The 144,179-nt window shown below is 42.0% G+C and overlaps 1 protein-coding gene across 3 annotated transcripts; it reads right to left on the reverse strand.

The window, feature by feature from the left end:
* Window positions 1-56,593: 56,593 nt before the first annotated feature.
* Window positions 56,594-104,219, reverse strand: LOC148025042 (3beta-hydroxysteroid-dehydrogenase/decarboxylase-like). 3 transcript variants are annotated; one of them, XM_087694742.1, is made up of 14 exons: window positions 103,756-104,219; window positions 103,624-103,668; window positions 59,861-59,950; window positions 59,648-59,781; window positions 59,394-59,564; window positions 59,104-59,232; window positions 58,824-58,903; window positions 58,507-58,705; window positions 58,308-58,425; window positions 58,023-58,197; window positions 57,780-57,936; window positions 57,622-57,688; window positions 57,422-57,544; window positions 56,594-57,076 (listed from the first exon to the last, which is right to left on the reverse strand). In XM_087694742.1, the coding sequence occupies exons 1-14, from the start codon at window positions 103,994-103,996 to the stop codon at window positions 57,069-57,071; spliced, it is 1,737 nt and encodes a 578-aa protein (XP_087550868.1). In that variant the 5' UTR covers window positions 103,997-104,219; the 3' UTR covers window positions 56,594-57,068. The 3 variants fall into 3 exon arrangements, with proteins under 3 accessions (XP_087550868.1, XP_087550866.1, XP_087550869.1); XM_087694740.1 differs by having other exon boundaries at window positions 56,600-57,544; window positions 103,756-104,213; XM_087694743.1 differs by lacking the exon at window positions 103,624-103,668 and having other exon boundaries at window positions 56,602-57,544; window positions 103,756-104,211.
* Between the last annotated feature and the right edge of the window lie 39,960 nt (window positions 104,220-144,179).

The following is a 144,179-nucleotide window of genomic DNA, read 5'->3' on the forward strand; positions in this document are numbered from 1 at the left end:
AATGTGACATGTCATCATTGTGGCAAGAAGGGTCATATATGCCCACAGTGTCATGAGTTGCGCAATGAGAAGCGCAAAGAGAAGGGATACACATAAAAAGTCTGGTAGGACACGCATGAGTGACCCCTTGGTATTGGTACATTCGGGTGTCTGTGGGCCCATGCCCTATCAGTCTATGGGTGGTGCAAAGCATTTTGTGACCTTCATTGATGATTTTTTGCATAAATTTTGTTCTTACCACATTAATCTTAAGTCCGAAGTCTTGGTTGTGTTTCAAAGATGGCTTGCATTGGTTGAAAACCAGACTGGGCATAGATTGAAATGCCTTAGGACTGACAATGGGGGAGAATATGTGTCACGTGCTTTTGAGCAACTATGTGATGAGAGGGATATTAAGTGTCAATTGACCACCCCCTATACCCCACCCCAGAATGGTTTGGCTGAGCGGATGAATAGAACCATCCAAGAGCATGTACGGAGCGTGCACGCAGTATGATTAGCCATGCAGGCTCACCATAGAGCTTTTAGGCTGAGGCAATCTCTCAGTACAGCTGTGCATGTCATAAATAGATCATCTTCTAGTGGTTTGGATTTCTAGGTTGCAGAGGAGGTATGGATTGGGAAACCTCCATCTTATGTGCATTTATGTGTCTTTGGATGTGAGGCATTCTGCCATGTGCCCAAAGACAAGCATACTAAGTTGGATCCTAAGAGTGTCAAATGCATTTTCCTTGCCTATGGGGATGCAAGTGAGATGGTTTACCGCCTCTGGGATCCGCAAGCGTGGAAAGTCATCCGTAGCCATGATGTAGTCTTCAATGAAGACATGATGCATAGGCAACTTGAGAAGGTGGTAGAGATATGCAGGGTTATATTCTAGGAGGAGCCATGTGCTCCTACATAGCTAGTTGGACAACCTGCAGCAGCAGTTGGTACACATGGCCAGTGTGTTGGACCGGCTGTAGAGCCTGCCGTGAGATGATCTACTAGCGATAGACGTCCACCTCATAGATTTGAGCCCTCGATGCATTATCTTGGTTATAGATATAGGAGAGCCTCTCACCTATGATGAGGCTATGCGCATGGATAACAGTCACTCCTGGGAGAGGGCTATGCAGTTTGAGATAGACTCCCTGCACAAGAATATGACTTGGGATTTGGTTGCACTGCCTCAGGGCAAGAAGGCTTTGTCATGCAAATGGGTGTACAAGCTAAAAAGTACCCCTGGAAACCCCAACTCAGCTTATAAGGCAAGACTTGTCGCTAAGGGTTTTAAACAAGAGTATGGAGTTGACTTTGATGAAGTCTTTTCTCTTATGGTCAAGATGACCACCCTACGCTTGGTTTTGGTCTTAGTCGCGTAGCTTGACTTGGACTTGTACCAGATGGATGTCAAGACTGCATTCTTGCATGGGGATTTGCATGATGAGATATACATGGAACAGCCTAAGGGCTTCGTAGAACGTAGCAGGGAGCACCTAGTGTGCAAGTTGAAGAAAAGTCTTTATGGCTTGAAGCAGGCACCTAGGGAGTGGTATCATAAGTTTGATGCCTTAATACAGTCACAGGGCTACAGCATAAGTGTTATGGATCTGTGTGTTTACACAAAGAGAGCCAACAATGGCTCATTGCTTATTTTGGTACTTTATGTGGATGATATGTTGATAGTGAAAGGTGAGAAGGATCGAAGCTTGCACGCAAGCTATGGCGGGAGAGCAAGAGCAAGAAAGAGAGAGACAAGAAATGGGAACTCCAACAGTCACAATGTGTGACCGGGCCTTCCTTTATTCAAACTGTCACTAAAAGAATAAAGAATAAAGTGACGTGATGGGCGCCCGCCACCTGCAGTGTGCAGTGGCGGGTACTGTCAGTGTAGTAATACACGGGGCGGCACGGCGGAGGCGCCTTTACCCCCAACAACCTCCCACTTAAAGGTGAATCTGCCCTAGTGAGAGAGAAAAGAAAAAAGAAAAGACAGTACAAATGTACATAGGTACAAGGGATGAGGAAAGGTGACATCTCATCCAACGCCCATCAACCTCCTGAGGAAGGCAAAGCGCTCAATAGTGAGGCTCTTCGTGAGCAGATCTGCAGGATTCTCGTCAGTGGAGATCTTGACAAGGTCAATAGACCTGTCCTCCACGACACCACGTATGAAGTGATACCTCACCTCAATGTGTTTCGTCTTCGCATGGAAGACCGGATTCTTAGCCAACTGAATGGCACTCATAGAATCCGAATGCAGTGTAGGTGTAGCATCAATCCCAAGGTCAGCAACTAGACGGCCTAACCATATGGCCTCCTTGCAAGCCTCAGTGGCTGCAACATACTCGGCCTCAGTGGTAGACAAAGCCGTACATTTCTGAACCCTGGACATCCAAGAGATAGCCCCTCCAGCATAGGTGAATACATAGCCAGAAGTGGACTTCCTACTATCTGCATGTCCTGCATAATCGGAGTCAGTGTACCCCACGACCCCTGTATCCTGGCTTCCATAGCAAATACACATATCTGATGTGCCCTTCAGGTACCTCATGATACCCTTCACGGCATCCCAATGTCTGCTGCCAGGTGTAGCCATATAGCGTGCCACAACACCAACTGCATGTGCAATATCTGGACGAGTGGCTATCATGGCATACATCAAACTACCCACGGCTGAAGCATAAGGGATCTTGGCCATCTCGGCCCTCTGCTCATCTGTCTGCGGACAATCGGCCTGTGATACCTTCACATAAGAAGGTAATGGACAGCCAATAGGCTTTACGTCCTGCATGCGGAAGCGCTCAAGGACTTTATGAATGTACTCCCGCTGTGAGAGATACAAAAGTCCCTGATGCCTATCGCGCTTAATGCGCATCCCAAGTATATGTGAGGCCTGTCCCAAATCCTTCATCTCAAAGCTCTTCTTCAGCTGAGATTTAAGATCATCTAGCTCATCATGAGCTTTCCCTACTATCAGCATATCATCAACATAGAGTACCAAGATAAGCAAACTGCCATCACGGGCTTCCTTCGTGTAAAGACACGGATCCATAGCACTCCTGCTGTAGCCCTGTGACTGCATAAAGGCATCAAACTTATGATACCATTCCCTAGGTGCCTGCTTCAAGCCATACAAGCTCTTCTTCAACTTGCACACTAGGTGCTCCCTGCCAGGTTCTGCAAAGCCCTTAGGCTAATCCATATAGATCTCATCATGCAAGTCCCCATGTAGAAAAGCCGTCTTGACATCCATCTGATATAGATCTAAGTCAAGCTGTGCAACCAAAGCCAAGACTAAGCGCAGGGTGGTCATCTTAACCACAGGAGAGAAGACCTCATCAAAGTCCACACCATGTTCCTGCTTAAAACCCTTTGCTACCAATCTAGCCTTGTATGCCGGCTTGGGGTGTCCAGGGGTACTTTTCAGCTTGTACACCCACTTGCATGGCAAAGCCTTCTTGCCCTTAGGCAAGGCAACCAAATCCCAAGTCTCATTCTTATGCAGGGAGTCTATCTCAGACTGCATAGCCCTCTCCCAGGAGTGACTGTCACCCCTGCACATAGCCTCATCATAAGTGAAAGGCTCTCCTGCATCTGTAACCAAAACATAATGCGTAGAGGGCTGAAATCTGTCAGGTGGACGTCTGTCTCTAGCAGACCGTCTCACCGCAGGCTCTGCTGCCTGTCTAACTGCCTGTCCAACACCCTGGCCCTGTGGAGAAACTGCTGCAGGCTGTATTACTGGCTGTGCTGGAGCTCTAGGCTCCTCCTGAAAGATCACTCTGCGGATCTCAACCACCTTCTCAGGCTGCCTGTGCATCTTGTCTTCATGGAAGACGACATCATGGCTGCGTACTATTTTCCGCGCCTGTGGATCCCATAGGCGATAGCCCATCTCTCCTGACTCACCATAGCCAAGGAATATGCATTTAATGCTCTTTGGATCCAATTTACTCCTCTTGTCCTTGGGCACATAGCAGAATGCCTCACATCCAAAGACACGGAGATGCGCATAAGAGGGTGGCTTACCAGCCCAAACTTCCTCTGCAACCTGGAAATCCAATCCACTGGAAGGCGATCGGTTTATGACATGCACTGCCGTACTAGCTGCCTCAGCCCAAAAACTCTGGGGTAGGCCTGCATGGCTAAGCATAGAGCGCACACGCTCCTGAATAGTCCTGTTCATGCGCTCAGCCAAACCATTCTGGGGTGGGGTGTAAGGGGCGGTCAACTGACGCTTAATACCCCTGTCATCACAAAACTGCTCAAAAGCATGCGAGACATATTCTCCCCCATTATCTGTCCTAAGGCATTTCAGCCTATACCCAGTCTGGTTCTCAACAAGAGCAAGCCATCTCTGAAAAACTGCCAAGACATCGGACTTCTGCTTTATGGGATAAGCCCACACTTTCCTAGAAAAATCATCAATGAAGGTAACGAAGTACTTCGCGCCACCCATAGACATGCAAGGCATAGGCCCACAAACATCGGAATGCACCAATGCCAAGGGCTCACTCATGCGTGGCCTACCCGATTTCTTATGCATAGACCTATTCTGCTTACCATAAAGACAATGATCACACGAGTCAAAACATGCATAATCCAAAGGCGGAAGATACTGCAAACCAGATAACATTTTCATTCCTTTCAAAGACATATGCCCCAAACGGGCATGCCAAAGTGATACATGTGGGATAGAGCCCACTGCCAAAACATGGTCTACAGAAGACCCAGATACAACAAGAGGATAGAGGCTGCCAGCCTTGGCGCCTCTAGCAAGCACAAGTCTGCCTTTGGTAATCTTCCAGGCAGAATCCCCAAAACAGACATGAAATCCTGCATCATCCAACTGTCCTGCAGACATAAGACTACGCGTAAGTGCAGGTACATGACGTACATCCCTGAGCAAAAAGGAACTGCCAGTGGAAAACTGCAACTGAATATCTCCACAGCCCACAATATCAAGAGACCTGTCATCTCCAAGTCTGACTGATCCAGACACAGTACGGTAAGAGTGAAACCACTCACGGTAAGGCGTCACATGGAAGGACGCACCTGAATCCAATAACCAGCACTGTGCATACATACTAGGTGTCTCAGTCAAGTGTGAAGCATCAGAAGAACTAGCTGCAAGTATAAACTCATCACCACCATCGGACTCTTCAGTCTGCGTGACATTAATTTCCTCAATCTTGACGTTGGACTTCGCAGGTACTATGCTGCGATCAGAGGACTTCTCCTGCACTTTATCTTTCCCCTTATCCTTGCGCTTCTCATTGCGCAACTCATGACACTGTGGTCTAATATGGCCCTTTTTCCCACAATGATGACAAGTGACATTTGCATTGCGTCCACGCGACTTACTATGCGACTTGCCACCACGAGATTTAGACCGACCCTTCTGCGAGTCACGGCCTCGGCCATTACCACGGTCATACCTGTCATTCCTGCCTCTAACTGTCAAAGCATGACTACCACGAGAGGCATCCAAGTTTTTGCGATTCACCTCTTCCTGAAGAAGAGCACTCTCAACATCTGCCAATTTTAGAGTAGCACTAGAGGCACAAAGAGCAGTGCGGAATACATCCCATGACTCATTCAGAGTTCCAAGCAAGAAAAGAGGAGTTACTTCCTCTCCAAAGGTGATATCCTGCGAAGTCAGGTTCTTCAGTATAGCATGGAACTGGCTCAAGTGAGCAGACATAGTCGCATTATCCTTCATGCGCAGATCCATAAGCTGCTTCAACCAGTACATCTGACTCGCCGGACTTTTCTTATCATAAAGATTCTTGATCTTATTCCATAGATCCCATGCACTCTGTGCTTCCTCAAATACATTATAATGTACCTGTTCAGTGAGAGACAATACAATCGTGGACTTGCATAGCTCATCAAGTTCAAGCCAGTCGTCATTGTCCATAGTTTCAGGCTGCTCCCCACTCAACCGAAGTGGCTTAATCTGAGATTTCTGCACCAAAACCTGCCATATTTGACTCTTCCAGTAAGAGTAGTTGGTACCATCCAACTTTGTAATGTTAAAGATGGCACTATCATGCGAAGATGACGCCATTATGCAGGCTGGAAATGCCCAAACAGTCCAAAACGGCTTGCTGTTTTACTACAGAAACTGCCCAAAAATGACCAAAACGGGGTCCAAAGGGCGAGCAAAGTGTGCCAAAAGTGGCTGCCCACTTAGAACTAGGTGCGGTACACCAAATCAGGATATTTCAGCATGAAAAGTACACCTCAGTCCACCAATAACTGCTTGCTGTAATAAATTGCAGGTATGCAATCTAGAGAGCAAACTGTCCCAAAATAGGATCCAATGTCAAGCAAACAATGCTAGGTCCAAAGCCGGCATGAAATGGACATAAGCAAGGCCAATGACAGTGAAAAGAACATGAGCTCAACACCAAGCATGTCAAAATAACATCTGCCAGTGAAAGGCACACCCCCAGACACTCTAGGCAAAGTGTTCCTGTAACTGCCAAAACCTGACACAAATAGGTATCTGCTCAAAGAGAAAGATCCAAATATGAGACTCAGCTCATAAGCATCCTGTGAACCAAGAGTACATCAATGCATATCCATAAAGATCGGAGTATGATCCCAAAGTCTCAATGTGTATGTAGCTGCTCAAGACATAAACTGCTCCAAATACATGTAAGTGCTCCAATAGCATGCAACTGTCAAAGGTCAAGAAAGCATGTAAAATGCTCCCACTGGCACAAAAGGCGTACAAAGCGAGCTCAGAAGCTCAAACAACCCAAGAGAAAGCACCAGTGATAAGTGACCCTGTCAATGCATCAAGCGCATCCGAGAGAGCATGACATACATGAAGCACCGGTCGTATTAACCATGAAGCAATACATAAGCCCAAATAAGCTCTCGGTCAACTCAATGACATCCAAATAACAACCAAGATCAGTGATCAAGTAAGCCGGGAATGCTCAAATACATCCAAATCCAAGCTCCAAATGTCGGTATGGCATACACGAACCAAATAGCATATGTCACGAACCAAAGCATGTAATGCAAAAGCCTAACTGTCAAGCAGAGACATGAGGCATAGGTGGTCCACGAGCATGCCAAGTCGGTCCAAATGCCAATGAAGACGGAGCTAATGCGAAGCTCAAAAGCATCCCATAATCTCATACATATGCTCCAAGTCGTCCCCAAATGTTAGAGACATCATGCCAAAGCTCAAAGCATACATCCGGTATCGGTAGGTAAGTGCCAAAGCATGTAAAGTACCTTCAGCCCACTGTTATTCCAGCATGTATTTACTGTTCTAAACAGTAGATTTCAGCCCCAAATTCAAGCCAAAATCATGGTCAAACCAAATGCATACATCCCCAATACATCCGGGTAGGAAGTAGACCGCATACGGGCATCAAACAAGGTAACCGGAGTAGAGTATAAGCATTAAATGCCAATGCCAAGTGTGGCTGCCCTGTTTCCAGCACTGTATAACAGTAAATAATAGTCCCAAATCAGCCAATATTTCAAGCCAAAATCATGGCATAATCATGTGCATACATTCCCAAGGCACTAGGCATCATGTAGACCGCATACGGGCATCAAATAGCACAACCGGAATGGAGTATAAGCAACAAATGCTAATGCCAATGGTGCTGCCCTGTTTTCAGCCTGTTATGACAGTTTATGACAGTCCCAAATCTGAAGAAATCAGCCCCGAAAGATCAAGACCAATACCCAAAGCTTGAATGACATCAAACATGAAGTCTATAGCCCTCTTGATCAAGGTAGAGAGCAAGAAGCAATGGCCAAGTGTGGAGCTGAAGTAGATGAGTGCTCACAGCCTGGAAAAAAATGATGCAATCTGCCCTGTTGGTGCTGAACTTGCTGCTGCTCCACATGGGCTGAAAAGGGGGTAATGGGGGGCTCAAGAAGGGCCTATCAAAGGCCTATGACAAGCCTCTTTGAGCCTTGATAGGTGTAAGGCACAATATGAGGAGAATAAGCTTCACGGGTTTGAAGCCATGGCTGCCCTTGCTGTTTGCAACTTGTAGACTGAAATAAAACCTTGAAAGAATGATCAAATACCTCAAGGGCAAGGCCCTGATGAAGCTCAAGAAGGCCAGGATGGAGCTCGGGAAGCCGGGGAGAGTCGGGGGCTCAAGAGGTCGGCTATGGCTGCCGGGATGGAGACCCAATGCGTGAAGCGAGTCGATGCGAAGGTCGGGAAGCACCGAGTCGAGCTCGAGCAAGAGAATGCCAAGCTCTGATACCAGTTGAAAGGTGAGAAGGATCGAAGCTTGCACGCAAGCTATGGCGGGAGAGCAAGAGCAAGAAAGAGAGAGACAAGAAATGGGAACTCCAACAGTCACAATGTGTGACCGGGCCTTCCTTTATTCAAACTGTCACTAAAAGAATAAAGAATAAAGTGACGTGATGGGCGCCCGCCACCTGCAGTGTGCAGTGGCGGGTACTGTCAGTGTAGTAATACACGGGGCGGCACGGCGGAGGCGCCTTTACCCCCAACAGATAGTAGAGTAAGCTCATGATGAGATGGATGCTCTTAAATCTCAGCTGAAGAAGAGATTTGAGATGCAGGATTTGGGATAGGCCTCTCACATTCTTGGTATGTGCATTAAGTGCAACAGGCATCAGGGACTACTCTACCTCTCCCAGAGAGAGTACATTCATAAAGTCCTTGAGCGTTTCTGCATGTAGGACGTAAAGCCTATTGGATGTCCATTACCTTCTTATGTGAAGGTTTCACAGGCCGATTATCTGCACATGGATGAGCAAAGGGCTGAGAAGGTCAAGATCCCTTATGCATCTGGGCAGTTTGATGTATGCCATGATAGCCACTCATCCAGATATTGCCTTTGCAATTGGTGTTTTGGCACGCTATATGGCTACACCTAGTAAAAAGCATTGGGATGCCATAAAGGGTATCATGAGATACCTGAAGGGCATAGCAGATATGTGTATTTCCTATGGCAGCCAGGATATAGGAGTTGTGGGCCACACAGACTCTGATTATGCAGGACATGCAGATAGTAGAAAGTCCACTTCCGGTTGTCTTTACCTATGCTGGAGGTGCTGTTTCTTGGATGTATAGCGTTCAGAAGTGTACAGCTCTCTCTACCACTGAGGCCGAGTATGTTGCGGCCACTAAGGCTTGCAAGGAGGCCATATGCTTGGGCCATTTGGTTCATGATATTGGGATTGATACTATACCTACATTGTAGTCAAGATCTCCACTGACGAAAATCCATTTGTATCTCTCTCTCTTCTTGCTCTTGTTCTCTGCCATAGCTCACTTCCAAGCAAGCTTCGATCCTTCTCACCTTTCATTCTTAGATCTTCTCTATCATCAAGACCTAATTCTAAATTTCTTACTATTATTTACGATTATCCTACTATTCTACAAGCTATATGCCATCATTGCAAAAGGATCATTGAAAGCACATTTGCAATTGTGATCAATGTGCTTATTGCTTGATGGGACCTGAAATGGGCCGGCACTGGCTATAGCACTAGCCGGACCTCATGCTCATGACACAAAAACACCCTCACGGCCTCACGGACCAGGAGCGTCAATCTAATGCTGAAGGACAAACTGTCCTAAAGCTTAATTCCTGCGTTTATAGTTTATAGTCCAACATTTCCCTAAAACTCCTCAGAGGAAGATCCCAAAGTACTCAGGCATAACGCCTCATCACACACATATAGGAGGCACTCCACCGACGACTAATAGTCGAAGCCCTACTACAGCTCTCCTACATCTCAGGGATTGGCCCTTTGATGCGCTGCTAAACATATAACACAAACGAGCACAAACTCCTCTCAAGGTACCAATATTTTACGTTCCAGGATGTACCATTCCTCACAACAATTTCCCTTTAGGACCCAACGACTAACCTATAGCTTGGGACATCCTCTCATGCTCATCGTTGGTCACAACCTAAGGAAGACAGGTGCCATGCATCCAAGAGGTTTTTCTGATACCTTTTAATTATTATGTATGCAAATCGTGTATGGCTATGTGCTCAAACAAAAGAAAGATCAGCATCGTGCATGGTGCATAAAGCATTCTTTCCATGAATTTTACTAGCGCGTGCTGCGTTGAAAGGAGGCACCGAGCCATATGCTCATGCTACCATCCTCTTTATTTAAACCGTTTCCTATATGCCAAGTGTAATGCATAAATCAAATCTTTTATTTATCTTTCCATGCTTCATGTCCTTTTCATCTAACTCTTAGCATTTTGCATCATTTGATCAGTTAGATAGAGTTTCTATGCATTTTCCCCTTTTAAAAGAGCGATAAATACGCACAAAACATAGAAATCGGGACAAACCGAGGCTAACCTCGTGCTTTGCCATCATTATACATTGCACAAACATAGATATAATTTTTTCTAAATTTTCTCAACCCATTTTCCATTTTTTCCTAATTTTAAACCAATTTTCTCCATTTTTAGGCATTTTTCTCTTTTTTTCTTTAATAAATAATGATTGAAAATGAAAATTGATTGTGGGCTATGGCCCTTAGGTTCATTGACAGTAAAAACTCAGATTTAGTTGGTGTGACATATCATATTTCTCATTTATATAGCAAAAACCCCAATTTTACCCTCAAAACGTGTGTTTTTCATGTATTTTAACACTATTTCCAGCCACGTAGCCTTATATTTTCTGATTTTCAGAGCATAAACTAATCAAACTCATGGCAAATAATGTTATTATGAACTTTCATCCCATATGAACAAGATTTCATAAAACAAATACCATAAAAAGATCATTTTTCTTTATAAAAATAGCATTACCGCTTATTTTCAGGTCTTGATTTCTTGGTCTTGATTACGGGACTAATTTTCAGCATGCATTTAATGCTCATCATCTTCAAGAACAGTATTCTTCATGTCTTTATCCATCGGGAAGCAATCCGGTCTCATCCGGACAAGCTTTCCTCCACCATTCTTCATTGTCTTCTTCCACACAAGAACAACCCCTTAAGGGAGAGGGAAAGAGGAGAGAGAAAGACTAGAATTGGCTCTTTTCATTCAGGCCACCATTGTACGGGTGAAGATAGGTGATAAGACCGGCCAAGAAGGAGAAGATCAGCCCCAAGATCGGTTGTATAGGGTACTCACAGCCTGTCATCTCCATGTCCATCCATGGAGGCGAAAAAAAATGGCATGAAGATGGCGCCCTCTTCCTCCATTCTCTCTCCACATTTTTTCATGCTTCTTAATCGAAAATTTGAAGGGGGGGTTAAAATGTCCCAAAGGGCACCCCTTTTGGTCTTCTCTAATGTCCACCTTTTCATATCTTGCCCCATTTGTGGCCATTTCCTCGTCCGGTGTCCAAATCGAGTGCTGTAAATTTCTGTGAGTCTGTCTTGACATCCCGCATTGGTCGGCAACTCCTGACAACCCGTATGGAAGTCTGAAAAATTATCAAAAATCAATAAGTGTCGCTCGGGCGCCTTTAAAGCACTTGACGCTTAAAATCGTCCTAGCTGGAGCCGCCGCCTTCGACGTTGAATATTTTTCCCTTGATACTCATAATTTTTGGCTATTTTTAAGCACTTCTCGGCATCAAAACTCCGCTCTCGTTGAGGACCATGGGATAGGGCGACTCAGCCCGTCGAATCCCACAGTAGATCTACACAAAACAACCAAAGGAAGCATCAAGCTAATACAAAATAGATACACACTGAAACCCAGCACAATGCTCACCCTACCCCCTAACAAAACCAAGGCATGACATCCACAAGGAATAGGCCTAGCATAACCTGATAAAAGGTCCGAATCTAGTCACTAACCAACTACTCCAACACGGCCAAACTAAAAAGAACTATCAAAGAGGTTGCCCTAAGTGGTGGTCTGAACTATCTACCTAACTAAGGACAACACAACTAGGAGCTCCTACTAGGCGAGGACTCCTATAGCCTGATTAAGAAGTATTTTCTTTTAACACATTTCTTCTTTTAGGGTTTGTATATTTCCATACTTGGGCATGTAAAAAGGAGGGAGCTGAGCGTAGTGATCCAAGGAGAACAGAGCATCGGCCTCAGGTCCTGTCTCGGTACCCAAGAACCTACCAAGCCCTCGCAAGGCGACACTTAATCCTTTTTTTTTACGCCCACTTATATTTTCGCTTCAACCTTCCTTAATTTCTTCTTTTCCAGCAAGATGCCACCCCTAGGAAGACAAGGCATTGGCCCTGGGTCTAACTCGTCCCCAGGAACCTACCAGGCCGTCGCAAGGCGATGATCAACTGCTTAAACATTTTTCTTTCTGTTCTTTTCTAGTTCTATAGGGGGTTAGAACCCCTTTTTACACACCTTTGTATTTATTGATTTTCTTGAAGATATTCAGGGTTTTATTTGTATCATCATTATTTTCTTCTTCGGCAGGCTGCTCTAACTACCTCACAACTAACAAGAACTCCTAGAAGGGCTGCCTAGCAGGCTAGCAGAACAGGGTCACTAGAATTACCTTCTAAAACAGGTCTTTTGATGTCTAGCAATGTCTTTACAGGAGGCAACAACTACTCAAACCTCCCTCAGACATACTTAACCTAAACCTAGGACTTCATGCCTCGGACACCAATCCCCAACAAGAAATGAAAAACCCCTTAACAAGTACACAAACACATATAACATAATAACCACAGTACTCATAAAGGAAAGATATCACCTGGATAGGGCCACGAGAAGCTTCCACACAACAAAAGGCTCATTCCAAGCTCTTCTTCAAATCTGTCTAGCACAAAACTAAAACAAGAAACCATTAACCGCACCTGCACTAAACAGACAACTGGCCCTCTTGGCCTAATGAAATAAAGCACTTCACTACGAAACTTAACTGGCCATCTTGGCCTAACGAAATAAAACATAATAGCACCTACACATCCTTCCCTGAAATAGGATAGATATACAATAATATGCTCCTTTCCAAGGAGGAAAACATAGGGCTCGTAGCCCTAAACTAAATGCATAAGATTATGACCCATCCCTCCTGCATATATAGCAAGAGGCGTACGCATAATATGTTGTCTAATCAACCTATGGGTCTAGGATAATAACAGTAGATTAGTCTCGGCTACTCTTTGCATTACCCATATCAACCATCGTCTGCCATATATTGCATGCTCATAACATTCCCCACAAGCGACCAAGTCCTATTTCATCATTGATCACAATATCCAAACTAGGACCACAGTTAAAGAAAAGGTCTTCTTCATAAGCAAGATTTGCCAATGAATCCACAAACTGATTCGAGTAACATGGAATCAACTGAAAAGACACTCTCTCAAACTCTTCAAATAGTGTCATCGCAGTCCGATGATACATACAGAGAATGGGATTCCGCATTGTGTATGTCCCATCTAGCCGATTCAGGATCAACTGAGAATCCCCTTTTACTAACAACCGATGAATACCACCTTGTTTGGGAATATGCAGTCCCATAATCAAGGCTTTATACTCCGCCATATTGTTAGTGAATCCTACCCCGAGATAAGCAGCTAACTTCATCATAACTCTACGTCGGGGATCTCGGATTACTACTCCAACACTCCCTTTTCTATTAGGGCCCCTGGACACTCCGTCAAAATATAATGTGTACGTCCACAATGGGTTTACACAACCTGCCATCACGAACTCCTCTATTCATAATTATGATAGTCAAAGTTTAGCATGTTGAGAGGATGAACTGACGTCTCCATCCCACCTTCTTCATTGAACTCAACAGGGATACTTGTCAACTGTCGTAAGCAGTGATGGCACAAGACTTTGATCTCCCACACAAAGGTTCCGTCCTCTTGCTCAATCACATTGTATACTTTGCTCCACCAGATGAGTTTCCCCTGATGGTATCTCTGCTCCAAATACGGGTGCTCCAAATAAGGGATTAAATGTCCCATCAATCGGCTTTAAGCTCTTTTGCAGATCTCAAATCATCCCCAACATGTACCTGCAATGTATTTTCTTTGTATTAGCATACTTAGAAATAATAAGGTTTAATCTTATTAAGATTAACCTTATTTTTAAACTCTACTCCTTGTAGATCAGCTAATAGATCTGTAGACCTATTTTTCCCTAACCTGACAATCTTGTAGGGGCCATCCCATTTAGGTTCCAGCTTCCCTGGAAACAGCTCCCCACGCGCATCATAATAGAGGACTAATTGCCATTTTTTAAAGGTATATTTCTTTGCTCTAAGGTCATGCAACTGCTTCATCCAACGTTTAGCTACCTCCTGGTGTAATAAGCTCTACAACTTCAGCTCATCCAGGTGGGCTATGGTCATGAAACATTCAAAAAGGGAATCCTCATCTCCCAAAGAGTGGTTAATTGCAAACCGTATGGTTGGCAACTCAATTCCGAGGGGTAACACACACTCTTCCCCATAAACTAATTTAAATGGAGTATGGTCGGTAACTCACTTGAACGTTATATTATATGCCCATACTGCCACATACAACTTCATGTCCCAGTCCCGTTTCTTCTCAGAGACTATCTTAGACAAGATCCCCACAAGCTGTTTATTAGTACTTTCCACCTGCCCATTTGCTTGCGGATTATAAGGAGTCGTTTTATTATGCTTGATTTTCCAAGCTTCAGTCAAGCTTTTGATCACTTTGTTCAAAAAATGGGTTCCACGGCCCGATACTAATTCTTTCGGTGGACCAAAACAGCAGATAATCTGCTCTAAAAGGAAACTAGCAGTCTCTTTCGCATTGTCCTACCTCGTCGCCTACGCTTCTGATCATTTTGTAAAATAATCAGTGGCTACTATAATATACCTCTTTTGGGTAGTAGACGACGGGATAATAGGACCCACAAAATCAATGCCCCACTTCTCAAATGGAAGGATAGCCATGATAGGTGTAAGTGGACGTTTCCTATTCTATCTACTGTCATGTCTTTGACAAGTGTCACATCTCTTTACATACTCAAAAGAATATTGAAAGATGGACGGCCACCAATATCCAGCTCTTAAAGCTTTCTATGCCGTCAACTGTCTTGCGAAGTGCCCTCCACATGCAGAGTCATGACACTCCTCCAAGATAAAAGGAACCTCGTCAGGCATCACACATCGGCGGTAGATATCATCAACAGCCTGCCGATATAGTGTTCCTGGGATCAAGGAAAACTTCAAAGCATGTTGTTTGATTTTCCTCTTTTCGTACTTTGATAGACCAGCTCCAGTCTCTCCTGTTGATAGATCATGCGTAATAGCAGCATACCAAGATGGGATAGAAGCTGTATCAATTTTAAACATTTCCTCCATATCACTTCCTTCAACCAAAATCTCTTTCGGCTCCCCGAAATCCACAAGGCATTCCACAATACCCTACAACCTCGGTGGCTTACTCTTAATCTCATAATCGAACTCTTGTAAAGTGATTAACCACTTTGCCAAATGATCAGGCGGCTGTAGCTTGTTCATAAGAAATCTAAGTCCTTCCGCCTTCGTATAGAATACTACCTTTTCATAGAGGATGTAGTGCCTAAATTTCTTAGTCCCAAAGACCATCGCAAGACACAACTTCTCCATGTAGGTGTAGTTGATCTCTGATATACCCAATTTGCGACTAGCAAAAGCTATCAGATGATACCACTTTTCCTCCCAGATTTGGGCTAAACAATAGCTAATACTATACATGGTGGCTGCTGCTAAAAATATGTAGAACACCTCACCTCTTTTAGGTGCTTTTAAAACGGGTGCTTTTACTAGCTCCCATTTCACATCCTCGAAAGCTACCTTACAAGGGTCGCTCCACTCAAATGAACAGCTAAAGGATAATAAGTTCGTTAATGGAAACGTTCTTTTTGCCAAGGCATTTATGAACCTTCGATAGTACCCTATTGATGACAGAAAGCTATGAACCTCTTTTGGAGTGCATGGTGGACTCATAGCAACTATCACCTTGATCTTTTCAAGGTCAGTTGCTATTCCTACTTAACTGACCACATGGCCCAGTAATAGCCCATAAGGTACTCCAAAGACACACTTCCATGGGTTAAGAGCAATGCAAAATTGTCTGCAGCGCTCAAAGCACTTTCTTAAGATAACCAAGATCCTTTCCCTTACAGTGGCTACACCCAGGTCATCAATAAATACTTTCAACTCATCTGGGGAAATGTCACCAAAGGTCTTGTCTATTGTTCGTTGCCATGATCCAGGTGCATTGCACAAACCAAAGGCCATCACATGGTATGCAAAAGTACCAAAGACAGTAATAAAAGTTGTTTTCAACTTGTCCTCTTCTGCAATTGCCATCTGGTTATATCCCGCAAAGCAATCTATGAATGAATATATTTCCCTACCCACTAATTGATCCAAAATCTGGTCAATAAACGGCAATGGGTAGTAATCTTTACCCGTCTACTTATTTAGCTCTCTAAAATCCACACATAATCGGATCTGGTTGTTTTTATTCTTCCTAATAACAACTGGTGAACACCAAACTGTGTTGTACAGGGAAGATTAACCCACCTTTCCTTAACTTCTGCAACTCCTCAAACAGCCCGTCCCTCAATTCAAAAGGCATGCACCTTACCTTCTGACGCACAGGACGACTGCCTTCTTTTACAGGAATAGTATGAACAGCTAGGCTGGGAGGGATACCTCTCAGCTCATCATAACTCCAAGCAAAGATATCACGGAATTCTTGAATCAAGGACACATAGTCCTCCCTTTCAGCTGAACTGAGCATGGAACCTAATTTAATTGGCCACGAATCATTCGGCATGCCAAGTTCTAACTCAATCACATCTGCATCTCTTATCCTATCTTGCGGCTCTATCAGCTCATTTAGAGTTATCTGATAAATATCCTCTGTAGTGGACCCCTCTTTAGATTCATCACTAGATGATGTCTCACTACCAGATGGATCATCTACTGTCTCTAATTTAGTAGAAGATAAAGAAGCTCTCTCACTTTAAGGGGACTCAGGATAAGCATCGACTATTACTCAATTAGCACCTCTACCTAGAACCACTCGACCGGCAGGTATATCGACTTGACAGTCTGTTCGTAAGATCCACCTTAGTAACGTAACCTTCTAGTTGTCTTAGACTATCATCAGCCATTCTCAGAAGGGTGGAGTTGTCTTTCTGGATGCCTAGACCCAACCTCTCCATCAACTCTGAACTCATGATATTGACAGAGGATCCAGCGTCTACAATGGCATGTTCCACTAGTATTCCATCCACATAAGCTGGAACCCTAGGGCAGTTCTTTTCAGCATGGTCGAACCAATCTTCCCCTACTCATGCTATGCCCAAGGGTTCTACAATATACCCAATACGCAGGATCTTCTTAAATTCCTTACGTACTTCTGGAGATAATTTGATCAACTGTAGAAGGTTTACGTCTGGTTTGACTTCACAAAGAGAACCTGCTAAATCAAAGTCATGATAAGTAGCCAAAGCTCTCTTTTCTCACCAAACCATCCTCTCTTTTGGTCTTTGGACCGGTTTCGGTGCTTCTTTCTTAGCTCTTGCCTTCTTTCTTGGCACTTCCTCATTCTTCTTAGGGTCTCCTTTTTTGTCAACCGGCTTTAGCGGTCCCCCTTCTATGCTAGGATTCTGGACTTGCGTCCCCTTATCCCCTTGTTTAGGGTTTGCCTCAACCGGTTTTGCATTATCTTTGTCAACCTCTTTAGCCTTTTGGCCTCTTGTCACAGCTCTTAAGTTAGAGGTTTCAGCATCATTGACTCGTACAGCCTCAATAAGGCTGACTCCATTGCCTTGTGGCAACTCTTCTATAGTTGTTTTTCCCCTCTGCAATATTTGTCTTGGTGCATCATTCTACTGCAAGCTATTTCCTTGCGCTCTATGATTCACAGGACCCAGCTGTTTACTCCCTTGTTGGAGAGAACTAATCTTACTCCAACAGGTAGCAGCTAAATGGCCCGACTTCCCATAAATGTCACATTTCACATTTGGACAGTTTCTGGGGAAGTGATGTCCACCACACCATTTACAACTGAATCTAGAGGGTCCACCCTCTTCAGGGCGTCGACTCCCTATCAAATTTTGTTGCTTCTTCAAGAAATTAACGTCGACGGCTATTTGTCAATATTGTTTGGAAATCATATCGGTATAATGCTTCATCATGTCCTTAACTTCGCCAAGGACATTAGATGCACTCGACTCATAGCCTCGATCGTCAACCCGTCGTTCCATTGGCCTAACAATCTGATTTGGCATTGGCTGTTGACCCACGGGAACAACGTTAGAATTTGAACCTTGGCCTCCAACATTTGGTGGAGCCAACTGACTTGCCATGGGCATAGTCACACTGGGAGGAGCTGGCAATAAAGGTACATTCTAAACCATACTCCCTCTCCCAATAGGGTTAGTCATAGGCATCCCTTGACTTCCATTTGTCAATGATGGATTGCCGCTAGGTACTAAACCCCCATTAACATTCATTCGAGAGGAGTAGGCCGTTTGTAATCATGCTTCTACTCCCTCTGCCCGTGTAATAGCAGTGTCTATATCTGCCAAGGCCACAGTGCTCAATTGTACTTGGATATTAAAATCCAACCCATGCAAAAAGTATTGCAATTGGGCAGCCGGCGGAATGGGAATGTAAGTTTGTAACTTACGGAATACTTCCTTCAACTTCTTGGCATAAGCTTTCACATTCTCGTGATGATCTTGGCGCGTTACATTCAAGACCCGCAACCAATATTGGCCACCTCTTTCAGGGGCATATTCTGCTCAGAAAGCTGCATAGAATTGATCAATGGTGGTTATGGTTCTAGCCTCTATGCTATGATACCATACCGCAGCCCTTCCTTTTAACATCATATTGAAGAACATCATGAGATGTCCCTTGTCTTGGATACGATAATTGAACATCAATCTTTGAAATTCACAAATGTGAAATTCTGCATCCTCTTCCGCTAAACCATTAAAATGGGTAAAGGAACTCCTAAGGCTGGTAAATCCGGCGTCCCTGTAGGAATTACAATAGGTTGTGCCATGGTGACAATCAGATTAGCAGTAGGAGCTTGAACTGACGGATTCACACCCCCACTTGAAGTGGGTAGACTTGGTGGAGAAGAGGAAGATCTTACACTTCCTCCTGAACCTAATGGAATAGGTGGAGAAGTTAAGTGACTAAGACCACTGCTTCGTATACGTACTGGACTACTCCTTTGCGGCGAATAATGGCTTACGATCTCTAACCGCCGCCTAGCCCTCTCAGCACGTTCTGCTTTCTGGATTTCGGCTTGACGGTCCTTGTCAGAGGACATAAACAAACTTCCTTTTGGTCCCTAGAAACCCTAGATCCGAAAACCTCCACTTATAAGTGGCTCCCGGTAGACGCACCACTGATGGGATCTGAAATCGGCCGGCACTAGCTATAGCACTAGCCGGACCTCATGCTCATGACACAAAAACACCCTCACGGCCTCGCAGACCAGGAGCGTCAATCTAATGCTAAAGGACAAACTGCCCTAAAGCTTAATTCCTGCGTTTATAGTTTACAATCCAACATTTCCCTAAAACTCCTCAGAGGAAGATCCCAAAGTACTTAGGCATAACGCCTCATTACACACATATAGGAGGCACTCCACTGACTAATAGTCGGAGCCCCACTGCAGCTCTCCTACATCTCAGGGATTGGCCCTTTGATGTGCTACTAAACATATAACACAAACGAGCACAAACTCGTTTCAAGGTACCAATATTTTATGTTTCAGGATGTACCATTCCTCACAACAATTTCCCTTTAGGACCCAATGACTAACCTATAGCTTGGGATATCCTCTCACGCTCATCGTTGGTCACAACCTAAGGAAGACAGGTGCCATGCATCCAAGAGGTTTTTCTGATACCTTTTAATTATTATGCTTAATGCAAATTGTTTATGGCTATGTGCTCAGACAAAAGAAAGATCAGCATCGTGCATGGTGCATAAAGCATTCTTTCCATGAATTTTACTAGCGCGTGCTGCGTTGAAAGGAGGCACCGAGCCATATGCTCATGCTACCATCCTCTTTATTTAAACTGTTTCCTATATGCCAAGTGTAATGCATAAATCAAATCTTTTCTTTATCTTTCCATGTTTCATCTCCTTTTCATCTAACTCTTAGCATTTTGCATCATTTGATCAATTAGTTAGGGTTTCTATGCATTTTCCCCTTTTAAAAGAGCGATAAATACACACAAAACATAGAAACCGGGACAAACCGAGGCTAACCTCGTGCTTTGCCATCGTTATACATTGCACAAACATAGATATAATTTTTTCTAATTTTTCTCAACCCATTTTCCATTTTTTTCTAATTTTAAACCCATTTTCTCCATTTTTAGGCATTTTTCTCTTTTTTCCTTTAATAAATAATGATTGAAAATGAAAATTGATTGTGGGCTGTGGCCCTTAGGTTCATTGATAGCAAAAACTTGGATTTAGTTGGTGTGACATATCATATTTCTCATTTATATAGCAAAAACCCCAATTTTACTCTCAAAATGTGTGTTTTTCATGTATTTTAACACTATTTTCAGCCATGTAGCCTTATATTTTCTGATTTTCAGAGCATAAACTAATCAAAATCATGGCAAACAATGTTATAATGAAATTTCATCCCATATGAACAAGATTTCATAAAGCCAATACCATAAAAAGATCATTTTTCTTTATAAAAATAGCATTACCTCTTATTTTCAGGTCTCGGTTTCTTGGTCTTGATTACGGGACTAATTTCCAGCATGCATTTAATGCTCATCATCTTCAAGAACAGTACTCTTCATGTCTTCATCCATCGGGAAGCAATCCGGTCTCATCCAGACAAGCTTTCCTCCACCATTCTTCATTGTCTTCTTCCACACAAGAACAGCCCCTTAAGGGAGAGAGAGGGAGGAGAGAGAAATATTAGAATTGGCTCTCTTCATTCAGGCCACCATTGTATGGGCGAAGACGGGCGATAAGATCGGCCAAGAAGGAGAAGATCAGCCCCAAGATCGGTTGTATGGGGTACTCACAGCCTGTCATCTCCATCTCCATCCATGGAGGCGAAAAAAAATGGCATGAAGATGGCGCCCTCTTCCTCCATTCTCTCTCCACGTTTTTTCATGCTTCTTGATCAAAAATTTGAAGGGGGGTTAAAATGTCCCAAAGGGCACCCCTTTTGGTCTTCTCCAATGTCCACCTTTTCATATCTTGCCCCATTTGTGGCCATTTCCTCGTCCGGTGTCCAAATCGAGTGCTATAAATTTCTGTGCATCCATCTCGACATCCCGCATTGGTCGGAAACTCCTAACAACCCGCACGGAAATCTAAAAAATTATCAAAAATCAACAAGTGTCGCTCAGACGCCTTTAAAGCACTTGACGCTTAAAATTGTCCTAGCTGGAGCCGCCGCCTTCGACGTTGAATATTTTTTCCTTGATATTCGTAACTTTTGGCTATTTTTAAGCACTTCTCAGCATCAAAACTCCGCTCTCATTACTATTCCTATGGAATTCAAATATGAAGGTCATGCATATAAAGATACTCCATATCTATGACCTATAGACAATGCCTCTTGGTTTGTAGAAATTCAAAGCCATAATACAACACAGTATGCCATTACAATCCTTTTGGATAAGATGTTGAACCTTATATAAGCATGTGAAAGCTTACTTGGAGACAAGGTTAGTGCAAAGTCTACAAAAACATAGAAGCAATAGTACATCAATCCTATCCTCTCAGAGTTCATCTTCCTCTCTTATCAATAGCAACAATCCACCTCTAGTGTGCTCATCCTTTGCGAACAAATATTTACAAAAAAACTAGACTCATTTTCCTACTCCTATTAAATGCACTCTCCATGTTGGCAATGGAAATAAAACTCACTTTTTTCTTCTAATGATGAAGATATAGTTGAGCATTGTCATGCACAAAATGATTTTGAAACTTGGCCATCACAGACAATAGGCCCTTCTCACACACTTGCTCACTCAAGACTCTCTACATCCAATTAGCAAAGAGATTGTATAGTCAAGTATGGCCTATTCCACTATTTCTAAGTGAAGTTTGTGAAAATGCAATACTTGAAAGATCATTTGGATCAAGATGATGATTGATGGGCTCCCGAAACTATTGTAGAGCTTTGGAAAAACTTCAACAAGAAAAAGAGTATAGACTTATATGACAAATACCTCTCGAGATGGTACCTGGAGATGAAGATGAAGATGTATTCAAAGGTATCTTAATAACAACTATCACATTCAAATTTTTGGAGAAATAACTGTGCAAAAACCTATCAAAGTAATACCTGGAGATGAAGATGAAGGCGATCTTCAAAGGTATGGTAATAGCAACTATCACACTCAAATTTCTAGAGAAACACTTGTGCAAAACCATGATTATCATATTCTTGCATGGCAAATTCGAGATGAACAAGCCTGTAACTAGCTCTACTCTTCCATCTCTTCTTTTGATGAGTATACACACAATGTCCTTGATGACCCTTTTGTCCCCTTAAATCCTTAGAGAATGACAAAATATGAAGAGCATCAGATCAACATGATTCATGTAAATAGATACATCAATTCTCTTGCCACAATAGAAGAAAAGATTCATTTGATGCAGATGAAAATACCCAACCCAAAAATATGGGTATGCCAGCTAAAGTTGGCAATTTTCCTATTTGATTGATTCGTGGACAATCTCTTGGGGAAAATAAAATGCTCATTTACACTAGACGATGTATTTGAAGCCTACAAAGCTTCATGAAAGCCAAATTTTATAACATCATAAACTACAAGAAATATCTCGTTTATATGAGAGATCTTTTATATGAAGGCATGGGTGCTCATGAATCCACCATGAAAGAGCATCCCATTAACTCTTTTCTTGAAAAACTCCTTCCATGTGTAAAAATGATCAAGAAACACAGGGATTTTATCAATATTGTTGGGAAAATCCTTCGAACCATTGAACAAATAGTCAAAGAAGTTTGTGAATAAAAGAAACTCATTACTCTCCAACAAGGATTTTTGAAAGAGATATGTAAATACAATCTTAAGTATTATAAGGATTTTGGCTATTTTTCTTCTCCACAGTGTCCATGTTAACGATTGTATTCATCCCAATTTAGATCTAGAAGAAGAAGAAATAGCATAAGGAGATATGGAATATCTAATAGATATCATAACTATGTGCACTCCAATCACCACCCTCAAGCCTCTTATAGCAAGTAGAAGGGCCAACACAAGGATTAACAGACTAAAAAACTCCCATAAATAGAAATCTCATCCTTCTCACCAAAAACAATAGGTAAATAGCCATCATTTTTATATTCACTTTTGCAACTCTGATGATGGTGACTACTAATAAAAGGATTATGATTCATCTTGTGAGGATGATTCTCCTATGATGGAAGTTTGGGTGCTTTGACTATTTATTAAATGCTTTAAAGATTTTCCTAGCAGTATCAATGAAATCATTGTGTTCCTTGGTCATTTTTTGTTATCAAGAAAAGTGTCAATGAGAAGCTCTTTCATGGTGAACTCATGAGCACCCATATCTTCATGCAAAAGATCTCTCATATAAATGAGATCTTGACATAGTTATGCATCATGTAAATAAGTATTCTAATTTCCTCAAGAGAGATTTGCCATTGATTGACTAGGCAGGAAAATTGCCAACTTTAGCTGACATACTTATTCTTTCTAGTTTGGTATCTTCATCTTCATCAAATGAGCCTTTTTTCTCTTGTGGTGAGAACAATTGAAGTTCTATTTTCATTAAGCATGTTGACTTTGATATTCTTCATGTTTGATCATTTTGTGAGGATTTAAGGAAATGAAAGAATCATCAATGACACTATCTCCATCCTCAATAAAAGAAGAGGTGCAATACTAGAGATGTTACGAGCTTGTCTTCATGTTCTTCTAGAGTTTGTTCTATTACTATAGGATTGGCTAAATAAATTACCTATTTGGATTAGATTTGTACTCAAGAGGATGAGATCTCTATTGATAGGAGTTATGTTGTGGTTTGTACTTGCCCTTTCAAGGACATTTGTTAGCTAGATGTGAGGTGCTTCCACAAAGCTTGTTTGGTTCATCGATCCCTTTGTTGGTGTTGTACTTGCGATAAAAGGCTTGAGGATGGTAATTTGAGTGCACATAATTATGATATCTATTAGATCCTCTATATCTCCCTCTATTATTTCTTCTTCTTCTTCTAGATTTGAATAGGGATGAATACTTGGGTTGCCAGTGACATGGTGAAGAAGAAGAATGTTAACCCTAGTTCGAGATGGAGGAAAAAAAGTCCAAAGAAGTACAAGAAAACTCCAAATGCAGACACAAAGGAAGAAGCAGGAAGGGAAATGGTCAAAAGCGCAAGAAGGGTGGCCTCAAAAGCTAAGTCGAAGGCAAAATTGTATTTTTAAATGCAAGGTGCCCATAAGACTTTTGTAAAAAAGCACCAGACTCCCTCCTGTGCAAATTGTAAAGGCTACATGGGTGTAGGTAAAGAGAAAGGGCAATTAGAAGGGAATAAGAAAAGAGGACCTTGCTACAATGGCCGGTCATGTAAAAAAGGGGATGGGCACCCAAAGGGATAAGGGTTTTGTATATAAACTCAAAAAGTGAATAAGAAGCTCATTCTTTTGGTGTGTTGCAAAAGCTCTTCTTCTTCTTCTTGCCTTCTTGCTCATGCTTGAGCGAGGGAGTGAGTGTGTCAGGGTGAGGGAACTTGGAGAATAAGCTCTCCATTATCTCCTCTCTTCTTGTTCTCTTCTCTTGTCTCACACGGCTATGGAGGATGGAGCTTGAAGGTGGAGGCATGAGATTGCTCTCGCATCACGAATCGTGGAGCTACTAGTGCGCACGAGGGAGGAGGGTACTCAATTGGGCATCCAGGTAAGCTCACTACACTCATAGAGAGGGATAGCGCATCGGCTATGTGAGAGGTAGCCATTAGTACTTGGCTTGAAATTCTTCAACAATAAGCGGTTTGTGGGCCTTGGCGGTCGAGCGTGAGCTCCCAACATTTTGGTTCCGTTGCTGGGACCAATGAATTCAAGCCTTGAGTACTTGCACGCTTCGAATTGAGCATTGAAGTAGGGTTTCACCCCCAAACCAGTGCTTGATATAGGTAGAAGATTTAGGTGCTTTGATCTTTGAAACAAGCAAGTGTTTGGAGTTTTTTATGAGTAGACAAGTAGATTACTTCAACCTAGGGCTTTCTTTGTGATTTTTGGTTGCATTTAGGTAGATTAGGACCAAGAACTTGTAGGGAAATAGTAGGGTTTTGCTATTGTGAAGCAAGTAGAACAAGGAAAAGAAAAGGGAAAAAATGAGTTTTGGGGTTTAATGCATGCAAATCATGGAGTTGGAAGGTTAAGGATGGCTAGAAAGGACCCTAAAAGCCCAAAACCAATAGAGAAGAGCTCATTTCTACACTTCAGCGAGAGAGAGAGAGAGAGAGAGAGAGAGAGAGAGAGAGAGAGAGAGAGAACAGCTAGTACAAAACGAATTGAGCATGTTGATTTCGAGACCAATCTTGCATTCCAGGTACCTCCACGCCTTCCTAGTGCTCTAATTGCTTGTTTTGGAAGGTTACAGGTTAGGAAATAAATGCTAGGGACCTCTAGCATCGTTCACATTAACATTTGTGTTTGTGCTCACCATTCTAGTCAAACCAGCCGTCGGTATCTGACTCCCAGAGTCGACGGACCCGTCAGACTATGAGATTGGTAGAATCGAACCATTCGACTGGTCAATCAAATTGGGACTAGCCAACCAGGACTAGTTGGTTGGCCCGGGACTAGTCGGTTGGCGGACCAGTGCCATTCAGACAATCAGACTACCCCAACCAAACACACCATTTGAACCACCTTCTGTCCAGTCGGACATACCTAGTCGGACTCGGGACGTTCGACTCCCAGAGTGGACTAATCATAGTCGGTGATCGGTGGACCATGGACCACCAGAGTCGGTGGACCACGGACCACCAGAGTCGATGGACCATAAACCACAGACCACCAGAGTCAGTGAACCACCTAGAGTCGGTGGACCGATCACTCATACTCGGTGGACCACCAAAGTCGATGAATGGTCCGTCCGACTCTAGGAATCAAACCAACAGGACAAAACAAGAATAAGGGAAAATTATCTAGCCTCTGACTAGTACCAGCTAAACCAGACCCTGGAACCCCCAGAGATAAATGACCCAGCTTATAAAAGCCGATAACATGAAAAATCGTGACCTACAACCTAGAGGCAGCCTCTAGTGCCCTAGTCAAGAGTCCGACCCCACATAGAGCTGAAAGCAACTCATATACCCCAATTCCACCCTGACCGAGTAGAAAGGAGCAGTAGTGACCCTATACAATTCTTAGGAGCAGCCCAAGAATGCGCTTAGAGAAGCCACATTAGACTGTGAACAAAAAGGGGAATAGCATGAGTTGCATTTTCCATTCTGCATTCGCACCCCACATTGATTTTATCACTTGAAGTGCATTGAAAAGTTGAAATCTTGATTTTGCATTGTGTACGGGAAAGAGCACCACACACATTGAGTGAACTTAAATGGAGGATTGTCTGTGAATAACAAGGAACTCACTCAGACTTAGGAAATTGAACAAACCCACCAATAGCAGAAGACCTTAAAACTAGGACGGCTGATTGAGGATCTGAAGTGTAGAACCAAGCAAGAACCAACACCATTGGAGGAGTGGATCTACCTGACTTGATCAATCTCATCGACACCCTGGTGGAACTAGAGACCACAAACATGGCAGAGTCAGGCACTAACCATGAACGAGATGAAGAGCTTAACCTAGCTAGGTTTGCGATATAAATCTAGCGGCTAGTTGCTAATTACGATCTCCAGCCCCAAACAAACCACCACGATAGGACATCGGAGGATATCATAGCGGATCTCGAAGAGGAGAGGCGACTAGCATGGGAAGCCTTGTAGGCATAGTGACTTAGAATCAAGAGTAGCAAGCCAGGAGCTTGAACATAGAAATGCACGAGATTCAGTGAGAGCGCTAGTCCTAGCAAGCAGAAATAGGACAGGACCTAATGCAAAAAGAGAAAGAGCGTTGGAAGGCAATCTCACATTGAGTGAGGTTCTTACAAAGCGACTGCTAGACAACACGTCAGTTGAGTAGAGTGCCACTGCAATGGAAACCGCGTTGCTTGCATGATTAGGGGTTAACCAAGGCTCTAAGAGCCAATCAAGAATCCTTGTCTTGGCGAAGCAGCTAGACAAGTACCAATCAAATGATGACCCATATATCTTCGTAGAGAAATTCGAGCAAGTTTGCGAGGCCAACGGCCTCACCGATCTTACTTTGCACTCACAAGGTTTCGGTCTATGCTTAGGAGATAAGGGTAGGACACCTGGTACATGAGTCTAGACACTGCTAAGTGGACTAACTTCAACAACCTCAAGAGTCTCTTCATTAAGAGATTCTCTGATCCTGGGTACTCTAATAACCTTCTAGTGACGCTAATGAACATCAAGCAAAAGGACAAGAAGGACATAAGAGACTATGTCACCCACATGCAGAGTCTTTTCAAGAGAATCCCAATTGGTGAATGACCCATAAAAAGAGTGATCTCCACAGTCTTTATCAATGGGATACGAAGTGAAGAACTCTAAAAGGCCTTGGCAGGCATTTCAAGCTTGTAGTGAGACACACTAGCTAGGGTCTTTGACGAGGTAATTAGAGTGGACGACCAGCAGAGAAGCAACAGAAGCTCAACCCGAGAGGAGACAAATGCTAGAAACTCCGAAAGAGTTTTAACGTCAAGTGAAAGATCACACCCGAGTCCTCAAGATAAAGGAAAGGGTAGAGACGCAAGTCAGGAGCTAGTGGAGATGAAGATGGAACTATCCAAATGATAAGAAATTATGAGACGAACCACACGCCCTCATGTCCCGCATGTATTGTGGTGGAAACCACCTTCCAGTCGAGTGTCGGGACTTGAGGTCCCAACCTTGCACCAATTGCATTATTTTTGGTCACGATCTCATGCATTGTCGACTATTGAGGAGACTCCCATACTCACAACCATACAGACAACCTTACCTAGCGAACAGGCTGTAAAACTTTTTCAGGAGGGGAGCCTCATTGGCTCTCCTAGCACCTAATGCCACCAAACCAACCATTCCTAGGATGGAGATAAACCCCACATGCATACTTAGACCATCTGTACCTTATGTAACCCATCCACCAAGCGACACTCCAGTCCACTATGTGAAGGAGCCAAATGACGAAGAACCTTATGTGCACCCCTACATATCGTATGATGAAAAGAGCAATGTAATCCTTATGGATTACCAACCTGTACCGATGATGGAATTAGGTATAGGTAGAGGCAGAGGCTTTGGGGGCACACCCAAAAACCAATCTCGTGTTGGACTTGCGAACACCTAGGACATATCCGTTGAGACTTCAAGCTCAACTGCTAATATGCATGTGTGTGTGATCGACATTATCTACAAATGTGTCCAGTTGTACTCATATGTGGGACATTAAATGTCGGTGTTGACCTAACCACATTTAGCCATGGTTAGTGGTAACCTGGTTGTACTATCTCTTTCATGTTAGTAGAGATTGAATAATGAAGATGAATGAGATGAGCTAACTACTCACTCTTTGTCTCCACTCTATCTCTCTTATCTTTGAACATGATATCAAATCCAACATGAATGGGCTCTCTGGAGCATGGCATTGAAGGAGTCTAGATTTGGAGCTTGAAGATAAGAGTCTCTAATGAAGAAGAAAGGCTGCCATTATTTAAACAGTAGGTGGTTCTAAGGCATTGGTGGCTTTCATCCTAACAATGTATATGTCCTTATTCTCATGCATTTGAACAAGGTCCTAGAGTGTCAAATGCTCAACTTTGGAAGGTTTTAGTAGGCTGAAAATCTGTCATGAACTGTGGACAACAAGCAAATGGTGCCAAGGCATTGGTGGCTTTCATCCTAACAATGTATATGTCCTTATTCCCATGCATTTGAGCATGGTTCTGGAGTGTCAAATGCTCAAGTTTGGAAGGATTTAACGGGCTGAAAATTTGTCCTGAACTATGAATAGCAAGCATCTATTACTTCTTGAAGAAATCTATGGCATTGGATAGTATCTGTGGACCCTAATTATGGGCATATGTATGTTGGATGTTGTATGAACTGAAAAGAGCGTTGAATGCTGACTTTTGGAGCTGAAAATCAACTGCATTGACATGATTATTGGCTATACATGAATAGTATAAGAGTTATATGACATTGGTTCTTGAAGATAGGGCATGTATGAATGTCAGTATGATCATGTCTTGGTCTCTACATGTGTTGGCATATGTATGCTATGATTCGGGAAGCTTTTGAGCTTGGATTGCCCATGTTTTGGCTATGTATTGGTTGATTGTTAACATTCGGAAAGATATTTGGCATTTGTACTTGTTGTACATGTACTATAGTGTGCTTGAGAGGTCATGTATGGACTCGGCTTGCTTTTTTCTACGAGATTGGATGGCACCTTAACTGGCCACTTCTTCAAATCTCCTTTCGTTTACGAATCCCCAGGGCAGTTAAGATGGCACCATTGGCAAAGACTTTGCTAGAAATGCTTAGGCACTGGATGTGGCAAGCCCCCGCATATAGTGGCAAATGTCTAGGATGTTTTGGGTCATGTTTGACACATAAATATCTCTATTTTGACTGAGAAAGGGTTGTTGGTCATTTACTGGTTGCTAATTGCAGAGTGTATGTTTCTCTACTATCAGTAAGATTGAATGTACACAGGGTATGCAACAACTACATGCTCTATGAACTGGTTGATGTACCTACATGCTGTGCCACTTGATTATGGATGTATCTGACATGTTTGTGGGCTGAAATACTATGATTTTAGCAAGGATTTTTTTGTAGAAAACTATCATAAAAGTTGAAGGCCAAAATTGGTCAATAAGACATCTTGGTTTGCAACAAGTCGGGCATTGATTAAAAACTCTTTGCTACAATATGGCAAATGCTCATGGCATTAATAACATCACCCAAATTGTCGGTGATAAGCTTGATAACAGAACTTCGCACTATGGAAGTTCAAGATGCAAAATTTTTTGATTGGTAGAGGATACTCGGATTTATGTACGGGGAATGAAGCTGAACCCAAATTATCTAAATAGAATCCAACACAAGATCAATGAAGAGCTCACCGACAGTGGTCGGAAAGAGCTAGCAAAGTGCTACATTGGTTCTCTTTGTGCATTTCTAATTCAATAGCTATGCAGATTACTAGTTATCGTTCCCCGAAAGATGCTTGGGATACACTCATGAAAAATTATGGTAATGTCATGCATACAAGGAAGATATAGCCTAAGAAACATATTAATAATATGTCAAAAAATGACTGGAAAATTCAAGCATACACGATGGAGATAAAAACCATAGCCAACCAGCTAGCTCTCAATTGGCTACTATTGGGTCTAGTGTTTCAAAGGATGATATGATTGTAGTGACATTGAATGGGCTTCACAAGGAGTGCAAGGAATTTGATACTTCTATTTCTATAAGAGCAGAACCCCCTGATTAGGATGAACTGCTTGCATTACTGCTGCATGAAGAAGTAAAGCTTGGTCTTAGCATAGGTTCTAGCTCATCTCAAGGCAAAGACACTATTCTCTACTCCAGTCAACATGGCAGAGGTGGCAGAGGCTGTGGTTCTTTTCGAGGTCGAGGAGACACTTGGAATACCTATGGACAACAGCACAACACAATGCATGGAATAACTCAAATATCCAGAGCCAGCGAGGATCTACTAATGGCTTAAGAGGTAGGGGGAGATCACCTAGAGGTAGAGGTGGTCAATCTTGGCCATCAAATGAGCAATTTAATAGGGACAAAGACTATCGTTATTGTAGCAAATATGGGCATATTTCCAAAGATTGTTATAAGAAGCAAGTAGACATAAACGAAAAAGGTAGACAACATGGAAATTATGCATCTTTCAATGGTGCTCAGGATGATCAGGGAAACAAGTTGTTTGCTATGCTTCATGCATCAAAGAATGTACCTAAGCAAGGCAGAAATGAGAACTAGTACATAGATTCAGGGGCCTCTAATCATATGACACCCCACAGAGAATGGTTTGATGAGTTGGTTGTAGGTTCTCATGGATATGTCTCCACTCGGGATGATACCCATACATGTGTGGTCCCATTGCTTATTCTTTGCCTGGCGGCAAGAAAAAGAGTCTACATGATATGCTTCATATACCATCAATCAATAAAAATCTTTTGTCTGTTGGAGAGATAGCAGAGCAGAATCTGCAAGTCAGATTCAATAAGGATGGATGCTTTATCGAGGAATATGGTAATGGCTGCAAATTGATTGCTAAAGGCAAAAGGAATGGCAGAATGTTTATGTTGGATGCATCTATTTTGGAATTGAAGGTAGCCATGTTTGCCCATGATGATGGAGTTGTATGGGATATTGAAATTTAGCATAAACATATTGGCCATGTAAATCTTCAGAAGCTGAAATCTATGCATCAAAAAGAGGTTGTACTTGGGTTACCTAAGTTCAAATACAATGATCTTGGACATAAATGCTCTCCTTGTCAGTTCGGGAAACAAGCAAGGTTTCCTTTTATGAGACATGTTAGGAATAGTTCTCATACATTGCAGTTAGTACACTCGAATATATGGGGTCCTTCTCATAATTCTTCTTTCGGTGGTGCTCGATATTATGTCTCTTTCATTGATGATTTCAGCAAATACACATGGTTGTACATTATGAAACACAAAGATGAGGTGTTTGATGCTTTTAAAGACTTCAAAAAGCATGTTGAAACTCAATGTCTGATAAGCATACAAAGACGCTCTCACTGGCATAAAATCCATAAGTGTCAAGCAAATAAGTTCAAACAAAGCATGTAAGAGCACCAGTGATGGAGTATCCAAGATCATACATCAGTAAGACATCCAGAGCATATGAGCGGTCAAGTATCCAATGATAGCATCCAATGTCATGAAGGCAATCCCAATCAATCTCTGGCAAGACAAAGCAAGACCAAAGTAAGCTCCAGAATATCCAAAGTCAAGCCCAAACAAAGCTCCAGTAGCATTCGAATCCAAACAATGTAACTAGCATATGTAGGTAACATAAGCATCAAGCATGTACCAACGGGTCATATATAGACCACAAGTATAACCTCTGTCACAAAGCATGCCAGTGTAGACCAATGTCAAGTAAATGCCAACCAATACGGAGCTCAAACCAAGCTTAAAATACATTCAAAAACCATCCAAAGCATTTGCCAACCTTCATTTGCATCCCAATAGTCATATGAAACACCCGAGAAGCACCCGTGAGACTAATAGGAAAAGCATAAAGTGACTAAATAAGCTTCAGCCCTAGAGTGTACAGTAGTGATTTACTGTGTAAAATTAAGTATTTGGAGCCACTAAATCAGCTCCAAATTATGGCCAATCCATAGGCATACATTCCCCTAACATTCGGGGACCATTAGGGACCAATAGGCATCAAATGTCAATGCCAACCAAGCATAAACATAAAGTGTTGATGTAACACTATTTGTGGCTACTTGTGGACCATGAAAAATAGTCCTAGACTGAGCTAAATCAGTCCACAAATCAATGCCAATGATAACCACCAATTCCGAGCATCAAGGGGGTGTTTCCAAGTGCCAAATGAAGTGTTTTCAAGATGCCAATGAGTGCCAAGGGAGGGTTGAAGTAAAAATCAATTTTTTTTGCAAGTCTTCAAGCTGTCACAAACGAGGCTGATGTTGCTGGGTATGCTGCTGGACCATGTGGCATTAATGGGGTGGAAGGGGGGCTCAAGTAGGGCCCTAAAGAAGGCCTACACAAAGCCTTGTCAAGCCTAATCAGGCAAGAACCAAGATATGAAATGGGGGAGCTCCAACGGTTGGAGCTATGGCTACCCCTTCTTGTTGTCCCCTATAAACTTAAATAAACACTCAAAAGAATGCTTCAATACCTCTAAAGGAATGCTTGAGGGTACCCAAATGGGCCGGGTAGGTGCTCGGGAAACCGAATCGGAGCTCAAAGGAGTCAAATATGGCTACCACGAGTGAGAACCAATGGTGTAGGGATTTGAATGAATGCTGAAGGAGTCACGGACCAAGCTCAAATGCTCAAGCAACCATTCTCTAATACCATTTGGGGTGAGAGACTCACAATGTGGGAACTCCAACAATCACAATGTGTGACCGGCCTTCCCTTTATTCATCTTTCACTAAAAGAATAAAGAATAAAGTGACAGAGACGGGTGCTGATCGCTTGCCACCCACTATCTGCAGTGTGCAGGTGCAGATATTATCAGTGTAGTAATACATGGGGGAATAGGCGAAGGCCTTTACCCCCAACAATCACTTACATGTTTGTCGAATGCCCTAGATGAAGACCACCTTGTGGTGCGGCAAATGAGCCATTTGTACCATTGGGGCTATTCAGAGTTGAGACATTTAACAAAGAGGACACACTCATCCCACTACATGTCATGACCCATGCGTAGACAAAGCAGACCAACATATTGATGCTTGGACCCAGCAACTTAGATGCAGTCTCAATTGGAAAGAAGAGTCGTAGGCGAAGGAGAAAGAAAGCCAACACTAAGGTCATGCTTAAAACCGAGAGTGCCAGGATGCTATCTACCGAAAAAAAGGTGACAGATGCAGAGGGAAGAAACATCAGTTCCAAAGACGGCCAAGAAGGGGAATGCAAAGGTCGAGGAGTATCCCAACCCGAAGTGCCAACTCGAGGCCATCAAAAAGGTCAAGGACTGGGTAAAATTATCCCATGAGCACTTGAAGGATGTTGAGCCCATATTGGAAGATGAGATCAATGATCTGTCAAGCATAAGCACACCAATCTCTCCTCCACAACCAAGGTCGAGGAACGCAACTGTACCACAAGTAGTGCCACTTAAATAGATCCTACCCTCTATGGGCCAACAAACCAGTCAGGGCTATTGGAAAGGAAAGGAAAATATGTTTGATGATGTGATTGGCCACTTACAGCAGGATATGTGTCACCTGGCAGTGACAATTTGGACAGTGAGTTGGGAATACCTTTAGTTATGATGCCTGGTGTAAGGCATAGTAGGTATGTGCCACCTCATGAGAGGCAAGCTCAAAGTGAACTGCATTTAAGAATGTTTGAAAGAATTAGAAGATGAGTTTACAGGTTGACATATAGTGGATATTCATCCCCTCATTATGCTTACATGACTACAGTAATAGGTTTCAAAGAACCTACAAAGTTTGATGATGTAGTTGCAGATGAGAATTGGTGTGCTCCCATGGATGAAGAATATGAAGCACTTGCTGAAAATAAAACATGGGATTTGGTCAAGTTGCCTGAAGGCAAAGTACCCATTGGCTGCAAATGGGTTTACAAAGTAAAATACAAGTCAGATGGTTCACTAGAATGGTATAAAGCTAGGCTAGTTGCAAAGGGATATGCACATCAGTACAGCTTGGATTATGAAGAGACTTTTATTCCAATTGCCAAGATGGCAACGGTGAGAAGATTCATTGCATTGGTAGCATCTAAGGGGGCTAGAAATTATGGTTGATGGATGTTAAAAAATGCTTTTTTGAATGGTGAATTGCTTGAAAAATTGTATATGGAGTAGCCTGAAGTCTATGTTCATCCTGATTTTTTGACATATGTGTGTAAGCTAAAAAAAGTTTTATATGGGCTGAAACAAGCACCAAGAGCATGGAATGCTTAGATAACTAGTTATTTACAGCAGCACGTATTTCAGATAGCTCATGCAGATCACAGTCTATTCATGAAGAAGATAGATTATGGTTATGTTTTTCTGGTGGTTTATGTAGATGATCTTATCATCACTGGAGATGATGATCAAGGGATTGTCAAGATTGTGGGAGAGAAGGAAGGAGTCTCACTTGTAGCTTTCTCACTTACACAATGGGGGAATGCACACAAAGGTGGAGGCTGAAAATAGTTTTCCTCTTCTGAGTTGTGTAAGACAAAAAAGAACACTTGTACAGAGAAATAGAAGAACCCTATATATGGGTCTCAAACCAAACTCAACTAACTAAGGTGGCATACTAACTGAGCCAAGAACTAGAGTAGATAAGGATAGCTGTCATCTAGCTATTATTCATGGGCCGTATACCAACCGCATCTGCAGCTAACAAGTCAGTGACATAAATGCACAACAGTCACCCTGGCATATCATGAGTGGAGCTCGATATCTCAACACTCCCCCTCGAGCTCAATCCCGATTCTTGTACACCAAGCAGGTCTCTGAACTTGCGCAGCTTCTCTACGCTCAATGCCTTTGTAAATATGTCAGCTACCTGATCCTCTGTGCTGACATAAACTAGATCAATAAGACCTAGTAAAACCCTCTTCTGCACATAATGATAATGCACCTCAATGTGCTTTGTTCTAGCATGATAGACTGGGTTATTTGCCAAGTGTATACTACTCATGTTGTCACAATAAATGACAACTGCCCATCTATAGGCTGATGCATATCATAAAGTAGCTTATGCAACCAAGCTACCTCACATGCAGCCATTGCTGCGCCCCTATACTCAGCCTCTATGCTCGACAAGGCAACTATAGGTTGTTTCTTGCTGCTCCAAGTGACTGCAACACTCCCAAAAGAGAACACATATCCATTGGTAGATCGTCTATCAGAAATACTACCAGCCCAATCAGTATCAGTGTATCCATGCAACTGTATCTGAAACCCAGTCTCATAAAATAGTCCATAGTGCAATGTGGACTTCACATACCTGAGTATGCGTCTAGCCACATCCAAATGCGGTTTCCTTGGAGCCTACATAAACTGACTTACCATTCCAACACCATAGCTCAAATCTGGCCTGGTAATAGTCATATAAATCAAACTTCCTACTATGCATCTGTACATAGTAGGGTCTTCCAAAAAATGCTACATGGAAATTGGTACCTTTGCCTAAAGATAAGAATGCAATTGGGTGTAAGTGGGTTTATAAGGTGAAGCACAATGCAGATGGTTCTGTGAACAGATACAAGGCAAGATTAGTAGTCAAGGGGTATGCACAAACATATGGCATTGATTATGAAGAAACATTTAGTCCGGTTGCAAGGATGGCAACCATAAGAGCAGTCATTGCTATAGCTACATCAAAGGGATGGTCTTTACATCAGATGGATATAAAGAATGCCTTCTTGCATGGTGATTTGCAAGAAGAGGTCTATATGGAGCAGTCACCAGGTTATGTGCATGCTATTCATCCTGAGTTTGTTTGCAGGTTGAAGAAAGCCTTGTATGGCTTGAAGCACGCACCTAGAGCATGGTCTGACAAGATAGGATAGTATCTTGTCACTATTGTCTTTTAGATTTCCAAAACAGATTTCTCACTTTATGTGAGAAAAATAGAAAAATGTATTGTGCTACTTGTCATTTATATTGATGATTTGATTATGACAGGTGAGAGTGATGAAGATATCCTTCATGTGAAAATGCTATTGAAGCAGAAGTTTGAGATGAAGGATTTGGGAGAGCTGTGTTATTTCTTGGGCATTGAGGTGATTAGATCACCAAGTGGGATACGGCTCATCAAAAACAACATCCCTTCTCACTGTAAACTTACGAGTAGAAGGGTTATAGCATCTATACCCTTTCTACCTGCAGAGAGTAACCAATAAAGATGCACTTCTCAGCTTTTGGATCCAACTTGGATCTCAACTCATCTGGCACATGAACATAGGCAATGCAACCAAAAATTTTCAAATGAGAAATATCTGGTTTCCTACCAGTATACCTCTCCTTTGGAGTCATGCCATGTATTGTACAATGGGAGTCATGTTCATTATGTAGACTACTGTAGCAACTACCTCAGCCCAGTAAAAATCTAGGGGGCCTTTTTCATTGAGCATGGCACGAGATACCTCTCCAATATGCCTGATTTTTCTTTCTACAATTCCATTTTGCTGTGGGGTATGACTACATGAATATTGTTGCTTTATGCCATGCTCTTGCAAGAACCTTGCAAACTCATTTGAGAGGTACTCTCCCCCTCCATCTGACATTAGGCGTTTTATTTGCAGGCCTATTTCTTTTTCAACCATAGCTTTAAGAGTTTTAAAATGCCCAAAAACTTCACTTTTCTTTTTCATAAAATACACCCAAAATTTTCTGCTATAGTCATCCATAAAAGTGACAAAATAGTGACAGCCTCCAATAGATGCAACTTTAATAGTCCACACATCAGAGTGGATTAATTCCAATGGCTTCTTACTCTCTTGAACATGTCTAGGAAATGGTTTCCTTGCCTGTTTTCCAAATTGACAAGCTTCACATACCTTATGCATTTCTATAACCTTGAATTTAGCCAATCCTGCAACAATATTTTGGGCTTGCATTGATTTAAGTCGCCGTACATTAACATGACCAATGTGTTTATGCCAGATATCAATATTTGCAACTACACCGGTCCTGTGTGCAAACATTGCTACACTGAATTCGAGCATATCTGCATCCAACGTAAACATTCTACCATTCTTCTTTCCTTTTGCTATCAAGTGACCTTTATTTTTCATATCCTCAACAAAGCATCCATGAGGATTAAATCTGACCTGCAAGCCCTACTCAACCATTTGATCAACAGAAACAAGGTTCTTAGTGATATTCGGGACATGAAATACATCCAACAGGTATTTCTTTTTTCCATCCTGCATAGACAAATGAATTTTTCCAATCTACACAATAGGATGTGCAGTATCATCACCAGTCTCCACAAATCCTGGTTTTTCCATTTTCCTTGCATCTTGCATCCATTCTGCATGACCTGTCATGTGGTTTAATGCACCTGAGTCAACATACCACACATCATTACTTTTTTCTGCACTTGTCACAGAATTGGTCATGTGCTGCACCATAAACAAATGCTCATTTCTGTCATCACCTTGTCTACTAGAAGATGCATAATTCCCTTGTTGCAATTTTCCATTCATGATGTCATTTTTCTTTTTATAGCAGTCTTTAGCCATATGACCCATTTTACCACAGTAGTAGCACTCAACATTGATGTTCGCATTTTGCCCTCTTTGCCATCCACCGCGACCTCTTTGGCTCCCCCTGCCTCTAGAGTTACCACATCCTCCTCCATAGGACTGGTTTTCTTGAGTTTGCTGCATATTTTGATTTCTACCACGGCCTCCAGATCGGCCTCCTCTACCTCTGCCTCTACCTCTTCCAGCATTTGAGTAGAAGACAGCTTCTTTTGAAGTTCCTCTTAAAGAAGATGAACCACCATTTCTCTACTCCTCAAAAATTAGAAGAGCAATCAACTCCTGAAAATCAGGAAATCTTTCACGGATGGAAATGGATGTTCGGAAGTGTGCATAATCCTTTCCTAGACCATTCAAGGTCACAGAAACTAAATCATCATCTTCCACTGGCGACCCAATGGAAGCAAGTGCATCTGCAATCTTCTTCACCTTCATGTGGTAGTCATTGATGCTCATACTTTCTTTTTGCACATTGTGCAACTCTTGCTTGAGCTGCATTTTCCTGGATTGCGTATTTGTGCTATACATTTTTGACAAAGTATCCCATGCCTCCTTTGGCATACTTGCATCCTAAATATGCACAATCATAGAGTCTGAAATACTGATAGACAGCCAGTACATAACTTTTCTGGCTCTCTCATGCCATGCTTTAAATGTCTGGATTTGCTGTTGATTGGGAACATCAGGAAGAACTGGTTCTTCTTCATTTCCTGCAACAAATTTCCAATATCCTTTTCCCATAAGGAAATTCGTCATTCTAAACTTCCATGCTTGGAAGTTGTTCCTGTCAAGCTTTTCAGTGACAATCTGTGAGAGAGAATCAGACACCATTACAGAACACTGCAAAAAATTCTCACTGCAAAGAACACAGCTTCAGCCTCACAATGGTAAATCTGCAAAACTAACGAAAGTGGTATTTGACCACACAATCACTTCCTAGTGACGATTTTGCATCAACAGGCAACAAGGATGATTCTGTAACTCCCAATGTCTCTGCACATAGGCATACGATGCAATTTCTACGGTAACTTTTCAGTGACCTGTAGAACAGTGGTCGCACAGCAAAAAACAGGGCCTTTTCCTGAGTGCGTGCGAAAAAATTTCGCCTCCAAAACAGGCCCCGAAATGGCCTCAAATCAAAAAAACAAGGCAACCAAGGTCTAAAGTGCTCTCCCGCAGCATATACTACCCTCTTGCTACACTCGGAAGGGCGTCTCAATCTGAGACAATGCACTCTTGCACTTTCCGACTGTGCTACCTGCAGAGACTTGCTCCCAAACTCAAAAAATGAAAGCAACAATAGTCCTCTTACCAGAACACCGTAAACTTGGTTTGCTTTCTTGAGCTCCTTACCACGAACCACGCTCTGATACCATGTCAAGATTGTGGGAGAGAAGAAAGGAGTCTCACTTGTAGCTTTCTTACTTACACAATGGGGGAATGCACACAAAGGTGGAGGCTGAAAACGGTTTTCCTCTTCTTAGTTGTGTAAGCCAAAAAAGAACACTTGTATAGAGAAATAGAAGAACCCTATATATGGGTCTCAAACCAAACTCAACTAACTAAGGTGGCATACTAACTGAGCCACGAACTAGAGTAGATAAGGATAGCTGTCATCTAGCTATTATTCATGGGCGGTGTACCAACCGCATCTGCAGCTAATAAGTCGGTGACATAAATGCATAACGATCACCCAGGCATATCACGAGTGGAGCTCGATATCTCAACAGGGATTTTTGAAATTAAATCATTTCTACAGGCTGAATTTAAAGTTAAAGATCTTAGATAGTTGAAGTATTTTCTTGGGATTGAAGTCAAAGATCTTGGAGAACATGATATGTTGTGGAAGTATGGCATGACAGAGTGTAAAGCTATGGAGACACCCTTGGATCAAAATGTCAAGCTAGCAATTGATGTTGGGACTGAAATAGAGAATATAACTATGTATAGATAGATTGTGGGTAGCTTGATCTACCTTACTATCACGCATCTTGACTTGAATTATGTAGTGGGGCCTATGACAAGAGGTCAACCAATGGTTATGCATTTGGTTTGGGCAATATTATGATCAGCTAGAGTAGTAAGAAACAGTCTACCATTTCTTTTTTTAGCACGAAAGCAGAATAAAAGGGTGCAACGTTAGCGGCATGTGAAGCAGTTTGGTTGATGAAACTGCTAAATGACTTGGGGATATAGTTGGACAGCAAAGTCAGATTGCATTGTGATAATCTCAGCAATGTGATGTTAGCTAGCAATCTCATCTATCATGCTAGATCCAAATATATCAAGGTTCATTATCATTTCATCAGAGAAATGGTACTTGCAAGGCAAATTGACTTGTTGCATGTGAAGACCGAAGACTAGGTAGCATATATCTTTACCAAATCACTTGGTAAAGAGAAGTTTATCTACTTTAGACAACTACTTGGAGTTGAGTAGTTAGTTTGAGCTTGAGGGGGAGTGTTGAGACTTCAAGCTCAACTGCTCATATGTATGTATGTGTGACCGACATTACCTACAGCTGTGTCTAGTTGTACTCATGTGTGGGATATTAAATAAGTCGGTGTTGACCTAACCACAATAAGTCATGGTTAGTGGTAACCTAGTTGTACTATCTCTTTCATGTTAGTAGAGATTGAATAATGAAGATGAATGAGATGAGCTGATTGATCACCCTTTGGCTCCACTCTATCTCTCTTATCTTTGAACATTTTGGAAAGGCACCGAAATGCATGTAGTCTTACCGGTCCTAGCACTAGGAGACACTAGGAGAAAGGGAATTGTGGATACAGAGCAAGAGTTAGTGTGTTGAGCCACACGGTCCTCCGGGATTAGGGTAACCCGCTTGTTGAGAATGCTAGGTTCAATGTCACCCTAGGCCAATGGAATGAAAGTGCGGTCATTTGGAGTGTTGAAGAACTAGCCCTTGAGGATTGCAAAAATCCAATTCTTTGTTGACTTTGTAGTCATGAAGGGAGTGGACTATGACATCGTGTTAGGCCATCGGCCCTAGATGCGCAATGCACTGGTCATAGAAGACTAGGGCAACAGTCTGATCTTCCTAGGAAATCTAACAAAGGTAGTAAGAGTGGAGATGGATACATGGAAGACCACACCAATCAATCTAGATGCCATCTCCAACATGCTAAAGGGTGACACATAGATTAGGAAATCTTACGAGCCACTAACCAAATATATCCGATGTCCCAAGGATGAGCGAGATTGGATGCACATGCTCATCATGGTAGACCTACCATTCTCAGATAGTGAGAAATATAAGCAAGCTACTAAGACAACTAATAAGCCTAAAGATGCACCCCTCAGTGCTAATCTGCATGATGGCCAAAAGCTTGAATGGACGATCCAACCCCCTCAAACTCCATGCCCCAATTAATAAACAAGCGAGAACTTCTAGAAATCACTAGAGATCCTAGAATGTCTGACACAAGTAAGCTAGCCGGCAATCGAGCTGCTAACCTTAAACCTCTCTTGGACGAACCAAATTGGCGATTGACCAAAGTGCACGACTTAAAATTAATGTACAATTGGGCCTTAGAGCCACTCACGAGAAGGAAAGACCCTATTAAGACCTAGGAGATGATGAGCAATCTAAAGAGGATGGCTCTAGCGGCAAAGAATATGAGGATTGTTGTTCCTTCAGTGATGGAAGTGAAGGAGAGTTGGACAAAGTAGAATATGACACCGAGGGAAAGGTGATAGAGCAAATTCAAGATGACTCCAAACCGTGTAGGAAGAATGCCTTTAGAATTGAGAGAGTAGTCATGCGCATGGATTGCAATGACCATGTGAGGGAAATTGACTACGAACAAGAAGTACTACCCCCTCACACATTGCAATTGAACTTGACTAAAGCACGTGAGGGCATCAAGAAGTACTACCTCCCCCCCCACATCCACTTCACAAACCCTCGAGGCTAGAAGCCCCTGCCAATGTACAAGTAGCCACCATTACAGAGATTGAAGATGAGGATGAGGAAGTCGTAGCTCCGGCTTACATGTGCATGACCATTACAGCCTAGTAGACACACACCATTGATGCATTGATCAATGGGGGCACTGACTTTAACGTCATGATTTATGATCATTGGGCTCAAATTGGAAAATCATAGTTACTCACCACTAATGCCAAATCTAGTCCATTTGGTGGCCACGCATTTGCACTTTTGGGAAAGTGCAAAGTTGTAATCTCTATCAAGTCTAAGAGCTTACCCATGCTCTTTTGTGTGTTGCTAAACGTGAAAGATGTAGGCACAGAATCGCTATTGTTGACTACCAATCACACTGTATTCACCTAGCCATCGGCAATGTATGAATTGTCATAGCCTTTAGCAAGGGTTGCGTGACTCTGTTACAGTTTGCAAAGCCACCAATAGAGAATCCCACCATCAAGCCTAAGGAGGGGGGTCGTGACTCGTCACACCCCACCAAGCCTCAGCACCACCAAAAAGCTGACCACAAGGCTAAAACTCTTGATCACAAGTTCAAATGGGTTCTGAAACATCCCAAACTCGCAAGGCTAGGAACCTTCCCTCAAAACCTAGCATGCCCAAAAGAAACTACAGGCGTCGAAAAATGGTCAAGCTGTGATGGGTGCCCAAGACCTTGTTGCAAGCACAAGGCTATTACGAGGGCAATACTTGGATTTGGGTTCCTAGATCCAAGATGACCAAGCACACTCCTCAAACACCGCCCTCAAGCTTGATTGCACGAAGCATCAAAGTATCAACGCCACAAAAGCCTTTGGCTGCAGGGCCCATTACCCTTCCAAAACCTAAACCCATCGAGACCCAACAAGTCTATCGACCTAAAGCCACTACTCCTGAACCACCTCAACCTTGTCCTGCTAGTACCTAGCTGCCGCCCAAGCATCTAGTAGTGTGCTACCCTCTGCACTGGCCATGCCTAGTGCACCAAGGCCACAACCTCAACCACAACCACCACCATAGCTATGCCCGATGGCTATCGAATCATCAAGCCCAACCAAACCTAACCCACCTATTATCCTTAGACCCTCTTACCAACAGAGATCCATTCTAACACTGGCTGCTGACTTAGCTAAGAATATAGGCAATGACTTGGTTGCCTGCCTCAAACACTTGGATTCCATGTTTACCATGCTTGCTAAAAGTTACGATCGATTGGACTTAGGTTTTTTAGACAAGCCTTTAGCAATGGAAGTGCAAATGCTGCCTTACTCATGGGAGGATTCTGAATTCATATTTGTCAAAACCTCCTAGGCACTAAGGAACTCATTGCCATTGAACTCTCTCTTGAACAAGCATGCAAACAATGCATGATCACATATTATGTCAAGAGCAAAGTCCTTGCCATGTACTAGGTAATTGAGAAGTTGAAGCAGTTTGATGTTGACGACTCCTCTTTCTTATGCAAATGGTATGCTCTTTGACTTTAGAGGGAACAATAAGGATGACAAATCATGACCAATGCTAAGCATAGCGACGCGCCATTAACACCTCCAAGTATGATCCCACTTACGTAGCTCCTATCTCTTTTAGGGTATTGTCCACCACTTGCAATTGATCATTGAAAGATCATGTCATGAGCCACCCTTACCTAAATTGAGTCCTTATTGAAGAAGAGCTACATATTGCTAGCAGGATCGACTCTAGTGACTTTATCATTGATGTCCTCACCTATATCACACATGTAGGCACCAAACCTCACGACATGGTTTACCATGCTCAGTTGGAATATAGCCTGCAATTCTATGCATGGCTTCTACAAGGTAATGACGTCCCACCCATGTGCACTTAAACAGTCTTAGCCCTTTGCTCTCCAATCCTAGGAAGGATTTAAATCATTCCCGAGGGAGGGAGGGGGTAAGGTGGAAAGGAAACAAAACAAGCATAAAAAGAAAATTGGAAAAGAAGAAAATGAACATGCTTTGAATGTCAATCAATGTCTAAATGACAATACTTAGAATTTGGGAAAGATTATCACGAATATTTTTAAATCGTGTGGATTTCTTGAAGCGGATACTTTACTCTATACATTTCACATTCTTAAGAGCTTTCATGCACAATTTATCTACCTCCTTGTGGAAGTTGACTCAAGAAAACTAATGGTGAGCCATGATATATGATAGAAACTTAAAATGGCAAGGCAAGATAAAGGTGGCAAGCTCTCGTTTTTATGGAGGAAGAGCAAGCAAAGTACCGCTTGACAGTAGAAATGAGGGGTTACATCTAGTTCATGTTCAAGCACACCCTAAACTTAGAAAAGATGCCATCATGAAGGGACTCGTGGACCAATGCAACCTATAGAAGTATGTAGAGAAGGTTGGGTAGGTGGTCAATTACAGCAAGTGCACAGAATTTTTGAGAAGCTTCAATGCTGAAAAAAATGTGGCACAGTGACAATAAGGAAAGGAGAAGAACCCCACCAAGTAGAGGTGGAATTAAGCCCTACAATGGTGGAGAAGGCCATGGGTTTAGCTAGCAAGACTAAGAAACACCCAAGGAGGAACATGTATAACATGTTGGGGATGAGCAAGGCTACCGTGTGCACAGTAGATGGAATAAGCTTGGCGGACATCCCAAACCTTGAAATCAAAATGTAGGCAAAGATTATTTACGCCCTCTTCTCCAATCAAAGATACACTGCCCTTATGAACAGAATCGAGGTACCATTATTAGAAAGCATTGCAGCAGCTGGATTCCCAAATGAGGTGGGCTGGAATGCCTTCGTCCAAAATACCATCGAAAGCTCAGCAAAATCCTTGACCACATGCACAACAACAGCAGCAAGGGAGTCCCTGGCCTCCACAACAAGGTCAGCCCGAAAAAAGGTCCTCCAAGGCACCCACCATCAGGTTACTGATGGCCATCATCCAGGAGGCCATGAAGGACACAGAAGGAGGTAAAGAGGAAGTAGGGGAGTCCCCTAAAGACCAATTACTGCACCCTGAGTAGGAACAATCTAGTGAGAGAACTATAAGTGATAGGGAGGAGCAAGAGACATAGTCCTACTGGTCAGAGAGAGCCCAAGGCGCTAAAGAAGAGAGCCCCATCAAAGCCACAAAAGGAAATAAAAAAAACAATGACAAAGGAGGAACGGGCCAAGCTAAAGAGGGCCCAAAGAGAGTCCAAGAGGGCCAAAGAAGGGAGAAAAAGACAACCAAAGCAAGAGGCAGAAGAGTTGAGGAGAAAGGAAAATGAAGACATAGTTGAGGCCATGCACGTCACTAGAGGAGACTTTGGGTATGGAAGAGCTAAGCACCATGAGTCCCCCAGAGGGAAGGAGACCCAAGCAGCAATGCCAGGGCCTTAGAAATTGAAGTGGTCCCGATAATATCGGGCAAAGGCAAGGCCCCAATGCACCCCCTCCCATCAATCTTCATGTCCCACGCCACGACCACCTCAACTACCCAAGACACTGTACCTGCCATGGACACTAGCAAGTTAATATCCATGATGCATTTTTTGGCAACAAAGATGCAAGAGATAGCTCCAGATTCGAAAGCAGGGGTCCCCAATGTAGGAGCTAAAAGATCAAGCTTGCAGTTGATGCCAAGTAGAGGCAAGATCCCAATAGGCAAAAGCTAGAGGTCTCCATGACTACAACATCCCCCACAACGCCCACGGCCACAACACACAATGAGTATGTCAAAGAGCTCCTCGCGCAGCTAGAAAAGGCCAAGGAGGAGAAGAGAGTGGCAACATGGAGCTGGAGATTAAAAGAGAAGCCTCACTAGCGCTCAGGCTGGAAGCAACGTGCTAGCAACAAAGCATCAACAAGAAATCCGAGAGCTAAAAGAGCAGCTCAAAGAAAAGGAAGGAGAAGAAGGAAAGTTGGAAGCAAGGTGGACCGAGGAGAAACAAAACCTCAAAAGCATGCAGCAACTTAATGAGGAGCTAACAAAGTTGAGTGAAGAGCTGCAAGGGAATATGAAAAACATCCTGGAGGCTACGGAGGAGCTAGATGCCGCAACAAAAGAGAGGGCATGAAGATATCGAAAAGAAATAGAAGACTTAAAAAAGAGGATTGCCCTAGAGTTGGAGGAACAAGGGAAACTTGAAAGGGAAATCAAATGCTTGGAGAAAGAGAAGGAAGAAGCGATCAAAGAAGCAACCCAAGGGATATAGGAGGAGTTAAAGAACTAGAACGGAAGGTGGAGGAGATATAAACCATGGCCGAATCTGAAAGACAGTGGCAAAAAGGAAACCAATAAGCCCACACACAGAAGAACGAAGATAGGTTTAAAATTTTTTCCTAAACTTCCATGCAACTATCCGTGGTGCAACAAGCCTAGAAGATAGCCGAGGAGCAGCTGAACTACCAGAACAAGGAAAAAACATACATGCTAGTTGTTGGCTTTGAAGGACTTCGCTATCTTGAAGCATTGAAAGAAGGATTTATAGGGACTTTATTAGGACTGCCAAATGAAGTATTGGGACCTCCATAATTGCCACGAAAGTTGCCCTATTTAGCAACAACCCTTTGCTATCCAAAGGATGCATGTATAGGAATGTCCTTCCTATACTTCTGAGCATACCTCATTCCCAACTTAATGGCTTGGAATAGTGTGGCGGGTTTCTGATCCATAACCTACGGCATGCACCTATAAAAAATCATCTATATAACATGCCTTCAAAGGATATTAAGAAATACCCTTTCTTTATATACTATAAGGCCATAAAATGACTCCTTTTACTTTACTAAACTTATAGTTTTTTTACAATTGAAATTAAAAAATACCTTTTATAAATATAAACATGTAAATTTTACTAAAGAAAATACCATTTCCTTTGAATTCACATAGTATCTTACATGTTCTATAAGGTGGACTCCCTAGGGTCATAACATCAATTGTCAACAAATTAGGCTCCACATCATAGATATACTTATGCAACTTTGTATCATCGCTCACACTCTTTGTATATATGGTAAGATGGTGGTAATGATGATGTCTCAAAGCATGGAGAAGGGCAAGGAGGAATTAAAAGAGAGAGCCAAATAGTGGGAAGAGCACATTTTCAAACGAGTGCAAGAACTTGTTGAGTGCTTGGCCATAGCAGAATGCAAGCGGGTGTTGGCAGAGACCAGAACGGAAGCCGCAGAAGCAAGTTCAAAGGCGCAATAGCAAGTCTTCTTAAGCGCAGTGCTCCATATAACAAGTAGACAGTGAGGATTTGATGGAGAGGACGAGAAGGAAGTTAGAAATGACCACCAGATCCCTGAAGTACGGCCTACAAAAGCATGCTCTCCCAACTGGCACCGGCCTAACAAGAAAAGAACAATGCCTATATTTGAGGCAAGCCAGCCTCTCCACCGATGAGCTGAAGGAGCTAGGTTTTGAAAAGCACAAGCAGTCACATCCACCCCCAACTATGACCCCACAAGAGCAACCGCCAAAGGAAGGGCTAGACTTCGAGCGGGAGCTAGGAGAAGAGCAACATGCCCGAGAGCTTAGCCCACCACTGTCAAATGTACCTTAGGAGGATTTGGAAGGCAGCCAAGTACCCGAGCACATCATTACAGCTAAGAGAAGAAGATGGGAATTGGTGGAGCAAGCGTAGCAGAGAGCTAGAGCACAACCCCAACAATTTCTTGGAGAGCATGTGCCACAATGCGAGGATTGCTATCCTGTCAACTGGCCCCAGGAACTGAGTATTTGGGAGCAAGGAGAACTCCAAACCCCTGGCCCTTCAAGCTATCATTCCTCTACCCATGGGCCTTGGACCGAGTCCTACCAGTGGAAATAGTGGATAGTATAATTTGAATGGCCAAAAACTTGGTGAGTCGATGGGTCATGGAGAAAAGCATAGTTATCACTCGGTGGAGGCGGGAGGTCCCAAACTACTAGCAGCAAGACAAGGTGTAATATATTCTCAAGACGGGTCCAAGGCTATGAAGCACAGCCCAAGCGGCTGAGAAGGATCTAGGATATGAACCTTGATGCATGGATGGCATTCTGCAGTACACTCCCTGAAGAAAGGAATGATCCTATCTACTTGCCCTACCCTTGTAGGCATGGAGTGGATTACAATAGGGAGGAGCATGGTAGGTATGACTTTCCCAAGATCTACAATGCCAATTTAGAGAATCTTGAGGAGTGTTTATAACCTTCAAGAAGGCAGGAGACATCTGTCCTTCAATCATGCACTTCCTCGAGGATTTCTCTTTCAGTCCAAACCCCTCTTTCATCACTATCTTAGGACCATTAGGTTTCTACTAAAGTAAAAGCCAGCCGCCGAAGAGGCCCACCTACCTCCACTCTTTTTTTTTCTCAACCTAGGAATAGATAGTTGTCCTAGGCTAATGATGAGGGCTATGTTGTTACCCTCTTTTTGTATGAAGCTACTCAAAGAAATGAACGATAGCTGATTTACGAGGTGTAGACACCCCTTTTTGTCAACCACACCTCTAAACATCAGGGCTAATCTCAAGAGCTACATGCAAAGCCGTGCATTTTCGAGCAAATTCCTTAGGCCACCTCATGATGCATCATCAGAAGAGGACCTGGGTACAGCCTAGAAGCACCCCCGTATCTATAATATCGATTGTGTTTATCTATTTCTTTAAAGAAAAGAAAAGAATAAAATAAAAAGACCAAGTTCATGAAATTATTCAAATGCCACAATCACTGCACCTAGGATTTTTTACCTAGCCCCATCCCCCACTTCACGCTTGGGGCACCTCAAGGGCAAGACTTCCATACATGTCTCCCTAATCCGCACACTGCACCTACAACGATGTCCAAACTAGGTCCTCAAGTGTAGGACAAGACCACAAGCTTCGACCCAGCTCCTAGTTCCACTAGCACAAGCACAATGCACCACACGGCAAGGTAGTGATGCTAGGAGGCATATTCCACGGTGGATTCCATGAGGTTTTTGCCTCCTCCACCAAAAATGATGATGAAAAAAAGAAGATGGGTGGTAAGAAGAAATTTCAAGGAGAGTGTTTCTACTACAAGAAGGTAGGACATGCAATTGCAGATTGTCATGTCAGAAGGCAGATGAAAAGAATGGTACCCTTAAAAGTAAGGGAAAGCAAAGCTAGAGTTATTCATGGTGACCATTGAGGACGTGTGTTTCTCGACACAAGAAGAATCTACCACTAATTCATAGTATTGGATAGCAGTGCATCCTATCACATGACCAACAAGAAAGGTCTATATAGTTCTATGCAATCCCTACAAGAATCCATCATTGTGACGATTGGAAACGATTCAAAATGCATTACTACAAGCACAAGTACTATTTTCTTTGTTGGTGCAAATGGTGAAGTCAAAAAGCTTTCAAATGTGTTGTATACTCTAGAAATTAGGAGAAATCTGTTATCAACTACTCCGATAACTGATATTGGTCATGAAGTGAGATTCAACAAGACATATGCAAAAATTATTGACAGTGCTGGAAAATTTGTTGGCAAAGGAGAAAGGAGGAACAACATGTATGAGCTAAGTGCTCTTACAGCCACCACTCAAGTGGGCACAAGTAAGATTTGGCATGAAAGGTTTGGACACATTGGATTTTCATTTTTGAAGGAGATGCATAAGCAAGGTATGGTTGCTCACCTACCTGCAGTACTGAATGAAGGATCCATGTGAAGCTTGTATGATCGGCAAAGCAACAAAGAAATGCATTTCCATTAGAAAGCAAGAATAGAGCAAATGCTCCTCTAGAGTTGGTACATGCTGACTTGTGTGGTAAGATGCCTAAACAAGCCTTGGGAGGATCTTGTTATTTCATGTTGATCATCGACAACTATAGTAAGAAGATGTGGGTGTACTTCCTTCGTGATAAAGCTCAAGCTTTTGGTAAGTTTAAAGAATGGCTAAAACTTGTTGAGAATGAAATAGGGAAAAGCGTGAACAAATGGTGGCAATGAGTTCAACTCAAAGGAGTTTGAAGACTTTGCAAGAGCAAAGGGATCGAGCATCAATTGATAACACCTCAACAAAACAATGTTGTGGAACCCAGGAAGGCACCATTGTGGAGATGGCAAGGTATATGTTAAAAGGCAAGGTATTACCAAACCGTTTTTGGTAAATATTACAGTCTACATTCTCAATCGGAGCTACACAAAAGGTCCCAAGGATAAAACACCTCATGAGGCTTACATTGGTAAGAAACCATCTGTCTCACATTTCAGAACTTTTGGATATGAATGCCATGCACAGGTTCCCGATGAGAATAGAAATAATTTAGAATATTGAGGGGGGATGTTAGATATGTTCAATGCCCTACCCTCATAAGGTGCCACCAATGATCCATGGTGCTCAAAGTTGCCCCCATTATGAGGAGAAGCCATGTGTGAGCCTTGACATTGGTGGGTCCTAACTTGTACACCACATGAGGTCTATGTGACCGGATAGCCAAAAGGTGGCTATTGCAGGTCTAGCCTTTGGCTTAGACAAAGTAGTTAAAGCTGATAGCAACTCGAGACACACCACATCCGAGTTTCAAGGTAAGGAAGTTATTAGGGACTCCTATTTTGGGTCTGAAGGTTGTAGAAGGTAGCCCTTGACTAGAGGTAGGGAATATCGTGTGGAATATTCCGTGGCCAACTAGTGGAGGTGCACATGGAAGATCAACAAACACATGTGCACATGGAAGGTCAACAGACGCATGTACACATGGAAGGTCAACAGACACAAATGTACATGCAAGTTCATCCATCATGACCCCCTTCACATGCTATAAAAGGTAGACCCTTTCACAACTTTCATGATCCATCCTTTCACCCAATCATAGTTATTCCAGCTAGCCTTTAAGCTCTTTACCTATCTTCTATCTAGATCGCCATTTAAGCTTCACATTGGAATTGCACAGGTGGACAGAGCCATCTTTGTATGAGCTTGTTTGGAGTTAAAGAAAAATTTTGTTCTTCTCTTATCTATTGTGTACTATGATTCTCTATCTCTTGCTCAATTTCCATTCGCTACACCGTGTAATTTTTACACCACATGCTACAACCTATCCTTGAACTTGTGGTATTTATTCAAAAAAAAAAAACAAAAAGAATAAAATGAAAGAGAAGCCAAATAAGAGAGAGATGAAAATCACATGCACTACACCTAGGGAGTGGGCCCCTCCCCCATCTCACCACTCGAGCATCTCAAGGGCATGACCTATAACCAAAGACCTGTCACCCTAAGCATTACATTGCATGAATAATATGCACGAATCGGGCCCTCAAGCATGGGAAAAAACTCTAGGCTTGTTAGCCAATGTTTTGACCCAACTCTCAATTACACTAACACACGTATTTCAAACCACGTGGTAAGATAGCCACACCCTAGGGAGTACACATGTTTACTATTACAAGTACCCATGAAGACAAACCAATGACATTGTGTCCACATAGCCTCACCTTCCCCCATCTACCACACTTTTTGCAGTAGCATCCTGGCATGAAGCCCACCTACATGCTCAAGTGTCATCATCCAAAACAATAAAGATAGTCTTAATTTTTTAAGCAAAGTGAGTTTTGAGTATTCATAGTTAATTTCTTAATATAATACATATGGGGGGACAATGAACTATCCTTAGTAAATGGAATAATCATTAGAGTCTGAAAGCATGATAAAGATTTCCTTTTGCCACATTTCTATAAAATTTGAGGATTGCATTTTCCAAACCAGAGCAATAAATACATGGTGAAGAGGTGATCATGTTATGTGCAAGACCAACCAAAGACACTAGTTAGTGAGGACTAAGAAGTTCCAATGGGTTGTAGGTGTTAGGGACCACTTTGATTGTTATCCCCTTCACACCATGTGGATAGTACCTATTTTGAAGCAAAAGAATACATATTTGTTGTGGTATACAAAAGTTGCATTGTCATCTCTTTATATGAACTAATGTAATTGTCTTTGCAAATAATTATATAGTATGAAAGTTGTCGTAGCTTGTGAGAAAAAAGCTTTCATATGGGTGTATATTTATTAAACTAATAGGTTTCTTAAGATTTCATGGGCTTGGTGGGTCTTCTTTGGAGTTTAGTTATACTTATGGGGTAGAATAATCATAGAAGAATTGCAACGAGTAGTGGATTAGTGGATGGATCAAAATATTTTATAGACCCATAGATTATCGAGTAGGGTAGATATTGTAGGGCATATATAGTAGAGAGAGAGAGAGAGAGAGAGAGAGAGAGAGAGAGAGAGAGAGAGAGAGAGAGAGAGAGAGAGAGAGAGAGAGAGAGAGAGAGAGAGAGAGAGAGACTCTGTGTGTGTGTGTGAGGGACAAAGGTGAAGCACTCATTGGATCCACCATCTCCATCTCCTATTTTTTCATCTTCTTCAACTACTTCTTCTTGTCTTGCAATGGTGGTTCATGCTTGGAGCATGTTGTGAGCATAGATTAAGCACATGGAGTGAGAAGATAGTGCAAGCATTGGAGGCTAGTAATCAAATAAACAAAGCACAATGCTCTAGCATACAATCATACGAATTTATTAGTCTCGTACTTGAATTTGAATGCTTTAATTGTTTCTTTTCTCTCAAATTTCAATAAAATGATTTTTAATATGAAATTCACATGTAATCCTCTCATATTTTAATAAAACAAAAGGCTAGTTTACGTGCAAAACAAAGGGCAATGCTCTGGCACACAACTCCTATAACTCGTTAACCTAGCATTAAGGTATTTCATACATGATCCTCTCATCTTTTAGTAAAATGGATTTAAAAATGAGTTTGAAAGTGCTTTAAAACTTTTCCCCTTATTCGCATTTATCATGCCATTATTAGACTTGGAGATGTGCAATCACTTTAGAATGTGCCTTAGTTTGAGGTTCCTATGCCTCACAAAGAAGTCATAAGAGCTCACATGTCATATCCAACATTGTCAATATCATTTGGAGGATGTTCTTCATTGAGATCCTCTCAAATTGGACTTTCTACTACATATTGTGTGTCTAGTCTTCTCTTCGTGAGTAGGCAATCAACATTAAGTACACTGCCAAGGATACTCTACTATGATGTCTTACATCCTAATCTTCCAAGTTCTTTGGAGTTTACCCCAATATGTCAAAATGCATTGTTGAACATAGTATGTATAATTTAAAGAAATTTGGGAATTTTTCCCAAGAGGATACTTCTACAAAAATTCAAAAATCAAACTTTCTTTTTGGTGTAGTGGGGCTAGATGCTACTCCATCTTAGGAGTGATGTTTTCTTCCTCTTGAGTTACACTTCTCTCTAGTATTTCACCTCTCCCAATTTCCAAAATTCAATTACCATCATATCAACAATACAAGACATCAAACATACACATAAAAATCATACATACATTAATGTAGGCATATTCAAAGAAGCCATCCCCCATATAGAGGTTATATTCCACTTCATGTGCAACATTCAATAAAAAATACAAGTGCCTTCTCTCCGAAGGCTAAGCTTCAAGATTTAACTAAATGTTCTCTCTTCTTATCCTTTGGCCAATGCTCTTGTAAAAGGCTTGAGATTTTCATAAATTGGCAAAGCAAAAGTATGTTTTGATTTTGATATCATTTTGGAAATTACACTATTTTTTAAGGTTGTGACCCTTTTAAAATCCAAAAAATATATAACTAGAAGAACTAGTAATAAATTAAAAGTTTTACAAATATTAGTTTACTTAAAGAATATGTTTTTCATTCATGATTGACAACATTATTCCAATTGTTGCACCATACTTTTGCAATTAATTTCACTATAATTTTTCATTTTTGCTACAACATTTTAAGACTTGTAGTTGTTGTTTTACCATTGCACTATCTCGATCAAGATAATGTTAAGGTAAATTGTGACTGCTTTTTGTTGCAATCAATGAATCATAATAGCTCCCTAATGGACTAAAAAACATTGTTGATACCTTGAATGTTTTTCAATGTGCATCTTCAAGGCTAGGCATAATGAGACAAGTAACCTGATTTATCTAGATTATGAAGGATGACAAGACATAAATAGGCATTATGTTAAGTCACTTATAAATCTTTAAACATTTTGTACTCAACATGTATCCAAGCTTACAACATGCATTATCAAAACTAGGTCAAAGCAATAAGAAGCTTGCAACAAATCAAAAGCCAATAGCAACTCATAGCTCCATCCATAGTAGGACCCTCATGTTACCATTAAAAGAACTAGTTATGAGAATTAATTGCATTTTGTGTGCTTCAAGAAACTCCAAGATGGTGAGCTCACTTGTTTTTAATCATGAGAAGCATTGTGATAATGTGCTTTAGCAATTAGAGCTCCTGTAGATTCAATTGCTACAAATGATGCAAGTGAAAAATATATGTTGCAAAGAGTGTATCAAAGAAAGAAACACATACAAGAGCATGAAAGAGAGTGACTTGCTAATATTTCCACCAAATGGTATAATTCTTGTTACATTTCTAATATCTCTTTTAATGGTTTTTTCCATTCCTCAAAAATAGATCTTAATAGGATTGGAAAATCTAATGATATCAAAAAGGAGTAATATAGTTAAGTGGTAAGATAAGGGACTATAAATCCTTCATTCCCTAATTCAAGTCTAGATGTCACCTAGTCTAAGTTTTTCCCATATTATTGGGATTGACTCTTCTTGTCATCAATTTAGATATAAATTGAGATGCTCTAGAGATTTGCTATGGCCTCAAAGAATTGTTTGGTTCACAACCTCTCTCTTAGTTTTCAAATCAAATCAATCCATTGGCAAAGATGGTTCATAAATGATGATTAAGTGCTCTAGCTCCTAAAAATTTAGCACAATGAATGACCCAAGATATTCATTTTACCCACTATGGAATCATTTTCCCTCTAGAAACATCAAAAGATAAGAATGCTGGACTTATCTCGTCTTTGACCGTTTATACAAAAGTCGGTGATTTGGAGCCCTTGCAAAATCCCCTTACTCCAAATGTCTAAATCTCACAAGGATGAACAAATAGTTAATTTATTGGCTAGTGAAGATGATTATTACCAAATAATAATGAAAAATTTATTCAACTTAAGTATGGAGGACCCAAGAAAAAGAGCTTATATCGACAAATTTGTTACCAAAAATTTCTAACCATTATATGGGAACAAGCCCATTTTCCTAAAATGCATCTTTTACATGCGTGCTTGCACATGCACATGTGCACACGTGTACGTACACAGCACACGCATGTGCGCACCATGGAGGAAGAAAGGAACTCTAAATTCTAAACTATGCAAGTGTTTGTGTGTCAATATGTTCAATTTATACTTTGGCAAGAAATGCAACTTTCTTGGCTTCTTTTTTTACTTTTAAAAATTTGTAGGATTCATGTCCCAGGATGTCTTTGGACCAACTTGTTTTGTGTTTGGCTTCTAAGCATGGTTCCTTGCATCTTCTTTACAATTTAACCAAAGGAGATTCTTTGAATCACTTACCTAGGAGTGCAATGAGCATGAGAGAGAGTATCCTCATTTCCCCTTCTTCGTAACTATCAAATTGACCTATCCTTCCAATTAGTTGCATTAGGAGTATGAAGACAATGGGGACAAAGGACAGGAAAGATTCCTATTATTCATTTTCTAGGCTAAATAATGAATTGTTTGCCCTTTCCAATTAGTTGCGTTCAAGATGGGCATTGATGGAAACAAAAGCCAAGCAAGTCTTCAAAAATTTTGAAAACATATGAAAAATTATTTATTGATCACCAATTACTTATACCCATACCTTGGCTTGACCAACACCCTTGGACAATTCTATGGTCTATCATGTGTGCTAATACAAAATGGAGGTATATGCACATCAATTTATTAGTCAATTCCTCGAGGGTGAATTTTTAAGGTGCCGTTAACTAGCTTGCATAACATAAGATAAAAAGTTTTCATGTTTTAAGGCAAGTAGACCACCTTCAAAAGCAACTTCATCAATTTGGTAAGTATATATTGGATTCAACCGCTTTCAAAGGCTTAAAAGTGTCCAAATTGGGCAATGAACATATAATAAACAAAGCTACTAATAGATAGTTAATCAATTTTTTACTCACATCTAACAAGGTATGTGCTTGACATGCTTCATGATCCCATATAGGCAAAAACATCGAGATTTCATTGCTATCCTATCAGCATGTTCAATGTAGTGAAGAGGAAGGACTTAATGTAATGAATTGAAAAGAGTCTTTTAAGTATTGGAAAATTATAAGTACCACTCTTTGTTGTACATTTTCCTTGCTTGAATTTTTTATAACTCCAAATCCTAACAAATTTGCATCACCTTTATGATGGACCAACGTGCTACTATGCTTTGCTGAATGAGCCATGAAAATGGTGAAATATCATCTAAGCAAAATATGGTGAAAACAAATGCCCTCAAACAAAGGCTACTTCACTAGAGTATTTGAGTGTTTGTGCTTCAAGTTGAAAATTGGCAAAGCACCAAATTATCTTACCACATTTTCTAATATATTGAAAGCACATCTACTAGCACCAATAGATTATTCTCAGGTTGACTTTCAAAGCAACCAAGACTCGTGTTTGCAAGGTGTGCTTATGAGCTTTTTTTGAACAAAATAATAGAAAAGCACGCATACCACCATAAACTGCACAAAAACACACACACACATAGTTGTGTTTGATGAATGGACCTTAAAGAACAGTTTTTTTAGAGAGAGGGTACTAAATGATGAGCATGCTAGCGCAAGAACGAAATCAGATGTGAGACAATACAAGCTGAAAAGCCTCTTGCAGCCGAACAACTAAGAATAATGCCTCTTGCAGCCAAACAACTAATCATTATTCTCGACTCGACAGGACCCACCAAGATTCAGCAGATTGAGCTTTCTATTAAGCTGCCCAAATGATGTTGCACTGACATGAACTCTTAGTTGGCAGGAGTTTGATATCTAACTACCATTGTGTTGAGCAAGTAAATGATGATTTGTGCTACTATATCCCCAGAATCCGGGAAAGAATGGTGAATCATATAGACAGTGCTAGCTCTTACTTGTTGCAAAAACTAGCATCAAGATTCACAAAGAGATTCAGAAATTATTCAATCGATAGCATATTGTTACCTCCATTTTGTAGGGCAAATTTGGTTAGTCCCTTCAAATTCCTACATAAATAACATAGAGGAGCAAATGTTACAATCTCAAACCATGCCCACATAGGGGACTTTTGTCAAAGAATGGCTAAGTTGACACTGCCGTGAGGCACTCGTTTAAGCAAATACACTCCCATGAGGTGGCTGCTTGTGAATGAAGTGTGCTTCAGATATTCCTTTCCTTCGATGAAAATTGTAAGCTTATGGAGGAAGCACTGAAGATGGGTTCTAATGTCAATGTCAGAAGCCTCACACAAGCAGAATTCCAACAAAGGGGCCTCCAGGACGACAATTTATCCAAAGAGAAAGTGCTGGTCACTAAGATGAGTACAGGTTAACGGCACTCAGTCTTAATACCTGATTCTGGTGTCTTGCCCCACACTCTTTGTGGTATAAGCCCTCTTATGGATCTAGCAATGCCATCTATCTCATCTTCCTTTTGGTCATAGATATAGAAACCTATGAATAATGTGCCCACAACTGTGAAGAGCAGTGTTGAAATTAGTAAAATCTAAAGAACAGAAACCAAATGCTCAAACCTCTTCTACTACATTTACCAGTGAAGAGCACAGCTGAAAAGGAATATCTGCCTGCAATCTTCATTATGTATGCAGAGGCCATTACCTGAAATGATGACAAATGATGGCAATGGATATTGTCAGGTCTTAGAGAAAACACTCAATGCCTGGATTATGAACCAAATGTTGAAATATACCTTCAGAAAAGACATGGCATTTCGACTTTCCAATGCATCAACCACCACGTCCCATACGGGATTCCAAACACTCCTCAAATACTGGACAGCCAAATTCATTGAGTCTTTAGATACTTCCCGTGGTACAAAAGAAAATTTTGGCACCTGTAACCCAAACCTGAATGTAGGGCATTTTGCAACATCATCAATACTGATAATGCATCATCTTAAACACTAATGAGCATTAAAGCAACTGTTGCTTACACTGAGTGGGGTAAAAAATTCTGAAAATAAGCTGCTGCTGTGAGCAGCAGAAGGAGCTTTGATGTTGCTGCTAACAAAGTAATCCCGGAGCAAAGCAAAAAGTACAAGAGAGCAAACACCCCCAGTGCAAACAAAAAGGTGTGCTTCTCATTTCTCCATAGCAGCAGATCTGCCACTGGAATTGAAAGTATGAATCAGATATACAACCACATTAGAGATCGGTGCCATTCAAGTGAGTGTGGTGAGTATGCTTGCTTGAGGGACATGGAGAGTGTGATTTCATACCTTTTCCACCACCCAGTATTCTATGAGCTTTAGAAAATCCTTCTAGTTCTCGACTTTTAGAGTGAAGTGGCTCAGCCCGTAAATATGAAAATGAGTCAATGGTCCGCTTGACTCCTTCCTGAACACATAACATGAATCAAGTTTTGTTTAATGGAAAGACTTTATGGAAAAGCCCAGTTGATTTTCATCCAAAGAGCACCTCGAGGGAGACAATTGGCTTGTAGCCAAGCAGCTTCACAGCCCTGTCACACTTGAAAGTACGCCAAGAAGTCACTAATCTTAGGCGTGAAGGTGTGAACTGTGGTGGAGAAGCTCCAAAAATGGGCAATGTTCTGTAAGCCCACTCCACCAGAACTGCCAAAGGCATCAGCAATTTGACTGGGAGATGGATTTTGGGCCTAAACAAAATGCAAACACCCAAAACCACAAAAAGAAATGTGATCAGGAGTAGCACTTCTCACCAGTACATGCTTATACAAATTGTATTTGGCCTTAAGATTTTCCTACTATATACACCTGTCATATCCAAGTCCTTCTAAAATTTCTGAGATAAAATCCCAGAATCGGATGGGCTGCATGTTTGTAATAAAATATGCCTGCAATAATGCATTAGCTTTAGTATGCATTGTTTTTAGCATCAAATGAACATTACTCATACAACGTTTTTTCCTTGAAAAACAAAGCATGCACCCATGCTACCTATGCACAAGAGCATGCCCATAAAATATGTGGCATGCATGCAAATAGGCACAAATTTATGGAATGGAAGCATTCATGCTTAAGGTGAAAGGATTACTTTTCCTGCAGCCACATCAGCCCCATGGAACTTTTCAACATCCAAGGCTTGTTCGGCACAAATATGAGCATGAGCCACATTTTCCACATACGTGAAATCATACATGTTTTTCCCATCTCCCAAAATAAACTGCAAAAATAATAAATTCTGAAACATTAGCCATCATAAACACCTCCCATTCCACAAGTCAATACACTTGAGCAGTCCAATGCAACAGCATCCACATTGGATTTAGAACCGCCTAGCACTGATACAACATATTCTATGTAATTAAAAGGAAAAGTTTATACCTTCATCTTTCCTGATCTTGCACCAGCAACAAGCGATGGGACAAGCAACCTGTCACCAGGGCCAAACAGACTACTTGGACGTAAAGCACACGTAACCAAACCAGACTTCCCATTTGCACTCAAAACAAGAGCCTCTGCTTGTGCTTTGGTTTCGGAATATGGATCATTATGCTGCAACTTAAACACTTCCATCAGCCCTGGCTTCATCAAAGCTTCCCTATAGTAAAATGATTGAGCAATAAATGCATGCACACCTTGTCAGGGTATGGTAATGTCTCATCACCATCAATAATGCTATGCACGCCATCAAAAACCGTGCTTGGTGAGCTCGTGTATATTAGCTTCTTTACATTACAGACAATGCATGCTTCTATGACATTCTTCGTCCCTGCATAAGCCACTATAACATGTAAATTTTACTAGTAGCTGGGAAGAAGACAACTTCTTCACACTAATATATTACTGACCTTTTACACTGACATTGTAATGTAAGTTGAAGTCATTAATTGATGAATCTGGAGCTGCCATGTGGAAAACTGCAAAAGCTCCCCTGCATGCTGCAACTCAGCCATGAAAAAGACACATGAATTGAGTGCATTGATTCAGATTAAGGAGAAAACATTAAGCATACAAAGCTTACATAAAAATTGTGCACATGCATGTGTATATATGTGGATGACAGATATCAAACTGCTCACTTGCTCTCTCCTGCAGCCCCCATGCCATGAAGTCTGCCAATCATCGTGCCAACTCTCTTGTCACTCTAACGTGTAAGTCTGTAGTAACCTAATCACTGTTTTCAACCAGGTGGCCACTTTTTCAGTGGGTATATTGGCACATGCTATACCATGAAATCCATGTTTTGATCTAGCAAAAGGGTCCATGTAATTCTGCCCTGTGTGGGTTCCATGGCTTCAAAGTTCATGTGTCTGTGTCTTCAGTCATTATTCCACTCGCACACACTTTGACATGGTATCATCACCAGAACTTGTCTTTTGTTTGTCCCTGCTGCTACATTTAACCCTCTATTAGATGATCAGCCGCAACTAATTTCATCTCAGCCTGCAAGGTGTCTACTGCCCCCACAGAGGCATTGATCAGGATCAACTGCAATTTTCAACTATGTTTTGGCTACTTCCATTTATATTTGTGTTAATTAGCATCAGTTCCAGCCATGCCTCAACTAACTGAGGCCTTTTAGCAGCATTTCTCGTTAATTCAAGCAAATTCAGTCATCCAGTCATGTCTGTGAATTTGTGTCAGAGCACACAGACTGCTGAGCCATTTGTATCTTCTGTCCAGATTAAGATTGGGGCAACTTTTGTCAAAATAGCAGCAGCAGAGGGGAACACACAATGAAGAGCAGAGGTGAAAGCAATAAACTCGGACTGATGAGGAAACAAGGGCCCCACAAGGGAAACCCCTCCATGTGTTAAAGAGGGCATTGATAAGAGAGGGGAACAGACCCACCAAGTGATGTCTACACCAAAGGACAAGAAAGACAGCACTAGGATCCTCTATACACACACACACACACCCCCCTGCAGAATGTAGAAGTAGAGAGCCGGGGCTCAAGAAGACATGATCACCTGCACTCAATCTTTGATGTCAAAATCTCATAAAGGAAATGCTGGAAAGAAGCTTCCAAAGCATTTGCTATCCAGATTTAAGATTGAGGCAACTTTTGTCAAATTGGCAGCAGAAGAAATTCAATAATGTAATTGAAACTTGTCAAGATTGTGGGAGAGAAGGAAGGAGTCTCACTTGTAGCTTTCTTGCTTGCACAATGGGGGAATACACACAAATGTGGAGGCTGAAAACAGTTTTCCTCTTCTTAGTTGTGCAAGCCAAAAGAACTCTAGTACATAGAAATAGAAGAACCCTATATATGGGTCTCAAACCAAACTCAACTAACTAAGGTGGCATACTAACTGAGCCACGAACTAGAGTAGATAAGGATAGCTGTCATCTAGCTATTATTCATGGGCGGTGTACCAACCGTATCTGCAACTGACAAGTCGGTGACATAAATGCATAACGGTCACCCTGGCATATCACGAGTGGAGCTCGATATCTCAATACTCCCCCTCGAGCTCAATCCCAATTCCTGCACACCAAGCAGGTCTCTAAACTTGCGCAGCTTCTCTGCGCCCAATGCCTTCGTAAATATGTCAGCTACCTGATCCTCTGTGCTGACATAAACTAGATCAATAAGACCTAGTAAAACCCTCTCCCACACATAGTGATAATGCACCTAAATGTGCTTTGTTCTAGCATGATAGACTGGGTTATTTGCCAAGTGTATACTACTCATGTTGTCACAATAAATGACAACTGGCCCATCTGTAGACTGATACATATCATAAAGTAGCTTATGCAACCAAGCTACCTCACATGCAGCCATTGCTGCGCCCCTGTACTCAGCCTCTGTGCTCGACAAGGCAACTGTAGGCTGTTTCTTGCTGCTCCAAGTGACTGCAACACTCCCAAAAGAGAACACATATCCACTGGTAGATCGTCTATCAGAAATACTACCAGCCCAATCAGCATCAGTGTATCCATGCAACTGTATCTGAATCCCAATCTCATAAAATAGTCCATACTGCAATGTGGACTTCACATACTTGAGTATGCGTCTAGCCGCATCCAAATGCGGTTTCCTTGGAGCCTGCATAAACTGACTTACCAATCCAACACCATAGCTCAAATCTGGCCTGGTAATAATCATATAAATGAAACTTCCTACTATGCGTCTGTACATAGTAGAGTCTTCCAGAAGCTCACCTGCATCTGCGCTCAACTTCACATTCTGCTCCAAAGGAACTGAAATAGGCTTACAGCCTGTCATCCCATATTTGGACAGCATGTTCAATCCATACTACCTCTGCAAGAGCCATATCCCACTTGGTAATCTAATCACCTCAATGCCCAAGAAATAACGCATCTCTCCCAAATCCTTCATCTCAAACTTCTGTTTCAATAGCATTTTCACATGAAGAATATCTTCATCACTGTCACCTATCATAATCAAATCATCAACATAAATGACAAGTAGCATAATACATTTCTCTATTTTTCTCACATAAAGTGAGAAATCTGCCTTGAAAATCTGAAAGCCAATAGTGACAAGATACTGTCTTATCTTGTCAGACCATGCTCTAGGTGCTTGCTTCAAGCCATACAAGGCTTTCTTCAACCTGCAAACAAACTCAGGATGAACAACATGCACATAACCTGGTGGCTTCTCCATATAGACCTCTTCTTGCAAATCACCATGCAAGAAGGCATTCTTTGCATCCATCTGATATAAAGACCATCCTTTTGATGCAGCCATAGCAATGACTGCTCTTACGGTTGCCATCCTTGCAACCGGATTGAATGTTTCTTCATAATCAATGCCATATGTTTATGCATATCCCTTGACTACTAATCTTGCCTTGTATCTATTCACAGAACCATCTGCATTGTGTTTCACCTTATAAGCCCACTTACAACCAATTGCATTATTATCTTTAAGCAAAGGTACCAATTTCCATGTAGCATTTGCTTCCAAGGCATCCATTTCTTCATCCATGGCTTTCTTCCATTTTTCTTTTCCCATGGCTTGCTCAAAAGAAGTGAATTCTGGTTCCTGTATCACTTTGACCATATATGCATAGTGAATGACTGTAAATCCATCATATTTCAACCTATCCACAGGATACCTAGCTCTGGTAGACCTGCGCAAAATAGGTTCACTCCCAGGTGCTCTCAAAACATCCCTGGTCTTCCTTACTCCAGGTGTAACAATAGAAGGAATACCCAACTCATCATCAATGCTCTGTTCTGAGCCACTGGATTCACCATCCATATAAGAGTGACCTGCATTTACATCAAACATGGGCTGATCTACCTTCTTTTTTCCTTTTCGTGATACCTGCATACCACTATCTGCATTGGTTTGAGAAGATTCTCCTGATCTCAATCTGCCTGTCCATGGCGAAGAATGTAAACCACTGCTAGAGGACGCTCCAGGTCCACTAATATCTTGTGACTGCTACTGTGAATTCTGTGCAGCATAACCATTTTGTGCATCTACATTATCAATCACATTTACTGGTTTATACCAGCTACTCATCTCATCAAAAACATCTCTGCTCACTGTAAACTTACGAGTAGAAGGGTTATAGTATCTATACCCTTTCTACTACAGAGAGTAACCAATAAAGATGCACTTCTCAGCTTTTGGATCCAACTTGGATCTCAACTCATCTGGCACATGAACATAGGCAATGCAACCAAAAATTTTCAAATGAGATATCTGGTTTTCTACCAGTATACCTCTCCTCTGGAGTCATCCCATGTATTGCTGCAGTGGGAGTCATGTTCATTATGTAGACTGTTGTAGCAACTGCCTCAGCCCAATAAAAATCTGGCAGGTCTTTTTCATTGAGCATGGCACGAGATACCTCTCAAATATGCATGTTTTTTCTTTCTGCAATTCCATTTTGTTGCGGGGTATGACTACATAAATATTGCTGCTTTATGCCATGCTTCTGCAAGAACCTTGCAAACTCATTTAAGAGGTACTTTTCCCCTCCATCTGACCTTAGGCATTTTATTTGCAGTCCTGTTTCTTTTTCAACTATAGCTTTAAGAGTTTTAAAATGCCCAAAAACTTCACTTTTCTTTTTCATAAAATACACCCAAACTTTCCTGCTATAGTCATCAATAAAAGTGACAAAATAATTATAGTCTCCAAGAGATGCAGCTTTAGTAGTCCACACATCAGAGTGGATTAATTCCAATCGCTTCTTACTCTCTTGAACATGTCTAGGAAATGGTTTCCTTGCCTGTTTTCCAAATTGACAAGCTTCACATACCTTACGCATTTCTGTAACCTTGAATTTAGGCAATCCTGCAACAATATTTTGGGCTTGCATTGATTTAAGTCGCTATACATTAGCATGACCAATGCGTTTATACCAGATATCAATATCTGCAACTACACCGGTCCCATGTGCAAACATTGCTACACTCAATTCAGGCATGTCTGCATTCAACGTAAACATTCTGCCCTTCTTCTTTCCTTTTGCTATCAAGCGACCTTTATTTTTCATATCCTCAACAAAGCATCCATGAGAATTAAATCTGACCTGCAAGCCCTGCTCAACCATTTGACCAATAGAAACCAGGTTCTTGGTGATATTCGGGACATGAATACATCCGACAGGTATTTCTTTTTCCCATCCTGCATAGACAAAGGAATTTTTCCAATCTTCACAATAGGATGCGCAGTATCATCACCAATCTCCACAAATCCTGGTTTTTCCATTTTCCTTACATCCTGCATCTATTCTGCATGACCTGTCATGTGGTTTGATGCACCTGAGTCAACATACCACACATCGTTTCTTTCTTCTGCACTTGTTACAGAATTGGTCATGTGCTGCACCATAAACAAATGCTCATTTCTGTCATCACCCTGTCTACTAGAAGATGTATAATTCCCTTGTTGCAATTTTTCATTCATGATATCATTGCCTCTTTGCCATTCACCACGACCTCTTTGGCTCCCCCTGCCTCTAGAGTTACCACGTCCTCCTCCAAAGAACTAGTATTCTTGAGTTTGTTGCATATTCTGATTTCTACCACGGCCTCCAAATCGGCCTTCTCTACCTCTGCCTCTACCTCTTCCAGCATTTGAGTAGAAGACAGCTTCTTTTGAAGTTCCTCCTGAAGAAGATGCACTACCATTTCTCTGCTCCTCAGAAATTAGAAGAGCAATCAACTCCTCAAAATCAAGAAATCTTTCACGGACAGACATGGATGTTCGAAACTGTGCATAATCCTTTCCTAGACCATTCAAGGTCACAGAAACTAAATCATCATCTTCCATTGGCGACCCAATGAAAACAAGTGCATCTACAATCTTCTTCACCTTCATGTGGTAGTCATTGATGCTCATACTTTCTCTTTGCACATTGTACAACTCTTACTTGAGCTACATTTTCCTGGCTTGCGTATTTGTGCTATACATTTTTGACAAAGTATCCCATGTCTCCTTTAGCGTACTTGCATCTTGAATATGCACAATCATAGAGTCTGAAATGCTGATAGACAGCCAGTACATAACTTTTCTGGCTCTCTCATGCTATGCTTTAAATGTCTGTATTTGCTGTTGATTGGGAACATCAGGAAAAACTGGTTCTTTTTCATTTCTTGCAACGAATTCCCAATATCATTTTCCCATAAGGAAATTCGTCATTCTAAACTTCCATGCTTGGAAGTTGTTCTTGTCAAGCTTTTCAGTAACAATCTGTGAAAGAGAATCAGACGCCATTACAGAACACTGCAAAAAATTCTCACTGCAAAGAACACAGCTTCAGCCTCACAATGGTAAATCTGCAAAACTGACGAAAGTGGTATTTGACCACAATCACTTTCCAGTGACGATTTTGCATCAACAGGCAACAAGGATGATTCTGTAACTCCCAATGTCTCTGCGCACAGGCATACGATGCAATTTCTACAGTAACTTTTCACCGACCTGTAGAACAGTGGTCACACAGCATAAAACTGGGCCTTTTTCTGAGTGCGTGCAGAGAACTTCCGCCTCCAAAACAGGCCTCGAAATGGCCTCAAATCAAAAAAACAGAGCAATCAAGGGCTAAAGCCCTAGCCCGCAGCATACACTGCCCTCTTGCTACACCGCGAAGGGTGTCTCAATCTGAGACAATGCACTCTTGCACTTTCCGACTGTGCTACCTGCAAAGACTTGCTCTCAAAGCAAAAAAATTAAAGTAACATTGATCCTCTTACCAGAACACCGCGAACTTGGTTTGCTTTCTTGAGCTCCTTACCATGAACAAGGCTCTGATACTATGTCAAGATTGTGGGAGAGAAGGAAGGAGTCTCACTTGTAGCTTTCTTGCTTGCACAATGAGAGAATACACACAAAGGTGGAGGCTGAAAACGGTTTTCCTCTTCTTAGTTGTGTAAGCCAAAAGAACTCTAGTGCATAGAAATAAAAGAACCCTATATATGGGTCTCAAACCAAACTCAACTAACTAAGGTGGCCTACTAACTGAGCCACGAACTAGAGTAGATAAGGATAGCTGTCATCTAGCTATTATTCATAGGCAGTGTACCAACCGCATTTGTAACTGATAAGTCGGTGACATAAATGCACAACGATCACCCTAGCATATCACGAGTGGAGCTCGATATCTCAACAAAACTTTGGTACTAAGACTCATCAAGCTCCAAATTATAATTATTTAAATGTGCTCATGAAACTTCATTAGTTATTAACTAGTTTTCAGCTTCTCATCATTGAACCTTTGTGATTGATGACCTGGCCATGTCATGCACAACTTATGCAATATCTCACATACCCAACGAGATCACACATTAATCCCGAGCTTGGAAAAACACATCCTTGTGACACTTAGACTAGAACTACCACTTTCAGATGGAGATAAGGCCCTTTTAAGAGAAGGTTTAATTTTAAGTATGGGTAAAATACCCTTGGTCTTTGAATGACAATTGTCATCAAGATGACCAGATTTTTTGCAAAGCATACAATATCTATTCTTCTTGGGCATGTGCCGCCAAGAAGGTCTTTGTTTACGTGGTTCCTTATCACTCATATTTCCCTTCAATGAGGTAGGCTGATCATTGGCACAAGAGGGGGAATCTTTCCTTTTGATCGACTCGAAAGAGTAGTGCAGCGTGCAAGAGGGGAGCATTCCCAACACAACAATACTGGGGGACAGTGACGCACTTGTTGAAATATCAGAGTGGAAGCATGAGAGTGTGCACAAGAGGGAGAGAGAGAGAGAGAGAGAGAGCAAGTACAAGAAAGAAGAAGATCTTGCTTAGTAAGTTGTTTGCAAGTACAACTAGTACACTCTCCTCAACTGTGACAGTAACCTTTAGGCAGTTTATATAGCCGCTAGAGAAGTTAGGGTTAGAATTTCCCCTTGCTCCCCTATACTCCAATTCATTTACACCTAGCTACCCTTATTCACCCTTGTATACATAGGATTTACATGCCTGTCTTTCAACAGCACTTGCAATTAATTGGGAGGTGCATAGTGCACAAGAGGCATAGCACAAAGTGGTACACACTTGGGGATAGAAAATGTGAGCTAAAGAAGCCCTGAAGCCTATAAGAGGATCTGAAGTAGCTTGTTACAAGATTGGATAACCTATTGTGGGTCTAAAGAAAGACTTTGAATCTAATGTGCAAGAACCTAAATGATTGGATAGAGAAGAAATGGGTAGAAATTGAGAATGCAAATTACTAGACTCATGCTCATATGAAACAGAAGCTGTAGATATACCTCAATGAGATATTTTGCTTATAAAGCTTCCCCTTGTTCATATCATTGCTAGTGTAGGTCTCCATAGCAACTTACAATCAATTCCTATATAGCAAGAGAAACAAATCAAAGAACACTAAATTCATACAATTCAAAAGGATTACACAAACTTACTATCGTGTCTTGCTAAGATATACAATTCAAAAGAATTACACAAACTTGCTATTTTTTGTCTTGCTAAGATGAAGACATTGGAAAGGCAATCATTGCCAAGAATTACACAAACTTACTATTTTTTTGTCTTGCTAAGATGAAGACATTGGAAAGGCAATCTCCCCCAACTCAAAGTGGCCATCTTCAACGACTAGTTGCCACAATGAGACGTATCTTTTGAAAAAGGAATATGAAGAGGAGAAGATTTGGGCCCAATACTTTTTGTTGATCAATTTCAAAACCTCCACATTTATCATCCTCCCAAGAAATTATGAATCAGAACAAGAAGAGAAAGAAGCATTGCTCCCCATGTAGATCCACATGTCAAAACAATCTTTCCATGGGTGAAGTTGACTAAGACATCATGAGTCAATGTGTGTCATTGTTACAAAATACAAAGTGCAAAACCCAAATGCAATCGTTATAACTCTCACAAAACCCAACACTCATGATATAAAACAGTTTACTCTTGGAAAGAGCACTAGCTTTGATATTGTATGAAGATACACTGGTTTGTAGAGAAAATACAATTTGCATAAGTCAATGTATGTCATGTCAAAAATAACAGGTATGCTTTGATACTATGTCAAAATAGGCAACAATGCAAAGAGACAATAGGGTTTTCCGGGAGTAACACAGAGTGTGTACGGCAAACACTAAGAGATAAGAGAAACTAAAAAACACAAGAAAAACACGCTAATGATGCATTGACCCATGCTATGAAAAGAAAAGCAGATACAACAGAGCCGAAGCTCAAAAGATAACTACACCATCCTGTCTGAATCACGCAACAGCACCTGTGGGAAATCTCACAACGAAGGGAGTGAAATGCAATCCTCTAAATAGTGGGCTGTCGAAGTAATCACCAAAAGGTGAAAGATAGCTGTCGAGGGAGCGAACTATAGTCCTTTGATGCTGTCGGAGATGTGGAAGATAATCATCAATTGTCAAGGGAGCGAACCATAGTCCTCTAATGCTAGGGAGTGACCAGGGCAGCAAAACACAAATCCCAAAGTGTCAGAGCTGTCAAACACAAGGAGAGCAACCCAAATGTTGACACCATGTGGATAATGATGACGTCAGATGATGGAAGATAAGCCGGGCTGCAAAAACGCAAGTCCCAACAGCCTCTGACCAGATGAGTGACACCATGTGATGGAGAAGCCACGCTGCAAAAATGCACGTCCTAGCAGTCCTTGTGATAGACGAGTGATGAAATCACTGACGCTCGGTGATGTAAACTATCACCGGAGGCTAGGATGTTGACGCCAAGCTAGAGATGACAATGCCATGTAAGGAAAAGGCCTTTAAACTGAAAAAAGCAGGTGAAGGTGGAGCCTAAAAGAGAACGGTGTTGACGTTGAGTAGATGATGGTGACGCTAGGTGGAAGATGCTCCAAACACAAGGTCTGATGCTGAAACAAGGCACTTGAAGCAGAAGAGGAAGGGTGAAGGCAGCCACAAGTCACGAACTATAATGTCCTCTTGAAGGTGTGTGAGGGCAATGGAAGGGGCTGGTGAGAGAAGGGAAGTGGTGGTGGTGACCAAAGATGGTGGTCAAGAATGACTGAAGAGAGAGAAGTGGTAACAAATGAAGTGACTACCTATTTATAGGTATAAGTTGTCTAGGATGACGCACCACTACGTGGGCACCCACTGAAAAAGTGGCCAAAATGTGGACACCGGCCCTTCTTGGGACTGTAAATGCAAAACCCTAAATGAAGTGTGTAAACTAAAGAAGTGGTTTCTCAACGTGTCGTTTATACAAAATGTAAAACACAAAGCCCAAACGCACTCGTTATCACTCTTGCAAAACCCAACACTCATGATATAGCACAAGTTACTCTTGGAGAGAGCACCAACTTTGATACCATATGAAGATATACTAGGGTTCGCAAAGAAAACCAGAGCGTATGAACATGATTAATAGACACTGAACTCGAAAAAGAGCACAAAAGAAGAAGAAAAAGAAGAAGAAGCTGAAAAATAATTGAATGCTAAATAAAAGAATAATGAAGGAAAAAACACAATCATGGACCTAAAGGAGTAAATGACTTTCCAACAGCCACTACCTCTCATGAGAGTGAACTGAGGGAGTGTTGAAAGGTGTCATCCTCCATGAATGCATCCCAAGTGCAGCAAACCCCCAATGTTGGGCAAGAAATCTGGTGCATGGGGCCAAAGACAGCAAGACAACAAGCTAGATGTCAAAATGCAGTCGTGTTTAGCACTATGATGACGAAGAAGATAGCTGGACTGAAAACACAGCAACCAGGAGAAGCTAGACAACAGCAACACCATCAGCCAAAACACAGACTAGAGAAGGCCCATGTGGCAGGCAGCAGGGCAAGCAGCTCCAGTAGGAGGTGGGCGGCAGCGCTAGTAGCTAACCCAGTAGGGGTAGCACATGGGCAGCAGCTCCAGTGAGCAGGGCAGCATGGGGGCTTGGCAGCAGCCTGCAGAGCAGACGAGGGTAAAGAAGGATGACGCAGTGTTTGATGGAAATGGAGAGTTGGCTCACTGATATGGGAAAGAGGGTATAAAAGTGGGAATAAAGAAGGATGATGAGGTGTTTGATGGAAATAGAGAGTTGGCATACTGATGTGGGAAAGAGGATATAAAAGTGGCAGTGCATGCTGAGTCCCAATGATAGGACATTCTGAGCCACAGAAAAGTCTTGTGGTATATAAAACACAAACATGCTTTGTGGGCTGTTTTAAGAGCCAGAGAAAATGCATAAAAATGTGATAATTTTGAATGGCAATTTTAGGTGGCTTAACAGGTGCTATTGTGTGTAGCCATAGAGCGGGTACTATGAGAGAGGGAAACAAACAGATCCACCAGGTGGTCCCTAGGCCAAAAAGACAAGAAAGAGAGAGCACTAGGATCTTATATATGGAAAACAATAAGTGCTGACTAAAATGTCCAGGTGGATTAAAAGTATCAAGCCACAACAGACTGAAATGACCAAACCAAATGTAAATGACAGACAATGAATATCGAAACTCCATGATATCCCTTTCTGACTCAGTTATAGAACTCACAACCAAGAGATGGCGCATAACATGTCCTCCTAAAAACTTCTTGTTGCTCATTTTGGTGCATTTTCAGTATTGTCAAAGCAGTTGAATTTGCATTTTGGATGGACAGTCGGCAATCTGTTCTTGGTGGAAAGCCACCTCTTGCAGCAGCCTTCACCCTTGAAGAAGCTATGTTTTCATTGGGAAGCAGATAGTATTTCAGGCGATATATGTCCAAACATACATGAGAACACATTCGAGACACAATGAGCTACATTTGCAAGACAATATGTACAAACTTGTGATTTCATGCTACCACAACCAACTTGTGTTTTTGGATGGTAGGTACTCTTGGACCCTTGCCAAAAACATAACCACTGGTCAACTATCACAATCAGTACTGTTCTCACCTCTAGAAGGCATGTCTAACAAGTCTGTTGAGGACCATAGATGGACTTTCATCTTCAAGCTCACCTCACCTCTGTAGAGACATCAAAGGATGCAAGCTTGGTTCATATTCACGAGTTGTCTCCTCATGACGCAACCGTAGAGGCCCACTCTACTTGATCGAGTGGTTCTCCCACCGCTTGTATTGTGGATAGTGGAGCAACCCATCATATGACTCTCATTTTGAACATTTCTCTCACCCAAGCCCTTGAAGCCTCAAGAATGTTCAATACAGGAATAACTCCCAAGTCCTTGGTCAAGATCCAAAGGTCTATATCATATCAAGTTTAATATTGACAATGGCCTAGATCTCGCTTCGTTGGCTGATATGTATTATGTCCCCCAACTTAGGGTGAATCTATTATCTATCCAACAACTTTGCCAATTGAGGTGAGCAGTCTTCTTTACTACAACCATGGTCGAGGTGCTTGACGTTGTGAGAAATGGCACTAGCTATGGAGAGAGAAATGAGAGACAATGATAGTGTGTGAGCTGAAGCAAAAGAGTAGAGTGTACTTGCTGAACTAAAAGATAAGAGGGAAAGTGCAACCGATGTTTAGGTCAAGGATTGACCTAACCAGCCTTCCACCAACTAACTAGAGTTAGGTTTATTTACTCTAGAGCCTAGTGTCACTACTTTAATGTCCTAAGACACTAGGTGTACATGATAGCCTACCTTATTTCATTGTCAATCTATCATCTCCTGGTTGTGAGCTCCTGTCAGAGTCTGGCAAGAGACAAAGGAGCCCTGGCATTTCTTGTGTTGCTGATTTTGTTTGCGTTCCCTTCTCGAGTGGCACTCAGCCCAAAATGGGCCTTTTAGTGTGCAGTCGGCACATATTTGGTGGGCAGGTCAGCCAGTTTTGCTGATGGGGGTCTATTTATAGCAGCCCCCCCAAGTCATTCTCACTCACTTCTCTTGCAGATTTCAGCACACACTCCTCCGTTCCCACTCCGACATTGGTGCTGCCATTGTTTCCAGCCTGATCTGGTGCCCTCACTGACACTCCGGCCTGCGTGCAGGGACTGATCAGTCCACAGCTTTGTACTCAGCATTCATTTCAGTCAGTGCAGTATTTCTTCCTTCTATGTGTGTGTGTGTGTGTGTGTGTGTGTGTGTGTGTGTGTTCCTTCTTCCGTTGCACACTCTCACATGATATCATCGCCTAACTAAGAGCACGGAGGAGAGCTTCCATTGCAGAGGAGGACACCATCAAGTGCAGCCCTTCTTCCACCCTTTCCAGCCCCTGGCGGTGCTATCCAGGCTGAAACGCAGCCTTCCATACCTGTGGTTTACTGTTTTGCAGCATCAAGAGGAGTAGGCGACAGTTTTCTAGGTGTTTGCAACTTGGATTTGCATCAAACACAGCCAACAGGAGGTCGTCCACATCAGCAGAGGAGGCATCATCATGTGGAGGATAGGCAGCAGTTTTTCTCTCCAGGCGGCAGCATATTCTCTCTCCTCTTGCAGGCAATAGCATCTTTTGGATCTTTTCTGACATATGCAGCTCCATCTTGGTTGTTTGTTGGTTGCAGATTGTTTGGTGATTGCAGATTTGGATAATGTCTTACCAGTTTTCAAGCTTCGATGACTCAAAGGACAAGCTTCTCTCTCATCACTCCTCTGAGCAAAGACGGGATTATCAGGAGTTTTGTGATCGAGGACGGGAGGAGTCTCCTCGTACCCGTCCTTCTTCAGTCCATGCATCTCAGAGGGTTTCATCTACTACGAAGGTTCCATCGGCAAAGACTGCTTCAAATGTCCGCATGCCTTCCTTGATTCCCTCGATACAGGTGCCCATACTCCATTCCTTTCCTAAGGAAGACAAGTTGGATGGTTCCAACTACTCCCTCTGGTCGTGCAAGGTGGAATGCATCCTCGATACGTTCGACCTATGGGAATTGATTTCTTCACCCATCGATTGTCCCCTAGTGGATCCTTCTGATGGGGCCTCTATGGACCATACAACCTTGTGGGATCGGCTCAACTCTCAAACCCGATCTTTTCTCTTCATGAGTCTTATGACTCTATTCTTGTTCATGTTCACAGGTTAGAGACCGCGGCGGAAGTGTGGAAGAAGCTTGCATCTTTGTATCAGCACAAGACATTTGCTCACAAGATCTCTTTGGAGAAGAAATTGCAAATGCTCAATCTTGACGTTTCTTCTTCTATGAAGGAGCACATCATGAAGATGGAGGATATAAGAGGTGAGGTTGCCTCCCTAGGTCGGGTGATCTCTTCCGACGATATGGTGATGATTCTCTTGACTCAGCTGCCATCACCCCGGTTCAATGTCTTCTACACCAGTCTCATCACTTGGAGGACCCGCAAGAAACTCTTATGGGAGGAGCTTTCACCGCTTGTCTTGGAGTATGACGAGTGACTCAGAGAGGTGGGGACCAGTGGTTTTGGCCCATCGGAGAATGGTGTGGTGGAGCGTGCGAATCGGACCATGGTGGAGATGGTTGAGCATAGGAGTCTTCCTCATTCCCTTTGGGGTGAGATGGTGGCTACGACAGTGCATATTTGCAACCACTCTCCGACTTTGGCATTACAAGACATGACTCCTTATGAGGCTTTGTTTGGTAAGAAGCCTTTCGTGTCCCACTTTCGCATCTTCTGATGTGATGCCTATGTCCATGTGGACAAGAAGAAGAGGAAGACGAAGCTCGACTCGAAGTCAAAAAACGCTTATCTTCGTGGGCTATAGCACAACCACGAAGGGATAACGGCTCTACAACCCGACGACACAAAAGATTGAGGTGAGCAGAAATGTGATCTTCGATGAGGTTTCGGCCTCCGAGGATCCGATTGATGGTTCTCTTACAGGTGATTCTTTGTCATCGACTGACCCTCCCCCACCTTCTCTTCCTTCCAAGTTACCTCTTCGCAACCCTCCTTCTTCTTCAGCTCCTCCCCCTCCTATTCCTCCTCCTCCTGTACCCTCTACTCCGGCTCCCCTTCCACCCTTGGCGGATGCGACTCCTTCAGTACTTCCCCTCCCCCACCTTCTCTCCCTTCTCTTCCTTCCAAAGTTGCCTCTTCGCACCCCTCCTTCTTCTTCAGCTCCTCCCCCTCCTATTCCTCCTCCTTCTATACCCTCTACTCCGGCTCCCCTTCCACCCTTGGCGGATGCGACTCCTTCAGTACTTCCATCCCTTCAACCTCCCTTCTAGGGATCCACAACCATCTGATGGGGAGCCTTCTTCAGATGAGGAGGATCTACCTTCTCTCCCTTCTCTTCCTTCCAAGTTGCCTCTTCGCACCCCTCCTTCTTCAGCTCCTCCCCCTCCTATTCCTCCTCCTTATGTACCCTCTACTCCGGCTCCCCTTCCACCCTTGGCGGATGCAACTCCTTCTTCAGTACTTCCATCCCTTCAACCTCCCCTCAGGAGTCTTCTAGGGATCCACAGCCATCCGATGGGGAGCCTTCTTCAAATGAGGATCTACCTTCCCTTGGTGAGGGGGAGTCCCTTCCACAGACAGGTGCTTTGTAGGTCCCGCAAGCCACTCAGTCTCCCTCACAGCAGGAGTCTCTTTAGATTCCTCGGTGGTACAGGCAAGCTGCAGCTTATGTAGGAGTCAGGTGCTTCTCACTTTCCTGCTACTCCTTCAGGTCCACGCAGAGCAGCCTCATTACAGGCCTAGCCGGATAGTTCACTCTGTGTGAACTATGCTCTTATGTCTCAGATTCTTCAAGATTCCAAGCCTTCTAATGTTGAGGAGGCTCTTTCACAGGATGTTTGGAGACACGCTATGCAAGCAGAGCTCGCTTCCATTGAGGGAAATTAGATTAGGGAGCTTGTACCGCATCCCAAGAAGCAGAAGGTGATAGGTGTGAAATGGGTCTTTAAGACCAAGTATCTTACAGATGGTTCCTTGAACAAGCACAAAGCTAGGCTTGTTGCCAAGGGTTTTGCTCAACGTGCAAGATTGGATTATTTTGAGACTTTTGCTCCTACAACTCAGATGTCTACTATTCGAGTTATTTTGGCTCTTGCCGCTCACCGCCATTGGCCTATCTACCAGATGGACATCAAGTCAGCCTTTCTGAATGGCGTCCTTGAGGAGGAGATCTATGTGTCCCAACCTCCAGGTTTTCTTGTGCAAGGAAAGGAGGATCATGTCTACAAGTTGCGGGAGGCCCTCTATGGCCTAACGCAAGCTCCTCATGCTTGGTATCAGAGGATTGAACGCTTCTTTGTACAGAGTGGTTTCCATCACTCCGATCACGACCCCAACCTTTACTTCAAGGTTGTGGGTGACCGTTGTGTTTTACTGATCTTGTATGTTGATGATCTTATCATTACAGGGAGCGACACTCAAGAGGTGGATCACACTCGGACTATTCTTCGGCCAGAGTTTGACATGACGGATCTAGGGATCCTTCACTTCTTTCTAGGATCGGAGATCAATCAAATGGCACAAGGCATCTTTCTCTCGCAGCACAAGTATACCTTCAAGCTTCTTTTATAGTTTCGTATGGCGGTGTCGGTCTATTTCTTGCCCCATGGACCCAAAGTCCAAGCTAATGGCAAATGGAGTTCCCCTCACAGATCCCACCCGTTACAGGTGCCTTATTGGCTCACTTATCTGGCTTATTGGCACTTGGTCGAATATCTCTTTTGTAGTGGCTTTGTTGTCTTCTTTTATGAAGACTCCTACTCAAGATCACTTGAGGGCAACCTTGCGTGTCCTACGGCATTTGCAAGGGACTCGATCCTACGGGATCATGTATGGAGATGGGACCGCTCTTTCTAGATGGAGTGATTCTGATTGGGCAGGTGATGTGGATTCTCGACGATCCACAACACGTTATGCTTTTACCCTTGGATCTCGTGTTATCTCTTGGAGCAGCAAGAAGCAGCCTATTGTGGCACTTTCTTCTACAGAGATTGAGTATCGAGCCTTATGTTCAACTGCTATGGAGGCAGTTTGCCTCCGTCGAATGCTGATAGAGATTGACTTTCCACGATCAAGACCTATGAAGCTGCACGTGGACAACCAGAGTGCCCTTACTCTAGCGAAGAACTTGGTGTTTCGTGCTCATACGAAGCACATTGAGGTTCAGTACCACTACATTCGGGAGCGGATCATGGATTCGGAGTTGGCAATGGCCTATTGTCCCACGACGGACAATGTGGCTTATCTCTCCACGAAGCCTTTGCCTCAAGATTCTTTGCTTCATCACATGCGGTTGTTAGGTCTTCAGACCCTCCCAAGATCTAAGAGGGGGTATTAACCTGCCTTATTTCATTAGGGCAAGTCGGCCAGTTTCTGGCAAGTCAGCTAGTTTTGCTGATGGGGGGCTATTTATAGCAATCCCTCTCCCCAATCATTCTCACACACTTCTCTTGTAGATTTCAGCACACGCTCCTCTGTTCCCACTCCGACATTGGTGATGCCATTGTTTCCGGCCTGATCTGGTGCCCTCACTGACGCTCCAGGCTGCATGCAGAGACTGATCAATCCACAGCTTTGTACTCAGCATTCGTTTCAATCAATGCAGTATTTCTTCCTTCATTTTCTGCTCTCTCTCTCTCTCTCTCTCTCTCTCTCTCTCTCTCTCTCTCTCTCTCTCTCTCTCTCTCTGTGTTCGTGTTCCTTCTTCCGTTGCGCACTCAAGTTAATCTCTTCTGCATAGCCGTAGACTGCCTAGTGTCTGAATCACCAGCCCAATGTGAATCATTGTAAGCATGTAGATGCAAGTCTACCCTCCCTCCCCCCCCCCCCCCCCCAAAAGTAATGATGCATGTGACTGAGCACCTTGCAAATATTTGAAGATCCGCTTAACAGCTTGTCAAGACTCAATATACAGTTTGTGGGCTATGCATAAACTTGCTCACCTAAGATACTATATACTGAATGTCAAGGCGTGTGTTGCGAAGATAAATAAGACAGCCAACAGCCTCGCTGTAAATTGCAACATCAGACATCTCTTCACCATCTTGCATGGATAGTTTTAGGCCAAGCTCCATGGGAGTGCACATAGGTTTGCAATCTTGTATATTAAACCTATGCAAAAGCTTGTCTAAATATGTTTCAATCCAGCCTTGAAATCTGCAATTTTATCTTCTTTAGGTCTCATGAGCAATATATCATCCACATAAAGAATTATAACCAACAAGTGTCCCCCCCCCCCCTTTTTCACTCTTAATGTAGAGAGTGAAAACAAATGGACTATTTTTTAACCCTTTGCTTGTCAAATAAGCATCAATTTTAGAGAACCGTGCATGAGGAGCTTGTTTGAGACCATTAAGAGCCTTATGCAACTTACAAATCATGTAATCTTTTTCCTTCATCACAAACCCTGGAGGTTGTGAAACACAAGCATCCTAATGTAGATCTCCATTCAAAAATGTTTTATTTATGTCCCCAACCGATGTACTTTCCATCCATAATTTGCAGCCATAGCAATGATACATCTCACTATACTCATACAAGATGTAGAAGCAAAGGTTTTCTCATAATCTATACCCTTGTTCTATGCATAGCCTTTTGCTACAAACCATGCCTTGTACATGTCAATAGTGCCATCAACCTTAAGTTTGAGTTTAAAAACCCATTTTGTTCCAATAGCCTTTTTACCATGTAGTAAATCCACAAGATCCCATGTAGAGCTAGTGGCAATAGAGTCTAACTCTTCTTCCATGGCCTACATCCAATGTACATCTTGTCAGGCTTCATCCAAGGAAATAGACTCATCATCATCTAATAGTGAGCTCATGAACGTATGCTCATTAGAAACATCAACTACTTCTGTAAAGTCAGTCAAACGTGCCCCTTGCATTATTTGTTGTATGTTTGGTCGCACTTCTAGTTCTCTGAGGTAAGGGAGCATCCAATCTACTCTCCTAGAGAGTTTGTAACGGCTATCAAGGGAATGTTTTAGCTGCATTTACAGCCCTTTCATGTTGTATTGCATTTTCCACTACATGAGGCAATCCAAGATCCAGTACCTACTATTTGAGAGCATGTGGTGCAATACAGCTTGCTGTAATATGTCTATCCGGCCATTTACAGCAGGCACAGACCCCAAAGAAAGTGGCAGAAGAACCTCAAATACATCACCTATGACATGAATGGCTAGCATCTCAAACTGATCATGTGAAAATGCTACATTTTCAGTGAAGGTAACATCCCAATTGATAAATACTTTCTTTGTGAGTGGATCATACAAATGATAGCCTTTGCTCTCCAAAATGTGGCCAATGAAAATACATTTTACAAATTTGTCATCGAGCTTTCCACAAAGAGCTTTCCACAAAGCTCTTTCAACACATGTGCAAGGCTATATTCCAAACACCCGAAAGTAATCAACCTTGGGTTTCTTTGCATGCTAAGCCTCAAATGGTGTGATCGTCTTTAGTGCTTTTATGGGGTGCACAATTTAAGACATGATTCGCACACAAGATCCTCAAGCCAAAACTTGTGTGGCAATCCTTTGCTCTTAAGCTTCCGAATTTTCCTTCCAACACCACCATTTTGATGAGATCATCCTAATAGTGGCTTGATGCGTGATGCCATTTTCAAGCAAAAATGTCTCAAAGACATGAGGCATAAATTCCCCCCTCTATCCATGCAAAGTATCTACACCTTCAAGCCAATTTCAGCCTCAAGCTTTGCAACAAGATGTTTAAAATGCATTAACATATCAGATTTTGCTTTCAGCCCATACACCCATCTAGAGACATGCAATCTTTCTCTTCTTCTATGCTTCTTCACAAGCGCAGTAACAGCTTCCTTGACATGTCTCCACTCCGTTTTCAAGTAGTCATCAATAAAAGTAACAAAACAAAGATGACCCCTAAATGCACATGTCTGCATGGGACCACAAACATTGGAGTGTATTAGCTGCATTTTCCAGACACGCCACCATCCTTCTTGAAAGCAAACCTATGCATTTCGCCCAAAATACATCCTTCACTTGCATGGGGAGGTGGGATCTCCACAGGAGGTAATGCATCTACCATTCAACACTGCTGAAGGATCATCCAACTGCCAAAACTTGTGTGTCCACAACGGGCATGCTAGGGCTCCGCATTCTGCATTGCAGGAGAAAGAGTACTAACTGCCAAAGCACCATGAGATTGTCTGTCATACTTATCCAACAAGAAGAGACCCTTATACAAGGTGCTGGATAACCTAAGGGCATAATCCATCTCTCTGTCTCTAACAATACATTCGTAATCTTCGAAGATGACCTAAAATCCATACTTACTGAAAGTGATATCAACCAAAGATTCTTTGTGATATCAAGCACAAACAAAACGTTGAGAAGCATGAAATTGTTGGGAATAAAGGCCCTCGTGTCTTTAAATGTACTCGGGTGTGAACACACCCTTAGCACTTGTACTTACACATATATATCTATCTAAAAACCTAAAGGTACACACTCATCATTGTACCTACAAACGTGCTCACTCTCTGCTATTGCTCTCTCTCACACTCTCTGTCTCTCCGCGACTAATGAACACCCATTGTCTCGATCTTCGTGCCCCTCCTGGTCTCTACAAACTGGTATCAGAGCCATCAAGTTCTGCACACTTCTCGAGATTTGACGAGGCCAGCAAACAATTGGAGTTCTTGGCGACCTGTGTGTCGAGCCGAGGCAAAAGACTACACGTACAGAGGGCGAGTTGAGGAGTAGACGTCAGGTTGCAAACTGGGCCGTCAGTAGACTGCAAACAATCGATGGCGTGAGTCAGTTAGTGTGCGACGAGTAGTAGCTGACAAGCGACAGCAGGCGATGACCTGGCAGGCAATGGGCAGCAGCAGTCGTGACGTGCAGTAGCGGGCAGCTGCGAGTAGGTGCCAAAAGGCATTCAATCATGTGTATTCTAGCAAGTTAAACCTCTATAAACTGAGCAAATGGAAGCATGAAGCATGAAGCATGAAGACACGGGGCTACCTTAATTTTCACAACCTATGGACTATTATTCACAATCAATGAAGCTAAAGTATAAGCTCACCAGTACCCTCGTGGGATTCTGTATATCTTCTGCAGGGTCAAAAAGATGGAAATTGTAAGAAACTTCCAATATAATAAAGAAATTTGTTTTATTCAAGGACTTTTTGAATTGTATGTGTGTCCGCGAGATAAATTACGTGAAGGAACTTGTGATTTAATGGACTAATTAAGGAAGCTAGTTGTATATGTTCCAATAAATGTGTTGTAGGTAATTAAGAAACTAAAGATGATTCCGTTATCAAAGAAAAGCGGGTTGGCGTAACCCCCAATGGGTTTGTCCAATAGTAGGGTGGTCCCGATTAGTTGGGAGCTTTTCTTCAGGAGACAACTAATACTGACCAGCGCTGACAACGTGACAGGGTGTCGAGCTACATACACGCTGACGAGTTTAGCAGCGAGCAAGCTGCACGATGCAGTTGCTAACAGCCTCCACACGCAACGCAACAACAAGTACCAAGCGGCAACTTGCATGGCGGGTCTGTAGACCTATCGTTCAACCTTTTTTTTTTCTTTCAAATTTTATTTTTTCCTTCAAGTTCCCCTACCAAGGGTTCACGCATGGAGGCACAACACAAATTTCCATGCAATTCAAGCCCAAAAATTTGGAGCTTTTCCCGAATTTGGGGATCTTAACGCAGAACTAGACAATCTAACTCACAAAGTGCAAAGTCAGTGCACATTTGCCCAGGAATTTCGGGGATTTTTCACATTTTAGTGAAATTCTTTCAATTTCACTGAAATTAGTGCACGCAAGACTTGGAAAATTTGGGGATTTGTCCAAATTTGATGCAAGCAAGATGCAATAGTGATATCTATCTCAAAAATTGCAGAAATTTGTGACATTTTGCCTCCCACATTTAGGGCTTTTCATGTACATGCATAAATTGGGCTGAAATTTACCCAATTTCTCCACATTGATGCACATTGGACCCCGTGCAATTTGGGGCTTTTGCAGTTTGGGTAAAATCTGTGCAACATTTGATCATTTTATGTATATACAAGTTGAATTCCACGCAATTTGGACATCAACACTTGGTAAAATTTGGGAGTTTTGCTGACATTGCTCTATTTTGGCGAAATTGGCATATTCTATGCATGACAGAGAAAATGCAGATGTGTGGTTGATGCTTTGAGCACAAAAATTTTGGAACTTTTGACCGTTCGTGTCAAATTTTATGCCTGTGGGTACATGTACAACAGAAATTGCAGCTAAAATTTGGGATTTCTCATGTAATGTGATACATATGCCCTTGGAACAGCTGTAATCAGTTGTGGAATGCTGTAGCACATGGTTTGGTGCTTCTGAAAATTTAATTACAGATCTAAAATATGTGCTTCTAAGTGGTCATTTATTGTTGGTTGGTACTTGTTTGTACCTTGGTCACTTGGGTGATAGTTTTGGGCTTGCATTTGCTGTTTTTTTGTCACATTTGGGCTGAGAATCATGGCTGGCAGCAATGACAGCAGTAATCTGATGCACATAAAGAAGCTTGAAGGAGCACATAACTTTGCAATTTGGCAAAAACAGTGCTACAATATCATGTTGCAGAAGAATCAGGCAAAGCCAATTAAAACCAAAGGGGCAAAGCCACGGACATTGAATAGGAAGATTGGGATGAGTTAAATGAGCTTGCACGCTCAACCATCGAGCTATCGATTTCTGACACCTTGTTGTTTAACATTGAAGGTTTGGATTCTGCATATGCTATATGGACTCCACTGGAATAACTATATGCACAGAAAAGTGCTACAAGCAAAGTGTATTGGCTAAAAAAACTTATGGATTTGTGTAAGAAAGAGGGTACAACAATGTCCACTCACCTGAGTGAGTTTAACTCTATTTTCAGCCAGCTGGTTGCCTTGAAGTTCTTGATTGATGAAGAATTTAAGGCTACATTCTTGCTTTGCACTCTTCCAAAAAGTTGGGATACATTCAAGACTACTATGAGCAATTCGAATATGCAATTCTTTTGTATGCTGATGTAGAGAGTGCTCTACTCATGGAAGAAATGAATCGGCAGAACAATGCGTCCAGCAAGTCTTCTAGCGCTTTGCATACTAGGGGCAGATCACAACAAAAAGGCAAATCTGATGGCAAGGGACGCAGTAAATCACGTGGCAAAGATGTTGAATGCCATCATTGCCGCAAGAAGGGTCATTTTAAATGTGACTGCTACAAATGGAAGAAAGAGAAAGGAAAGGGCAAGAAGACAGATGATAGAAAGAAAGAGAAAAAGAACAATCAGCCTAAGAATAGCAATGTAAAAATTGAAGAGGTGAATGTAGTCACTCATGACAATGATAGTGGGAGTGTCGTACTCTTTGTCTCTTCGCACTTTGGTGCACATGCTTTACTTGCACATACAGATGATGACATGCATACCTGGATTCTCGATTCATGTGCTTCCTTTCATGCCACCCCTCATCGTGAGTGGTTCTCTGCCTATACAAGGGGTCAACATGGTGTTGTCCATCTTGGGGACAACTATGCATGTGAGATTGCACGTATTGACAATGTGCAATTACAGTTTCAACATGGCTCTGTCTTTACACTTCAGCATGTACGGCATATACATCAGCTCAAGAAGAGCTTGATTAACACATGGCAGCTAGATGATGATGGTTTTCATACCACCTTTGGTGATGGAAAATGGAAGATCTGTAAGGGATCTAGAGTGATTGCTAAAGGTTGTAAAAGTGATACTCTGTATCCTCTCCATGTATCTAGTGTGAGTGATCATGTCGTTGTTGTGATTGAGCAGCCAAGCGTTTCTTTGTGGCATTGCCAGTTGAGACATATGAGTCAAACAGCAATGAAAGTTTTTTCTCGGTTGGGTTACTTGCCTTGTCTTCATTATGCTGATTTTGAGCATTGTGATCATTGTATTTATGGTAAACATGCACTGACGTCTCATAAAAAGTCTCTTTCTTTGAAATCTTCTCCACTAGAGTTAGTACATTCGGATGTATGTCAGATACCAAGATTATCTTTATTTTTGTAACCTTTGTCGATGATGCTATACGAAAGGTATGGGTTTATCCTATTCGTAGCAAGGATGAAGTGCTTGACAAGTTTAAAAAATTCTTGGCATTGGCTGAAAATGAGACAGATAAGACAATTAAGTGTCTTCACTCTAACAATGGTAGAGAATATGTGTCCAAGGCCTTTCATGCATTTTGTGACAACAAAGGGATAAAGAGGGAGCTCACTACCCCTCATAATCCACCCCAAAATGGAGTTGCAGAGTGTATGAATCGGACCATACAGGATAAGGTCTGTACGATGCTGTCTCATGCTGCATTACCCCATGGTTTTTGAGCAAAGGCTGTTATGATAGCCGTACACGTGATTAATCGATCACCAAACATGTCTTTGGGGAGGGAGGGGAGGTTGTTTCCCAAGAAGCGTGGTCAGGCAAGCCACCTTTATATGCTCATCTGAAAGTGTTTGGCTGCGAGGCTTTTGTGCACATTCGTAAAGAAAAACGCAGCAAACTTGAGCCAAAGTCCTATAAATGCATTTTCTTAGGATATGGTGACGAGAGTGAAATGGGGTATAGATTGTGGGATCCCGAGAAAAGGAAAGTAGTACGCAGCAGTGATATCATCTTCGGGAAGATCAGACTGAGGAGGTCCGTAGGGTTGTATTTTGGGAAAGAAATACCTTTTAAACAGTAAAATGTGCCCGCTGTACAGCAGCAAATACCTGCTGTAAATGAACCTGTAAATACAAAAAATAATACTGAAAATGATCAGCCAGCTATTACCCATGATAATGAGCCACTACATGTGCAAGAACAGCCAGGACATCAAGCTGTTAATGCTGATTTACAGGCTGAAATGCCAAGACAGCAAACTGAAAATGCTCAACAACCAACAAACAATGATCATTGGGTTAGGAGATCGTCTAGGGCTACTAGACAACCTGATAGATTCATTCCTGGTGAAAATTATGTGGCTGATTATGTCATGTTGACACACTATGGTGAACCGTCTTCCTTCAAGGAAGCAATGAATAGATAGAACAGCAAGAAATGGTATATGTTGTCAGAGAGGGAATCTCTTGAGAAAAATGGCACTTGGGACTTGGTGCAATTGCCTAAAGGGCAGAAAACACTTCCATGCAAATGGGTTTACAAAATGAAGGTCACTTCTAGTTTCTCACCAAAGTACAAAGCAAGATTGGTTGCAAAGGGATACAAACAAGAGCATGTAATTGAGTTTGATGAGATTTTCTCTCTTGTAGTCAAGATGACTACATTGAGAACCATTTTGGGCTTGGTTGCAACTGAAGATATGGAGCTCATACAAATGGATGTAAAGACTGCATTCTTACATGGTGATCTACATGAAGACATATATACAAAAGCTTGAAGGGTTTGTTGAAAAAGGGAAAGAGAAGATGGTATGTAAACTCAAAAGGAGTTTGTATGGGCTGAAACAAGCACCAAGAGAACGGTATCATAAGTTTGAAACATTTATGCAATCTCAAGGTTTCCATAGAAGTCAAGTGGATCACTGCTTGTACACCAAGAAGGTAGCAGATGGCAGCCTGATTATCTTGGTTTTGTATGTTGATGACATGTCGATTGGTGCCAAGGATACTCATGCATTGGATTCACTTAATGGTGATGTAAATCCCATTCTTGGTATGCGAATACTCAGAGATAGGTCAAAAGGATCTTTGACATGAAGGATCTTGGTGATGCAAATCCCATTCTTGGTATGCGAATACTCAGAGAGAGATCAAAAGGATTACTCTATCTATCTCAGCAGGAATATATCTCCAAGGTTTTGCAATGTTTCAATATGGGGGGGGGGGGGGAACAATTGGGGTTCCATTGCCTCCATATGTGAAACTCAGTGCAGAGAACAACCCTACATCTGATGATGAGAAGGCTGAAATGGCCAAGATACCATATGCTTCAACTGTTGGCAGTTTGATGTATGCTATGGTTGCTACACGTCCAGGCATTGCCTTTGCAATGGGAGTGGTTAGCAAATACATGCCAAACTCTAGCAAGAAGCATTGGGATGCAGTGAAAGGTATTATGAGATACCTCAAAGGCACAAAAAAGTTGTGCATTTGCTTTGAAAAGCAAAAGGCATCTATTATTGGCTTTACGGATGCAAACTATGCTGGTCATGCGGATTGCAGAAAGTCCACTTTTGGGTATGTGTTTACTTTCACAAGAGGAGCAGTCTCTTAGATCTCCAAGCTACAAAAGTGTGTTGCATTGTCTACTACAGAAGCAGAGTATGTGGCTGCCACTGAGGCATGCAATGAGGTTTTATGGCTTTCACGTTTGGTAGGAGAGCTTGGCATCACAGAGTTACATGTTCTCCATTGTGATAGTCAAAGTGCTATCATGCTAGCACAGAATCCTGTCTTTCATGCAAAGACAAAATGCAAAGACAAAGCACATACAGGTAAAGTACCACTTCATTAGAGATGTACTTAATAGCAAGAGCATTGAGCTTGTCAAAGTACATACAGATGATAATCCTGCAGACCTGCTCACGAAGGGTCTTCCAGCAGAGCGGTTTGCTCATTGCCGATAGATGATGGAAGTTGGATAGATATATGTATTTTAGCTTTGTACATTCCTAGACTTAGCTGATTCTTTTCTCCTCTTAAGGCACATTGCCTTTAGGTAGGGAGGTTCTTGGGAATAACGGTCCTCGTGCCTTTAAATGTGCTCAAGTGTGAACACACCCTTAGCACTTATACTTAGTACTTACACATATATATCTTTCTAAAAACCTAAAGGTACACACTCATCATTGTACCTACAAACATGCTCACTCTCTGCTATTGCGCTCTCTCACACTCTTTGTATCTCTGCAACTAAGAAACACCCACTGTCTCGATCTTCATGCCCCTCCTAGTCTCTACAAAAATATAAGCCGCAATATTGATCAAAACTGAATCAATGCCACATATATCATAACTACTGTTGTTCGCACATGTAACACGCTTCCCTACAAAGGCTGAATGCTAAGATGTAAAGAGGCATTTCCTAGAAGTGATATACCTAGACACCCCACTATCAAAATACCACGTATGATGTGTTTCAACAGCATTAAATGCTGAATCAGCCATTGAAGAATCAAAACTACATGTTAAAAATGTAAAATCCTCCTCCACAAAATTGGTTGTAACATCACCATCAGAAGATTTGCTAGCTAATGTCTCCTAGATAGCCAAACCAGAGTCTTTTCTCTTTTCTTTGGCCAATTGCTTCCTACATTCATCAATACAATGACCAAGCTTTTTGCAATAATGACATTTTCCCTTTTTCTTTGACTTTTTTGTGCCTTGGGCAACCTTATTTGATGGCTGCCCCATATCAACATTTTGCTATTTTTCACATCCTGCTTTACTTTCACCTTGCCTTTGTACTTCGAGAGCATGGCTACATCATCTAAATGCATTGCAACATTCTTTCAAGTTTGTTCCTCTTGTAACAAGAGGCCTTTCAATTCCACAAATGTAAGGGGCTACTGCCCCTCCCCCCAAAGGCAACATCAACGAGGTGTGGAATCAAGGTGTGGAATCCAAGTTACGACTCAAGAAGTGAGTTCAGTGTAACATTCACCATTTTTGCATTCTGAATGACTTCATCAACATTCAACAGCTGTTCACACAAATCCAATGTGTATGTGAGGTGATCAATAATACGGTCACCCTCATCCATATTTACATTAGTCAACTCTTTGTATAGATAAGTTATCATGGCTTCATTATGCACTACAAACATATGTTCTAGCACATCCCAATCTGCTTTTGAGGTCTTACAAGACCGAATATGCATAATAATAGCTCTTTTTACTGACAAAGCAATCAAAGATAAGGCATGTGCATCCTTGGAGTCCCACCTCCATTAATCCTCTGTAGGAAGAGGAGGGGGTGCAACTACAAGCAACACTAACACTAGCAACCTGACCTCTTGCATTACATTGAGGTATCTAAGGTGAAAGACCTCCTAGCCGCTCCAAATCACTAGTGACACAATCCCATAAATCAAGATTATGCACCATAAAGCTCCACAAAGGCTAATCGGTACCATCTAGCTCATTCTCCTAAGTGAGGACACCAAGGATGCTACTCTGGTTATTATGCCCTTAACGCACCATGTTACTTGTGATACACAAAAATCAACAGCCAAATACTTCACGCTTAAGTATAAAATGTACTTTACTAAGTACCAAAAATCACCACATGGGATTGGAATGCAAGTACCGAACCATCAAACTGTCACAATTCTTGACAAACGTGCCCAAAATTGCACATATTAGCACTCAGCCTGCAATTTACAGCAATACAATGTTGTACTGCACTTGCCTCGAGATGCATGCCCAAAAAGATAATTTACAGCAATTTTATGCTGAAACTTCCCAATCTTTATTGAAAATCCCCAAAATTCACTGCCAAATCTGACATATGCAGCAAGATAATGCTGCTGTAACACCTATTCCCTGTCTTGGAATGCAAGCTGGGAAAAAGCCACAAATTTCTTAAAATGTTTAAGACATTGAAGAAATGTATACTTAACAGTCTGAAATTCTATTGAAATATTGCTTTGAGATGCATGCCAATAGTAACCAGCAACTGTAATGCGCCTCCCAATGTGTGTCAGAGCCAAAAAACTAAAAAGGCCCAAATTTCTTGCACAAAATTTTTAAGAAATTGAAGAAATTTATACTTTACAATCTGAAATTCTGACGAAATGTTGCCTTGAGATGCATGCGACAGTAACCAGCAGCTATAATGTACCTCATGATGCGTGTTAGAGCCAAAAGACTGAAAAGACCCAAATTTCTTGCACAAATCTTGAAGAAATTGTGCAATGTTTGCGTTTCCAATGTAGATTCACACATAGGAATGCAAATCTAGTAGAAGCCCCAAATGACAAGTGTCTCAGGATGCACACACAGAGTTTGGGACTTGTCAGGTAGTCAACTCAGTTGGCTGTAGAGCTGGCAGCACTATGGAGCACGAGCTGCAGAGCGGAGCCGAGGTGGCACAGCACTGGTTGACTCAAGCGCACCTGGCGGGTCACTGGACAGGCAGCAATGCTGGGCAGTAAGGCAGGTGGCAAACATGGTGGCAGCGTTTGGTGGAAGTGGCGTAGTGGCACAGTTGGCGGAGTTGGTGTGCAGCAATGCTGCTTCTATAGATAGCGCATGGGGCAGAGGCCTCAAGCAACACTAGTGTCGGCAGCACGCAAGCAGGGCAGAGGCAGCTGCTAATGTGGGCAGCAGCATAAACCAGCTCCTCTTCCTCTTCCTCAAGGGCTGATGGTCTAGTTGGTGGCAGCAAGACCTTGGCAAAGTGGCACTAGCTGATAGTGGCTGTTCAGAATCCGCATGTAGAAGCTGTTAGCAGTCATGTTTGTCATGCCTTGTCATCTCCTGCCTGTGAGCCTCAGTCTGAGTCAGACGAGGACATTAGGAGCTCTGACATGTCTGTCATGTGTTATGATGGGGGAGGCTAGTCACTCTCGACTGGCTGTCTTAGGTTGTGTATTTCTTTTTGGCCTCTTTTAGTGGGCAGCCACTGGCTGCCCGGCCACTTTTTGGTCACTGTTGTGGGGCGCCCATTTTAGTGCACTTTTAGGGTTTGCGCCCATTTTAGGGTTTGCGCCCATTTTAGGGTTAGGGTTAGGGTTTGTCCGTTGCCTATTTATTGGCAGCCCCCCTCCCCACTTGATCACTTGTCTTCTTGCAGATTCCGACACTCCTTCTCCCCCGTGGTGGTACTGCCATCATCATCAGCCTGATCTGGTGTCCTCACTGATGCTTCGGGCTGCGTGCAGGGACTGATCAGTCCATTTCAGTGTATTCAGCATTCATTTCAGTCAGTGCAGATTTCTCTTCCTTATTTTCTGCTCTCTCTCTCTCTCCCCCTCCGTGTTCGTATTTCCTCTTCCGCAGCGCACTCTCACATGGTATCATCGCCAAACTGAGAGCACGGAGGTCTTCATCGACTGGAGAGAGACCACACCTCTCATCTGTTGTTGCCCCCCTTCTCTCCAACAGCCAGGCGGCCCCTCCAGGTGGTCTGAATATTTGCGTTTGCTGCATAGGTGGTCTGAATATTTGCGTTTGCTGCATCAGCCCCTTCCAGAGGCTGCCACGTCATCAACCAGCTCCTGCTCCCTGCGTTTTCAGCTGGGCGACTCCTCTACAGGCTGCGTTTTGCATCCAAGGTGGTCGTTTTCCCTCCTGGCGGCTCATCTCCAGCTGGCGCTTCTTTTCTGGGCTGCGTTTTGGTGCCTGGCAACTTTCCCTCTGGATTTTGTGCCCTACACAGCTGCGTTTTCACCTCCTGGTGATAGGCGACCTGATTTCCTGGAGTTTGGTGGTTCTTCTGGTGGTTGGTGACCCATCTGGTGGTCATTCTTCGGCATCGGCACAGTTTTCTTTGGTGTTTGGTATTTTGCAGATTGGAAGATGTCTTATCATCAGTCTACAGGTTTTGATGATTCAGATGACGAGCTTTTGTCTCAACACTCATCTGAACGGAGGCGTGATTTCTATCGCGAGGATCGTCCTACGGAGTCTATTCCTCGCTCCCGTCCCCCTTCTATTCATGTATCTCGGCGATCCCCTTCCAGTGGGCCGACGATGCAGCCTTTGGTACCCCTTGTACAGGTACCCGTACTTCCTCAGCTGCCCAAAGAGGACCGGTTGGATGGCTCCAACTTTTCTCTATGGTCCTGCAAGGTGGAGTGTATCTTGGACTCCTTCGATCTTTGGGAGCTTGTTTCTGTTCCTACTCCCCGGCCTATGGTGGATCCCGCAGATGGGACATCTATGGATCGCGCAGCCTTATGGGATCGGCTCAATTCTAGAGCCCGATCTTTCCTCTTTCTGAGTTTGCAGGATTCTGTCCTTGTTCATGTTCACAGGTTGAAGACTGCAGCGGACGTGTGGCAGAAGCTAGCGTCTCTCTATCAGCACAAGACGTTTGCCCACCGGATATCTCTTGAAAAGAAGTTGCGAATGCTCGCTATTGATGATAGTCCTTCCATGAAGGACCACATCAACAGCTTACAGGATATGAGGGATGAGCTTGCATCCCTCGGTCGGACGATATCTTCTACCGACATGGCTATGATTCTTTTGACTCAGCTGCCATCGCCTCGGTTTAATGTCTTCTACACCAGCCTTCTTACATCGAGGACCCGTGAGAAGCTTCTATGGGAGGAGCTATCCCCGCTTGTTTTGGAGCATGACGAGCGACTCAGAGAGGTCAGTGCTAGTGGATCCGACTCCACTAGAGCCTTTGTTGCAGGTTCGGGAGGACAGACGAAGAAGAAGACGAAGTCAAAGGCTAAACAGAAGGACAGTTCTTCAAGCTCTGACTCAGATTTAGAGAGACCGAAGTGCCCACACTGTGGGAAAGGGACACATCCCGAGGAGAAATGCTGGAAGAAGTACCCTCACCTTCGTCCGGGAGCGAAGGGTGGATCTACATCGGAGCCTTCTTCTACCTCTACACCAGCTGTTACCCATGAGTCAGTGTTCCTTCATATCCATGCTTTGGAGGAGGATCCTTCTTCCGTGGCTGCAGTGTCTTTTGCGCAGCCTTGGTTAGTGGACAGTGGTGCTTCGAGTCATATGACTCCCCGAGGTGATTTGTTACAGGATCTCCGCCCATCAGAGGGTTCAGTCACTGTTGGTGACCTTTTATCGGTGCCTATTAGTGGTGTTGGCACATTGCCTTTGTTTACAGACCGACCTACGAGCTTCCTTTCACAGGCCCTACATGTTCCGAACTTGGGCCTTCCCCTCCTCTCAGTTTATGGCCTTACGAGGCTTGGCACACGAGTGATCTTCACCGAGCATGCCGTTGTTATTGAGGATTCTTCTACAAGAGATGTCTTATCTACAGGTTGGCCGGAGAGCGAGCTTTATAGGTTCCATTCCCCTTCTTTGATGCAAGGTCCTCCGCGGCAGTCTATTGCTACACCCGTTCCCACTTGTGCACCTTCTATTCCACAGGTTCCTTCCCATCCCTCACCTTCTCCTCCGGTGGTTCCCTCGTACCCCCCATCCCTTTCAGAGGGGGACGATCTCGGTAATGTGGCTGTGGATTCCCTGGCCCCTAGTGTTTTAGAGGGGGATTCCCAGGATCATGAGGAGCTCCTTCAGCGGCAGTCTACATCGACGGACTTCATCGACCTTGGCATTCCTCTTGCCACCCCAGGATCCGTTTCTCCCTTGGCCTTCAGCCACATCCAGGATCTGAGAGGGGGTGTTAGCAGACATGTTTGTCATGCCTTGTCATCTCCTACCTGTGAGCCTCAGTCTGAGTCAGACGAGGACATTAGGAGCTCTGACATGTCTGTCATGTGTTATAATGGGGGAGGCTAGTCACTCTCGACTGGCTGTCTTAGGTTGTGTATTTCTTTTTGGCCTCTTTTAGTGGGCAGCCACTGGCTGCCCGGCCACTTTTTGGTCATTGTTGTGGGGCGCCCATTTTAGGGCACTTTTAGGGTTTGCGCCCATTTTAGGGTTAGGGTTAGGGTTTGTCCGTTGCCTATTTATTGGCAGCCCCCCTCCCCACTTGATCACTTGTCTTCTTGCAGATTCCGACACTCCTTCTCCCCCGTGGTGGTGCTGCCATCATCATCAGCCTGATCTGGTGTCCTCACTGACGCTTCGGGCTGCGTGCAGGGACTGATCAGTCCATTTCAGTGTATTCAGCATTCATTTCAGTCAGTGCAGATTTCTCTTCCTTATTTTCTGCTTTCTCTCTCTCTCTCCCTCCGTGTTCGTATTTCCTCTTCCGCAGCGCACTCTCACAGAAGCTGCTTTGATACCAAGTGTGAGAAATGGCACCAACTATGGAGGAAAGAGAAACAAGAGACGGTGACAGTGTGTGAGCTGAAGCAAGAGAGTAGTGTCTACTTGCTGAACTGAAAGATACGAGCGAAAGTACAACTAATGTTTAGGTCAAGGTTAACCTAACCAACCTTCCATCAACTAACTAGAGTTAGGTTTATTTACTCTAGAGCCTAGTGTCACTACTTTAATGCCCTAAGACATTAGTTGTACACACCCTACATTGACAGTTAATGAGTACCCACACCACACGAATTACATTGAGCGCAATACTCAAAATTGGCAAATTCTAACAAATGCCTACATTGGTTTGGTGATTGCTTGCGGCGAGGTACGCCCTAGTAGCCTCTATATGATGTCCTAGTTCGTATCCTAACTGACCGCCAAGAATTCTTAAGTTCCATCGGTTTCATGCCCTAGCTTCCACTACGAAACCAATGAATGATGATGTCTTTGACACTTTCATCTAAGAACCTAGGTATGACTCACTTAATGAGCTATAACACCATCAAATGATTGAGGACCTTTCACGCATAAAGCCATCCAAGGATATCTGTAAAGCTTGTTAGCTTGGGAAACAACATAGCACACAATTCCCTTAGAAGATCACTCATAGAGCTAAGGGGCCCTTTAGATTGATTCGCACCGACCTTTGCAGGCAAGCATCCTCTACCACCATTAATGGTGCGTTGTACTTCTTTTTTATCATGGACAACTTTTCAAGCTTTCACATACTTCTCTGCTTGGATGCATCTTGGGCAAAATCATACTAGTCTTTGTATAGGTTCGATGAGGTGTCATGAGGACATGTATTTTTGAAACCTCAATTAACATATGGATTAATTATTAATCACATGGTTAAGTGAATGTTGCACATGTGAGGTGTAACTCGGGTTAGAGTAAATTTACGAGCTCGAGACCAAAGAAAATCACGGGATGTCAAAGGCAAAAATTGCTATAAGTTGTGTTGCACAAGTACTTGGTGGTATCCGGTGCCAATTGTTGGCCTAGGTCATTCATTTTGCCATAAGTGTCAATTGGTGACCCTAGAGAAGTGTTTAATGGTACCTGACACTAATCTAATGGTCAAAGATGGTGCAAACACACTTAAGAATGGAAGTTGCCTAGCCAATTTATTTATTGGCCAATCACATTATTTTCTAGGGTACTAAAATAATTATTAGATTAATTGTTATTATTTAAAGATTGAAAATTAATATTTAATTATGGATGCTATTGAAAAACCATTTGCGAAGGCTACCACTTGTCAAAAATGCCCATGCAAGACTAAAAAACGTCTGTAGAGGCTAGAGAGAGGCATTTTAATGCATTTAGCCTGCAAGAGAGAGAGAGGAGATGCTGCTGGTCTAATTTGCAGCTATTGAAGAACCTGAGGCAGCCAAGGGCAAGAGTTTGCCTATCAACAATAGGGGACAGCATCTACACGCTGTTGAGATAAGGCAGCAGCAATAAATGACTGATTTTCTTCAGTTCTTTGCATCTACAAGCTTTTGAGACACGGTAGCAACATTAAACGACAGATTTTCTTCGGTTCTTTGTGAAGAAAGTCTAAATCTTCTCTCTCCTCGGCATTATCTCTCATCTCCTAGCCTTTCTATAGCCTTGCTCTGAAGATTACAACATTGAGATCACCAAAGGCTGAGAAATTTCAGATTTCTTAGCTGTAAACCCTAATCTACTCTACAGAAATTAAGGTTTAGCAACAGCCTCGGGAAGCATGCCAAAAATTGGAAGCACCAAGACTTGGATTCAACAAGGCTGAAGCTATTTTCAGTCAAATTCAAGTAGAAGGACCAACAAATCAATGAATTTGGAGCATTTTCCATCAAAGCAATGAAGGCCAATTGACTGTTTGAATCAAGGGGCAAATCAGATTGAAGACTTGGTGGTCATTTTTGACAGCAAGGGGAGTTGAAATATCGAAAGGGATTGGGAGAATCCCATTGTGCATCAACTTCTTCTTCAATTAAGTTAAAGAAATATCAAAAGGGGCACCAGTTTTGGGGCCAACAAGGTGTCCATTGTCCAAGATTGTAAGTTTTTTTGCATTTCTTAGTTTTGTAATAAATGTTACTATTGTAACTAAGTTGTAATCAAGGAATTACCACCTATCCACGAAAGGAAGGCTAGTTTCATGAGTGACAATGGGGGTGAGTTCATCTCCCCAAGTGACATAGGGATCTAAAGAGTGCCCAACATGCACCCACTACCTCATTGGTGTCTGTCTTTATGGTAAATTACATAGCATACTTTGAGCTTGAGAGTTGGCAAGAGACTCTAAAGCATCCCCAATGGCGAGAGGCCATGGAAAAGGAGCTTCAAAGCACTGACCGAAATGGAACCTGAATCTTCATGGATAGTCTAGGCCACAAGGTCATTGGGACAAAGTGGATCTTTAGGATTAAGCGGAAAGTGTCGAAGTGCAGCAAATGCAAAAGTGTATAGACAAGACTGAAAGACAATGAACATGAGAGAAAAGGGAGAGAGAAAGGAGTCAGAAAAACACAGAAATCTACAGTCAATGAATGCTGAAATGTTGAGGGCAGATGTATAAGGGGCTGTGGATGTATCTCCTCAAGCCAAATTTCCCACACCAACACCTGAAACACAAGTGATGGAGGGCAGGCTGCAAAGTACCATATGTAGCACAAAAAGAAAGCAATAAAATATGTTGGTCGGCCAGTTTTAAAAGCAATAAAATATGCAGGTCAGCCAGTTTTGCCGGCCGACAGCTAGCGGCAATTGTAAATGCAGCTGACTGCTGCATTCAGCCCAAGAAAATCAATTATCTGATGTCATGCTGTCATGTGGCACTGCCCCTGCCCATAATAAGGTGCCCATACACTATCATTGCTGAAACTGCCCAAATAACTGATAGGAAAATGTGTAACTCCTGAGAGAATTGACTGCACCAACTGTAGCTTGAGAATGCTGGTCCAAGGGATGACTAATCTCTAACAACCCCTCTCAAATCTTGGATGTGGCATAAGGCTCAAGGATCTGGAGTGGTATTGAAGAACAACCTGAGGAAGCACCTTCATAAACAAATCTGCCATATTATCCTCTGTCTTGCAATAAACCACATCAATAATCTCAACCAAGATCTTCTCCAATGAAATGGTACTAGATCTCAATGTGCTTCAACCTAGCATGAAACACACAGTTTCATGCCAAAGCAATGCAGCTCTCATTGTTGCAATGAAGAATAATAGGACCTATCTAAGAGTATCCAAGCTCTCCTAGTGACCTTTGAAGCCGCACTGACTCGTGGTAGAAGATACCGCTCTACACTCCGTCTCTGTGAAAGAAAAAACAATTGTGGGCTGCTGCTTGCTACTCCACAAGATAACACTTGCACCCAAAGTGAAGTAATATCCTATCATTGAACTCTGTTGGTCAACATCTCCAGCCCAATCTGAATATGTCCCGCTTGTAAGAACCAAAGGCAAATCTGCAATACCTACTGGATAATGAATACCGGAAGCATCCGCCACTAGTGAATTTGCATGGGCTGTAGCCTTCCAATTCGGATCCATAGGAGTAGAAATGGCCTTACATCATTCCATCTCAAACATGACCAAAAGCTCTTGCACATATCACTGCTAGGAGATGAAAATCCCCCTAAGAGTCTAGTAAATCTCATGACCCAAAAGAAATGGAGAAGGCCCATATCTGTCATCTCAAACATCTCATGTAGTGCCTCCTCTGTCTGCTTGACCTTCTGGGCATGGTCACCTATCAAGATAAGATCATCCAAATAAAGCATGAACAATACGAGCCCTCCAATTGAGGTGTGGATATACAATTGGGGATCAAAAGAGAAATGTCGATACCCCAACATCCCTTGGAGGAAGGAGTTTATCTTCTCGTTCTAAGCACACAGAGCCTTTTAAGGCCTTAAAGGGCCTTCTTCAACATATGCACCTATCCATCTGATGAGGAAAAGCCAAGAAGCTGCTTAACATAGATCTCCTCCTTCAAATCACCATTATGGAAGACAAACTTTGTTGAAAGACCACATCATTCCATACAATTTCTTCATTTCCTATTTTTGGTTTCAATTTTCATCTCCAAAAAGGCCTTCTAGGGTCTTCTAAGAGAGTTAGTGAAGGCAAAGACAAGTTGCAGGTTCGGCATCAACATCTGATTATTACTCCTCTGCTGCGCCACTAGGAGATATCCTTCTTCTCCCTCCCACCCTTTTTTTACAAGTTCCCATTCCAGTACCATGGCATTACCATCGACAGATTGCCGATCTCTTAGATGCTCCTACTACACCAAGAACGGTCACACCATCGAAGATTGTTGGCATTGCCCTTTGCTCCCTACCCCATCAGAGTATATGCATCTTCCACCAAGCACTCCTTGTGCTACCTCTCCTTCCTAGGCGAAAAAGATTCTTCTGTCTCAGCCCTCAACTTACTATGCTCAAGGCAATAAGACGCATCCATCAAGCACTAAGTCCTCACGAGCAGACAGAGGCTTTAAGACCTCATGAGGCGATAAGTCCTCCAAGAGACCACCATGCTGCATGGAGGTTTCTCCACACCCATTTTTGGGTCCAGTGGCTATTACAGCCACCTCTCCTCCACAATCTACTCCATTGAGAGCCCATGACTATTTCCCACCCTTGGCTCACCCTATCCCCCCCACCCGCCTCCTCTTCTACTCAAGTTCAAGAAGACACCTCTGGGCACTTTCTAGCTTCTGTACTTTTCAAGCTCCAGATACATTCTTCAACACAACCGGCAATACTTCCTTCCTCCTCAGACACATTTGAGTCCATGATCCATGAGTTGGAATCCCTCTCTCTCCAAGGGGGATATTGGGGGGTTCATCTTCCTTTGCCCTCAGAGAGGGCATCTCCTTTTTCTTTGGCTTCAGAGGGGATTCCTACTCCATCTCCAATGTTCAAGGGGGATCCTACTCCTCTCGAAGTTCTTCACCCACCAAGTATCGTTCAAGAGACTTCAATGGGCGAGACTCCAGACTGTTCGTGCCTATATATTCAGCACCTCCCATTCATTCTTCACTCACCACACTTTTATTCATGAGAGCGCCTCCTCTCTCTCCTCTCCTTCCATCATCTTTACCCCCTACTAACAAGCGCCAGTCTCCACCATCATCAAGGCTGCATTCTAGTGGCAACTTCTCTCCTCCTCAGCTAGCGACCTTCCTACTCTCCTGGCATTGACTTCTGATAGAAGGCGTTCACTTCTTCTCCTTTCAGCCGCTTAATCCGTTTGCGTTTGTCCATCACCTGGAGACAAATTACCAACCCTTGCACCCTACGTTTAGCAATCAGAAGGTTCCACCCATTTGCATTTGCTACATCTAGAATCTCCTTCACTGCTAGTGACCTCCTCCACCAGGTGTCAACATCAAAGGCTACTACATTTGTGTTTTGAACTTTTCCTCCTTCGCCTCCAGCATCCCTCCCCAACAGGTAGCATCAGTCATTAGGGCTACATTAGTTTCAAAGGCTCCTCACTCTCTTCGACAATAGTCTCCCTGCTCTAAGCGACAGCTCATCATCCTTGCGTAAGCAAACTTAAGAGGCTTCTTCAGCAATCTCCCTACTCCATGGCATCTTTAGTGCTCTAGCACCCTTGTATCAGATTCGCTTCATTTATTCAGTCCTTCATCATCTTGTTCATTTGAGTTTCTCTTCTCTTCTCAGTGTTTGTTGTACACACTCTATGTTGTCCCTGCTGCAAACCCTACTATCTATTTGCTCAGTCATTTCTTGACAGACTTCACATCAAGTTGATAAACTGGCGATCTTCTATGTCCAGCTAAGGCAAGAATGGCCCTAATGGTAGCCATCCGAGCTATAGGTGCAAAGGTGTCATGAAGATTCACCCTTGGCCACTCTACGAAGCCCTTTACAACAAGCCATGCCTTGTGCTTATCCAGAGTGCCATCATTGTGGTATTTGGTTGTAGAGACCAATTTAACACCAATCACCTTTCTATGAACAGGCCAAGGCACAAGATCCCAAGTGCCATTCCACTCAATAGCATCCAACTCTTGCTCCATAGCCTTCTTCCAATGTTGTGACTGCAAAGTCTCCTTCACGGAGGTAGGCTCCTTATCCTACATGGCACAGATCATCAAACAATAGTTAGTGCACACAAGCTCGGTGGAATGTGCTTAGTTCCTCTAAGAATGCGCAGGCCATCCTACGGCTGCCACTCCTCAAGGACTCCCTCGATCCCTGAATCATGGAGTGTGTCATGAGCCCAACAAGGAGGAGGTCAATACTCCCCTCACTGCTCTCCCTTTACTGAAGTCTCTGAAAGATCCATCGAGGCCAACTCAACGGGTAAATCCAGTGGTGAAGCAATCTTCTCCTCCACTAAGGGTAGAGCCTCAATAGGCAAAGGCTCCAAAGGCACCGGAGCACAAGCCCAATTATCAACTAGATCTCCAAGAGCAGGATGCTCAACACCCCCCTATGCAAACCGAAAACTCTATGAACTAAACATCTGGACTCATGTACACCTCCCAAGAAGTAGATCATAAAGTATGTATCCTTGGGACTACGAGCTATATCCCACAAACACATGTTTCTTGGAAGCCGACTCAAACTTGTCTCTCTTCTTTTTTGGGATGTGAACGTAAGCATCACACCCAAACACCCTGAAATGAGAGACATTCTGCTTTTGTCCAAAGTAGGCCTCAAAAGAGGTCGTACCAACCACGACCGAAGAAACGAGAAGAAAAGGCAAAAGAAAACCGCATCTTATAGACTCCATTCTCATATACCACACAGAACCTATGGAGTCACTCCATCAAGAACTCGGAAGAAGTCCTTATCAAACTCGATTGTCAAACCAAGAGCACATATCTTGCTCACTGAAAGTAGATGACATTCAAGACCCACATCCGGAATCAATTGCATATCACCCTTGCCTTTGATGGGAACTGAATAATTGTCACCTATGAGAATTTACCCATGCATCGGACATATACAGGCAATCCCATATGAAGCAGGAGTCGTGGCAAGAAGAACCACTGTCCACAATCCACTCACAAGACTGCACGGCCATCATCGTTGCATCAATGGACATGGAAGGAACATCCTTTATCGCCTCCTAATGAAGGAAGGCAACCAATGAAGGAGCACCCACTGCTCTCGAGTCCTTTGTGGTCTTCTCTTTTTTGGTGTCCTTGTTCTTGTCAAGGCAAAAACTTTCTTTCAATGACATGTCTTGCCACAGATGTGGCAAGTAGACTCCTTAACTATGTCCTATTTGGACTTCTCACCCTTCTTCTTCCTCTTCTTCTTCTTCCCCTTCTATTGGATAGATTAACTGGTCAAAGCCTTCAACTTGGGAGCGTTCTAACCTTTGAGTTGTTCCTCTTGGTCCAAGACCATAGAACCAACTCCTCCCACTTAAGGGTCTCTGTCCACCTTAAATCAATCAAGGTGGAATAGAATGCACTAAATCGGGGTGGTAACTAAGAGAAAAGAGTTATCGCCATGTCCTCCGAGGTAATCACCTTCCCTACATTCTATACGTGCAGCTACAATTGTGAGCGTATTGATATGATCTCGCATAGAAGAAGACTTGTTAGGACTCAAAGTCCTCATCTGAACCTTCGGAGACACCTGCTTCATTACGGACATTCAATTGTACATTTGATCTAGCTCCCACTATATCTCCCAAGCCACGTTGAAGTGCTCGATGCAAGTTCCTTGTGATTAAGGATTTCGACACAAGCATAGTGTTGACTATGAAGAGACTTTTACTCCGACTATGCGGTTGATATCATTCCATCTATTAGTTACACTAGCTACTCACCAAAATTGACCACTCTATTAAATGGATATCAAAAGTGTCTTGTTGAACAACTATTTGGATGAGAAAACCTGCATGGAGCAACCTCCCCAATTTTCTCATTCAAACTGTAAGAATAAGGTCATTCGCTTACAAAAAGCTCTTTATGGACTAAAGCAAGCACCACGTTTATGGTTCCTTAGGATGGATGAGTTTCTTAGAACTCACGGCTACCATTCTACCCCATGTGTCTTAAATTTGTATATCAAAACTACTTCAAAGGGGATCAATTATATCCTTTTGTATGTTGAATATTTACTTCTTACAAGCTCAAATTCTACTATCATTTAGATATGAAGGCCCAACTTTGCACCACATTCAAGATGACTAACCTAGGTCGATTGTCCTACTTTTTGAGTATGAAGATTGCTCGATCTAGGTATCTCAACAAAATTACACCCTTCTATTAGTTGGGCAGAATTGCACTAATCAGGCACACCCTTGGCCACATCTCTTGATCCTACTATAAACTTGGTGAAGGATTTCCAAGATCAGGCCTTCAATGACCATACTTATAGATATGTAGCATGAAAACTCCTCAAGTTCACCCATTCTAGGTATGATTTAGCTAACTCAATGTCTCCGCTTAGTCAATATTTTAATGCACCTAAAATGTCACGTTGGATTGCTTGCATGTGTGTTAGGATACGTTTAATGTATCTATTCTTATGAACTAACATATGATTGCGGTTTGATTTTGCAAGGATACATAGATTCAAATTGGACACGAGATCCCAATGTTGTCATGGTGGTTACATCTTCTCCCAAGATACAACCCTCATTGCTTGGTCTAGCCATAAACATGAGACTATGGCTACCTCCACTGCTGAATTGGAGCACAGGGCTCTCTGATGGCACCACAGAGGCTATCTACTTGAGGGCTTACTAACGGTACTTTAACTCCCATGCGACATTCTAACCATCATCTTCTACAACAACCAGAGTGTCATAGCACTAGCTAGTAACCCCATCATTAGTCCGAAGTCAAAGCACCTAACAATATACTACCATTTCACCAAAAAACAAGTTGAGCTAGACACCATCTACCTAGATTTTGTTCTTTTATCAGACATATTGACTAAGCAAATCAATCGCCCTATTATGCAGTACTTGCTACCCAAGATCGGTATGCGTGCTCCCCCCCCCCCCCTTCTACTTCACACCGATGGGTAGAGGAGATACTCTCTAGCTTTCCCTTCCACCATCCTAAGATGAGAGGGGTGAGCTCACTTCTCTTGTACTTTTTTATTCATCAATGTTTACAAGATTTTATTTACTTTTTTGATTCATTGATATTATTATTGTACTTTGAATCATTCTCCGTATGATTAGGATGATTATGATTGTAAAAGAGAACTTGGACAAGTAAACAATTCTTGTACGTAAGCACTATCCAAGTAGCATCGTTGTATAGCATTTCGCATAACCATGACCTATTACATTATTTCCCTTTGCATTACCACATGCATTGGCATTCTATTCTTGTTAGCATACACCTTTACATATTTATATGTTTTTTGTCAAAGAATAGTCGACCCTAGATCCACCATATTTGTAGAAACTCGCATCTTAGTCTTCCTAGGCAATTTCTATGCCAGCTCTACACACACACTCCCCATACCTTTCTTCTTCAGCAACACCCATAGGTAGTCCAAATAAGTCTCCCTAGCCAAGATTTGCTTTCTTGGCATATTGTAGTTTCTTGTGCTCCCCTCTAGTCTGCCTACTTCCTTTGTAATTTGATTGTGATGTCTCAAAGAGCATTTGTTGAGTCTGTTGTATCTGCTTTATGCTTGATGGCCTAGAGCCATCCCGCTTCTTGTAATCTTGTATCTTTTTTTCATGATTAATACAATTACCTATTTAGGGGGGGGGGGGAGAGAGAGAGAGAGAGAGAGAGAGAGAGAGAGAGAGAGAGAGAGAGTTGGAATCCACCCTCTTTTAAGGCAAGAAATAGACATTAGGATCCCCCATGATTCAACATTAAAATTATCATGCATTAATGTTTAATTTCTCTCCATTAAACAACCCAAAAAAAGAGATTTGTGTAAACAGCATGTATTCTAGTCAGTAAGACAAATGCCCAAAAATCTCTAGTAAAAGTACATGTTGTGGCCATCCATCATACTCTCTACTCACTAATGATTATGATTCTTTCCATTGTTCTTCTTCTAAGGTTCTCCCTTCTCCATTAGCTTTCTCACTTCTCCAACTGCCCATACCCTTCGCAGGAGATGCCACCCAGCTGGAGGAGGTGATGCCCTACTGTCTAGTGGTGCCACCCAACCTACTGCCAGCCAATTGGATGCTGCCACTCTGTCCTAGAGGACATCATCAGCCTGAGGAGCTCATTGCCAGTTGCTGCCACCTGCTATCCCTACTGTCAACATCAACTGCAAGCTACATTTTCATCATTATACCAGTGTTTTGCTGCACTGGTGGACTGCAAGCTGACGCCATTATCATCTTCATCAATCACTTCAGGTTGAGCTATATTTCAGCCAAAAGAACTTATGCTTTGCTGCCCAAAGTCATCTTTGGCATCCTGGTGATCAAAAGGACTACATTTCACTCCCTCCCTTGCTGCCCATATTATTTCTCCTGCTATTTGGAGTTTTTTTATGGCATCCTACTGCCAGGAGGGCCATGTGTCACTCCCTCATCAAGTGTTGCCGTCTTCACCAGTCAGGACAATGCGATCATCTTGAGCCACTCCAGAATCAGTAACTCCTTGGCTCTCCTTAGGCCCAGTCCTAATAACATGAAGGCCTGAGATCATTGTTTTGTCATTGTATTTCATTCATCATTCATTCATACTCTAAGTTTCCGACTTTCATTCACTGCTAATGTTTGTTGTATACTCTCCACCACAGACTCTACTGTTGCTTTACACCCTTCTTGGCCTCTAAGGAGGGCAGCATTGCCACCTGCATTGCCACCTCTCAAGGGGCTTGAGGCCTGCTTATGATCTATGAAGAATTACCTTTGATTCAGTCCCATGTGTCGGGTAGATAGCAAAAACTTGTCATTATGCAACCTCAGCATGTAAACATAAATACAATAAAATGCCTTTTCATACCAATGCCCATCTTTTTGTGTATCTTAAATGTCTTGATGTGTTTTTGATTTACCAAATTTCATGTGCAGCTTCTGTTGAAATGGGAATTTCCTAAATCTCAATCTGTCATTTGTCTCGATCGTGTCAATAACTCATGAATCCCAACTGACCTTCATCCATTGTCCTTTCTATTAGCACATACAACGTGGCCTCTATTAATCAAAATCATTTTCAAGGTCAATTGAACTGGGATTTGAATGGCACATTATACAAATGACTGAAAGGATCTAAATGGAAGGACACGTTCATTGTTCTTAGAGAGATCCCCAGCTTTATCCTCCCCGTCCCCAACAACAAAGGCGAAGTGTTGCATTCCTAAGCCACAGCAACATTGTTATTTCTGAAGCGTAGGTACTTTGAGCTCTAATTCTAGAGCTTGATTTCTCTACGAGGATCAACCTTCCCTGCTGCAAAGAGAGGCAAGGGCTTGTGTTACCTAAGCCACAGGATAATGTCCTTACTAGAATAGACGTGCGTTGAGCTGCAAGTCATAAGGAGCGGCCTTATTTGATTATCATAAAGTCGAGTTGAGGAATTGCAAGGACCAGCTGGAAGAAAAGCGCCATACCTTGGACTACCTGAGGCTTGTCTCGCAGGTCAGCACAGACGTATTGAGCCTTGCCAGATGCCAAGGCCTCCGAAAGCAACTCCTCTCCCACGGCCTGCAGGGAGATCACAGGAGCGAGATCGAGGATGCGGACGATCCATCGATGGCTCTGCAGGAGCTGCACCACCAAATGACGCGCCGCGAAGCCTCGCCCGCCTGTCACGACGCAGAGGGCGGCCTCCTCCTCCTCCTGGCGCACCATCGCCGGCAGGGTTTCTTTTTCTTTTTGTTTCCTTCTCTGCTGGCAGCTGCACCTGCGCTAGGACAAAGTGGCTGCACGAGAGAGAGAGAGAGAGAGAGAGAGAGAGAGAGAGAGAGAATGTGTGTGTGTGTGTGTGTGTGTGTGACTGGAGGGGCAGGGAGGGCTAATAATATGTAGAGTGCCGTCTGCGCTTACGCTCATGCAAAAGGATCCTCGTCTCGTGGACTCCCACTTGGTTGGGGCCACGTATCGAGACAGACAGGAGATACCCTTCGGTAGCAATGGTTATCGCCTAAGACAAGGCATAAGCTGGCTGGTTGTAGTAGTTCACTCTCACGCTTCAAAGTGATGATGAGATGGTTTTCTTACCTAACCTACCTTATGTGTCGACTTGGGCTACTTGCTCCATTTCATTTGCAAAGTAGGCTACTCAAAGAAAAACCAGCCCTCTCCATGAAAGTGCATATGTGATGGACGTTTCCTTTTCTATCATGTAGAAATTTAGGAAAATTTTCTCCGATTAACGAAAAAAAAGATAATTTAAAAACTACACATAGTTGTATCTGTAATAATGAATTGAAATATCTACAAAGGGCCTTCTAGCCCACCAAGCAAGCCCAAAGATAGGTGAAAAAGAACACATTGAGCCAAAAGGTCACAAAAAACATAAGACTACAACACACTGAAGAAGGGAATTGCGGCAAGCACAATCGAGGTGGTGCGGATGATATACTTCCACAAAGGAGCCACCTCTATGAGGATCACACCAATGGAAAGCATGTAACTCACTTGCCATAATGTCAATCCTTGAACAGGAACCACATGGCCATAGATACCTACAAGTAAATCAAAAGTAAATGCATCGCACATTCACTTGATGTTCAAATGTTCAAAAGACCAATCCAATCTCTCTCTCTCTCTCTCTCTCTCTCTCTCTCTCTCTCTCTCTCTCTCTCTCTCTCTCTCTCTCTCTCTCTCTCTCTCTCTCTCTCTCTCTCTCTCTCTCTCTCTCTCTCTCTCTCTCTCTCTCTCTCTCTCTCTCTCTCTCAAAGGACACTTTCCATTGAACATTTTATCACCATTAAGGGGGTAGAACGGTTAGCGGAAGAGGTTTGGAAATTTCAAGTTTGAGTCCACCAAGGTTCAAGTCTTAGATTTGTGAGATATGCTTTTAAGGTATCTTAATCTAACACATTAAAACCTCTCTCTCTCTCTCTCTCTCTCTCTCTCTCTCTCTCTCTCTCTCTCTCTCTCTCTCTCTCTCTCTCTCTCTCTCTCTCTCTCTCTCTCTCTCTCTCTCTCTCTCTCTCTCTCTCTCTCTCTCTCTCTCTCTCTCTCTCTCTCTCTCTCTCTCTCTCTGTGTGTGTGGCAACCTGCCACATGCATGTATACATTCCCATACATCCACACATTTGATGCATAAGTTGACTAACTTGCACATAAAGTAACTAACTTCTTTATCAATGTATATTGGATTTGCCAAATCTAAACTCAAAATACCCCCCCCCCCCCCCCAATGGTAATATACCCATTGACTCATTGTTGAGGTCAACATTGGTAAGCTTGCACTCTAGGTGTCTCCATCTACAATCACATGGTGAAAATTAAACCTTGGCTTAGACCCAGTAAAATAAGCACAAAGTTATAGCCAAGGTGATCCAATTCTTACCCTTTCAAGCCAAAAGAGACAATATTTGCCTAAGCCATGATAAAAACGTTTTTTATCCCATATGCACTACCACGAGCACTGACTAATTACACGTCTTACACAAATTAACATGTAGATATACGATCATAACTCTTAATACTAAGATTCTAGATGTACTTTCAACTTCCCAAACTTGGTTTTAAACTTAAGAACCAATCAACAATAGCAACAATGTCAATTAGTAGTTTATGTAGTCTCATGCCAAAACAACCTAATAATTCCTATAAAGACTTTGTTTGCTTATTTAGAAGGTAATTCAAGTGAGAAATTTGACTTTAACATCTTTAGAATGGGTAGTCAATGGTAACCATGAAACTTCAATTAGGATTGTATTGATTAGGACCATCGTGCATGGACCATCCTCATTGCTACAACCATTTTGTTGAGCTCATCATTCCTTACTATTTGGCCAAATAGAGAGATGTTGAAAGACTCTTGACAAAGTCAAAGTAACAAAAACTTAACTTTTAGCTTAATCAAACTCTACAATCTCAAGTTCTAAACCCTAGTGGAACACTAGAATTCCACCAAAAACAACTTCTCGTGATCTTTTCATTCAAGTTCTCAAAAGTTTTGATGCATCCTAACTGGCATTATTCTCCATTTTATAGAATGCACAAGACTAGACTCTCATCTTTTCAAGCATTAATGGAAATCTTTGTGTGCACCAACTTGGGAGATTAAGAGCATAACCCAAGGGTAATGTCATTGCCTACATAGATTGCACAACCCGTTGAGATATAAGTGTAGCAACTTGTTGTTGTTTGCACTTGTATAAGAGAGACTTGCAGAGGGTAGCCTTTAATACCAATTTTCAAAATAATCATAAGAGGGAATCACAAAAAACAATGGAGGGACAATGAAGGACCAAGGTGAAGCTCACATGTAATGGGCCATAGGACCCCTCCCCTAAAGGAAAAGGGATTTTTTTTTTCATTAAGCTCAATTTCTTTTACTCCCCCCTCTCTCCCCGCCGACAGCAGTCGGGGGAGGGGGAGAGAGAGTGGGAGTGGTCGATTGGGAGGGGAGGCATGCAACCTCCAGGTGGAGGGGTAGCCATGCCACCTATCTCCTGGCTTCTCCCCTCCCCTGGAAGCAGAGACAGAGGAGTCTACGTTGGTCCGCCGTCGCCACCTTTTTCCCACCCCGTCAACTACTGCCTTGCTAGACGACTATCAGAGACTACGGCCCCCCCTTTTACGTCAACCCCCCCTCCGTCAACAGTCGAGTAGGACCTTTGGGCCTCTGACAAAGGGTTCTCCTCCTCTCCTCACTGGTGGTGCCGCTGGGGCCTCCGACTGGCATTTTCCTCCCCCCCGTATGCGAAAACGGCCCCTGGGGCCAACGGCGATAGCCAACCCACCCCCCACCCCCCCCACCCCGTGTTAGCTAGTGGCCGGCGGAGGCAACGGCCCTCCTTACGTCATCTCCCTATTGACTGAAGTCGCGGGACCCTCCCTGGGCCTCCAAAATAAATGGCCTCCCTCCCTGCTTGTTTGGGCCATGAAGAGAAAAAGTAGAGGGAGAGGATAAGAAGAAGAGGGTGGGAGAAGAGAAAGAAGGTGAGAGAGAGAGAGAAGGAGAAAGAGTGAGAGAGAAGGAGACGGTGAGAAGAAGGAGTGGAAGAAAGAAGAGAGAGAAGAAGGCGAAGGTTGAAGAGCAAGAAGGAGGGAGAGAGAGAAGAGGAGAAGGAGTGAAGGAGTATGAGTGAAGGAGGAGTGAAGGTAGAGAAGAAGGAGGAGGTGGAAGAGCAAGAAGGAGGGAGAGAGAGAAGAGAAGGAGAAGGAGTGGAGGAGGAGTGAAGGAGAAGGAGAGAGGAAAAGGAGTGGGAAGAGGGAAGTAGAGGGAGAGTAGTGGAAGAGGAGAAGGAGTAGGAGAGAGGTAGATGAAGAGGAAGAAGAGGGAGAGAAGGAGGAGAGGAGAAGAAGAAGGAAAATGAGAGAGGTAGAGGAAGAAGAAGAAGAGGTAGAGGGAGAGAGGAGAGAAGTAGTAGAAGAAGGAAAAGAGGAAAGAGGAGAAGGAGAAAGAAGTGGGAGAAGGGGAAGAAGAGGAGAGAGAGAGAGGGAGAGTAGAGGAATAAGAGAGAAGTAGGAGAAGAGAAGGAGAGGGAGAGAGAGTAGGAGAGTAAAAGAAGAAGAAAAGAGAGAGAGAAAGAGAGAGAGAAGGAGGAGAGGAGGAAGAGAAGAAGTAGAGAGAGAAAGGGCGTAACCGCTACGAGTCACCCAAACCCCTCTCCTGGCAACGAACCACATCCGGTGGTCTTCCCAAAAGATCGTGTCAAACAGAAGCCGTTAAGGTCCGGACTACCCAATCTCCACAAGGCAAGGCTCCCAAGAAGAAAGTCACGGGAAGCATAGGCACCCAAACCACCGGTAATGCTGGAGGGACGAGCGGAACAACCAACGCAGCGCACACGAATCAAGCCCAGGTTCTAAGCATTTAAAAAAATTAGTTCAGGAATTATTTCTCGTGAAAGGGATGGAAGGATTAATGTCGTGCATAAGGTTTTGTTATACTAGGAACTAAGTTGCATGCAACGGTAGGGTTGAATTCGCATAAGATTTTACTCACATAAAATGATAAGGTTATCGCCTTACCTCACATGAAATGATAGCTTCTACACACATAAAATGATAGGGTTATAGCCTTACTTCACATAAAATGATAGCTTTTCAACCAGTTCAGTGCATGAACAGTCATTTAGAATTCATGTTTCGCAATTATGGTTAAAAGAAATACATGAAATGTTAATTTCTGTTCATAAGATACACTTTCATCGTTAGACAAAACCCTAGACTTTCATAGACGCAAGTCACATGTGATCCGGTGCATTAGAAATAAGTACTCATTGCCAAGAATAAAGGGAGATAAAAGTCGATTAGGGGTATAACTATACTAAACGCACACCATGCATGATGGTTGGGAAATCGTGCGTAGAACCGCTCTAAGAGAATTGGAAGAATCGCATGCATCTAGACTACATCTTGAAAGTTTAAATGAAGAATCATGTATTGCCATGTGTGTTAACTGAGCTTGGTTGGAATTAGAGATTAAAAGACCCTTGGTTGGGTTGTGAATAACGCATGTCCGTTGCCTTCACCGACCAGCTAATGCTTGAGTTAGGGACTAAGATACCCTAAGGTAAAACCCAAGGAAAAGGGCAAGTATAAGTCAACTTACCAAGACCATTTGATCTTGTTGAAATTATTGGAATCTCGCCAAGTCGCAAAAAGACCCAAGATCGGGTGCTAGGAGCATCCGGGAAAAAAAGAGAGTCACACCTTAGCAGTCGGTCGGTCAAGCGATTTCCAAAAAGTTCGTGCTTGTACTTAGGTGCATTATTTGATCTCTTTGCTCAAGGAACTAATTCAAGGAAAAACACTTAATGCTTTAGGTTAAAAGTTTGGAGGGAGAGGCAAGAACAATTACCTCCGACTGTTTGCCTGGCCCTATCCAAGGGGGTTGTTAGCCGCGCCGGGTATATGGACCTAACCCGTAGCGAGAGGTCTCTCCGTGGGTATTGCTTGGAGTGGGAGAACGCTTGGGTGCTAGGGGAGGCTCTGGCTGTAAATCCCTTGCCTCCGGACCCCGTACAAGAGACCGACATAACTCGAGATGGGATCTCGAGGCCCGTGTACTAGTCTACGGGCGGAACTTGGAACAAGGATCCTGTAGGTTGCTGGGATGGCCTTCGAGCATGATGTTGGATGTAATCCGAAATTATGATAAATAAAGAACAGATGCTCGAGAAAAAGGAATTTGCTTGACATTGTTTTTGTGTCAGTGCCTAAGTTATGTGAAGGAACCCATGATTAATTTGTTTAATTAAGGGAGCTGATTTTGCATGTCAAAACGTAATGTGTTAGGTAATTAGATAACTAAAGCAAACTTAGGAAAGTGCGGTTGACGTGACTTAGGTCTGTCCTACGGAAGGGTGGTCCCGGTTAGCTAGGAACTTTTCTCAAGTGTTGAGATAATAAAGACCTAGTATCAGTGGATGTAGAATCTTCGATTTATTATGTTTTAGGGCAAAGCAATGGGTCTATGCCATTCGACAGAAAGGTTGAGACTTTGCTGGTAGGAAAGGAACCCTGATCTTAGGTTGATCCCAAGTGGAAACGGTTGGACACCTCCGCTCGGGGCAGACTTAGGAAGACCTAGATCACAAACCCTGTGTCATTCCCTGTGAGTGCCAGGCGGAGCCTTCTAGACCCTCCTCCCGATGGGCTGCTAAGGCGTGTCCCGCAAGCAGACAAACGGGCATGTTATATCACAACTCTATTATCAACTATGAAGATGGATACAAAAGATACAATCATAATTCTAATATGAATTAGGTGAGATGTGTACAAAACCCAGGAAGAATACATCTTAAGGTTATAGATTCTTGATTGGAAAGTTGACGATGGGGACAATACCTTTTTGAGTTTTTGTATTTGCTTACATGTACTTGGGTGATCTCCATTAGCAAATCTCCATGGAAGCCATTTGTGACATCTATATATTTTATTCCAAAGTATGTAAACTAAAGCCAATATCTCCTTAGAATATCTAGTTCTATTTGATTTTTTATCCAACATTCTTATTGATAATGAGTTTACTATATTCTAAAAGTAACATTCACACTAGTGATTTTAATTCAAATGACATGTGGAATAATTCAATAGCAACTTAGTAAGTCTCTCCAAAATTACCCATCCCTCACCCTATATTTATAAAAAGGACCCTCTCAACAAGGACAAGTTGGTATTCACCACACATAATAGAGGGTGGATTTTGATTTGCATGTAAGCATGTGGGGCATAGAACTTCTATAGTTCTAGCTATTGACTGACCTGGAAGGCTTAGTAAACATGTACCAAACCATTAAAGAGCTTATAAGCCAAATATGGCTTAGTTGACTACATCCAAGCCACAACAACCAATGTTCACTTAGTGACACGCTCAACGCTTATTAAAAACTACAATGAGTAATGATCATTAGAATTATCCATAAAAAAGGAATAAAATATATTTAACTTACCACTTCTTTACCTAATTTACCATTTTATCAGAAAAAATTACTATTAATGGGCCAGGTTTGCCTCAATGGTCAATTTTCCTTGCAAGAAGGAGTTGAGAGATTGGAGAATACCTTGAAGCTCTCCCCTCTACAAAAAAGAATACAAGCTTCTGAGCTTGTGGACTTGGGTGTACTATGTACAAAATTCTTGAGTTTTTAAATTAAAGGTCACTATCTTATTTATATTTACACCAATAATGGTCTCTTTTATGTAGTTTTAGGGACCCACTAGTCGTAGAAATTTGGATTATACTCAAGCTTGGTGAGGGTGTCCAAGTATGTAGGTTGAATCATGAGGATGCACACGTAGGATATAATGTTAGGAAGCAACGAGGATCCATTAAAATGACTAGCAAGGTTGAGCTCTTATTCGGTCAAGGTCTTGTCCAAAAAGTGGATGATGTAGCGTCTCTTTTGGTACATCTAGTTTGTGGGATTCAAGGATAAATCTTAAGAATATGGATTTATACTATATGAGATCATTACCTACAAAAAGTGGATGATGTAGCGTCTCTTTTGGTACATCTAGTTTGTGGGATTCAATGATAAATCTTAAGAATATGGATTTATACTATATGAGGTCATTACCTAGCAAAAAGTGGATGATGTACCATCTCTTTTGGTACATCTAGTTTGTGGGATTCAAGGATAAATCTTAAGAATATGGATTTATACTATATAAGGTCATTACCTAGCAAACAAACTACACAACATTGTTCAGCTAAGGTGAAATGGCGGCTACTTTTAGTTGCCCTATTGTGCTACAATTGATACCAACTCTATACAAAGAGATTGGAGGAGGTACATTGTCATTTGAGTACTTTTACCTTGGGTGGGTCTTTAAGCCTTGTAGTGGTTACATGGATAGGAAGAATACGAAGTTTTGCAATTGATATTCGGGGAGTTTGTGGGAGAGTTTCTCTTGGACAATAATAATTTTATGGTGTAGATGATCTTACTCTTTTCATGTAGGGTGCCATTGGGGTGTGAGTGCAATCATGTCATTGGAGACCTAAATCAATCATGGCGAGAATTTTCACAAAGATGCCAAAAGTGGAGTCTAGCCGTAAGAAGCATTCTATGGGGGATCACTCGGCTTGCTTCCACCATTTCATAGGTTGAGTGGTAGTGCCAAATTTTCTTTCAATGGGCAAGGGAAGTGGCTTGTGGTTGCTAATCCAAAAGGGAGATGCACTAAGCATTTGCTCAAAAGGTAGAGTAGTTGAGGGTGATGATGTAGTGTGAAGGGTTTCATGAAATGCTAGGTGGTTGTTTAGGCGCATAGGTTCAAGTGGCACATGTATCTCAAGAAAATGAAGAGGTTTATTATGAACTCAAGTCGCCTTCTATGGTTTCTTAAATCCTTTCATATTGGATACCCTTAATGAAAGCTTTGGTTACAACCTTGGTAGTGGGTCTCTCAACAAATAGGATATGCTTAACGAGGCTCCTTACTTTCAAGACATAGTCATGCATGCTCTCTTCCTCTTGCTGCTCGATATTTATCAATTGAACAATGAGATTCTCTCACCATAATTGACCTTTGACAAGAATTGAATAAAAGATTAGGGTGTTGATAGAGTATACAACAAGGTACTATTGTACATAGGTGTTTATGAAGCATCTTTTTTTGAATTAGGGTCTCAGCATGAAGCATCTATCTCTCTACAATAGGTAGAGGTTTTGGGCTATTCAAGAGGACATTTTTTATGGGATTTACAATTGATTTAGTGGATTCTTTTGCTACTATTTATAATAGTAAATAACAATGTTGAAGTGAATAACAAGGTCCCATACATGGGTTTTATTAGAATCAGTGCATATCAGCTCTTGTCTTATACTCGGATGTTAGTAACCTCTTGATTTGTCATATTTTCTTGGATTGGGCATATATTTTGAGGTGCTTAGCATTGGATATGGTTTATGTAGAGCATAGTCTTAACTTGTACCAGGGATTTACTAACCTATAGTCTCATGGTGCTTTGGGCAATTGTCCCAAGTTAGTGTTCATGCTTATGTACTAGTCAAAAGTATTGGATGCAATAGAGTGCTCTACTAAGCTATACATAAATCAAAACATATTGATTGCATCTCTATTCGTGTTTCTTGAATCTACAACTCCCTGCAACCTTCTTAATTAAACCCATCTGGTTAAGGCCTTCTTCCTTGTATGCCCTAAACCTAACATGAAGGCCATCAAAAGGATTGCAAACATCAGAGATTCATCAAGTCTTGGTTCTAGTGCATGTTTTAGTGTAAGTTTCTTGGAATGGATTGACTAACACATTAAAGGGTTAATTGTGTCATAATTATTATAGGAATTCGAGCTTGGATACATGCAACTACCAAGAAGAGATCAACTAACACTAGAGATACTAAAAAGTGAATTGTTTGTTCACGTAGTAGATTCCACACTACGATAAAATATTTTGGATATTTTGGAATATGCTAATATAGAGAGGCCTAATAACAGATTGGAAATATGTAAACAAGGCAATTTCTAGGCTTGATAAAAAATAGCTCAAAGAAGAGTATTGTCTATAACATCCAATGTAAGATGACAAGCTAAATCAAGCATCTGCAAGGTCTCACAAATCAAAATTGGCAACACTAGGATAGAAAATGCAAGTTACAATTGAAGCTTATATAATTGCAAGACAAAGGGAAAACAGAAAATGTGCAAGATGAACCTCGGGAACTCTTGCATGTGCTTCATGATTTAGAATGGAAGTTTACACACCTTGAAGAAGAGGTTTAATCTGCAAATGATATAGATGTCTTATGTGATAAGTTCCTTAGTACTATTGATGTGTTATTGGTAGATATTGTGATAGAAATTTAGGCTAAAAGATTAGCAAAAGAGGATGAATTGCCTATGGATGATCTATACAATGTACTTAACGATGCATATGTACCATGTACTACAACATGCTTATGTGGTGCCAAAAGGTATTGATGATGCAAAGATCTTGACTAGGAATGCTACTATGTTGTCTGATAAGTAAGATGGAGTTGATGATGCAAATGCATTGACTAAGGTTGTAGATGTAGTATTAGCGGAGGGTGCACACAAGATATAGGTTGCAATTGACAATGTGGATTAGTTAGCAATTGAATTGGAAAGGTCTACTAATGATGTTTTGTTCAATGCATATGTGTTGATAGGGAAGGTAGTGGATATAGTGATGTAGGATGTTAAAGGACTTGATGTTTTAGTGATGTTGTGGTTGTGTTGGCAAAGTGCCAATAAAGGGTTGCTTCCAATGTGAATAAGGATGATTTCATGTGTATGCATATGGGAAAATTGAATGTATGTGTGTGGAGGGTTCAAAGGAATTCTATCCTAACATAGATGCATGCAAGAGGATGATGTGGCCTTATGATATTAGTGATCTATTGTATGATCCAAGGGATAGCATGTGGTCTATGTGTATATTTTTGTGGGAAAGGTATACATTGCCATTTGATCCAGGAGGAGTGATATGGTTGTAGGTTACTATAGAAGACAGGTTGGGGAATTATTGAAGATCTTGAAAATTGTTCTATTTCAGTGAGGATTTATGGTGGTCAAAACTTTTAGGATGGGCTCTTATACATGGGGAAGAGGTCTACCATGTTTTGTTGTCATCCGGGTTGGTATGTGAAAGTTACACGAATGACAAGGTCAATATATAGTTGCTACTAAAAGACAATTGCAGATTGCATAGAAAATTTTAGGGGTTGAAATCTTATTTGGTTTTGAATTCTTCATGAGAGTTGTAGATGAAAAGCAAGGCTACAACTTTATAGAAGAAATCTTGGCAATCTGAGTTACAGATAAAAAATATGGGTATTTTTCTATAAGGTGGTCCTGAAGAAAATTTTCCAAGCAAAGAGAGATTGAATCTGATGGATGTAAAGTGATGTATGCGACTATGCTTTAACAAAGGTGGATACAACTAACTTGTGGATACCATGGCACAGAAGAGGACCAAGATAGTCAAGGAAAGAGATCTAAAACCATAAATTGTGAAGGATGAAAGGTAGGATGACAGGGTAGATGATGAAGCCATTACATAAGAAGAAGAAGAACTTGAAGCAAAAGATGAAGACTTTGAGTAGACAATTGAGATTGGGGATGAAGATGGGTAATTGTGGCCCATCCAAAGGATGTGCATGTTTGGAGGGGATGGATGTCATGGTGCTACATGTCCACTCATGAAAAACTTGAGATGATCACCATTTTACAAGATTTTGGGGTTCCTAGTAAGTTCCATGTTAAATCGTTGTTTTGCTATTTTCTCATTCATGTAAGTGCTTGCTCCCAAGATATGATGCCAAAAGACTTAGTGTATATGATTGTAGCTCAAGATGGTATAAGTGCTAGTGTCTACTAGAGACTGTCCAACAAGGTCAAAAGTAGAAGAATAGGTCAAGTTATACTACGAAAGGGGATAGATTTATGGGTTGCTCATGACGAGTGTCCAATGACCATGGACAAAACTTAAAAGTAACCAAATTAGGGACTAATGACCATGATTGAGTGGAGAAGGGGGAAACTTGTTAAAAATAGGATCTTATAGGCAGTAAAACATGAACTTTTGTGCCTGCTTTCAGCGTGGTCTAGACTAGTTGCATTCTACTCATCATGAAAGAGGAGAATTGAAGCAAAAGAGGTGACCTTGCATCCATGAAAGCTTGGTGAAGAGAGGACTGGAGCTTCTTAATATCTTCAAGGGTTGTTTATGGACTTCTAAGAGGAGTTTATGGATTGATTCGAAGAGGATATATGCTGTCCTAAATAGGGCATAAATGCTGAATTCAATTTACTTCATCTCTTCAGGAATCTCCAAACTTGAACAAGTAAGAATAGGGTCGATTACTTTTTAATGTTGAAGGAAGGGTTTATAGTTGTCAAAAGGAGAATTTTGTGGCTTCTTTGGGCTGAAATACACAAGTTTTTGATAGGATATATAGCATGATACTACTGTACATGGAGGTTTATGAAGCATCTTCTATTGAATCGGGGTCTTAGCTTGAAGCATCTATCTCTCTACAATAGATAAGGCTTCAGGCTATTCAAGAGGACATTTTTTATAGGATTTAGAGTTGAATTAGTGGATTCTTTTGCTACTATTCATAATAGTAAATAATAGGGCTGAAGTGAAGAACGGAGGCCCATATAGGGTTTTTATTACAATCCATGCATACTGACTCTTGGTCTTATGCTTGGATGTTGGTAGCCTCTTGATTTTCATGTTTTCTTGGATTGGGTATGTATTTTGAGGTGCTTAGCATTGAATATGGTTTAACATAGTCTAAAATTGTATCAAGGAATTTACTGAGCTATAGTTTGAGAGTGCTTTGGGCAATTGTTTCACATTAGTGTTCATGCTTATATACTGGTTAAAAGTATTAGATGTGATAGACTTGCTCTGCTAAGCCATACATGTATCAAAACAACTTGATTGCACCTTTATCTGTGTCTCTTGAATCTTTAAATCCCTGCAACCTTCTTACTTAAAACCCGTGGTTAAGGCCTTCTTCCTTCGTGAAGGCCATTGGAAGGATTCCAGACAACATGGGAGATTCATCAAGCCTTGGTTCTACTGCATAGTCTAGTGTAAGTTTCTTGGAATGGATTGATAAACCCAATAAGGGGTTAATAGTGTCAGAATTATTATAGGAATTTGAGCTTAGATATGTGCAATTATCAAGAGAGATCAACTAATGCTCAGGATAGTAAAAAAGTGAAGTAGATTTCACACTGCAATCAAGTCTTTTGGATCTTTTGGAAGATGCTAATAGAGAGAGAGAGAGAGAGAGAGAGGGCTAATAACAGATTGGGAATATGTAAAGAAGGCAATTCCCAGGCTTGATAAAAAACAAGTCAAACAAGAGTATTGTCTGTAGGATCTAGTGCAAGATGACAAGTTAAATCAAGTATCTACAAGCTCTCACAAATTAGAATTGGTAGCATAGGACATGAAATGCAAGAGTTGGAGTTGAAGCTTACACAAGTTCAACACAAAGGGCAAACAAAAAATATGCAAGATGAAGCTCTAAAGCTTTTGCATGTGTTTCACGAGTTACAATGGAAGTTTACATGCCTCGAAGAAGAGATTCAATTTGCAAATGATACAGATGCCATATGTGATGAGTTACCAGTACTATCGATGTGTTACCAATAGATATTGTGACATAAGGTGGAATAAAAGATTAGCAAAAGAGGATGAATTGCCTATGGATGATTTGTATGATGTACTTGATGATGCAAATGTACCATGTACCACAGAATGCTGATGTAGTGCCAAAGGGTATTGATGATGCAAAGATCTTGACTAGGAATGCTACTCTGTTGTTTGACAAGTAGGATGGAGCTGATGATACAAATGCATTGACTAAGGTTGCATATGCAATATTTGTAGAGGGTGCACATGAGATACGGATTGCAATTGATAATGTGGATCAGTTATTAGAAATTGAATTGGAAGGGTCAAGTGATTGATGATATTTTGTTTGATGCATATGGGTTGACATGGAAGGTAGTGGATATAGCAATGCATGGTACTAAAACACTTGATGTTTTAGTGATGTTGTGGTTGTGTTGGCAAAGTGCTAGCAAGGGCCACTTTGAATGTGCTAGGTATAATGTCAACAAGGATGTTTTTATGTGTATGCATATGGGCAAATTGAATGTATGTATGGAGGTTACAAAAAAAGGGACGTTATTCTAACATAGATACATGCAAGAGGGTGGTATGGCATTATGATACTGGTGATCTATGAGTGTTGTGTAGGTTGCATGATCCAAGGGATAGCATGTGGTCTACATGTATATTTTATTGGGTAAGGCATATGTGGCCGTTTGATCCAGGAGGAGGGACATGGCTATAGGTTATTGTAGTAGACAAGTTGGGCAGAATTGAAGATCTAAAAAATTGTTCTATTTCAACGAGGATTTATGATGGTCGGACTTTTATATATGGGGAAGAGGTCTACCAAGTTTGTCTGTCATCCGGATTGGCATATGAAAGTTATAGGGACGAGAAGGTCAATGTCTAGCCATGATTGTGTGTTGTAAAAGAGTACTACAAATTGCATAGAAAATTTTAGGGGCTGAAATATTTGAAATTTGGTCTTGAGTTCTTCATGAGAGTTGTAGATAAGAAGTAAGGTTGCAACTTTGTATAAGATAGCTTGGCGATTCGAGTTATGGATAAAAAATATGGGTATTTTTTTGTGGGGTGGTCTTGTAGGACAATTTTTCAAGCAGCAGAGAGAGATTGAATCTGAAGGATGTAAAGTGCGGTATGCGACCTATGCTTTAATAGTGGTGGATAGAATTGATTTGTGCATACCAGGGCATAGAATAGGATCAAGATAGTCAAGGAAAGAGATCTAGAAGCATAAGTTATGAAGGATGAAAGGTAGGATAATAGCATAGATGATGAAGGCATTGCATAAGAAGAAGAATAACTTGAAGCAGAAGATAAAGACTTTGAGTAGATAGTTGAGCTCGGGGATGAAGATGGGTAGTTGTGGCCCATGTGGAGGATGTGTAGGTTTGGAGGGGGTGGATGTCATGGTGCTACACATCCACTCATGAAAAACTCGAGTGGATCACCATTTTATAGGATTTTAGTGTTCTTAGTAACTTCCATGCTAAATTGTTGTTTTGCTATTTTGTCATTCCCATAAGTGCTTGCTCCCAAGTCCATGATGCCAAAAGACACAATGTATATGATTGTAGCTCGAGATGGTGTAGGTGGTAGTGTCTAGAGGGTGTCCAACAAGGTCAAAAGTAGAAGAATAGGATAAGGTATAGTGTGAAAGAGGATGGATTTATGGGTTGCTCATGATGAGTGTCCAATGACCATGGACAAGCTTAAAAGTGACCAAATTAGGGACTAATATCCATGAGTAAGTGGAGAAGGGACACATTTTAAAAATAGGATATTATAGGTAGCAAAACATGGATTTTTGTGACCATTTTTAGTGTGGTCTAGACTGGGTGCATGTTGCCCATGAAAGGGGAGAATTGAAGCAAAAGAGGTGATCTTGCATCCATGAAAGTTTGATGAAGAGAGGACATGAGCTTCTTAATATCTCAAAGGGTTTCTTGCGTATTCTAAGAGGAGTTTTTGGACTGATTTAAAGAGGATATATGCTATCCTAAACAGGACATAAATGTTGAATTCAATTTACTTCATCTCTTTGGGGATCTCTAAGCTTGAACAAGCAATAATAATTACTCTTTAAAGTTCAAGGAAGGGTTTAGAGTCATCAAAGGGGAATTTTGTGGCTTCTTTGGGCTGAAATACATAAGGCTTTGATAGGGCATATATTAAGATACTACTGTATGTAGAGGCTTATGAAGTATCTTTTATTGAATCGGGGTCTTAGCTTGAAGCATCTATCTCTTTTTAATAGATAGAGGCTTTAGGCTATTCAAAAGGACATTTTTTATGGATTTAGTATTGATCTAGTGGATTCTTTGGGTATTGATTTATAATAGTAAATAATAGGACTGAAGTGAAGAATACATGCATACTAACTTTTGGTCTTATGCTCGGATGTTGGTAGCCTCTTGATTTGTCATGTTTCCTTGGATTGGGCATGTATTTTGAGGTGCTTAGCATTGAATATGGTTTATGTACATCAGAGTCTAAACTTGTATTAGGGAATTTATTGAGCTATAGTCTCAAAGTGATTTCGGTAATAGTCCCACATTAGAGTTCATGCTTCTGTACCAGTCACAAGTATTGGATGTAACATAGTTGCTTTGTTGAGCTATACATGAATCAAAACATCTTGATTGCACCTCTATCACATTCCTTCTAGACCATACAAATTTGAGGACAATCCCACATGCAAGGTTGATTAGCTTCCATGAGGAGTCGTCCAAATGAGCTCGATCTCCAAAAAAGGCAGCAGCCATGCTAAAGTCATCCTCGAGCTTTGGCTTGTCTTAAACATCTTGCTCTCCTGTAGAGCATATTGGGGACAATAAATAATGTTGATAGCCCCTCTTATCCCCTTCATCCTCACACCTGACATAAAAGGACACGTGCCATTCCTACCATTAAGCTAAACAACTTCACTCTTCATTTTTCTCAATTCTCCCTAGGGTGGTGCCACACCTAGGCACCTTACTACACTTTAAAGATTCTAGCATAATTAAGTGGTAGTTGCATTTTTAATAAGGAGAAAAATGCACATACCACATCACATTCACTTTTCTTTTAGGCCTTCCACAAAGCATAAGTGTTTGTTGTAGTTTGGCTAGAGTAGAGAGAAAGCACATCATATATTTGTTGAGCCAATGTGCTTTTGCATATAGGCAAGATCATGGCAACAAGTCAAAGGAGTATAGTCATTTTTAAAGATATGTCACATCCAAGTATGTTGATTTGTGAGTGTGTTATGAGGACTTCAAGTTTGCACAACACATGCAAGTCCAAGTCATAAAGAGAGTTTGTATAAGATGAGAGAGAATAGAAAAAAAGATAGAGAACACATAAAGGAGGAGATAGAAGGTCTCATGCACCAATCTTCAATTGACAATGCTTGTAAACTCTACCAATCTCCAATCGACAATGGTTGTGAAATCTAGCAAGTTCTTGGAGTACCCTTATTTTTAAAGGGTACTCCATCGACTGCCAAAGTGCTCACACATAGGTTGTAGAAGTTAAAGTGTGTTGGCCACACATGTTGTAACCTTTGCTCTATGGACTTGTATAGGTAGAATTTACTTGTGTGTGGCCTACCTCTTAGAGTACTCTGATGACTATCTGAAGTTGTGCCTTGGATGCTAGCAAGTTGAAGGTCTATGTAATAGTGTTTGAACATGAGTGCTTATACTTTTGCCTCAACACGTGCGCTTAGAGTTTGGACATGCCTAGGTCTATACCTTGGCTAGTCACCAAAATTGCAAAAAAACCAAGGCATGGAATTGAGACTTGATTTCACCAAGTCAATAAATTTAAGAAGGTCCCATAGACATGCGCATTTCTCGATAGTCCACCAAGTCACTGTAGTCCCTTTAAAAATGAGGGTACTACACATGAAATCCTATAGTAAACCTGACATGGCCACCACAAACGATTGTAGGAGTTGAGCAGCGAACACCTTCTCTCTCCTCCTCTCGCAGTGAATTATTTCCTTCTCTCTTTGTTAATTTAGTGAGTCCATGTCAGTAGTCAAACGCGTGCGTGACCTTGGGAATTGACTACGGTTGCTACACCTGCTCAAGGCAAATGACTTGAGCGGGGGGGTGGGGGGCATGGCTCTTATACTTTTGCCATGTAGATGTGTAGGTCAATGGACTTGAGGATGTCTAGGCAATAATAGCAAGGGTGGCACCATGGACAATGACGAGACTTTTCCAAGGGTCTAGGTAGGTAGAGGGTAAAGATAGGCTTCTTTAATGAAAGAAAGAGTTAGTCAAAAGAGCGCCACACGATGACTTGCTTGTATGCTACTACTCTAAAGACTCAGGGGGCGTATAACCCAAAATTCTGATCAACGTCTTCGCCCTCGCTCGACACGTTGCGACGATGGTGGATCCTTTCCCTTGATCTCCACGTCAACTCGTTGCGTGGACTCGGACTTCGCACGCCACGCTATCGAAAAGCCTGCCTGCCCCACCGCGCTTCCCTTCGACTCTTCGAGACGTCGTCCGCATGGGGTCCTCCATCGCCACGTGGGTTGATGCCCATTCCAGCCTCCATGCGGGCTCCCCATCGTAAGAACCCCTCCTCTTCCCTAACCCATACCAACCCCCTCATATCTAAAGGCATCCTTTTGCAACATTGCATTATTGTGTTGTTATGATCCTCCAAAGAAGTGTCGTTCTCCCATCACTATAACTAGGTGCTCTGCGCCTAGACTCGCCGAAGCGCCGGGCGGGCGCGATTTTTGCGGGGGGGGGGGGAGGGGGTGGGTGCTGGACGCGTGGTACCTGCCCCCGTGTTCTCTTTCTTTTTTTGTGGGGGAGGTGGGGGGCTGCCACGTGGCACCCGCCCCCCACCTCTCCTTAACTAATAGTATAGATGCCATATTACTCTATACTCACTAGAAATTCTAATATGCATAACTAGAAAGTTTAAAGGGACCCATTTAAACCAAATTTCTCATGAAACCAACCGTATGCTCAGATTTTTAATTAATCTCAAAATAAAATATCCCCATTCAAAGCTGTATCTTATAGGGATAGGTCACTCAAAAAACTTTCAATTAAAACTGTGTGCACATAAAAGCCTCATGCGTATGTGAGTCGATGACATTAGATGTAGATGTAGATGCACTTGATGGGTCAAAAACCTAAAGATTGTATGCATGAATGCCTAGCCATGGGTTCCCAAACAAAAATAACCTTGTCTATATGTAAAAGAGTCCAACCCATATTTAAGGCGAAAAATTAATCAAATAAAGCATTTATTCTAGTTGTTACAACACAAGTACCACTGCCTCTTCAAGACACCCATCGAAAGGAACTAACTAGACCATGTTCATCGTTGGAATACTTTGAGGAACTAAGCTTCTTACATTCTTACTCCATTTGTATTGGACACTCCACCATGTGATATCTTAGGGCTGCACAATGAAAGAAAGCACTCTTTAGTATTGTAAGACCTTTATTTTCACTACATCTACAAGATTTATGTCCTCCACAACTCGAGTGCTTGCTTATCCGCTTAGCTTTCTTTCACCTATTGCACTGTGTGTGTGTGCATGCATGTGTGCATATATATATATATATATATATATATATAGAGAGAGAGAGAGAGAGAGAGAGAGAGAGAGAGAGAGAGAGAGAGAGAGAGAGAGAGAGAGAGAATAAGCTAGAAGGAACAATTGAAGGAGTCCATTCTCTTGTGCATGAGCTCATGGGATTAAGGAGCACAGAAGTCATGAAGGGGTGCACTTTTGAAATCGATGGGAGCTCTAGAGCTCCTCGATGATTAGCTAGACTATAACTTGATGAGTTTTTGTTTTCCTTATTTCATTTATTTCAAAAGTTGAGCTTGATTGTAGAGTATAATATTTGCTAGGCTAGGTTAGCAAGATGACCATGGCATAGATACTTTGTAGCGTGGGAGGCTGTGCATAATTTATTGTGCATAGATCCATCTAAGTCTAGCAAAACATAGTTTAAAAGCCATGTTTTGGTTCCATTGTTGGGACCTGGATCCTTGATCAACTGATATCCTTGCCATCCCCATAAGCAAACTATGCCATGCACGAAGAACAAATTGGGAGGTAATTAATTTGGGAATGGTTGTGGATAGGAATAGATTTATTTACTAAATCCATCTATTAGATTAAAAACTCGAAGTCAATTTTTTTTAAAAAAATCTAAAAATAAAACCACTATTTGTCGAGTATCGTTGGATTGTATTTAATTGAATAGGCTTGGCAAGAGGATTCACATCTTTATGTCATGATAAAAGAGGGAAATTAGTAAATCTATGTTCTTTTTGTTGATAATCTACTAAAAACTAAGTATTTTCTCAATATCCAATCATTGAATGCAATGAGCAAAACATTAGCCCATGACTAGCTAGTTGACTTGTTGACTAGGTAGTGAAAAACTATGGTGATCAACTGCATGAATCAAGATCTTGTGTGGAGTGAATTGTATTGAAGGATTACAAGAAATTATTGGTTTTTTTTTACTAAACTTATTGAGAAAACTTTGGATTAGAAATATTGGTTTAGTTATAACATGTCCAAAACCTACTATAGATAGATTTTTGGAGGGATTCATGCATGAGGATTACATGGTTTTTCATTGGGTATTTCTAATATAGTGATGGAGCTTGCCTGCCTCTTATCCACCCACCCATGCCAACATATTTTGGGATTGAAAAAATCATGCTAATTGAGGACTCGTATGGCCATGTTGTGCCAATCAATTAGATAGAAATTTTATTGGTTTTAGGTTTAATTTTATTGTAGCAATTAGGTACTCTTTATATACCAAGAGGTCACCAAAGGGCTAGTTTGGACCCATTGGCACATAGTTTGGTCATCATTGGGACTTCCATCATGCATGAAGAGCTATAGACCAAAAATTGCAGGTTTTCAAGTTGAGAATTAGTATTGCAACCAGAATTTTCCTCAACCCATACGTAACATTGATCGAACACCGTTAGGAATTTGATACTACCACAGAAGATCCAACTTAGGTCATAAATTGGATCTTTTCACACTCGGGGGTTCATAAATGACTAAAAATTCAAACTACATGAGCATTTTATTGAAAATTTTGAACTCTTTTTAGTATTTGTAACTCACATCTCCATTAGACTACCTTGGACAAGACCTTTGCTGATTTGTCATAGGTGAGATATCTACTCTACTTCTCATGGCTTATGACATGCCTCACTTGGAATTGATCTCATTTGGCTTGTTTTGCACATGCCACCTACTCCAAGTTGAAAGATAGCTCACCTCAAGCTTATCCTAACCTCACTTAGAGTTGAGCTCTCTTAGATTTCCTCATTGTGAGTGACCTCATAGCAATACCTCAAGATAACCTAAAGCCACTCTATAGATTGTGCCCTATTTGCTCACATGGGCACTACCATATTGTGTATCTAGAGTTGGGAGCTTACTTTTCCCAATTTGGAGTCCCTTACCTTGATTGTGTGTGGTTACGAGAACCACACCTCAATTACTTCAAGTGTAGGCTTAATATTTTCTTGAGTAGAGCTCACTACAAGTCAACATCATCTCAAATGAGACACACATTACAACACACCTCGAGTTGGACATCCATTTCTTACCTTGAGTGGTGCATCATGCTCAGCTTGAGCTCTATCCCAATCATTCAAGTGCCATCACATGCCATGGATTGGTCCATCTAACCACTTCAAGAAACATCTTTAGGTTTACCTTTAGGGGCATCACCTAAAGTTACTCATCTCCACATCACTGACCTCGAGCCAGCTATCCTTAAACCACAAATCCAACACTTCCTAAGAGTCCACCTCTCTTGACCAGCTCATCCTACCCCTAGCCTAACTCACATACTACTCTACCCCAACCCTACGCTAGCTACCTAAGCTATGCACTATCCCAACCCAACTACACGAGGTCTTCCACTCTCTCCTTATTGTGAGTTCCTACAGCACTCTCCCACTCTCCTTAATCTAGGTTCCTATGATAGTCGCCCACTCTCTTTACCCTGAGTTCCTACCATAGTCTCCCACTCTCCTTACCCTAAGTTCCTACCACACTTACATTGAACTCCTTCCCCATTGTTTATACTGAGTTCATAGAGTAAAGGACAACCCCAACTCATATTACCTTGAGCCATAGATAGGTTCATGTCTAGATTACCTTATTTATTACAACAAAAGCTACAAATTCAGCACATTGAGGCAATTAAGCTTCCACACATCGAGACACCCTTAAAATTGGTAAGATAAGCCTATACATTAGCTATTGAATTGCAACTTTATAAGGAGCTTCTTCTAAGTGCAAACATCATTTTTTGCGATCGAGGAGCATTGTAATGAGGCATTGCTAGTCGTTATAGAAGACATTGTGATCGTTCAGTAAGCATTCCCACAAAGGCATTGTTGCTCAACACCATGGAAAACAATGCCCCTATAAGACAATTGGAAGGACAAAGTGCTTCTGTAGCTTTTTCAAGAGTCTAGCCTCTAAAATAAGAGGACTATTTTAGGCCTATAATTGTAGGCTATTGTATGACATCAATACTTGCATCAATAAGACAGTTGACCAGTAGACTATCCACTCTGAGCCAACTATCCACTTACACTAAGCATTAATGATAGCAACCTCACCACTTCAAGTCAAATGACAATCACCATGTTGAGTATCATGGTGTCTCAAATTGATGTCACCATTGTGAATCATTGCTTAAACCATTCATCTCAAGCATTAGTACATCAGCTTGTTATTCAGAGTCCGGCCACTTATGGTGAGCAAATCGGATGTTGGATGCGTACGTAGCGAGCGCCGGAAGCTCCCTAAGAACAAATAACTCTAGTTAAGCTCAAAAAAGAAAGAAAGAAGATTTGCACAACATGAGGCAAAAAGACAAATTGGGTACAATCTCCCCCATGCCTTGTGTGAGCACTTCACAAGGCATGTATTGTTAACTTTATTTATCTCCAAGCTAAAAAATAGCCCAATTTTACGATAAGCATGCTTTAGCTTTTGTGTTTGATTTTGTCCAAATAAAGAATAAAGCAGTTGGGTGCCCCAAAAGTCGGGATGTGCCCAAATACAATGTCCAATAATGAAATATTTAAACTATGTGCCCATGCGCACACAAAATAATAAACATTTGCCAATCGCTTCATGGAGCCCCAAGAGGAACACCAAGGAAAAGGGAATTCTCTTGCAAGAAAATCTATCTTATAACATCAACAAGCTTTTATTTCATTCTTTTGATAATCAAAACAAAGAAAACAACAATTCTTCACGTAGCATCATAGTAGATTTCTCCCATGGATTTGATAAAATCAACCATAATCTTCAACATCTTCATAAAATTCTTCAATATAACAAAGAACACAAAGGAATACACCATTTTTGAATGGAAATCAATCACATATTATTCATCTTCAATGTCTTCATAGTTCTCTCTCTCAATCTCTCATATACAGTTACACTGTTTTGATAGAATTGACTATCTCTAGCTCTCTCTCTCTCTCTCTCTCTCTCTCTCTCTCTCTCTCTCTATCAATAGTACATCATATCCTCACTACAATACTCTCATAATAACTCTCAATAATCCTTCTTAGGTCGTGGATGCACCTCCCAAAAGGTATGTCTGATATGAAGAGTCACCAGAGCCACTACAGTGTCTTTTCACAGCTCACTACTGTCACTATTACTTAGTCTTCTCTTCAGTCTTTAGCAGCTGCTTCTTCCACTTGTTTTAGCTCTTTTGAACTTAGATTCATCCTTTCCAAAGGTTAGAAAACTTTCGCAGCCACAGTACAATTATAATACAGAGACAGAGGCTCTACAGAGGGTCTACAGAAGGTCATCAGAACCTCATAACTCATACTCAAACCATTCCAAACTACCAAAAACTATTCAATAATCTTCCAAAAGATCTCAATATTCATTAATCATCAATCCATGCTTCATACAGAAGAAAATCAGAACAAAACAGAAGCTATACAAAACCAATCAGAACCTCAACAAAACATCATACAGCTTCATATCTCCACTGAGAATCATCGTGAACTTCCAAAACATGATCAATATCATCCAAAACACTCTCAAACACTTCCATTATTAACCATACATCACTCTAAATCCATCAAAAATCAATCATTCAGACCTCAAAAACAATAAAAATCAGTCAAAATTTTAGTCTTTTTCCACTCTCAACATATCCCCACACTTAGAAAGGAAGCGTCCTTGCAACGTAAGTAAAAGAAGAATATAAGTTTACTAAAGAGCTCAATTTTATCTTCCATCGGATCTTCAATAATCTTGCCAAACCATGACCCCAACTTATCACCTATATCTGATAGAAAAACATTACTAAAGGAAAACTCCCATTATTCATTAACTCATCTGATTAATCATTTAAAAAACCATAACAAATTTGTAAAGGATATAAGAGGTTCTCTTCAGCTTTCCACCATAGGCTTTCCATCCACCATCAATCTTTTGAAAAGAGCTCTCGAACAAATTATTCTCAATTAGCACGAACTCATCACATACAATTATTACAACACACACACAAACACTAACACAATCATCTGAATGACACCTCCAAAAAGAGATATATATCATTAAGAATCATCCAAGATACATTGCAAAGGCATCAATGAAGCTGATCCCTTTTGAAGGCTTGGTGGTTTCGAAAACGATCCATGGAGAATGATTCATCTACAAATGTCTTTGGAAGATTTTGAAAGAATTGTAGGCAGCACATCCTTTCTAGCAAAACAAGGTATTTGCTAGGGAGACATAGGGCATGAAAATACAAGAGATCCAACTGGTGGGAGTTAATGTTCACATTGACATTCATACAAAGTTTTGGAATGGCCTTTTGATCATTATGGGAATGCCTATGCATGTATGCCAGATACCAAGCAAAATGAGCTGTCAATCTCACTGAAGGATTTAGAGATTGTGAATATTGGTGAGCAAAATGAAGGTAGTTCTCATATGCTTGCTGGCAATTTTCCAATCTCCTAGAATTATTGGCTAGTTTATATGAGGTCCTGTAAGAGAATCAGTCGAGCTCCATCCTCATCTTCTTGGAATTTGCTGATCAAACCCTTCATATTCACTAACCAACTGAGGGGGTTGAGAAATAGAAGTGGTAGGAGATGGAAGTGGAATAAGTAAAAGTGGATGAAGAGATGGGTAGGCAAAATCACAAAAGGAGGAATAAGTTAAAGAATGAGTGGCTGAAAATTTTAGGGAATCAGTTATGAAGGGTGTCAATTGATAAATAGGAAAGGTAGAAGGTATATGGATAGATGGAGAAGGGTATGGTGGAGAAGGGGAAAATACTCTATCTTCGATAAAAGAGCAATATGTAGATATGGGAATTTGAGGAAAAGATTGAGGTTGGAAAAGAAGGGGTAAGATTGATGTTGAATTGGTTTAATAAAGGGAAAGATATGTATCATAGCAATGAGCCATTTATTGGTAGTACAGTAGGCTAGGAACAGAGGGACCTAAGATAAATCTTATTTGATAGGCATAAAAAAAGGTTGAATCAAATGGATGGCTTTTGGAAAGGTGAGCTAAGAGATCCACCCTCAGTTGGTTAGGGCTTTGTACATAGGTAGAAGCTGTGTTCTAACGTTGATTCAAGACCATAGAATCAATCATTGAGTACCAGGAATTATCAGGGCAAGTAGCCACTTTGGAAGAGTAACTCTAGAACATGTCATCTATTCACAACTCCAAATAGTTGATATACAAAACAGCTTGCAACACCACGTCCCCCACATACCAGGCCATATCTACTTCATCTGGAATCAATAGATCTCCCCGTAGATACATATATGACATCAACATGGTATCCGTCGTCACAGAATCTTCAAACACCATACGGACCACTTCTGTTAGTAACTCAGAAGACCAAGCCCCACTCCAACCATCCTCTGGAAGAGGAAGATCCATCGTGGAAAGCTTCATGTAAAAGGCAAACTTCTGCAATTGATAGTGGACAAAGAAAGAATGGTCCGGAGGAACATATTCCTGGAAATGCTCAAATGTAGACCATATCAAACCCATCCTGGACTGTAATCTTTCCACTTTATCTTGGAATAAAGGATACAAGGTAGCTTGTCTCTAGAGAACTGCCAAGTCCTGCTTTGAGAGAGAAGGGATCAGTGGAACATTAGGGCTTGGATGAACAGACCGTGACTGTGCCAGTTGGTCTTGTAACTGCTTGATTTGGGAAGCTTGTGATTCCACTGTGTCATGAGCAGTCTGTAAGGCTAAGAGTTTTGCATCGAAAAGAGTCTGAAACTCTTGAGCTTCTTTGGACATCCTCTCTTTCTCCTCTGAGATTTTAGTGACCTCTGATTGAGCTTCTGTTAACTGAATCTTCAAAGAAGATATCTCTTCTCTTTGGGTCTCAATCAGTTGGGTTTGTTACTCCATCTGCTTAAATAGATCTGCAAGTGTATCTTCAGCAGAGGCTAACTCTGATGTTGCCTTATGCAACTGGTCTTTGGACTGCATCAGTTCGTCATAAAAGGAAGCATACAACTATTGAGCACAGGCTGTCACTGACAGTCCAATCGAACTCTATATGTCTTTACAAAGGAATGGAATGGCATCGCCTGACACTAAACTGTTCAGTGGAGGGACTGATATGTCCAAGGAACCCTCTCTATGTGCCTCGAACAAGTTGTTACATGTGAGATAAGCAGGGAGGTCACTGCTAGATGTAGCAGGAATTGTGACTGAAGGAAGAACTAAAGGAGCTTTATCTGCCACCCGCTTCAAGCGCTTTCGCTGAATGACTAGGGGAGGAGGAGAATCTAGATCCTCTATATCAATAGGTTCTAACTCTTCTGAAGGTGGAGGAGGAGGTACTGGATCAGATGGAGGAGGTGGAGGCACACCCTTCTTTAGGTCTGAGTATGTCAAGAAAGCATACAGGTAGGATCCGTAGGTAACATTTGTGACATTTTCTCTAGTTACTTTGACGAAATGTTGATCCATCTTGGTAAGTAGATAAGTGCTCCAATCAATAGCTACCCCTTTTAACACCATCCTGGAAGCTGTAAAGAGCTCTTTGGACAAGTAATGGGATGGTGTTTTGGTAGGCATAAACCTATATTGGAGAAACTGGCAGACTAATTTTCATACAGGATCAGTGATCATGGAAAAAGAGACTCCTGAAGTGTTGATCACTTGGACATCCAGAATTTCCTTGGTCTGCTTCTGTAACAGCTTGAAAATCTCATCATTGGAGAATAATTGTCTAGCTGTAACAAAGGGCTCTTCTTTGTAGGGAAGAGACAAAACCTTCCCTAACCTGCGGGGTGTCAATATCATGGAAGTACCATGGACCAGTCCCGACTTCTTACTGTATGAGGCAAGGAACTCATCACACATGGATGGATCTTCGGGAATCAAGGGGAATGAAGCAGCCACGGAAGTCACGAGGCCTGCTTTCGCTATACGCTCAAAAGTCAGTAGGGAAGAGTAATCTCTACTAACCAGCGGGACATATTGGATAGGAGGAGCGTGAGACACCATTCAGATGGAAAACACACACACCACAACACAGACAATCACAAAGAATGCCTGCAAAACAACCAAAGGGCTATAAAAAAGAAACCAATTCAAAAAGAAGGGCACACATACATGAACATAACTAACCCACTGACCACCCCAAACAATACACATCCTAGAAAAAATTCGGCATGACCTCTACACATATGCGACCGAAAACTTCATGTGATGCAACAAACAAGCACCCAAATCCCGGTATCAGGCAAGAAAGAAAGAACTACACATCGTACCCGTAATCGTAACACAGATAAATCATAATACCATAAAAATGTACCTCAAGATCGGACCATAACCTTGACCATCAGTGTCAACTAAAAGACTTTTATGCGCCCATCCCACGAAGCGTGTTTATTAAAAGGAGGAAAAAGTGCAGTGAGGGGGAATTATTTTAATGAAGGGTTCATTTTAAGAAATTATTAACAATGGGTGACATTTTATTAGGTTCTAAACCTTAATAAGAAAATGACGGTTCCTTCTTAAAATTTTAATTACAAATTATTAGGGTGAAACGGTGCTTTATCGTAACTCGGACTACGATTTCCAGTCTGGGTCTCTAAATGCAAATTCCTTAATTAAAAATTATAGTGATGTTGAGCGCTTTTTTGCCAGTATGTGCTCTTTAGTGACGGCTGGTTCATTTTTATTAACAATTAAGGTGTCTCCTAAGCGCACGTAACGCGTGCAAAGTAAACGACTGGTTGATTTTTAAAATTATTAAATTGTGTGTTTAACGCGAATGCGCGTGAAAAAGGTGGGTGAATATAGTTTATTTTAGTAATTAAGTGTGGTTAAGGGGGTAATGAAAATAAATAAAGCTCACAAAATAAATACCTGGTAGGGGTGTGTATGTAATGGCCTAAAGGCGCATGAAGTAATCCCCCAAAAGCAATGAATCCAGCCAAACAAAATCAAAGACCATTGTTGATTGAACAAAAAATAAAACACCTTAGTGTTTGTGTTGATTTTTATTTTATTTTTTAAATTTTTATTTTGTATTTTGTTTGTTTTGTATTTTAGGTGCGTTTGTTTTGTTTATAGTTTGGTTTGATTAATTTGTTTTATTATTTTTATGTTTTGTTTTTTTTTTTGTTTTCTATTGTGTGTATGTGTTCTTTTTTTAAAAATAATAATTAAATAAAGATAGATAACGTATGAATATATGATGAAATGTAAGAATGAATTTCCAACCATTTAGCAAGTGTCCACAATGGATGTTAATGCAATTATGATTTTTAGATGATTTGTAGGATTTGAAATGAATTTTTATGATGTGGAGTATTAAAAGTAAGATTTTTTTTGCTTCAAATAATATTTTTACATTTTATGGAAATATTTTTAAGTGAGAAATTAGTGGAAAAAGGGCAGGGGGTTTGTGGAATTTTCTGAGATTGTTCTGAATTTATTTCTGTATTGTTACTAATTTTTAATGAATTTTATATATTTTTAGGTAAATTTGAATGAATTTGTAGATTTTTAATTTTTTGTAATTTATTTGTTTTAATTTTAACCATGCAAATATTCTAAATAATTACAAAAATATTGGAAAATTTTTAGATTTTTTTGGTAATTTTTTCTAAGTTTAAATGAATTTTTGGAATCAACTAAATCAATTAAATGAGGTAAATCAGGGTAGTTGGTTAAGTGATGTCAAGTCAGGGCAATTAAGTTAGGTTAGTCTAAGTAGATCAGTTTAGTTAGAATAAGTCAAGTCTGGTCTGGTTAGGTTAGTCAGGGTTGATGAGGTTAGTCTGAGTTAGTCTAGTCTAGTTAGGTCAATTAGGTTAGTCTAGGTTGGTTAGTCAGGTTAGGGTAGTTAGTCAAGTCCTAACTAGATGTGGTGAGACTAACTAACCAAGGTTAGTTAGTAGGTAGGCAACTAACCATGGTTCAGTTAGTGGGAGGGTAGTTAACTAACTAGGGGTAAGTTAGTATGGTTAACTAAGTGGGGTGAGGTGAGGGGTCAACTAACCCTAGTTAGGTTAGTGAGGGTAATAACCCTAGTTAGGTTAGTGAGGGTACTAACTATAGGTAGGTTAGTGGGTACTAACTACACGTAGGTTAGTAACTCACTCTAGTTAGGTTAGTATATTACTCTAGTTAGGTTAGTGTATTACTAACTAAGGTTAGTTAGGGACTAACTAGGGTAAGAGGCAATAGGTGGTGGTGGGAGGAGGAGAGGGAGGAGGTGGAGGTGGAGGAGGGGGAGGAGGAGCAGGAGGCGTCGGCGGTGCGCGGGGCAACGGACGGCGTCGACGCAGGCGTGGACAACGAAGACACTAGCATCGGGCGTAACGGCATGGGCATCTGGAGCAGCGGTGCGGGTGTCAACAGGAGCAGAGGGTGGCCGAGCGGCGCAAGAGGGCGGCCAACAACCAGGTAGAGGGCAGTCGAACGGTTGGAGGGCGGTCGACAACGAGGCAGAGGGCTTCCACGAGCGGTGGTGAGGGAGAGAGAGGAGGAGGAGGAGATAGGAAGAAGGGGGGAGAAGGAGGAGAAGGGAAAGGGGAAGAAGAAAGGGAGGAGGCGAAGAAAAATAGGAGGAGTGACAAGGCGCGACACGTAAGGAAGTAGTTTGTTTGTTTTTTTTTTCATTTGTTTTTTAAATAAATAAATAACTAATTAATATTAATTGAATTATAATATATATATTATGGTTAATAAGTAAATTGCTGTGTTGTGGGTGGGTTTTGTGTTTTTTTTTCTCTCTCTTTTTTTTTTGGTTTCTGTGCGCATTGTTTTTTTTTGGGTTATTTTTGTGTTTTGTTTTTTTGTTTGTTTGTTTTTTTTCTTCTTGTTTGTTTGTTTGGTTGTGTGTTTGTGTGTTTTTTTTTTCTTTTGGATTTAGGATTATTAGGATTATTTGTGTTTGTTTTTTTGGGGTTTTTAAATGGAAAATAAATAAATAATAATAATAAAATGAAAAATAGAGGGGCAAGAACACAACCCCGGCCCGTGCACATGCACGGGCAGGGATAAAAAAATTTGCATTGACGAGGTCAAACAAGCAGGGATGGTGAAGCACAAGCCATAGACGCCACGGAGGCGTCCCGAGGCGCCTAAAACCAAAAACAAGCTCATTCACGTGCGAGGCGAGAAACGTGATTAACGGGAAAAATGAAGAAAAATTAATAAAATCCAAACTGTTTGTCGGATCAAAAATCCATAAAAAGGAAAAATGTGCCAAGAGACAAGGGAAAATTTATGGAAACAGGAAACACAGGTTCCGGGGCAAAATCAAGGTGTTCACATGGAAAAATCGTAAAAAACAAACCCGAAAACACATACGGGCATTAATATCGGAAAATCGACGCATCGGAACGAAGTGCAAAAAGAAGGAAAAGTGTGCAAAACAATGTGTTCGACAAGCCTATCAAGACAAAACACAGTTTGGATCGAGATAGGATGCGTTCACATGGGAAAAACCCCAAACATGGGCCCGAAAATGGACTCAAAAATTGATACGGAAAGAACTGTGAGTCGGAATAGTAGGCGGTAAAAAGTAGAAATGTCTGGAAAAAAGGAATTCACAGGATTGGCACATCAAAGCTCAGTTTGGGGAAAATTAGGATGGGTTCACATGAAAAAAACACGAAAAATACATTTGAAAACACTCGAAAAAATTAATAACTAAAAATCCGACAATCGGAAGAGGGGGGGAAAAAGAAAAAAGTGGGGAAAAGGCTGGAAGGACACGACTATCGAGTTAAAATGGAATTCCGGTGAAAATAGGATAGGTTCACATTGAAAAATGTGAAAAATAGGTACAAAAGGTCTTGAAAACCCGCAAAAATTCATAACGGATGAACCATGCATCAAAATGACACGGAATAAAAAGAAAAAGTGCCAGGGGGAATGGGCAGGACAGGGTTGGCACATCAGACTAGGGTTTGAAGCAATAAAGATGTGTTCACATGGAAAACCATCCCATTTACGGGAATCACTTCAAAAATTAATAACTTGAAAACTGTCTGTCGGAACAGGGGTTGGTAAAAATGAAAAAATAGGCAGTTCAAGGGATGAATAGGGCTGTAAGGTTGGATTAAGATTTCGGTGAATGTAGGGTATATTCACATGGAAAAATCGCAAAACAAAGAATAATGGCAAACGGTCAATGAACAACCCCGAGGAGAGGGTGAAATAGAATGGAAGGGTGGGGAAGGGACCCCATCAGGGTAAAATAAAATCATGGCATAGATGCACGAGCAAAACAGGGTATACGCTTGGGGGTATGCTACATAGACACGCATGGACGCGTCCCCACATTTAAGACCTTAGTAGGAAGGGTAAACCAAACTTCAAGAACCTAGTACCTCACATCAGACCAACCACAATGTCCCTACACTTAAGACATAATCGATACTAAGAAATAGAAGGTGTAGGGTTAGAAAAACTTGGCCCATATTGCCGAGGAGGAATGTCGACTATCGAGGTTGCATCTGGTGGCGTCGTCGACTGCAGGAGGTAACAAGGTGTCTTCACAGCACAGGTCCTTCGTCCTTCGTTGCAGGGATCAAGCGGCAACACCCAGGAAGGTAGCTGGTTGAAAGAATCACAGGAAGTTCGTCAATGGTGAGGGATATTGCACTCAACTCACGATCACTCAAATGGATTGAAAGAGCAGACACTCGCCCCATGACTAATATCACTCGAGGAAATAGTGATGAAAACCCAAAGCTCACACCCGATTTTGGAGTCGACAAGGGAATGGTGTGAAGAGACTATGCCAGGGTGCACAATTGATGATGCATCAGTGCGTCCAATCCCGTCTGGCATAGGTGCAAGGAGGAAGGCCAGGGAGCCTTGTAGTGCAGTGTCCAGAACAGAGTGACGTGTCTTGTGCTGATGGCAGAGACCCAGCCCATGGGTGTATAGGGAAACAAGAACGTATCTGACTCCAAAGGTTGTAACATTCCTCAATCCTCACCTCTCGATAATTGATTGAAGAATACCAGTCACACTTAGCCCACCCTCTGTCTCGCGCTCTGTTGATAGATACAGAGGACAGCCTGTTCCTGAAACCCATTGATGTAATCCTCACGGTCACTTGTGCAGAGGTGGTATGCCTTGTGCGCAATTGATGGTGCAACTGTGCATCCCACCCTGTGCCGACATACAGTGCAAGAAGGAAGGCCAAGGAGCCTTATGGTGTAGTGCACAGGAACAGATCGTGCATTGTGCATTGAGTGGCCCATCCCGTGTGTGTAACACTCCGTTCACACATCTCACCTCTCATTTGATTTGAAGGGAAAAACTGGTCACTCACCCCACCCTTTGTCTCACTCTCAGATAGATACAGAGGGCAACCCATACTTACGTTCCCATCCTGTTAGGATAAAAGCTCACATCACTCAAGGGGTTGGTGATGAAGATCATGTTGGCTGTTGGTGTCATCAGGATCTTGAGGAGGAGGCGTACCCAGGGAGCTAGCTTACAAGTCTCGTACTTTAATGATTTGTAAAAAAGGTCGTATGTTAAGAAGGCCAGACGGAATGATATTGCAGAAACATCGCACCAAGGGAGGTGGCTTCAAATTACTTACTAGAAAGATTCTGTTGGTGAGTTAGCTATCTTGAACGGTGGGGTGTTACCACCTTTTCCACAGTCAGCTTCCCGCCCAAGGTTGTTTCCACCTTTTCTTGGATCGAGGCCTGTTATGACAGGGAATTTCTTCCTTTTCTCCCATAACAGTTTTGTTGTTTTTGTTTTATTTTTTCTCTTTTCTTTTTTTTTTCTCTCGGTAAAAAGAGAATGGTAGAAATACCATATGTCAGGACCAACCTCGCCACCGTTTGTTAGATCAGACTAGAAGGGAACAAGGTCGGGTTGAGATGTTTCTGCGAGGGGGTAGTAGAACGAGACTACCTCATGAGGAGAATCATAATGGCTATCAGAAGCACGACAAGAAGGACAATGCGATGCCCAAAAGGGAAGGGGTAGGTCGACTGTGATTATCACGATCCCCAGGGAGGGAAGTACTTTTTTAGGCGATAGCCATTGATGAGAAAAGGATCATCAGAGGCATCAACAGTTTGCACCTGAACAGAGCCGTTAGGATTGACAGCAAGTATCTTATACGGGCCGATCCACCGTTGTTGAAGCTTGCCAAATCTCGAATCATAGGCTAGAACAAGATCACCTTCTTTGAACTCCTTGTTTGATGAAACTGTCATGATAGGCCTTGCGTCGTGCTTGAGTGGTTTCCATTCATTGTAGGGCCATCTACCGTATCTCATCCAAGCATTCCAAGTGCAGGAGACGGCGTTGCAGTGACTCACTATCTCCCAAGCATTCTTTAACTGCCACTCGTAAAGATGGCAATTCCAGCTCAACAGGGAAGACAGCTTCTGTACCATACACTAGCTGAAAAGGGGTTTGTCCTGTAGCTACCTTATGAGAGGTTCTGTATGCCCAGAGGGCCTCTGTAAGTCGATCATCCCAGTCACGACGATGTGTGGCAATCGTTCTTGTCAGAATTGAGCAGAGGATGCGATTGGTGACTTCAACTTGGCCATTGGCTCTGGGGTAATAGGGAGTGAACTTGCGATGGCGGATCTTATACAGGTCCGTCAACTCCTCCATGATTTTGTTAAGGAAATGAGTACCTCTATCACTTACCAGCTCAAGGGGACTGCCAAAACGGGTGATAATATTCTCGTATATAAACAGGGCTACGCTATTACCATCGTCCCGCTTCAGGGCTTTAGCTTCACACCACTTTGTGATATAATCCGTACATACTAAGATGTATATGTTTTGCTTCCATCTGGTGGGTGGATCAATGGGAGCCACAAAATCAATCCCCCATTTCTTGAACGGCTTTAGGGGAAGAATGGGTTGCAGTGGCATGGCACTTGTTTTGGTGGGTTTCCCCATTCGCTGTGCAAGCATCACATCTCTTACAGTAATCATATGCATCCTTGTGGAGGGTTGGCCACCAGTATCCTGCTAATAGAGTCTTCTTGGCTGTCGCTTCTCCTGCGAAGTATCCACCACAGGGTTCATCATGTCATGCTTTCAATACTATGCCGATTTCGTCCCCTGCAACACATCTTCGCAGCACTTCATCTTTGCCTCTCTTGTACAGTGCACCGCCTAGCAAAGTGTAGGGGGTTGATTCTAACAAAAGCTTCTTCTTCTCACGACTTGAGATGCCAAGAGGATACTGCTGAGTTGCCAAGAGGTTAGCTATGTCTGCATACCAGGGAATAACTGTTTCAACTAGAAATAAGGAAGCATCAGGAAGGTCTGGATCCTCCTGTTCCTCTTCTTTTGTTTGAGGGATACGTGATAGATGATTAACTAAGACATGGGAATGGCCAGGCTTAGTGACCACTTCAAAGTCGAACTCTTAGAATAGGAGCAACCATCTCATCAGTCGTCCTTTAACATTTGCTTTGTTCATTAGAAAGGACAGGGCTTCATGATCCACATAGAACTTGAAATGCGTTGACAATAGATAGTGTCGAAACTTCTCCAGTGCAAATACCATTGCCAAGCACTGAAACTCTGTCAATGTATAGTTCTGTTCCCTATCAGTGACCTTTTGGCTTGCATAATATATTGGTTGATCTAATTTAGAGGGGCCCTTTTGACATAGGACAACACCTAGCCCTTCAACTGATGCATCGGTGTGCACGTGGAACTCCTTTGTCCAATCAGGAGGCTGTAAAATAGGCGCTTGGATAAGGCACTGTTTTAGGGTATTAAAGGCTTCTTCACAGTCACCAGTCCAAAGGAAATCAACTTGTTTCCTTAGGAGCTTGTGCAGAGGGGCAGCCTTAGTTGCAAAATACCCAATAAATCTTCTGTAGTAGCCCACATGTCCAAGAAATCCTCTCAATTGCTTGAGGTTTGTCGGTGCTGTTAAGGTGGCAATCTTTTCAATCTTTGCCGGGTCTGTTGCAATCCCTTGTGCAAAGACAATATGGCCCAACAGAACTCTTGAGGAGATGCCAAAGACACATTTGTCAGGGTTGAGAGAGATCCCATACTCGTGGCATCTGTCAAAACATTGCTCTAGGTGTCCCCAGTGCTCACGGATTAAACTATAGACATAGAAGTCATCAAGATACACCTCAATGAAATCATGCAGATGATTCTGGAAGGCAGCCATCATTACTCGTTGGAAGGTGGCAGGAGCATTACAGAGCCCAAATGGTATCACTCTATAAGCATAGGTCCCCCATTCTGTGGTGAAGGTTGTTTTAGATTGGTCCTCTTCGGCGATTTGGACTTGGTTATATCCGTTGAATCCATCCAAGAGGGAATAAAGCTCATGGCCTGCCATTGTGTCCAATAGTTGTTCTGTAAAAGGGATAGGGAAATGATCCTTTTTTGTCTTCGAATTGAGCTTTCGAAAGTCGACACATATTCGAAGTTTCCCGTTCTTCTTAGGTACTACCACAATGGGTGAAACCCATTCACTATTAGCCATAGGATAAAGGAACTCTGCTTCAAGAAGTTTTAATAATTCAGCCTTCACCAGAGCAGAGTAATTAGGATTCATACGCCTTTGTCTTTGCCTTACAGGTTTGGCATCAGGCTCTAGGTCAATGTGATGTTGGCATACTGTGGGATCAATCCCCTTTAGGTCTTTGTATGACCAAGTAAACACGTCTAAGTTTTCTTTGAGTAGGTCTCACAGGACCACTAGTTCTTCTTTTGGAAGATTGAGACCCACTTTTAGGTGACGTTCAGTACCATCAGTATCTAGGAATGCTACTTGCCTTTCACCTTCCACTTTGCGGATAAATGTCCCACGGATTGCTTCTAGGTAGAGATCTGACTCTTTCAAGAGAGTACTATCCTCATCTGATGTTCCATTAGAACCAGTATTCTCCTTCTGAACATATAACTCATTTATTTGTTTAGGTTGCTGGAAGGGTATCAGAGCTTTATTTGCTTCTGTGTCAGTAGTGATTTCTTTTAGACTTAGGGATTCATCTTCAGAAGATGCATCCAGGAATGTCATGTAGCACGGACCTTCTAGGGGCCGTGGCTCTGATGACTCTAGCTTCTGTTGGTAGGGGGCATCATCATCATCTTTTCTCTGGACTGAATAGTTAGGGCGATAGGAGCCACCGGTGAACTTAATTTTTATATAATCCATTGCTTATACAGATTCTGTATACTTTGTGGTCCATTGATCAACCCGAAAGGCACCATAGTCATTCCATCCAGTACCCTGAGATATTCGGCCTCTGAGGTCTCTGTAGGGACATCAACAAGATCATCCTCTATCAGAGAGAATTCTTCATCTGCACTTTCATAACCTGCTTCATTTTCTTTCTCATCATTTTCATCCTCTTCCTCTGGAGGCTCTGCCTCTGTTTCTATAGAGGCTTTGTAGGAGAAGAATAGATCTTCTGCATCTGCATTTGCTTCTACTTCTGTCACAGCTTCTGACTTTGCTTCTGCTTCTGGCTCTGGCTCTGTATCTGTTACTATCTCTATAACTGCTCTGTCTCTACTCTGTAGCCGCTCTGTATCTGCTCTACCTCTGTACTGTCTCTGCTCTGTAACTGTACTGTCTCTGTAGTGTCTCTGCTCTGTCTCTACGACTATCATGTAACAGGAAGAACAGTACATCCATGCTTCTATTTCACTGTCAGAGGTGATTTTCGAAGTTAATTCTAGTTGAGGTAGGAGGTATTCACCCATGGACAAGGATTTTACATCCCGTGGTAGTTGGCTTACAGTGCCCACTATTAGGGACTGTGCCTCTGTTTTCTTAGGAAAGATTTGCTTAACAGCCTCTTCATCTCCTGATGTACTATCTGTTACCTCATTGGAGGAGTCAATTATGATTTCGATGAATGTGGATCCATTGCCTTTTTGCAATCCATACAGCTTCAATACCACTTTGTTGGGTCCTCTACCTAAGGTCAGGGTTCCTTTGAACCAGTCCGTCCTAGCTCTTGCTTCAAAAAGCCAAGGTCTTCCCAACAGCAGAGGGTATGAGGTCCCATAAGAAAATTGTTTGACCACCAAATATGTTAGCTAATAATTTCTTTCTGCAAAGGTTGTTTTTACGTATGGGAGGATGCCCAACGGTTTGACTCTACTTTGGTTTGCCAATCTGATAAGCTACTGTGTAGGTTGAATTCATTGCAACCCTAAGTTCTTCATAGTCACATCCGTCATTATGTTGATTGATGAGCCTTCATCAATCAATGCATTTGGAATGAAGCATCCTTCTATCCATATACTAATCTCTGGGGTTCCAGGATCTAGGAAGGCATTAGCCACATCGACTTCCTTTACAGGCCCCGGGGCCTTATTGGTCTTGGTCTCACTGTTGAAGGAGCGATCCTTAGTCCACGCCTTCTTGTCAAGATGCTTTTGAATTTCTTTCGGCAGCAGCTGGGAGCCAACATCAACAACTGTCGGAATGTTAAGTTTGGTTTAAAAGTGTCTAGGTCCTTGACCAAGTCATAATCTTTAATAGGATCCAGAGGCTTCTCCAGCTGGCTGGGGAATGGGGCTACACCCATTTCCATCTTTCCTTTTTCTTTTAATAATTGCAACATCAGCACTTCCTCTGATTCTGAAAGTGCTTCTGTATCATCCATCTCCTGGGCCTTTAGTCCTGTCTCTGGGACTGTCTTTGTAACTCTCTGTGGCACTACAGTGCTATGTACTGCACTGTTCTGTTCTGTACTACTCTGTCCCTCCGTTGTTGGCAGGTTGAACTTCACAGTCTTGGCAAGAGAGTTATTTTCATTCTGAACCACTGGTTTCTTCTTCTTGGTGTGCGTAACAGTGGCAACTTCCTACTCTACCAAATTGGAGGCATGCTTTTGTACCTTTTGTTGGCTATGAGTGGCATTGGCCTTTACAAGTGCTGGATTGGGACAGTCCTTTGCAGTGTGGCCTTCTCCTTTGCATCGGCTGCATAAGGGCTTGTAATCCACAGATCGTCTAGGGTTTGGACAATTCAGGGAGATATGTCACTTTTCTCCACACCTATAACATTCCACCTCTGATCTCTGACCACCGTGCCAGACTGTCGGCCTCTGTAACTTTGAGAGGGAAACCTCTTCGGACCGAAATTAAGACCAAACTCCCTAGGCTTTGGTCCAATATCCTGTGTTGTCATTTTGGGTTTCAACAAGTTGAATCTTACATTTTCATCCTTCTGTCTTCGTTCATGCATCTCTTTCAGAGAGTAAATATCCTTTGTATGGTTCTTCCGCAAACAATAGGGACAGAAGGCTCTAGGAATGGTCGGTTTTCGGGTACATTCAGTGGCTAAATGTCCCGCTTGATGACACTTTCTGCACCATGTATTAGAGCGTATCGCATCTCTTCCAACTCCCATAGGAGTGGATATATTGACGGTATTCACCTTCAGCGTCTGTAGCTGCTCTGTAATCACATCCAAAAGCTCTTTCTTGATACTTGCAACTGAGTTGGATAAGTAGTCCTTTAGATTTTCACCTCCTGAAGTACTTGTAGTAGGGTTTTGGGAAGCGTTTGTAATTACTGCATAAACTGGTTGGGTCAATTCAGAAGGTCCTTTGTTCTGGCTCTGATTCAGAGCTCCTATTGAGACTTGGGGTTGTTGATTCCAGTTGGTAGGATTCCACTGTTGTTGAGTTGCCATTGGAAGAACTGTTTGAGGCCACTGTTGTTGTGGTTGAACCATCATTTGAGGCACTGTCGTCTGCAGTGACCACACTGGATTAGGTGCATTATACTACGGCACTGTTTGCATCTAGGGATAGGGGTAGGGAACTGTCCCTGGGACTGTGTTTGGTGGGTATACCATTCCAAGCATGGGAGGAGGTAAGACTCCTCTTCCTAGAGTCATTGATGACAGCCTTGCTTCAATTTCATCATACAATCTTGCACCTTCCACTGCAGCTTGCAGATTGACTGGTCTTCTCAATTCCACGAACTTACGAACTTCTGGTTGTAGGCCCCTAAGAAACACTCCTTTCTAGATACCTTCATCCAAATGATGGTTAGTCCATCTCTTCAGGATGGATTCCATTCGCGAGACATAAGCTTCTACTCTTTCTCCAGAGGACCTCATGAACTCCTCTCGGATCCGCTCTTCAAAACCTTCACGCCTGAATTTAGTGAGGAAGGCCAACTTCAGGTGTCCCATGTGCCAAAAGTTCCTGCTGCTTGTCTCTCATACCACTGAAATGCCACGCCCTTGAAAGTGGCAGGGAATATTGCTAACCAATGCTCAAGGGTTCTGGCATTGTTAGCCACACATGCTACCATGAACTTTGCTACATGAAGATCAGGGTCTTCATTGTACTCTCCCTTAAAAATTGGCAATGGGACTACATTTACTGGCCTGTCATCAATATTTCCAGGACGAATTTGACTAGGAAGGGAACCTTGAGTCGCCACGGGGACTTTTGTAAAGAGTGCTTTTAGGGCATCAAAGGAGGCTTCTGCTACAAGCTTATTTTCAGTTTTGATTTTTGCCTTCTCCCTTCTCACGTACCTCTGGACTCGCTCTAATGCTTGCCCATTTATTGCGTCATTCATCAGGGGGTTAGCTTCAACTAGTTAGTCTGTACTCAACAGGATAGTATCAGAGAAGGCTTCAGTCTCTGATGGATTCTCTGGCCAACATCTCTTCTACTTCCTTCTTTTCAGCATCTCTGAATTCAGCTTTCAAACCACTACAGAGGGGGAGATATTCCTTTCTGAAAGTATCAAAACTCATTCTTCTTAGGATTGTTGTTGTGTCATTATAATAATGCCAGCTTTTGAGGGTTTCAACAGTGTATGTTGTGAAAAATACTCTGTCTACCAACTTCCAGTGGGTTGCTAATTTGAAAAATAGAAGATTATCAGTGTACCAAGCATCCCACGTATCTTGCTGTTGAGCATCCATGAAGAAATTCCTTCCTTCTTATTTTCGTGAACCTCTACAGACCACGACTCCTGAAGCTTCTTCACAATCTTCCACTTGATGATGTCTGGAAACTTCTCAATGAATGCCAAATCTTCCATGGATGGTCATTCTCTCTGTTTCTGCTCTTCAGTTTGTTCCCAAACAGTTTGCCACCAAGATGCAAGTTTCTGCTGCTTCAACAAGAAGAGGAAACAATCCTCCATATGGAGCATGCATCATGATGGTGATATGTTTCTGCCATTGTGGGATGAAATTCTTGTGAAAAGTGGCTTTGATAATGAGAATCTCCAACTCTTCAGTGGAAGAAGGGACTTTGCAAACTTCCATTGAATTCTCCTCTTCTTGGCAATGCCATTTCCTTCATTTTCAGCCTCTTCTGGTGCTTGTTGATGGCAAGTTTCCCCAGCTGCGCACCAAAAATATGGAGCCCCAAGAGGAACACCAAGGAAAAGGGAATTCTCTTGCAAGAAAATCTATCTTGTAACATCAACAAGCTTTTATTTCATTCTTTTGATCATCAAAACAAAGAAAACAACAATTCTTCACGCAGCATCATAGTAGATTTCTCCCACGGATTTGATAAAATCAACCATAATCTTCAACACCTTCATAAAATTCTTCAATAGAACAAAGAACACAAAGGAATACACCATTTTTGAATGGAAATCAATCACATATTATTCATCTTCAATGTCTTCATAGTTCTCTCTCTCAATCTCTCATATACAGTTACACTGTTTTGATAGAATTGACTATCTCTAGCTCTCTCTCTCTCTCTCTCTCT

The sequence above is a fragment of the Lygodium microphyllum genome, chromosome 15 (assembly GCF_053477565.2).
Source record: "Lygodium microphyllum isolate KBCC chromosome 15, Lygodium_microphyllum_v1.1.10, whole genome shotgun sequence".
NCBI lineage: Eukaryota > Viridiplantae > Streptophyta > Polypodiopsida > Schizaeales > Lygodiaceae > Lygodium > Lygodium microphyllum.

Excerpts from the sequence above, each read along its gene's own strand:
- LOC148025042 (XM_087694740.1), bottom strand. The coding sequence starts at position 103,996 with ATGGTGCGCCAGGAGGAGGAGGAGGCCGCCCTCTGCGTCGTGACAGGC. Across the intron at positions 58,426-58,506 it reads AGCCAATTGTCTCCCTCGAG|GAAGGAGTCAAGCGGACCAT; the intron begins GTGCTCTTTGGA and ends TTATGTGTTCAG. Across the intron at positions 58,198-58,307 it reads AATACTGGGTGGTGGAAAAG|TGGCAGATCTGCTGCTATGG; the intron begins GTATGAAATCAC and ends TTTCAATTCCAG.